This window comes from Chenopodium album, chromosome 26, assembly GCF_948465745.1.
Source record: "Chenopodium album chromosome 26, dcCheAlbu1.1, whole genome shotgun sequence".
NCBI lineage: Eukaryota > Viridiplantae > Streptophyta > Magnoliopsida > Caryophyllales > Amaranthaceae > Chenopodium > Chenopodium album.
Window position 1 is genome coordinate 27466163 of NC_137859.1, and position 144179 is coordinate 27610341.

The following is a 144179-nucleotide window of genomic DNA, read 5'->3' on the forward strand; positions in this document are numbered from 1 at the left end:
ACTTCGAACTTGGTTAAGAGACTCTAAGTCTAATGTATGTGGAATATTGTTTGTGAAAAACTAGTTTAGAAAAAGAGGGAGAGAGAGAAAGCATATATAGCTCAAGAGAGAAAAGAGAGAATTAAGGAATAATTGATTATGATTGATTGTTCTGAAAACAGGAGTTCGGAAGCTATTTATAATGAAAATAATCCGGAAAATCGTGGAATTTGACAAGGAATAAAACTCCACGCTGTCGCCAGGAATTAACTCTGTCGCGACGCGACAATGTCTGTCGCGAGGCGACAGACTTGTCGTTTGGCGACAGCCTGTATTAGCGCGTTTTTCTTCACGCGGAACCCGATCTTTAATCAACTTGATCTACGGAATCCGTACAGAAGATAAAACACATATTTTTAAGATAACAAAACAATATTTTATTCCAAATAAAAAACTTTAAAAGATAATTAATTATTAAACTTATTAATATTAGAATTAAAAAGAACTTTCTAGAAACTTCTAGAAAACTATCATTAATCCTAATAATTTTAGGAATAATAATTAATATTGGGCCCTCCTCTAGATCATTGGGCCGTATTAAAATAAATCACCGGGCCCAGTTTAGTATTTTGGTCATAACTTCCTCAATATTCATCGGAATCGGGCTTATAATATATCGTTGGAAAGGTCTTTTCGAGCCCCATCCATCTACACCATTATTGGACCCTTATCATGGACCAAAATAAACTGAAATGGACATTTTCAAAAACAGAAAGAGAAGAAATTAATTAAAACTAAACCGCAACATTTGACTTTCGAATCACTTTCACCTAATTCGATAATAACACAACGCACAAGGCATTCATCACTGGGTTTGGTTTTGGGGAGACACAAATGGGTGTCTACAGAAGCCCCCACTTTGACCGAGTTTGAAGAAACTTATGTTTCGAAAAACGAGAGTCAAAGTATCGATAGGGACGGAGAATGATTCAAAATGTTCTGCAATTCCAAATCATTCTTATAACGCCGATACCTGCAAACTAATCATTAGTTAAAACAGATAAGAGAGTTAAGAAACGCGTATCTTGCACCGTCGAGCACACGTCTCTAAGAGTAACTGTTTTTGTGTTGCTTCATATATTGTTTGTGACAACCTCCACTGTGCCTCGTGAACGCCATCCTTGAAGATAACCATATGTCGTCGCCTTCAATATTCTTGGTGATAATCCTCCATAGTATTTCGGGAACATCATCGAAAATAACTGTATGTCGTCATCTCCTGGGTGTGGCCATACATGGCCACAGCAGTATGTCGCCGCTATAGACAATATCTTCTTTACCTTAAGGGACCGCCGAAGGTGGCCTTACTTCGCCATCTCCACCATTTGTGACACTACCTCGTCCCGACCGTACTTCGTCGCTAAACAATTTCCCTTTATGTTGAGACATTGCCAAAGAATCACTTTACCTATTGACCCTTAATATCATTATTTATCATTGTTTTTATATTTGTGCCGGTACTTTGGTGCTTTTGCCTTTGTGAACCATTACTTTGGTGCGTTTATTGAACCAATATTTCGGTGCCTTATTTGTTGAACCATTATTTCGGTGCCTTATTATGAGCCAATACTTAGGCGCTTTAAGCTAAAGTGAGACGATCTTTCATCAAGTTGATCTCTCAGTGCATTTTGATCAAGCTGACTAAATCATGTCAGTTACTTAAAGGGGCTAACTGGCGTACCAAGGAACCCAAATTACTAAAATGGACCCACAAAATCATAAGGAAGAGCCCAGCACGCTGGCGCCACTCCAGCGCTGGCCAGAAGTGCCTGTCGCGAACTTTGGCTTCTGTCGCCGCGCGACAGAGTCTGTCGCCTCGCGACAATTCTGTCGTTTGGCGACAGAATTGGGGTTTTAAACCCGTCTTCTTCTTCTTTCTCATTTCGCTGCTCTGCTTCACAAAAATTCACGAAAACTTCAATCTACTCGTTCTTGCTCATTTCTCAACCAAATTCGCTCAAACTTGTTGCAAATCGAAGCTTTCCTCATCTAATTTCCCGATCTATGTAAGTTTTGCTCAAACCTTACTCGGTTTTTGATGAATTATGCGTTCTTGTTTGCGTTTTTTCCGAAAATTCGAAACTTGTTTTGCTTAATTTGCTTTGCTCGTTGAATTTTATGCCTTGAATTTATTTAATTATGCTTGTATATCACTTTGGGAGTATTTTGAGACTTGTTTGACTCAATTTGGTGAAGAAATGAACAATTCACCATTGTTGGACCTCTTAAGGTCGTGAAGAACAATGTTGGTCGTTCTTTGCATTTTGACTGCTTTACTTGTACAATTTATCACAAATATTCATCATATGTTTGCAAGAAATTGTTTATTTTCTCAAAGAATACTTCCATGCTTGTTTGAGATTTTTGCTCTGTTTTAGTACTACGTACTCTGTTTTTTTTTTTAACATAGTATCATGCAGCTTAGGCGAACTTCAGACATTGTAGAAACTTAAGTTTAATTAGTTTTACATACTTTAGCATGGCTAGACGACGTGGTTCCAGCTCTCGGTCGAGGGACACACGTCGAGAGGACGAGCCCACCAGTGAGGGCGAGGACGTACCTTCTACTTCCGGGCTGGGCGTCATGCCTGATTGGGACGAGCGCACCCTGTTTCACGCGCTGGTTCATCATCTGTCGGAGAGAATCCGACGAGGTCTAGCGAGTGGGAGGACCCGTAGCCATGGCTCGGGTAATTCCACTATCATCTCTTTGTACGACAACTTCATCTGCCGCGATGAGGGGCTTCGTCGTCTTTGGGAGTCATGTGGGTTGACTCCTCTGCTGCAGGCCACTCGGGCCATGTTTTCATACGATGGGGGTAACCTCGTCGTTCGGTCTTTGGTGGAGTTCTTTTGGGACACCACCAACACTTTTCACTTTCCCTGGGGTGAGATGACAGTCACTCCAGCTGACTTTACTCTCATTACGGGGCTAGAGTTCCAGTCTACTCCGCTGCCTTTCGATGCTGGCGTTACTGTTTACTCGCCAGAGGTTTTGGAGTTATTGGGGCCGATCGTTATTCGGGCCCAGGCTGAGGCTCAGTCGGGACAGCTAAGTTCCCGATGCCTCCATCGCTGCACGTTGGCTGCAGCTTTCGAGGATGATGCGACTACCCGAGAGCAGCGGGTGCGCATCTTTGTGCTGATTCTGTTATCAGGGACGTTTTCCCCTGATCGAGGTAGTAGAGTACTACTGTACTACCTGTCTGCCGTTCGCGACCTCCAGTTGGTCGGGACATATGACTGGGCCAGCATGGCCTATGCTGATTTTCTAATGGGCTTACGGCGCTCATGTCGTCACAAGGCCCTGTCTGGAGAGGTTGCCCTTTCCAGTTTCTGGAGGGTCGTAGAGGTACATCTCTTTTCCCTATTCAGATTTTACTTTTAGGAACACAATTTTTTACTGATTTTTACTTTTTTGTATAGATTTGGTTCTACGAGTACTTCCCTTCTCTTGCGCCTGCGAGGCCTTCTCCTCGCGTGCTCCCCATTGCTGCTAGCTGGGGAGGCCGCAGAGGTCCGCCGGAGGTGCTACGCCTTCGAGAGATGATCCTCACGGTGGGTTTTCCTTTAATTCTTACTTTCTCTTTTATCACCTTTAGCATTAGTATCTTACTTAGTGATGTTTCAGGAGCCTAGCCCGGTATATCGACCTTGGGCTGCTTTCCCTATCCCTGCGCTGGCAGCGCAGTATACAGCTGAGCGTCATTACTTTCTAGGGACGTATGACGCGGTGGTCTACCTAGGGGAGAGGGTGGCCATCCAGCACTCCTCAGATTCCTTTGTTGTTCCTGCTCCCCCACCTCGGCATATGTTCCACGATGCCTTGCAGCGGGATCGTGCTGGTGGGCCTTCGCGAGGTACTCCCTGGAGGTCCTACATTCTCCTTGAGCAGAGCTATGAGGAGGACTTGCTACCGTTGCTAGCGCCGGCTCCTGTCCCTTCAGAGGAGGCAGCGGTATGCTTTTATTTGTTTAGTTTATTTTCCTTAGGTAGCCCCCAAGTATCTTTCTAACTTTTACTTTTAGCAGGTTGGTCCTAGGGAGTTCATTCCTCCAAGGATGTCTATACGCTACCAGGGTACGTATGGACCAATCGAGGAGCTCATTCCGCCCGCTTCAGAGGGAGAGCAGTTTGTGGAGCGGTCTATTCCTCGTCACCAGACTCGAGTAAGTAGTTAGGCTATTTTATACCATCCTCATGTTGGCTTTATAATCGTTATTGACTTTGATTATTTTGGCAGTTCTCTCGTGAGGTGGTGACGGCTACGGCTAGGTGCATTGACGCCTTTCGCAGCAAGCTTGTGAGGTTGCGGAACCGTGCTACCTGTCGTAGCAACGACGCTGAGGAGGTATTACTTTACTTTTACTGCTTTTGGCTTTATTTTCGTTGCATTTGCTAACTTTGATTTACTTTTGCAGGGGCAGCCTATTCCTTCTCCACGCACTCGATCGAGGCCCGAGCCTAGGAGGGAGACTACTAGGTCCGACTCGAGGCATCGCCGGACTACTTCTGAGGCCGCCGCTGTATAGGATTCGGCGTCATCACCTGAGGACATTCCGACCGGGCGACCGTTCGAGGTGGGATGGGTGGTGGGACATACGAGTTTAGCTCGTCGTCGCAGCAGCCTTTGCAGCCCCAGCCTCTTTCCATCGGGTTTCAGGGTGAGGTTAGGTGGCCTGGTCCTAAGCTGCAGTTTGCGCCGCCTGGTGGTCCAGGGGACGATGATGGACATACTCCGCGGAGTAGGGCATTTTTCGATACATTTGGCATTCCTCGCGACTTGCGACCTCCAGCGCCATAGTTGTACCTGTATTTGTTTTATGTTTGACTTTTGTAGGACTTTGCCTAGTGTATTTATGTGACTCATGTGCCAGACACTTGTATATATGCACTTTATTTTATTATTTATTGAACATTTTATTTACTTAGTTTGTTATTTTATAATGCATGCATTGTGTATGTAAGTGTGTGAAAAAGTGTAATTTTTGCGCAAATTTTTTTCGTCATTTTTAATATTAATGGAGGGTACCGACTCTCTCCCCCAAAAAAGAAAAAAAAGGAAATGAGGGCAAGCGTAAAATTAATTAAGCTTTATTATAATAATAATAATGATAATAATAATAATAATAATAATAATAATAATAGTAATAATAATAATAATATTGAGGTTATGAGAAAAGGAATAGAACAGTAAGTCAAGTCAAAGTCGAAATCAAATACGTAAAAACATGGATTCCTACGCGCAATGGGTGACGCTATTAAGGAAAGAACTGGCGCCGCGTAAACCATCCTGTCGCCACGCGACAGGATCTGTCGCCACGCGACAGCCTCTGTCGCCACGAGACAATTTTGTCGCCTGGCGACAGACGCGCTTTCCTATTTCCTACAGGAATTGAAGTCTGTCGTGCAAAAAAAGTTATAAATAGCCCCCGAATCATCCGTTTACTGCATAATTGAACCAGCTTATCAAATAGTTAATTAACTAGTAAGCATGTCTTTAGCTAAAAGAACCTTTTGTGGGTACATGGATGAATGGTGTCGTCACTTAACTGCCAAAGATAAAAAAGCATTAGATCTTTCTCATATGGGGGGTATGTTTGGAGTCAAGGGGATGAGTCTTGATATTGATTTTATATATTCTGCCATAGATTATTGGAATATTGATACTCATTGTTTTAGATTTTTTCATGATGAAATATGTCCTTTACCAGAAGAATTTGGGGCCGTGAGTGGAGCAAGGTGTTCGCTGCCGGTGACTTTACTATAAACTGGGTTGTTCCTTGGTGGAAGATCGAGGCGATGATTGGTTGTGGTAACCAAGCATATTGTCGTCTCCCGAGCTTGTCAAGACTAACCTTTTACTTTCCTTGTAGAGTCATGAGACAATATGGTCTCGCACAAACCATCCCTACAGGAGATCTTCGCCGTCCTTATGAATTTCCTGTGTCACAAGAGATTGAGCGCTTTGATGGATACTGGAGTGGTAGGCCCTTATGGGAGGTGATTACCCATAAGGAACCACCTTGCTTATCAAATAAAGTGAAGCAGTGGCTTGATGGAAGATTCCAAAAACCTCAAGTTGCAATTGAAAAGACCAATGTGAAGGATCGCCTAGGTGACAAGAAGGTTCCTGCTAAAGAGCGCCTAGGGGAAAGGATTGAATTCAAGACTCCTATTATGCCTAGAAAGAAGAGTGCTAAGAAAAATCAAGGAAAAAGAAAAGTCGACTCTACTAAGAAGGAAGCTTGGATAGAGAAGAAACATGGGGTCCTAGCGGAAGGAGAAACTATCCATACTAAAATAGAGTGTAGATCTTCTAACGGTTGTCTCCTAGCGAAGGTTATGGATCAAGAGGAAGAGAATGAAGACACAAATTGGAAAAGAATGAAGAAGGAGAAAAAAGATTAGAACATTGCTTTTCTTTTGATTTTTTTAGACAAAGTTAATTTGTTTTAGTTAATTTTTCAGCTTTTATTTTATCAATAATGTACTTTTTTTATTAATCAATAAAATTTCAGCTTTTATTTTAATTAACTTTCAGTTAGAGCAATGAAAACAATTGTAACATTTATCTTTCGGAGAATTAATTCGAGTACGAGAGTCGAAAAAATTTCCAGAATACATGAAACTTGTCTAGACACTTGTAGAAGACTGGCGCTTCTATCTGATGCATTGTCGCTGATGATTTGGCTCTGTCGCCTGGCGACAGAGTATGTTTCCTGGCGCCAGTCTTGAAATTTTGCGGACGTGCATTTTTTACTTCGGGGATACAGAATGTGAAGGGGTTAAAGTGGCCGCACCCTGTACGGGTTGCCTACGTATCCTTTATTTAAGGAATCAGGCCAAACGTAGCTCTCTTGAGTGTTTCACTCAAGTATTTATGGGTAGTATTTCTTAAGTTGGTCAAGGTTTGTCATGTTTGAAAATTCATTGCCATCCATATCAGTTAATTTAGCCGCGCCTCCTGACAGGATTGTTTTAACAATATATGGTCCAGACCAATTAGGCCGGAATTTGCCTCTTGTATCTAAAACATTTTTCCTTAATGCTTTTAATACCAGGTCCCCAACCTTGATATTTCTAGTCTTGACCTTTTTGTTGAAATGTCTAGCCATGCGGGTTTGATAACATTGGGTATGATGTAGAGCTTCTAGTCGTTTTTCATCGAGTAGGATTAGCTCTTCATATCGTACTCTAGTCCACTCAACTTCATCGAGTTTACTTTCTAATGCAATGCGTAAAGAAGGTATTTCTAATTCTACAGGTTGTACGGCATGCATCCCGTATACTAAATTGAATGGCGTATTTCCTGTTGATGTTCGGATTGACGTGCGATAACCCCACAGTGCGAAGTGGAGTTTGTCAGGCCAATCTTTATAATTTTCAGTCATTTTCTCAATGATTGTTTTCAGATTCTTATTAGCGGCCTCAACTGCTCCATTTGCTTGAGGTCTATACGGGGAAGAATGGTGATGTTGAATACCATACTTTTGTAGCAATTCTTCACATTCTGCTTGAAAGTGAGTTCCATTGTCACTTATCATTTCATGTGGGACTCCGTATCGACAAATTATGTTTCTTTCGATAAAGAGTGCTACATGTTTGGCGGTGAGTTTAGTATACGATTGTGCTTCCACCCATTTTGTGAAGTAATCTATTGCAACCAAGATGTATTCGTGACCTCCTGTTCCTGGGGGTGTAATCGTTCCAATTATGTCTATTCCCCATGTAGAGAAAGGCCATGGTGAAGTGTAGGTGTAGAGAAGAGATGGTGGGATATGTTGCAAATTTGCGTAAATTTTACACTTTGGGCATCTTTTTACATATTGATGACAATCTTTATTCATGGTAGTCCAATAATATCCTTCTCGCATTATCTTTTGGACTAGCATTTTGCCGTTAACATGTGTTCCGCATATACCCTCATGGATTACTCTCATAGCCCTTTGAGCATCTTTTTTACCTACACATAATAGAGCTCGTCCCTTAGGTACCCTTTTGTGTAGTTCATTTCCTATGAGTACAAACTGGGAAGCTAAGAGTCTTAATGCTCTTTTCGCTCTTTTGTCAGCATGAGGAGGATATTCTCCTTTGGTGACATAATTCAATATATCTACGAACCATGGTTCCTCCTCTGGTTCTTCTTCTTGAATTACTTCATCATCCTCTATGGCTTGGATGTATGCTGGTTTATGCCTTTTTTCTATGGTTAAAGGCATTTGCTCAATTTCCTTAGGTATTCTAACCATTGAGGCTAACCTTGCCAAGGCGTCGGCGAATTGGTTTTCCTCTCTAGGTAGGTAAGTGTATTCTACCTTTTCCAATTGATCGGTGAGAGTTTCCAAATATGTTTGGTAAGGAGCTAAACTTTCACTCCTAACTTTCCATCTTTTGGAGATTTGATTAATAATTAGGGATGAATCTCCAAATATCCGGAGTTTCTTTACGCCCAGGGCTAAAGCGGTTTCGAGGCCTACCACGCATGCTTCATATTCAGCTGCGTTGTTGGTGACGTCGAAATCTAATTTGATGGATATAGGGACATGTTCTTCCTTAGGTGATACTAATAAGACTCCTACGCCGCACCCCTTTTGGTTTGAGGCTCCATCAAAATATAGAGTCCACGTGCCATCCTCTGTCATCATTAAATTTTCGTCTGGGAATTCATTCTCTTCTAAGGGTGTTGAATCTTCTATTGGGAAATCTGCTAGAAAATCCGAGACCACTGATCCTTTAATTGCTTTTTGAGGCATAAACCTTATGTCGAATTGAGCCAAATTTACTATCCATCTTGAGATTCGTCCATTAAGTGTAGATCTTTCGAATAGGTATTTTAGGGGATCCATTCGTGAGACTACGTAGACGGTATGCACGAGCATGTAATGCCTCAATTTAGTTGTGGCCCACACCAATGCGAGGCACAACTTTTCCAACGGTGTGTAACGTGTTTCATACTCGAGCATTTTCTTACTTAGGTAGTAAATAGCATTTTCTTTGCTTTCTACCTCTTGTGCGAGCATAGCCCCCATTGTTTCCTTTGTGACGGTTAAGTATAGTCTTAAGGGTATTCCGGGGAGTGCTGGGGCTAATACGGGAGGATTCGCGAGATAGGCTTTGATTTTCTCAAAGGCTTTTTGACATTCGTCGTCCCATATGATTGGTACATTTTTCTTAAGCTTTTTGAATATTGGTTCGCATATCGTGGTTAACTTGGATATAAACCAACTTATGTATTGCAACCGGCCAATAAATCCTCGAATTTGCTTTTCGGTTTTGGGCGGTGGCATAGACATGATTGCTTTAATTTTGGTGGGATCTATCTCTATTCCTCTAGAACTTATGACATAACCCAAAAGTTTCCCTGAGGTAACCCCAAAAGCACATTTAGAGGGGTTTAACCTCATGTTGTATTTTCTTAATCTTTCAAAGAATTTCTTTAAAGCTATTGGGTGTCCTTGGCGGTCTTTTGATTTTACAATCATGTCATCCACATAGACTTCCACTTCTTTATGCATCATATCATGGAGTAGGGCAGTTGCTGCTCGTTGGTAAGTGGCACCCGCGTTTTTTAACCCGAATGGCATTACCGTATAGCAATAAGTACCCCAAGGTGTTATGAATGTTGTTTTCTCCATATCTTCTTCGGCCATGAGGATTTGATTGTATCCTGCGTATCCATCCATAAACGAGAGAAGTGCATGATTTGCTGTGTTATCTACCAAAATATCGATGTGTGGCAAAGGGAAGTTGTCCTTTGGACTTGCCTTGTTTAAATCTCGATAGTCGACACACATTCGAACTCTACCATCTTTTTTCGGAACTGGGACGACATTGGCGACCCATTCGGGGTATTTGGATACCCGGATAAAACCTGCAGTTATTTGTTTTTGTACTTCTTCTTTTATTTTAAGGGCCACGTCGGGTTTCATTCGACGTAACTTTTGTTTTACAGGTTTCATTCCTGGAATTAATGGTATAGTGTGTTGAGCTATTTCTCTATTAATGCCTGGCATATCTTCGTATGACCAAGCAAATACATCGATAAATTCTTTAAGTAGATTTATTAAATCGGTTCTTTCTTCTTTGTTTAGCGTTAGTCCGATTTTAACTTCTCTTTTAATGGTTGGATCTTTTGAGATATCAACCGTTTCTGTATCCTCAATTATTGGTGTCTTATTTTCAAGTGTTTCCATTGCTTTAATTATTTCTTTATCATTTTCATCATTAGTTAAGCAATGTTCATCATCTTTAGATAAAGAAAAACAAGAGGAATAAGGGGAAGAAGACATATTATTAAACTCGGAAATCATTACATCAAATAAGGAAATGTCCGTCGGGACTTGATTGTTAACTATCCTAGGAGTAGAAAAAGAAGGTGAGGATGCTACAACTAAAGACTTAGAAGACTCGATAGGGGAAGACTCTAACTCAGATTCTGACTCAGACGACTCTTCGAATATTGGTCCTTGCCCTGTAGTTATTGAAATTATTTTCCACTTGTAGTAATTATCTTCACTGTCTTGCGCCATCCACGCTCTTGATCTTCTATTGGAGTGATAAGTTCGGAGGGATCGAAATTTTCGCTTTGGAGGACTGCTTGGATGAGTGAAGAATTATCTTCCACATGTTTTGGTTCGTTCTTTTCCCTTCCAAAGAGGAGTCCCATGACATTAAAGTCGAAACAAGGAGGTGCCTTTTCCTTATATGTTGGAGCTGGGATCTCGTCTAGGAAACAACAATCCAAAAAGATTTCGAATCCAGGTTGCCTTATACCATTCACAACAAAAGGTTCAGGAAATTCATGGCAAGGATAATCCTCTCCTTCTCTTATAAATTGCCCATTTAAAGTAAGAGGATATTGATCCATGGGTATTTCCTTTTTTTGTATGCGGGCATTTTTTCGTGCTTTTGATTTTTCCTGGGCTCGTTTAAGGTCTTCGCGAGTTGGTTCGAAACCATGTCCGAAAGTATCCAATTTAGGGAGGCCAGGTAAGCCCATGTGTTTAGCTACTCCTTTCTTTTTTCCTAGAGTCATTCCGGGAAAGTGTCCTTGTTTTCTTAGGATAGCATTTGTTACCATATTCGAGTGGAGGTCATAATGAAGAGGGGTCCTTTCATCTTCCTCTATTAAGGAGACTTCTTCGCTAAAGCCCCACAAATCTTCGTCGTTTTCATCGTGTTCCACATTAATTAGTGGATTTTCTACTGTTTTAATCCTCATAGATGAAGCATCAATGGTGATTGGAATGCCTCCAACTATAGCCTTTACTTGTTGATGGAGAGACGACGGGACGCCAAGGACGTCCTAATAGCAGGTTGAAAGAAGCTTTGATATCTACTACTTGAAATGTAGTGGCATGTTCAATTGCGCCTGTTGTTACATTCATAGTGATTGTCCCTAATTCTTGACGACGTGAATTATCATAGGCTCTTATTCCTTGGGTTGACGGGGATAAATCCTCATCTCTTATTCCCAACATTCTTGCAGTTCTAAGTAGGCATACGTTAATTTCTGAACCGTTATCAACAAGAGTCATAGGGACATTCATTCTTTTGCATATGACTGTGAGGTTTAGAGCTTTATTGTGTTTGTCACCTTCCGGGGTAGGTCTTTATCCGAAAAAGTGACTAAATTAATTGGACTTGGGAGATCACTCGTGAGGAAGTTTGCAAGTCCCTCAGGAGTGGTGTCCGAATCTATGCCTACCTTAGCCAGTGCATCCATAACTGCAATTCTATGTTCTCGAGACGTGGCTAAAAGTTTCCATACATTCATTTCTACTTTTGTCTTTTTTAGCTGTTTGACAACATCGTTGTCTTCTATAATAGGCATGGGAATTTGCTGGATAGAAGGTATGGGTTGTGTTGAAATGGGAGGTTGTATTCTCCCGGACCTAGTGAGGACATCTATAGGTGAATCCTCCTCATCCCAAATGTCACTTACTGGGTATATTGTTGATAGAGGAGTTTCTTCAATGTCTTTAAGGTAAACATCCTCATCGTCACTGTCCCATACTCCATTAATCATGGCATCTTGTGGAAGTTGAACTAACTTTTTCTCATCAATCAAACGTTGAACCAAGTCCTTAAACTTGAAGCATTGCTCTATTGTATGTCCTCCTGATTGATGATATGCACAATAATATTTGTCTGTCCTTTTCAGTGATTCAAATGGTCTTGGCTCGAGAGGTTGGATTTTTCCATTCTCGAAGAGCATTTTGAATATGTTTGTGTATGACGTCCCAATTGGAGTATATTTCCTATTGTTCTTTTTGGGAGTGTCAATTACTTGGAAAGAAAATGGTTTCTTTTGCTTAAGTGGAGGTTTATTTTTAAGCAACTCATTTTTCTCCTTTATAGCCTCGAAGGTTTGTGAAATTAATTCTTTCAATTCCGAAAGTATTAACGTTAATGCCAATACTTCTTGCTTAGTTGCGGGTTCCTGACCGGAGAATTCGAGAGTATCTTCGAAGATTTCTTCTTCAATGGTCTCGATAGGCTCTATTAGACTAGATGGATCCTCTTGGTTTTCTTCGTCGGAAATAGCCAAAGAATCCGATAGCGGTGCATTATTGATACTTGGCTTCTTACTTGTAGGAGGTAATGGGAGCTTGTTACTATCAATCAAATCTTGAATGGCTTCCTTTAATCTCCAACAATTTTCTGTAGGATGACCTCTACCTTGGTGATATTTGCAATGTGCATTTGGGTTCCAGCTAGCCGTTCTCCTTTCGACAGGTGGATCTCCAAATGGTCCAATGGGAGTTATAAGACCTTTTGCATGTAAACGATCAAACGCGGTGTCATAACTCATACCAATAGGAGTATAATTCTTCCTAAATGGTTTCTTTTGTCCTTGATTATTATTCATTGCTAATACTTCATTAAGAGGGAAAGTGCTAACATTATTTGAGTGGGTAGATTTGGATGAAGAAGGATTGTCGTTCTTCTTATTTTTCCAGCCACTACTTGAGTTGTTATTAGCAATTTTATTTTTAGCAAGGTCATCCTCAATGTTAATTCCAATATCATATATTGCTTTGAAAGTATTTAGGTTGCTTTGGTATTTGAGATGCTTGGAATATTTTTCTTGGAGGTTCTTAATGAACATCCTAACGGATTCCTTTTCACTAGGCACTTCAACCATTTTTGCAGTGGTTTCCCTCCATTTATTGAAGAAGGAGGTGAAACCCTCGTTTTCTTTTTGTTTCAGCATTTCTAATTCTCTGTGATCGGTTTCAACTTGTATATTGCATTTATACCTTTCAATGAAAGCGCTCACAATAGATTCCCAACTAGAGGTCTTTTCTTTATCAAGTGAAAAGTACCACTGTTGACATACAGCTTCTAAGGATAATGAAAATACAGAATGAAAAGCTTTTCTATCTATCCCCTTAATGCTCATTACAGTTTCAAAAGCTCTTAAATGAAAATAGGGGTTATCCATAGCCTTGAACTTAGGGATGTCGTTGGGATTGAACTTTTGTGGAAGAAGATCCTTATCCACCGAGACCCCTTGGGAGCTAATCTCTTGAAATCTGAAATCGTTGGACAGCTTGCCCAAGCTTTCCTGGATTAGGTCCATTTGTTTTTGTTTTTCCGGGTTACTTATTTGCAGTGATAAGTTTTGCAACATCTCAGCCAAGTTGGCTACCTGTCCCTTGACTTCATTAAGTTCTTCTTGACTAGCCATTGCCTTCTTAGCTTTCCTTTTCCTACCGATTGGTTTGTCGAAAAGTAAAACTTGAACAAAAGTGTTGTCTTTGATTAAGCGCCCTTCCTTTCTTGACCACGCGCTGTAATTTAAACCATATTTGTTTTAATATTTGACTCTAATTGACTTGACTTTAGGTTTAAAAGATTAAAAGAAAAAATAAAAATGGGGTATATATTGTATATATTTTAAGGGAAGTTAAAAAATTGGAGGATTAATATCCGACTTACCCTCCCAAAAAAAAAATGACGGAAAACACGCATTCAAGACTCTCTAGACATGGTTATAATGTGACGAACATGTTATGTGTGTGCTTTATGTGTATGTGAGTGACATGCTTTGACTACTAGTGTGTGACCATGGGACTTTTAAATGCCTAAACTCAATTAAAGACTTGAACATGATTTGAAATATTAACAAACTGATTAATCCGATTAGTAGACTGTTAATTAGACTCGCCGTGGTGACTCAAGTAAGAAAACTGGACTGTCGCTAAAACAACAGAACTCTCGCCACCGTTTAGAGCCTGTCGCCAGACGACAAAATTGTCGCCAGGCGACAGACACTAAACTGCAACGCCACAGTCCAAATTCCTGCGCCATTGCTGGAACATTAATCTGGACTGTTTCCAGTAATTTTACTCTAAATGGACATGCCTAAAGTCATACTAAGTCGAATTGATTAAATTATTAGCCTTTAATTAATTCGAAATTAATTAATTGATTGATTAGACAAAGTCCTTTTAGTCATTAGTCAATTTATTAGTCTTTAACACAAGTCAAACAGGTTAACACACATATAATATATACAAACAAAGGCACAAGTAGTTCACATAGTCACAACATGATGAGTTTGCAACCTAACCATGGCTCTAGTTCTCTAAAGTTCGAGGATATGGGTTAAGTCAAAAAAGGTCCATGGTTAAGAATCCATATGCATTGCACACAAGCCTACCGGGAGGGTTGGAGCGAATGGACAAGATTCACAAAACTTACACGTCCCCAAATCTGAACTTTGCACATGATAGTGGAATATTCCATTGGGCAGGCGAAGCAGGAACCCCTAGAGGGTTATATCCATATGTAGAACACATATGGGTTCAGAAAAGTGAGAAAATGACTCAATCAATAAGCAAAACCGAGCCAACAACACTAGAAATGGTCAAAGCAAGAAGACAGACCCCTGGCTCGGTATTGGAAGAACTTGGCGCCAGACTACAGGGACTGTCGCCGCAAAAAAGCTCCTGTCGCCAAGCGACAGAACTGTCGCCAGGCGACATAAACTTTTTACGGGCGACAAGCCCTGTTTTCTAGACGCTAGTTCCTACATGCCTTGGCAAGTTTCTGTGTTCTTCGAATTTTCCAGATTTCGTATTATCTTTTCGATTCTAGTCATGAAAGATATTTCCCAAATTTCCTACGTGTAAAATTCCTATGGATTGACTCATGGGGTACTCCCATGAGGACCTTTTAATGCATATGACAATAATGTTAATCAAATCACGCACATGAAATACTTAGAATTTTTCGAGTCTCATCCGCTCATTCTAAATAATTGCCAAAATTTAATAAATTTCAGAAATATAAATAGAAATCATCCCCAGTGGAGTCGCCAAAAACTGTAGGGAATATTTCAAGCATTATGATAACCCCAAACTTGAACCCCACTGTGATCATACACTAAAGTACGGTGGCGTTCCAAAGGGAAAGACAAAGAGCAAAAAGAGTCGCCAACAAGTTTTAAGGAACTTGTAAACCCAAAAGACAATCCAAAGGACCGTTAACTACTCCATAAGGTCTTGAACCAAACAGGGTCCGGGGATGAGGGTACGAATCCAATCTACAAAAGAAAGGACCCGCCCTATAAAATAGGCCTCTACTTTTTTCTGCTCGTATTCATGCGCGCTTTTCGAATAACAACAAACATCATATTAAACCTAACCTGCTTAATCTATGTTGGTTGAAATTAATGCACAAATAAGACTATTATTGGCGATCACTTGACTTAAAATCACATTAGCCTAAACTAAATTATTAATTATCTTATTAAGCGTGATTTCAAGTACAAATTCCCTTTAACCCTGCATAAAAGGCGTGATCAAGCAATAACAATAAAAATATATCAAGCAACATAAGGATAAAGCAATAAAAATAATGATGATAATAGCATGATAAGGCATAATAAAGCGTAATAACAATAGCAAGATCCTAGGCATGATACTAACAAGATTAATAACAAATCCTAGCATGTCACTAAACAATAAAGATCAAAGCTTTAAAACTAACATGGTACTAACATGATATTAGAAAGATTAAAGGCACCCTAAACATGATACTAGAAAGCATAAAATAACATCCTAACATGATACTAGGAATCATAAACAATAATAAGCATGCAATCTACATTGTGAAAGAAATAGAGAGTAAGCTAATCTACTTACTTTGAAGCGTCATACCTCTTTCTAATAACAAAATACACAAGTTAGTAAACTTCAATGAAAATAATAAACAACAACTAAAGAATCAAATTGAAATCAAATTAAATAAAGTTTAGACTAGTTTTGACCAAACCCTCAGAAATTATCAAACCTTGCATGTCTAGGGCGAAGGCAACTTCGAACTTGGTTAAGAGACTCTAAGTCTAATGTATGTGGAATATTGTTTGGGAAAAACTAGTTTAGAAAAAGAGGGAGAGAGAGAAAGCATATATTGCTCAAGAGAGAAAAGAGAGAATTAAGGAATAATTGATTATGATTGATTGTTCTGAAAACAGGAGTTCGGAAGCTATTTATAATGAAAATAATCCGGAAAATCACGGAATTTGACAAGAAATAAAACTCCACGCTGTCGCCAGGAATTAACTCTGTCGCGAGGCGACAGGGTCTGTCGCGCGGCGACAGACTTGTCGTTTGGCGACAGCCTGTATTAGCGCGTTTTTCTTCACGCGAAACCCGATCTTTAATCAACTTGATCTACGGAATCCGTACAGAAGATAAAATACATATTTTTAAGGTAACAAAACAATATTTTATTCCAAATAAAAAACTTTAAAAGATAATTAATTATTAAACTTATCAATATTAGAATTAAAAAGAACTTTCTAGAAACTTCTAGAAAACTATCATTAATCCTAATAAATCACCTCAAAAAAAGATATTCTTTGCTCCAACCTCAAGTAAACAATATCCCAAAAGGCAGTTCATCACCTTCAAACCATTGACAACAAAAGCTATCCCAGTATATACAATTCAATACATTTCTCCAATACTAAAGTTCATAAAACAATGAGATTACAATCCTAAACCAAATTAAAGCCCTCAGAAAGTACAACAACAAAGTGAGTTTTTAAAAGACAGAATTTGGATGAAACAAATACTACAGTACATTCCAAACCAGAATCTTATATATTTGAAATTCTAAAACAAATTTAAAAAAAAAAAAAAAAAAAAAAAAAAAAAAAAAAAGATTTAGGTGTTTTAACAAATTGAAAAACCACCATTTTAACACACTCAAACTAAAAAACACCACAAAAAACCATCATCATTAAAATTCACAAGATTAATAATAATTTTTTTTTTAAAAAAAAAATCATACCGACAAATTAAATTCATAAAACATAACAAATTAAAAAACCCAAATCAGAAAACCCTCAAAACCAACAAAATAATTAATAAATCAATCAAATTAATAAAAAAGAAACCCTAATCAATTCAACCAAAATACAAAAAACCCAATTCAAAAAAATTAAGATAGAAATTCATACAAGTCCATGCCGTTCACCGGCTTAAAAAAATTAAAGAACTCGAATATTGGGCCCTCCTCTAGATCATTGGGCCGTATTAAAATAAATCACCGGGCCCAGTTTAGTATTTTGGTCATAACTTCCTCAATATTCATCGGAATCGGGCTTATAATATATCGTTGGAAAGGTCTTTTTGAGCCCCATCCATCTACACCATTATTGGACCCTTATCATGGACCAAAATAAACTGAAATGGACATTTTCAAAAACAGAAAGAGAAGAAATTAATTAAAACTAAACCGCAACATTTGACTTTCGAATCACTTTCACCTAATTTGATAATAACACAACGCACAAGGCATTCATCACTGGGGTTGGTTTTGGGGAGACGCAAATGGGTGTCTACAGCTGTGTGCTTGGTTTTAAGCGGGGTTGGTTGATTGACTTAGGAACGTCTGATGCTGCAAAGAGCATGATACGTTTGTAAGTCAATCAATCACAATAGTGATTGCCCCAAACCAAGTGCACAGCCGTACATTTACAGGCATTTTCGCTTCTACCTAGACGGTAATGACCGCCTAAGTGAAGTTCATTTAGCCATTGTACAACTCTTTTGCCCCAAACGAGGAGGTGTACAATTTTAATGCGAAAAACGCTAAGTAAGGAATGCAGCCGGTAGAGGTAGCCGACTGATGTCAATTGACATCCGGTTCTCCAACCTTAATATTTCCTTAAGCTGTTCAGGCAGACGGCTATGAATGGCTGATTCAGCCGTCCAATCGTGGCCGCCTGCATTGGTACGTAGAGTAAGCATGTTGGCTTCTCTCTGCGACGATTGCACTCGGAGGGGTGTCGCCGGACGCCTTAGTCCATGTAGGGACAGGCGGTTTTATGGGAAAATCAGCCGTCTGGCCATTGGCCTCTGGTCTTGATTGAGACCGGCTGTGTAGCCACTGAGCGTTTTTGTGCTCAGCTTAATTATCTGGCCATTGGTCTTTTTGTCAATAAGACGTCCATTCAATTTCCAAGTATCAAACTTAGAAAAATAAACATGCAACCCGTCTATGTTTCAGACGGGGTATAAAAAACTTCAAAAATGAAAACAAAAAGCCATTTCTCACTAATGTACACTTCTTGTTTACAAAAAATTATTACAAAATCTCAGACGTAGTATTTTTTCAAATTATCTACGTTCCAAGTTCTAGGCAGGGGCCTGCCGTCTGGAGTTTCCAAGCGGTAAGTGCCGTCTCTTACTTCTTCATAAATCCGGTAGGGGCCTTCCCAATTAGGAGTTAGCTTTCCAAGCTCATTGGCCCTACCGGTTGCCTCCATTTTTCGTAACACAAGGTCGTCCACTTTCAAGGGACGCCTGTGTACTCTCTTGTTGTAGGCTCTTGTCATTCTCAGACGGTAAATCTCATGACGCAAGGCGGCATTGCCCCTAAGTTCTGGAAGTGAGTCCAATGCCAGGCGTATTGCCTCCCAGTTTGCCTCTTCATCATATAGCATGACTCGGAGAGTCGGCTCATAGTGCTCAATGGGCAAGACGGCTTCAGCACCATAAACCATGAGAAATGGGGTTTCACCGGTTGCCCCCTTTGCAGTTATCCGGATGGCCCATAGGACATGAATTAATTCTTCAGCCCATAAGCCACCGGCTCTTTCAATTTTCTTCTTTATACCGTCTGAGATTAATTTGTTGAAGGCTTCAACTTGGCCGTTTGCTTGGGGGCCGGCCAACTGATGCAAAATAACTTGAGATCCCCTGATCTCCCAACCAAGTCTTGAGCTGAGGCGTCTCAAACTGAGGCCCATTATCAAACACCATAGACATAGGAACCCCATACCGGGTGATGATATTCTTCCAGATGAAGGAGATCACGTCTGAGGTCTTGATATTTTTTACCGCCTCAGCCTCTACCCACTTGGTAAAATAATCCACAGCCACCAAAATGTAGCGCTTTCCGCCTGGTGCAGGCGTGTAAGGACCCAAGATGTCCATGCCCCATTTTGCAAACGGGATTGGGCTGTGGATGGCCGTCAGATCAGTAGCCGGACGGTGAATAAGTTTGCCAAATTTCTGGCACTTGTCACATTTTCTCACCAATTCCTTGGCGTCTGCCTCTAAAGTGGGCCAAAAATAATGTCGTCTGGCTCTGACGGCTAGAGATCTGCCGCCTATATGGGAGGCGCAGAACCCTGAGTGCAAATCTTCGAGAACTTCCTTCCCCTTCTCTGGGGTTACACACTTCAAAAGAGGCTTAAGAAACCCCGCCTTGAAGAGCTCTCCATTTCTTAACTCGAAGTTTGCAGCTCGCTTTTTCAGAACGGCTGTCTCCTGTGGCGAATCAGGAAGTGTCCCGTCTGAGAGATAAGCCCGGATGTCATCCATCCAAGTAGAGCTTCGGTCTAGAACTCCAATGGGATCTTCATAAATGCTTCTTTTTTCAAGTACTTCCCAAAAGACTAACTGAGGCGTATCATGGCAGGCGGAGGATGCAAGTTTTGACAAAGCATCTGCCTGGTTGTTATCAGACCTAGGTACTTGATTCAGATGAAATTCCTCAAGTGACCCAGCCTCCTCTTTGACCGCCTGAAGATATTTGATCATAGTCGGGTGAGTTGCTTCAAATGTGCCCTCATATTGGCTAACGACCAACTGTGAATCAGAGTAGGCGTCAATTTTTGTTGCCCCTGCCGCCTTACACATGCGGATTCTGGCTAGCAGGGCTTCATATTCCGCCTCATTGTTTGAGGCCAGAAACTTGAACCGTAGTGCATACTCATATCTGTCCCCCTCAGGAGACTCACAAATTACGCCTGCACCACAGCCGGTTTTTGTTGAACTCCCGTCCACATACACTTTCCAAACCTGATTGATGTTATCCGGAGCCACCGGACGGGTCATTTCCACAATGAAGTCGGCAAACGCCTTACCTTTCACTGCCTTTCTTGGTTCGTAACTGATTTCAAGACTTTGCATTTCAATAGCCCATTTTAACATTCTGCCGGATGACTCCAAGGTAGACATTGGCCGCTTGAGTGGCTGGTCGGTGTAAATCACCACCGGATGAACCAGAAAGTAAGGCTTCAACTTTTTGAATGCCATGTACAAAGCAAGACCAAATTTTTCCACCACAGAGTACCGGAGTTCAGCATTTTTAAGAACATGGCTAATGAAGTAAACCGGGAGTTGAACGCCGTCTCGCTCAGCAAGGAGAACGGCATTGAGAGCATGATCTGAGACGGCTAAATACATATACAACGTCTCCCTAGGTAGAGGACTGACCAGCCTAGGCAGAGAGTGCAAGTGCTCTTTCAGCTTTTGGAATGCCGTCTCAGCATCGTCTCCCCATTCGAACCTGGTCTTCTTCCTGATTGCTTGGAAGAAGTAAAGGCATTTGTCACCTGACCGGCTGAGGAACCTTCCCTAGGCGGCCAGGCAACCAGTTAGTCTCTGAACTTCCTTGACAGAACGGGGTGACTTCATGTCAATTACCGCCTGTATCTTCTCGGGGTTAGCCTCTATCCCCCTTTGATCAATCAGGAATCCGAGAAACTTCCCAGACTCAACACCAAAGACGCATTTCTTGGGGTTTAACATAACCTTATGCCGCCTGAGGGTGGTGAAAGTTTCTCGGAGATCAGCAAGGTGATCCGCATGTTGCTTGGATTTGACTATCATGTCATCTATGTACGCCTCCACATTCCACCCAATTTGATTAATGAAGACCGTAATAATCATCCGTTGGAAAGTGGCAGGCGCATTCTTCAAGCCAAACGGCATCACAGTATAACAGAGTAACCCCAAATCAGTGACGAAAGCCGTCTTCTCTTGATCTTTCTTCCAGAGGGGTATCTGATGGAAGCCGGAATAGGCATCCATAAAGCTCATCAAGGCGTGACCGGCTGTAGAGTCGACCAGACTGTCGATCTTTGGAAGCGGGTAACTGTCCTTTGGACACGCCTTGTTGAGGTCTGTGTAGTCTAACACATGCGCCAGGTCCCATTCGGTTTCTTGACAAGGACCACATTGGCCACCCAGTCGGGGAAATTACAGGGCCGAATGAACCTGGCGTCTAGCAGCTTTTTGACTTCGGCAACTGCCGCCTGACTTCTTTCCTCGCCATGGTTTCTTTTCTTTTGCCGGATGGGCTTCTTTTTGGGATCCACGGCGAGTTTGTGGACAGCGAGATCCGGGCTGACGCCTGGCATCTCTTCCACTTTAAAGGCAAAAATGTCTTTGAATTCTTTTAGCAGAAGGTGCAAGCTTGCACCCAGAGTAGCATAAGCAACCGTCCCAACCTTCACCGTACGCTCTAGACGGCTGTCGTCCAGAACGAGATCAATGTTTTCTCCAGCCGGTTGGGGACGGAGCTCGTCTGACCGTTCACCGGTCAGTGATTGCTATTTCTTCTCTTTCTTCACCTCCACCAGCAGAGGCGCTTTTCTTTTCTTACCAACGGCTGGTGGGGCAGGGTTGGCATCCTTGACATCGTCAAGGTCTATTGGTTTCTTCTCTTGGCCGTCTGGGGCCACAGTATCTTTCACGGCTGAGAGATAGCACTCCCTTGCCGTTTTCTGATCCCCATTCAGGGAACCAACAGAGCCGTCATCCCGCTCATACTTGATGAGCATGAGAGACGGGATAATGACCGCCTTAGCTTCGTTGAGGGTTGGCCTACCAAGGATGATATTGTAGGCGGTCAACTCCTCAACGACCAAGAACCTGACGACAATATGCCGTCCCTGGCCTTTTTCTCCCAGCCGGATGGGCAAGTCAACTCTGCCGGCTGGGTAGACCATCCCACCCCCAAAGCCAACCAAGGGGTGGGTAACCGGATGCATGCTGATGACATTATATTTCAGCTTCTGCAGGCACCAGAGGCTGATAATATCCGACGAGCTGCCGGTGTCAATAAGGATCCGTCCAACCAGCTGGTTGGCAACCTTACATTCGATGACGACCGGGTCGTCATGCGGACGGCGGACGCTGCCCCTATCCTTCTCAGTTATGAGGACGTCTGGGAAGGTGGAGGAGGCAGACGCCTGCTCATCATCATCCTTATCCATCTTTCGAAGATGGCTCTTGGTGCCCTGGATGGTAGGGCCACCACATGAAAATCCGCCTGCTATAGTGTAGACCGGATCCTTGTCGGTTTCCGAGCTACTAGCAGGCTGGGGGCCAGCCTTGGAGGACTGACCCTTATTCTTCTTCTTTGCCCCGGCAGGGGACTTAGAGATGTAGGACTTAAGGAGCCCCTTGTCAGCCAGACGGTCCAACGTCCGCTGTAGACTGAAGTAGTCGTTGGTGTCATGGCCAACCTCCTCATGGAACTGGCAAAATTTATTTTGTTCCGAGACTGGACGGAACTCTTCATCGGATTCGGCTTCTCAATTGACAGCCGATCCTTCACCTCCATGAGGATGGAGTTGCAGTCTTTGTTAAACTCGTACTTGGGGACGTACGGTTTAAACTCTTTCTTCTTCTTCTGGGACGGCAGGTCAGAATCACTAACCGCCCAGACTTCTTTTCTCTTCTTGCTCTCTTCTTTTTTGTTACCCGGCTGAGCAGACCGGCTTTCTTTTTGCTTGTCAGACTTCTTGGAGTCTTACTGGCTACCAGGCGAGCAGAGGTCGGTAGCCTGAATGTATGATGGGAAGGAGAACGGTAGGTCGTTGGGCTACCACCCCACCCAATCAAACAAAATTTGTAACTTAACAAACCCCTATTTAGTGTAGTGGTAAGTCAAGGTCGAACCCAAAGGAATGGAGGTCAAATGCACGATGCCTAAGTTAAGCTATTCCGAAGTCTAGTAGGGGTTTATGGTAGAAACTAAGGCTAAGCTAGGCGATGCAAAAGTTTTGTACTAAATGAATGCTAAGGCACTAGGGGAATGGATCCACATGCATCAACGATGAAGTTCAATCAACTTGGGGAATTAACCAATCAAGTCAAGCAATGTGAGGGAAAACCGAAATTGCAACCAAGAGAGTACATCAAGCTATTTTCCTAGAGGTCTAATTAGCGTCAACTACATCAAACACTAGCTAGGAAACATCACAAGATATCTCAATCGAGTAAATGTAAGCCACAAATCAATGGTCCGTATCAATGTGAACTCACAATGCAATCTAGTGTGAATAACAAGGGTGATCAAGCCTAATCAAGCACACACATGCACAAAATCAATCAACCAATTTAATCACATTATCAACTCAATCAATTTCCCCCAAATTAATCTCAATTCATCATCAATACATGCTTCACCACTACCCTAGCAAATAAACTACTCACAATCCATAAAGAACATCAAAATCAAAGCTAAACTAATCATCATTCTCAAATTCATCAATTGAAACCAACAAATTCAATCAAATCAATCAAACTATCAATTAACCAAATCAAACAACAATACTAATGAAATCAAACATTGAATTGCATTAAAGAGTAAAGAATCCTTACAAACTTGATAGAGATCAAATCAAATGAAGCAATCTTCAATCATCAATCATCAAACCCACACTTTCTCTCTCTAAAAATGCTAAGAACTAATGTTTTCTCTCTCTAAGATCTAATCTAATCTAATTCTTACTAATGAAGATCTAATCTTCTCTCTATATATGGAAAGAAATAACTAACAATCCCAAGAGGAAGTTGGGAAAGACGTCCAAAAATAGACCCACGTCGGTGCGGGCGCTCGAAGGAGAGAGAATGGTGCGCACAGGAGCACACCCAGGCATGTACGCCCGCACACACCTGATGTGCGGCCGCACACGACAGATGTGCGGCCGCACACTCCTCTAGTGCGCCCGCACAACCCTGGGTCTTTCCCCCTTCTTCTCTTCGTCCTAGCTCAAGTAGTGCACACATCCTAGGTGATGATGATGGAGGACAAAGTGGGCAGAAACTTTCTTGAATTTCTAGAAAAGTATAAGCCATGAGGAAGGCCTATACGAAGCCTTGAAGCTTGCCCCTTGGATCCACCTTTGACTTGAAGCTTCTTGCACCATCTCTAGGCATGAAAACAATGAAAGCTCATAGAGAGGAAGCTCGGGAATTCTTGGACAATCAATTACCACCTACAAACAAATGAAATAAAGCAAGTAAAAGAGAAAAATAACAAGTAAACTAGAAAAAGCATGAAATAGAGAAACTAACTACAAAAATCATAAAATGAAGAAAACAAGAATAAAACTAAGGAAAACTGAAGAAAAGAGAGATAAAATGAAATAGAAATCATCCAAAAAGGAACCAAATGAGTGCCATAAATGTCACTCATCAAATTCCCCCAAGCTAAACTTTTGCTCGTCCTCGAGCAAAACAAAGCAAGAAAGAATGAGGATGAAAATTTTATTGAAAACGAAAAAGAAAGACTCAAGATAAGAATATACACTAAAACTCACTGTCGTAGGAATCACGGTTGTTTTTAGCTACAACAAGCCCTTTAAACCCCAAAGTCGCCTATGAGGACGAGTGAGGTCTCGTATGGGTATCCTAAGAGTTTGACCCATAACTCTCCACCAATCATCAATGAGGCAAACCATAAAAATAAAAGAAAGAAAATTAAATAAAACAAACCTTTGCGAAATGAACCAACATAAAGACTATAATGCAAATGAATGACAATCTTTCTCAAGTAGTTAAGGTATGCACGTTTCAAGATATCCAAGGTTGATTGAAACATAGGGTATGCTAGGCATAGGAACTAGTTATCACAATTCACTTTCATCCCAAACAATCTTACCGCGTTCTTCCCACTAGTCTCAAATCTCCCCTTAGTGAGTGTCCCAATGATTCCTCGAAGGAACCGGAAAAGAATTATTTTAAGGCTACTCGACAATCTTGACTATGCATCCCCTTTCCTTAGGCAATGACCCATGATGCCCTCCCCCGAATAGTGACTCAACTATCTAGATCGAAAGGTCTTTCCCAAAGGTTGAAACGTTAGGCAATAAGGGTGAAGGTAGGCTAAAAATTTGAAATTTGGTGGTTTTCCTAAAAATGAAGCAAAGAATGGCCAATTCTTGGAATCACAATCAAGTAATCACCAATCCAAACAAAAATACTCACACCCCCAAGCTTATTCAAAGCTATATACCACAAACATATACACAAAAAGCGTGAGAACGCTTCCCCCCAAGCTTGAATGGAGCATTGTCCTCAATGCTCGAAAAGGGAGAAAACTCACATCAAAATATTTTTGAATTTTTCATTTTTCTCTTTTTTTCTTTTTTTTTTAGTGCTTTGTCCTCGCCTCTTTTAACTTTGAACGGCTTTTTCGATTTTTGCACTTATTTGTCCATGCCTTTTATAATATAGGACGGCTTTTACTCATACTCATTTGCCATTATTCACAAAGAAAATATAACACAATCTTGCTTTCATAAGAACCAAACATTCCAACTTCTTCACCACAAACTCCATCAAGAATGATCAATTGCTTCACAAAAACCAAGAAAAGAAAGAAAATGAAACAAAAGGCCAAAGATCTAAAGATGTGGCTTGAAAAGAAGGGATAAGGCTCAAATGTTTGCAAGAAGGCAAATGTAAACCCAAAAATAAAGAAAATAACAAAATATAACAAAAATGAAAATACCACCCCGAAAAATGTGCCTTTGTCCTTCCTAGATAGTTCGGTCTCGTGTTTGAGAATCATACATCAAGCTTTATTAGATTAGGTTTGCATAGTCAAGGATCCACGCCGCTCATTCAAAGAATGTTGAAGGCTAGAAAAACAAGTAACCTCACAAGGATGTGGCAAAAACTCACTAATTGTGTCAAATCAACTATAAGAAGCAACTACCAACATGCCACAAACAAGTAGAATCCGGCTTCATGATCCCCCTAGTTCAAACCAACTACCCTAGCATACACTATCCTAGAGTCAACCGAACATAGTCTCAAACCGTGCATACCTTTACAACCTAGGAAGAAAATCATGCAAAAGACAAGTCCAATGTACAAGGTTCATTTCATAAGAAAAGAAATGAAAAACAATGCCTCAAAATCACATCAAAAATGAAAAGAAAAATAAAGGAAAGTAAAAGAAAAAGTAAAATAAAAGAGAGTAAAAGAAAAGAAACGGAGACATAGAAAAGGAAAATATAGGAGAATTAGCATGCAAAGGACTAGAAAGCAAGTTAAGCACATAAAGTTCCCAATCGACAAACAAGTGATCGATAGACAACAAAGTCACCGATCCCAAACACATTACGTGTTAACAAGCATCCATCCTCGAACCATTCAACTTCCCCTAAACTAATCCTATTCTATGCAACCAAGGAAAATAAAGAGAAAAATAAGAAAGGTCTCACCGGGATTCCAAGCTTAGCAAAAATAAATGAAGCGATTAGAAACCACTTCGTAGCATGCCGTATCCCTAAGCTCCTCAAGGAACCAAGTGAGAAAAAGAAATAAAAGAAACTATGAATAAAGAAAATGGTTAGTAACTTCAAAACAAATAAAGGAAAACAACAAATGAAAGGAAACTAAACTAAGCAAGAAGTATATACAACTAAAGGAAATAAAAGCAAACTAAACAAACTAAACAACTAAACTAAACTACAAGATTTGGATTCAAGGGATTTTTTATGGTGAATGGTGAGTGAGGAGTGTGCACAAGTGAGGAGGGTTTGAGAGGGAGAGCGTGAGGTAGGAGATGAGGAATGAGGTAATGAATGAAGGAAGAAGGAAGAAGATATAAAGGGGCACGGCTACAGGCGGTGCGCGGCCGCACTTGTAGCTTGTGCACCCGCACACGCAAGGTGTGCGCCCGCACACACCTGATGTGCGGCCGCACCTTGCTGTGCTTCTCCGTTCTTTCTTTTCCTCTTATTTTTGATTCTCACTGACCACTTGGGTGCGCACATGAATCATGATGGTGATGAGGAACACCATAGGCAGTAGCTAAAAACATTTTTAGAGAGCTCAAAGTTAAAGATTCATGTGCTCACCTCAAAAACTCACTAAATATCAACTTCCTCCAACCTTTGAAACATGAAATTCCTATCTTACCTCTCTAAAATTCTTACCCCTTTTACCTCAAATTTCGATTGGAATCGAACAAAATATGATATGCGCCACTAACACCTTCCATTCACCATGCATTCTTGAAGAAATCCAATCTCGCAAAGTTCATCCTAAAAATCCAAACAAGTAGAAAAGTGAAAGCCAAGAAAAAGTAATAAAAGAAACAAAAACAACAAAACTCAAAAATCAAAAAGAAAAGTTAGAATCTCCGGGTTGCCTCCCGGGAAGCGCTTGCTTAAGGTCCTAAGCTCGACCCTTCCTCCAAATCATGGAGGGTCAAAGAACACCACCTTCTTCAAGGTAGTAGAAAGAGCAAATTCCTTTTCAACTTCTAGCAACTTCTCGTTGTTGCTTGATGAAATTTCATACAAAGACCTCTCAAATGCAAGCTTTTCTTTCCTCAACTTCTTTCTCTTTCTCTTTTTCTTAGAAGCTCGTGCTCTTTTCTTTGCCTTGTTTTTCTTCGTAAATGGTCCTTCACCATCTAAACTCATAGAAAGATCACCTTCATCTTGAGGATGGAGTTCAAACCAATGAGGAATATCAACTTCCTCCTCGTCCATAAGCTTGGGAATCATCATTTTATCTTCACTAACCTTCTTGCTATCACAACTCAAAAGCACATCATCATAATTCTCAAGAAAATCGGTATGTGAAGAATCAATAGTGCATACATCATCAATAGGGCGAGGGGAATTAACACACATAATTCCTTTTACAAGGGACAAAGACTCATGTGTTGGTTTCAAATCAAAACTTTCCTCATTCTTACCAATTCTCAAGGTAATACGACCTCTCTTAACATCTATCAAGGCTCCCGAGGTGGCTAAGAAAGGCCTTCCTAAGATGATAGGGATATGGTCATCTTCCGCAATCTCAAGCACAATGAAATCAACGGGAATGGTGAACTCTCCTATCTTGAGAGGAACATCCTCAACTCTCCCCTTAGGAAACTTGATAGACCGATCGGCCAATTGAAGGGTCATATTGGATGGAAGAAGTTCACCTAGCTTAAGTTTCTTAAAAACGGAATAAGGCATGATACTAACACTAGCACCAAGATCACAAAGAGCATTTTGAAACAATTTTCCTTTAATTTTGCAAGGTACGGAGAAATTTCCGGGATCCTTCAACTTTTGGGGTAGGTTGCTTTGAAAAAAGGCACTAAAGCACTCCCCTAGATTCGCCGGTTCCACCATATTGCAATCTCTCTTACCGCTCAAAATTTCCTTAAGAAACTTAGCATAGTTTGGCATTTGTTCTACAACATCGGTAAAAGGAAGAGTAAGATGAAGTTGCTTGAGCATGTCGATGTCCCAAATTGCTCATCCAATTTATGCCTATTATGCTTTTGGGGGTAAGGAAGTCTAGGTTTGTAAACCTCATCTTGCTTCCGCTCTTTCTCCTTAGGCTTATCATTGGAATCCTCACTCATCTTGCTAGGCTCTTCATTCTTATTCTCTTCACTCGAATCATTCTCCTTTTCACTCTCCTTACTCTTCATAGGAGCACTCTCTTTAAGGACCTTACCACTCCTAGTGGTCATAGCACACATAGGTTCCCTAGAATCAACTTCTTGTGAAGGAAAAAAAGATGGACTAGCACAATCTTTCAAAGGGTTGTCTAGTTGAACAATTTGGTTCTCAAGCATCTTGCCATGAGTAAATAGGACCTCAAACATTTTGTTACAAGACAATGTGAATTCATTCAACATCTTAGATTGATCCATCATGAAATTTTCTAGCCTATTCAATTGGGATTGTTGAGTAAAGAAATCATCACCTTGGCTTTGAGTCCTTGGAGTAATTTGGGGTGGGGTATCTCTTTGAACATTATTTTGAAAATTTCCCCTACCTTGATTACTCCAATTACCCTTACCATGATTTTGGCCGGAATTTTGATTATGGTTACCATAACCTTGATCATGATCCCCATATTCTTGGCCATAGCTTTGATCATTACAACAAAATTTGTTATGGTTACTACAAAATTCTTGGGTCACACGGTTACCATTACCACTCTTTTGGTTGTAATTATCATAGCTCCCATTATTGTGATAATTCCTATTCCCAACAATCTTTTGAGCATTAAATCTAGGTCCAAAATCATTATTATCATCACAATTCACATGCACATTCTCATATCCATCATATCTATCACAAGGAACATTGGAGCAATTAGAAGCATCATGATCATTCTTTCCACACATATCACAAACCAAGCATTCTCTAATCATGCAACAAGAAGCAAAAGGAGGGTTAGAGTAGGAAGATGTACCTCTCCCCTTAAATTGGGAGGGAAGACTAGAAGCTTGTGAAGGACTCTCGAGCTTGTTCTTGAGAGAATTCATCTCCTTTCCTAACTCCGAGACCATTGTGGACAATTCGTTGATGACATAAGATTGATCGGTTGAGCAACTTGTGCTTGCCGATTCCCTCTCTACATCATGCCAATCCATGTAATTCCTTACCACATCATCTATTACATCCACAACCTCTTCTTCCGTCTTGTTCATGATTGGCCCTCCGGCTCCGGCATCTAGGCTCGATCTACCTTGAAAGCTCAAACCTCTATAGAAGATTTGGATCACTTGATATGTTAGAATTCCGTGGTGAGGGCATTCCCTTTGGTAGTCCTTGTACCTCTCGCATGCTTCATAGAGATTCTCTCTAGGCAATTGCTTAAAACTTTGGATTAAGGCTCTAGCCTCCGCCGTCTTCTTTGGTGGGTAGAAACGAGACAAGAAAGCTTTTATAACATCATCCCATGTCTTCAAGGAATTGGGCTTCACTTCTTTGTCTAGCCATTCCAAAGATCTTCCTATGAGAGAGAAAGGGAACAACTTAAGGCGGATAAACTCTTGAGAAACTCCATTGACATTGATAGTGTTGCAATATTTTTCAAACTCCTTAAGATGGTTCAATGGGCTCTCGTTCTTTGCCCCACTATATTGTCTCCTCTCAATTAGGGTGATCATTGCCGGCCTAATTTCAAAATCGCTTGCCGGTGTTGTAGGTTGAGCTATGCCGCACTCATACCTATGAGCACCGGGCACTCCAAGTTCCTTCAAGGCAACTCTTGAATTACTTCCCATGGCTAGGGATCTAAACACACAAAACTCAAAGAAAATGTTAGTAGCACGGCTACAAGTGTAGCCTAAAGTGTAAAATCTTTTTGTATTTTGCAAATAAAGTGGAATAGACTCAACAACAACATGCACTCAAAGCACCATTCCCCGGCAACGGCGCCATTTTGATGGGAAGGAGAACGGTAGGTCGTTGGGCTACCACCCCACCCAATCAAACAAAATTTGTAACTTAACAAACCCCTATTTAGTGTAGTGGTAAGTCAAGGTCGAACCCAAAGGAATGGAGGTCAAATGCACGATGCCTAAGTTAAGCTATTCCGAAGTCTAGTAGGGGTTTATGGTAGAAACTAAGGCTAAGCTAGGCGATGCAAAAGTTTTGTACTAAATGAATGCTAAGGCACTAGGGGAATGGATCCACATGCATCAACTATGAAGTTCAATCAACTTGGGGAATTAACCAATCAAGTCAAGCAATGTGAGGGAAAACCGAAATTGCAACCAAGAGAGTACATCAAGCTATTCTCCTAGAGGTCTAATTAGCGTCAACTACATCAAACACTAGCTAGGAAACATCACAAGATATCTCAATCGAGTAAATGTAAGCCACAAATCAATGGTCCGTATCAATGTGAACTCACAATGCAATCTAGTGTGAATAACAAGGGTGATCAAGCCTAATCAAGCACACACATGCACAAAATCAATCAACCAATTTAATCACATTATCAACTCAATCAATTTCCCCCAAATTAATCTCAATTCATCATCAATACATGCTTCACCACTACCCTAGCAAATAAACTACTCACAATCCATAAAGAACATCAAAATCAAAGCTAAACTAATCATCATTCTCAAATTCATCAATTGAAACCAACAAATTCAATCAAATCAATCAAACTATCAATTAACCAAATCAAACAACAATACCAATGAAATCAAACATTGAATTGCATTAAAGAGTAAAGAATCCTTACAAACTTGATAGAGATCAAATCAAATGAAGCAATCTTCAATCATCAATCATCAAACCCACACTTTCTCTCTCTAAAAATGCTAAGAACTAATGTTTTCTCTCTCTAAGATCTAATCTAATCTAATTCTTACTAATGAAGATCTAATCTTCTCTCTATATATGGAAAGAAATAACTAACAATCCCAAGAGGAAGTTGGGAAAGACGTCCAAAAATAGACCCACGTCGGTGCGGGCGCTCGAAGGAGAGAGAAAGGTGCGCACGGGAGCACACCCAGGCATGTGCGCCCGCACACACCTGATGTGCGGCCGCACACGACAGATGTGCGGCCGCACACTCCTCTAGTGCGCCCGCACAACCCTGGGTCTTTCCCCCTTCTTCTCTTCGTCCTAGCTCAAGCAGTGCACACATCCTATGTGATGATGATGGAGGACAAAGTGGGCAGAAACTTTCTTGAATTTCTAGAAAAGTATAAGCCATGAGGAAGGCCTATACGAAGCCTTGAAGCTTGCCCCTTGGATCCACCTTTGACTTGAAGCTTCTTGCACTATCTCTAGGCATGAAAACAATGAAAGCTCATAGAGAGGAAGCTCGGGAATTCTTGGACAATCAATTACCACCTACAAACAAATGAAATAAAGCAAGTAAAAGAGAAAAATAACAAGTAAACTAGAAAAAGCATGAAATAGAGAAACTAACTACAAAAATCATAAAATGAAGAAAACAAGAATAAAACTAAGGAAAACTGAAGAAAAGAGAGATAAAATGAAATAGAAATCATCCAAAAAGGAACCAAATGAGTGCCATAAATGTCACTCATCAATGTAGCTCTCCGCCTCCCTCAAGGCCGCTTGTAGCGTAAATGCCCCTTTTCGGACAAGGTCGAACTTAAAGGCTGACCCGTCCTTCAGACCCTTGAAGAAGTCTGTGAAAGCCACCTCGTCAGACATCCCCTGGATCTGTATTCTGACCAGGTTGAACAGCCTTACATATGAGCGTAGCCCTTCTCTCTCACCCTGCCTGGCGGTGCTCAAATCAAGGCTCGTTTTCTTGGCAGGAATGTTCATAGAGAAGTTGGTAGCAAACAAGAAGGCTAGCCTCTTGAAGCTGTCAATAGAACCGGCTGGCAAGTTGCCAAACCACTGCTGGGCAATGCCCTTCAGTGTAGCCGGGAAACAACGACACCAGGTGGCATCATCCCAACCTTGTAAGCACATGAGGTTGGTATATGCCATCAGGTGATCTTCTGGGTTGGTGGTACCATCATAGGTGCCCACCAGTACATTCTTAACCTTGGCCGACTGAGCCGCCTCGGTTATGTTGGCTGCAAAGGCAGGCGGTTGTTCGCCTAGCCTCATTAGCCGAAGCTGCCAGTCCACAGGCTGGGCAGGGGTATATGCCGCCTGACCTCCAAAAGGAGGTGGCTACATGAATTGGAGGCCGTATTGCCCATACTGCGCCTGAGGTGCGTATGGCATCGACCCTATCATCAGCTGAGGTTCGGTGTTGACGGATTTACCGCCTGTCCGACTCTCATGTAAGGACATAGAGTTCCTTGCTGATGCTTGCTTGAAGCTGTCTGGAAAGCTCGAGGTGGAAGCTGACTCAGACTGCTGCTGCCTCCTTCGATTGATGACTTCTCTTGCATCGAAGGTAGGCGTCTTCTTGGCCTCCGGCTGGGGTCGCCGGGGCATCAGAATCTTGGACCAGTCAAGTTTTGCGGCTGCCTTCTCCTTTGGGTGAGGAGTTGGCTGCCTGTCCTTGACCGGCTTCTTCTTCTTCCCATCATTGGGAGTCTTTTTAGCCGGCTGACTCTTGCTAGAGCCTGCCTTGTTTTGGTTGATCATGGCCTTGATTTCACCTTTGAAAGAGTTCATGAATTTCATGAGCTCATCTCGGGTGACTGGGGCTTGACCTTTGGCCTTCTGGGTTTCCCCTTCTGGCCTTCCAGATGGGCGCCTGCTTGGGCCCGCCTGGTCTTCATTTCGCTCCAGTTGATCTCTGGAACGAATGGATTTAGAGATGAGGGAGCCATCCTTAGATGTGTAGGTCTCCACATCATCATCTTCATCTTCTTCCTCCTCCTCAGTGAATACCTCTGGCTGAGGCTGAGGGGGAGGCTGAGGGATTTCAAACCCTACCGGCTGAATAACCGGTTGCATGTCGTCCGGGGTACCCGTCTGAGTGCCCGGACGTAGAGAGGTAGAATTGAGAATCGGTACAGAACTTTGAACCATCTTGAGGTACTCTCCCCACAGACGGCGCCAAATGTTTTGGGTGTTTTTGTCCCTTGGGAGAGTTACAACTCGAAGACTGGTCCGGAGGGCTTCTGTACCTGCAAAATCAACGGAGACACCGTTTGGGTGGTGCTCCGCCTCCAACGCTCAAGTTAGTAACTTGAAGAAGAGAAAAAGGTGCGGAAATTTAGGAGAGGATCTGCTAGGCTTTCTAGCTCAGTTGTCTCTATCAAAGGGAGAGTTTGTAGTAAATGAAAGAACGTGCCCTCCAAAAGAGGGGAATCTCCCTATTTATAGGGTCATTGGGATTTGTGCCCCTGATTAGGTGACAGAACCCTAATCAGAGATGGGCTGCGCCGTATTACGGCTTTCTCGAGATTTGGGCCTGAAGGCCGACATTCTCCCAAATATCTGGAATGACACGTGTCATACAGGGATAGGTCCACTTTGGACCATCCCCGGGCTGACACGTGTCACCCTCTGATTGGGCCACGTGGAGGGGTAAAATTACCCTAAACAGTACTGACTTTCTCCCAAAAAAAAAGACGCGAAAAAGAATCGAAGTGTTTAATGGTGCATGTTGAATGAGATTAATGCGTTCGATACTGTCCCTCATGGTGCAAGGAGTAATTCATCCTAAACTATCTTTGTTAACTCGATTATGAAAGTATTTGGGTAACTTAGGCGCGGAGACTAAATACTTCATACTTCCTGATACAATGATGATTATGAGTGATGTCGATATGAGAAAGCATGCTCCAATGTTATGTTAATACTTCATGACAAAGGGTTCCTAATGGGAAATACTATTTGGTCATGTATCTGTGATGTGTGTGAAAGTGTCACTAAGGTTAGGCTGCAAAGGCTAACGGTGTGGAAAAGTATTATTTTGAAAAGAGTCAAATAATGGTGACTCTTAGGCTATGTAGGCTAATGATTTAAGGATCAAGCCCCCAAGTCTAGCTCTAAGTGAATAGGGATGAGCATCGGAGATCCCTTGATATGATCATGGTGTAAGTGTGTGAATGTGAATATGAATGCATTTTTATTACGGCCGCACCTCAATGTGAGGTTGCCTACGTATCCGTAAGGAATCAGGCCGAACGTAGCTCTAGCCGAACCTCGCACAAGTGTGTGTATACCTCAAAAAGGCCTTTTTAAGGCTTGTAACGTGGTTAGGTTAAAGGTTAAAGAAAGAAGGGGATAAAGGCTCAAAACCCTAGATAAGCCCCCAAGGTGTGCAACCTTGCTTTTGAATCTTTGTATTTTCATGCTTGAGTTTTCTCACTTTTGAACTCTCTTTTGTTTCATATTTTTGTTCTCTCATTTTGCTTTTGCATTTTTATTTTGAATTTTTTTTTTCAATAAGTGTGGGCAATCCCAATCATGCGGTCTATCACTCACTTGGCATTCATGTTTCTCTGGCACGGTACCGAGCACTCGATAAGAGACGCAATCTGAGACGTGTTCATATCAAAGACATTTTCATATCATAAACATTGGAACACTTGCCCTTTTGTACACTTTTATTGTTTTTTTGTTTGTTTATTTTTGCTATTTTAATCTTTTGAATTACTCAAGCTTTTCATATTTGAATGTTGCATAAGTTGCACACCGTCCCATCCCAAGGTGAGGTAGATGTGGGTTGAAGAAAGAAAGGTCTATCGTTAGACGAGGCTCAAAGTGGTGTACGAAGAATGAGATTATATATATTTGAAAGGGTAAAGATGGTATGATATGGTAAGCTACAAAGGGTGCCTCAAATCATTGATATACCTTGTGCTTAGGTCGATGTTTTCTTTTTTTTTTTTTTTTTTTTTTTTTGTGACAATGCAATGCAATGATCATATGCAAGAAATAAAATGCTCATTTTATTAAAGGGAAAAGGAAAAAACCTATGGAATAAATCTAAGAAAGACAAAGGGTGCCTATGCTAGACTTATGGGGGAAAGGTTTGAAAAAAGAAGAAGAAAACATGAAATCTTGGTGAGAAGCTTGCCTTGTGAATTGTCTCATCATTACTCTTTTTTTTATTATTGTCAATCACATGACTCGAACTCGATTCAACATGCATAGATGGAGAAAGATCATGGAAGAATGAGGGGAATAATATGTATGGAGAAAGCATGTGGAGAGTGGAAAGATGATGTGGATGGAAAGATATGGAAGATATTAGAAATAGAATGAACCCCCAACTCAAATGACGGAAAGACGACTCATGCATGAACCTAAGACATGGTCACGGTGACATATACAAAGTGTGTGCTACGACTAGTGAGTGTAGGTGACATGTTAAGACTTGTGTTATGACCATGTGACTAGACTATGTGACTAGACTTCAACAAAGACCAAGTTAAGACTTCACGTATATGCATTAAACTGGACAGGCTGTGGTATTTTAGTCATAACTTTTGATCTATGACTCTGATTGAGACGAAACCAACTGCATATTAAAGATAAAACTTGGCGCTACAGATCCATATGTTGTATGACTCGTAACTCTTCCTAGAACTCCGGATATAACCAAAACAAGTTGACGCTAATAAAAATCCAGGTTGACTAAAAGAAACCATGACTCGATTTTAGGCTTATTCATTAGTTCAAATTAACTAATTAATTAATAAATAAAAGTCCTTTAGTCATTGGCTAGTTTATTAAGACTTATTTACAAACACAAGTCAAACCAAACGGTTAGTTTAGTCACATAACAAGTATGCACAAGTAAGAGATGCACAAGTAGTCAAGTAGTCACAATATGATGCAATGAGTTTGCAACCTAACCATGGCTCTAGTTCTCTAAAGTTCAAGGACGGATATTGGTTAGTCAAAGAGGTTCCATGGTTATGATTCCGGATGCATCGCGCGAAAGCCTTACCTTTAGAAGGGTTGGCGCGTATGGATGGGACCCCGCAAGTTAAAAACTTGCTTCCACGGTTTGGTGGATTCACAAACTCGAATGTACCCATCGTTTCCAGGAGTGTTCGATTGGGTAGATGGAGCGTGAACCCCCAGAGGGTTATGTCCATATGTAGAACACATATGGGTTTCAGAAAAAAGAGAAAAACTCAATCAGGAAATAGAATAGAGCCAATAGTGCTAGAACCAGACAAAACAAAAAGGCAGAGTTCTGGCTCGGTATTGGAAGAACCTGGCGCCAGATTACAAGGAATGTCGCCGCAAAAGTACCCCTGTCGCCAAGCGACAGAATTGTCGCCAGGCGGCAAAAGCACTTTACAGGCGACAAGCCCTGTTTTCTAGACGCTAGTTCCTACATGCCTCAGCAGGTATCCGTGTTCTTAGAATTTTCCAAATTTCACAGTATTATTTTGATTCTAGTTGTGAAAGATATTTCTCAAATTTCCTTTGTGTAAAAATCCTATGTTTTTTACTCATTTCGGATGGTCTATCCAATGAGGACCTTTTTTATGCATATGACAATAATGTTAATCAAAATTACACACATGAAATACTTAGAACTTTTCGAGTCTCATCCGCTCATTCTAAATCATTGCCAAATTAAATTTCAGGAATTAAAATAGAAATCTTCCCCAGTGGAGTCGCCAAAAAACTGTAGGAAATATTTCAAGTATCTTAACCCCAAGCCTGAACCCCACTGTGATCATACATTTAAGTATGGTGGCGTCCAAAGGGAAAGAAAAAAGAGCAAAAGAGTCGCCAACAAGTTTTAGGAACTTGTAAACCGTTCACGAGGTGAAGGTTACACCCCTTAACGATCCATGAGATCGTCATCTTCGAAAGGTCTTGAACCAACTAAGGTTTGGGATGAGGGTACGAATCCAATCTGCGAAAGAGAGGACACACCTATAAAATAGGCCTCTACTTTATCCTACTCGTATTCATGTGCGCTTTTTAACTAACATGCAAACATTAGGTTGACCCTAAACCTGTTTATCTATGTTGGTTGAATATTAATGCACAAATAAAATTATTATTGGCGATCACTTGAATAAAAATTACATTAGCCTAAACCAAATTACTAATTATCTTCTTAAGCGTGATTTCAAGTACAAATTCCCTTTAAACATGCATAAAAGGCGTGATCAAGCAATAAAAATAAAATAATATCAAGCAACACAATAATCATAATCATAATAATAATCATAATCATAATAAGGCATAATAAAGCTTAATAATAATAGCAAGATCCTAGGCATGATACTAACAAGATTAATAACAAATCCTAGCATGTCACTAAATAATAAAGATCAATGCTTTAAACCTAACTTGATACTAACATGCTATTAGAAAGGAGTAAAAGACACCCTAAACATGATACTAGAAAGCATTAAATAACATCCTAACATTATACTAGGAATTAAGCAAATCTAAACATGCTTTCTACATTGAAATTAAAAAGAGAGTAAGCTAATTTACTTACTTCAAAGCCTCGTACCTCTTTCTAATAACAAAATACACGCGTTAGTAAACTTCAATGAAAATAATAAATCAAAGAATTAAATTAAATAATTGAAAGAAAGTGTTAAAAAGTTTACACTGGATTTGGGACCAAACCTTCAGAAAAGTATCAACCTTTCACGTCTAGGGCGAAGGCAACTTCGAACTTGGCTAGGTGTTTCTAGATCTTGTGTATGCGGAATTGTGTTTGTAAAAGCTAGTTTAGAAAACAAGAGAGAAAGAATAAGCTATATTGCTTAGAGAGAAAATAGAGAGAATTGATGATTGTTGATGATTGAAAAAGGGGAGATATGACCCCAATTTATGTAATCCCCCATATTTTCAATATAATTATAATGTATTAGTTTCTTATTTATAATTATTTATACAAATATTTCTGTTTTGATTTTATAAGTGTGAATTATTTTGAGGTAATGCAATAAGATTTTCATTACTTTTAAATTAAGTTTTTGGTTGAGTTAAAATTCCCTTTTAAGTTTAGTGGCCTAACACAAATTCATTCAAGCCCAAACAACAATCTTAATTCTACTTGAATTGGAAAATTAAGCCCAAACTTTTATAAAAACATAAACCCTTAAATCCACCTTATGTCCCCTTACTTCTCTCCTCCTCCTTCACGTAAAAACAAGAAGAAAAAAAAATCTCACTTTGCTTTCAACGGAAAAAAAAATTTCAAACCTGCTGCTGCTGCTGCTGCACCACCGCTACCACCACAGACCATCACCGTGCCCATCCGTGTCGCCGACCTCCGGCCACCACCCTAGTCTGCAGTTCGCCCCTCTTCCTTCCCTTTTTCCCTCACTTCTTTTGCTTCATTAATTTGATTTAAAGCTTCAATTTTTATGTGATTTCAATTCAATTATTGTTATTATGGTTTGATAGTATGTTTAGATTATAAAAGATTATGAATTTATGGGTTTTAGTATGTCTAAATTATTATATAAATTTTCAGATTTATTTACGTATGAAATTTAGGGTTTAAAGCATTGATTTTTCACGTTTTAGGGCTTGATAACGTACTGAGCAAGTTATTTAATTATTCTATGTTTAAATTACATAAAAGTATGATTATTTTGGTTATATATTAATTTTCAGATTTTATATATTGTAAAATTTGAGTTTTATGTTGTTTATTTGAAGGGTTTTAAGGTTTAAGGTGTAATACACTATTCTATTTATTGAATTATGAATGTAAATCTTTAAAAGTTTGAAATTTATAATTTAAATTAATTTTCAGATTTGATATAATCTGATTTTTGTTAGTTTTGAGCCAAAAATAAAGTTTTAGAATGCTTTCTATATGATTTAAACAACTATTTATGCAATATGCTAAGTATAGATTATTTGAATTGCAAAAACTATTAATTAAACAAATTTTCAGCATGTATTAGTAAGTTAAATTTGCTGTAATTTTATAATATACGCTATATTTTCATGAATTTAACACTTAAACTTGTAGTTGGGGTGTTGTACTATTAATTTTGACTAATGGGAGCAATTTAAAGGCTTTATTTTGATGGTTTGAGAGGTTTTAAAGTACTTTAGTATTGCTGTAAATTTAATGGCTTTAGTATTGATTTATTTCTCATTGTTTGCTTTAGGAGAGGACTTTGTAGAAGGCGATTTCTAGTTTCTAAAGTGGCCAATCGAATTGTTTACTCAAGATATGTACAAGTTACGAAACCTTGCTTTAAGGTGCATGTTTAAGGACGGATCGAGAACTTAGTATCATGTATAGGGATGACTGGGTTAAATTGTTTGGTTATACATATTGTGAATTTTATTTGATGTTCACTATTCTTTATTGCAAATATTGTTTTATGCTCTAATTATGCAAGGTGCGCTTAGAGGCAAAGGTATGTGATTGGTGAAATGATTTAATTATTACTCATTCGTGATTAATGAAATAGGATGAGTAAAGGAAAGATTAAATTCTTATAAGACAAGGTTAAGGATTTGGGGTGCCTTATGCACTCAAGGTGTTTATACACCGAGGTAGTAAAGGAATAAATAATAAATGTTGTTTTGTCACTAATAAATCAAGAATTGAAATCGGAAACTTGCCTTGCTTGATTTAATTGCGGTTGGAATGTTTTGTATTGTTATGTATATGAGTCATCACCAAGTTTAAACCTATAAATCACGTAAAGTGCAAGATGGATGAGAAATAAAACTCTGGATTGGTGCACATCTGGAGTAATGACAATCAGGGGTTGGGGTACATGTGGTATTAGCCGTGTACTTTTCTCGAGGGTCGTCTGATCTACGAGTCTCTTATTGCAAATATTTTTCTTGAAACTAGGAGTTATGTGAGATCTCATACTAACTACGGGCACGGAGTCGCGCCCGTGGTCGTTGGATGTTTATTGATGTTTCCGAAAGGAGGCATGGGGTTTTTCTTTATTGATGTTCCAAATGGGACATGGGTTGGACAACCTAGTCTATTGCTAAATCCAATGAATAAATTGAAATGAGTTAGCTACTATTAACTAGTGAAGTCTTAATAAATTGGATAGTTGAGTCATGTGTTGAGTTATTATTTAATGTGACGTGGGGAAAACTAGGTCGTTGGACTAATCCTCCCTAAGTCAAACAAAATTTATAAACACTCAACAAACCTAAATACAAGTATAGAGGTAAGTCAAGGGTCGAACCCAAAGAAACGGTATTGTCTAAGTGCTTCCAATTATGTGCCTAAGCTAGGTCGAAGACGAAGCATAAAAGGTGACTCTAACAACTACTATGACGAAGAAACCAAACGAATAAAAGAGCTAGGGATTAGGATCCGCAAATAATAGCAATGAACATAGCAAATTGGAATGGAAAGTCGACTAAGTCAAGCAATGTGAGGGAAAATCAATCATGCAACCAAAAGAACATATCAAGCTATTCTCCTAGAGGTCTAACTAGCGTCAACTACGATAAAATCTAGCTAGGAAACATCACAAGACACCTCAATCGTGTAAATACAAGCCACAAATCAATGGTCCGTATCAATGTGAACTTACAATGCAATCTAGTGCAATAATCAAAGTTAGCTACTCTTTAATTAATCACACACACGCACATGATCAATCAACCAAGTTTAATCACATCATCAACTCCATCAATTATCCCCAATTTACATCAATCCATTATATCATAAGCTTCACCAAATCCCTAACCAAACAACTATTCTAACATCATCATCAAATCAACTAACAACTAAAGAAATCAACAATAACAATCTAAGAAGAACAAATCCACTAATCAAAGATCAAATATCAATATCAAACCAAACAAACATGAATATCAAATATCAATCATCAAATCATCAAATTCCAATCAAAATTAAGTAATCCAAGCATCAATATTAAACAAAGCAATAAATGAGATAGAGTTTAGAAATGCTCTTTGATAATAGAGAAGATCTCCAATACAATTATCACCATTGAATCTTCAATCTCTTAATCACCATTGAAATTCCTCACTTTCTCTCTCTAAAATCTACTACTAAAACTAACCCTAAAACTAGAGAGAGAAGCTCTCAACTAAGCTAGGAAAATATGATCTAATTCTAGTTGTAATTCTAATTGTGATCTAATTGTTTCTCTCTCTACCCAAAATGGGTATTTATAGAATACAAGGATTAAAAGACAATAAAAATAGAAAAGAAAATAAAAAGGAAAAGGAAAGGAAAGAAAAGAAAAGAAAATAAAATAAAATAATAAAAGAAATTGGAAAAGAAAATTAAAAGAATAAAAAGAAAATAAAATCAAACAAATAAAAAGGGAAAAGAATCGGTTTTGCTGCACATTTAAGGGGAAATAATCCCCTGCTTCTCACGAAATCACGCAACTCATCATCATCAATAAACCTTCATTCGAACCCAGCTGTGTGCGGCCGCAATAGATGAGTGTGCACCCGCACTTACTGAGGTTCGAATGAAGGTGGAGCTGCGGTAGTTGCGGAGGTGAGGCTGGGGCTGCTCTGCTGGAGGTTGCTTCAAGGGTGGCGCAATTGGAGTGGAGCAGGGCTGCGTGAGGTGGTTGTTTGCTGGAGGAGTTGTGGTTTGCGTGGAGAAATAAGGAGGTACGTGGCTGCGGGATAGGGTGGAGCTGCTGCTGGTGGAATTTGCGGCAGCAGGGGCTGCTTTGTGTGGCAGAATTGGAGTGCGAAGGTGGCTGATTTGGTGGTGTGTTGGTGGCTGTTTGGTGGCTGATTTGGTGGTGTGTGGTGGTGGAGTTAAGAGCTGAGGCAGTTGGTTAATTGCTGGAGGAAAGGTGCGAATGGTGGCTTAGATGTGGGAGCAGGGGAAGCAAGGGAGATAGCTCGGGGTAGAGTAGTCGGTGGGCGCGAGCGTCCCCATCGAAGCATGATAGTGATGACTGATGAACACTAGAGTGTGCAATAGCAAAGCATCTAATTGGTGGGTTCAAGGCTATCCGGCTTGCGAGCACCTCTTGCGAGCGCAAGGACTTGAACATGGAACAACCACCTACAAAACGAAAACCAAGAAATAAAATAAAGTAAAATAAAACATACATTATTTTAGTTTTCGATAATAATATTGTCTTTTTTTTCTTCCAATTTTGTTACTTTTGCTATAATGTTTAATTCAATTAAAAATAAAATCATTTTGTTAAGACATTTATATACACTTTATTTTCTACTCTTAAAAGTTGTATTAATAATAACGTAGCACGTGCTGGTACTATATAATTAGGTATAAAATTAAAGTTATATTTATTTTTAAATTAATATTATGAGTCCAATTTTTTTAATATATATAAAACTTAGGAAATTTTGTCAGAAAAAACCATTTATAACAACTATTTTGTTAGAAAAAACCTTTTAAAAATTTTTTGGCAAGGAGAAACCAGATTGTAAAATATTTTTGTTGAAGACAACCAAAGATCTCTAATCACGTAATTAATTACTAATTTACCCTTAATTCTTCTAACTAGTCATAACTTTCACTAGCTAATTAACATTAAATTGATTTATAGATTAAATCAAAAACCACCCTCACACCACTCAACCACCCCCTCCTTCTCCCCTCCCATGGCAGCAAGCCATCAACCCCTCCCTCCCAGCCTCCACCATCCCCAACCGCCGCCTGAAATCCCTCACCCCTGCCAAACTGACCCCCTCCCTCTCCCCTTTACCCTTTACCCTTGCCGACCACCCTCATCCGAAAAACCACCCACTAATATAACCTTCTTCCATAACCACAACCCAGAAACTACCCCAACTCCAACCCGAGGAGAGAGAAAATCTGCTGGAAAAGCGTCGCCGAATGCGATAACGGATGGAATATAGGAAGAAGTGAAGGAGAGAGAAAATGAGATGAACATAATCGTGACAATAGCTTCAACAATTGAACAATTTTGAATTGGGGAAGAAGAGGAGAGAGAAAATGGTGAATTGGGGAAGAAGAGGAGAGACATAAAGAGAAGAGTAATTAGAAAAATGGTGAATTGGATTCTGGAGGAGGGTGTGGTCGGCGGCGAGGGTGAAGGGGAAAGGGAGGAGGTCGGTTCGGAGGGGGTGAGGGGTTCCAGGCGATAGTTTGGGATGGGGGAGGCCGGGAGGAGGGGTGCTGCCATGGGAGGGGGAGAAGGAGAGGGTGGTTGACTGGTGGTGGTAAGGGTGGTTTTTGGTTTTTTTTTTATTTATAAATCAATCTAATTATTAAATAATTAGTGAAAGTTATGACTAATTAGAATAATTAAGGGTAAATTAGTGATTAATAGAGTGATTAGAGATATCTGGTTGTCTTCAACAAAAATATATTACAATCTGGTTTCTCCTTGCCAAAAAATTTCTATAAGGTTTTTCCCAACAAAATAGTTGTTATAAATGGTTTTTTCTGACAAAATTTCCTACAACTTAATACAATAACTCTTTATAAAAGTTAATAACAACCGTGCATTGCACGGGACTTAAACTAGTTAGTTACTAAAGAGTGATTTCCATATGGATAATCTAAGAAGAGAACAAAATTCCATAAATATGCAACTTGGAGAGTTAGTGTTGTATGGATGATTGATGACCTGTAGGGTTGTGGAATAGACACTGGGTTTTTCTGGTTTGTTGTGTGCTTCTGTTCTTGGCATTGTGTACAAATACTATGGAGTCCCATCAGGTGTTTGTATTGTTGATGCTTTGAGTCCCCCCCCCCCCTTTTACTATGCATCAAAGTGTTAATCAATTTCCAAATGATGAAGGGACTCTTATGACTTGAGCCCATAATGGAAGGTTGCTCCAACATTTTCCCTAAAAGAGATGTTGTTGAGGTGCCTACTTATGGTTGCTAACATGGTTAATCCATTCCCATCTGATGGAATTAACTTACAATGACCCTGCCATACATGAGCACCTTCAAATCATATTAATATTTCCACTTCATTTGGGCAAAAAATTGTTGATTTTACAAAAGCACTACTTCATATGGAATACCATGTCATGACTGCCTAATCAATCTATTAAACAAAAGACACCTAACCATTACAAAACATACAAAAATCCTAGTTTTAGTGTAAATGGTTATGTGTGGCAGTCTCTGATCTTGTGTATGTTGTCACTTGTGTCTTCCTTTGCAAAAAGTTGTTTGTTACTTACAAAAAGTTGTGTCTTCTCCCCACCTCTGTCTTCAACACCTACTTACTTGCATGATCATCAATCTGCATCTTCTTCCATCTCTTTATTCTGTGGTTGAGGGCCTGTTGTTGGGATAAAAAGTGTGTTGAGATACTCCACTATGTCAGCAACCAGTTTCTTGTCTACCTTCAAAATATCCTGCAAAGCCCCCTGCCTGTCTAGCCTAGCCTTTCCCATGTGTGGTGGATTAAAGTTGTTTCCACCTTAGCTTGTTTTTCCAACACTTTAATCATACAAGACTGTAGTGTGATCCAAGTGTATCTGTTTAGTGTTGGATCAAACACCTCAAATGCCTCAGCCACCTTCTCAATTAGCTCATCCAAGTTAGTTGGAAATGATTGGTACTGAATTGATTGTATAGCCTTGAATAACCCAAGATCTAGTACATTTAGGTCAGGGGATTGGGCAGGTTGGAACACAAATTGAATGTTGAACCCATTGGCTTGAGTGGCAGCCAAAAACTCTTCATCTTTTGGAACTGGATGAGACCTTGGATTGTCCCATTGTATGATTATGTTAATGGACAACTGTGGTGGCCATTCTGCATGTATTGTTGGAATGATTTTGTCCAAAATCATTTCCCTAATTGCATCTTTGTTTACACTTTGAATGGCTTTGGTTCCAATTGTTCCTGCCTCTCTGTTCTTGCTTTTCTTTCTTTCCCTTTCATGCTTCACAAAGGGGAACAAACCATACTTCCCTGAGTGTAGCATAGTCCCATCTTGTGCATATAATCGTTTTCCAACGATACCCATAAACATTGCCTTCAATTTAAACCTTTTTTACTGTTGTGCTCTGTAAGTAACCTCCTCATTTGGTGTGAGATAGAAAGTCCTTGTCTCTGGGTTCAAGTAGAACCATTTCTCATCAATATGGATGTAATGTTGCATATCCATGAATGAAGGGTCCCCCTCACTTGGAACTGGATGTATGTGCTGTAGAACCCACTTGAGCCTTGCAATCTTGTGATTATCAGTTAGTGCAAGGTGGTTACTTGCTGAAATTGCCCTGAGTTTGCCTCTTTTCTTTAATATGTGAATAAGAACATGGATGACATTCAGAGCTGCACCATAGCTTCCGTTTGTGGTTCTCTTGTACAGTGGCACTGACATAAGCCACTCATTAGAATATTCAGTAGGCTTTCTTCCTGTTTTGCCTAGCTTCTTGGTTCTGACATCCACTACTTCTCCCAGTTGCATGTGTTTTTTGATTACTTGAAGCCATCTAGTTGTAGTTGATTTGTGTACATGATGTTTCCTAGCCAAAGAGGAGAGCATTCCTCTTGGGAGTGAGCCACCTTCCATATTTAGTAGAATATCATCTACAATCTTCCTTTTCTGTTGAATGCTGAGTTCTCTACTTTGCCTCCCATTGTTTGCTGCATTGTTGTCTTGCTCTTCCTCTGTATCTGAGTCCCCTGTCTGAGTGCCTTCACTGTGTTCCTGTTGAGATGAATGTTGTGAATCTAACCCTGACCCTGATTGTGAATGCATGGAATTTTCTTCCATCTCTGTCATATGCTCCATGAGCAATTGGTTGATATTAAATTCATCCTCGATTACTGCCATGAGTCCTTTTTTTTTTTCAGATTTGATGGTAGGTGATGAAGTGGAGGTGACTTGCCTTTTTTTGAGAGCTTTCAATGGAGCCTAATTCTGTACAAATTCTCTAATGTTGCTACTACTAACTCAGCAATTAGGAATTAGGACTAATTCTAGGAGATGTTGATGATTTTTGTAATTTTCAAACTTTGGTCTTTTGGATTTTTGGTCTGTAATGTGATTGAAGAATTCGTATTCCCCCCCCCCCCCATTTCCCCTTTGAAACACTGTTGGTATTGTGGGTGTGGAATGAAACAGGTTGCCCCTTTTAAAGGGAGCTTATGGCTTAAATTACCGAGTAATAAACACAATGTCCGGGTGCACCATACTATTTTTACAATTTCCCCTAAAAAAAAAAAAAAAAAAAAAAAAAAAAAAAAAAAAAAAAAAAAACATTTACTGAGTAATAATTAGTTAGTTTGTTCAGAAAAATAAAAATTCACTTAGTTAACATTATTACAAGGGAAATTTTTTTTTTCTTTTTTGATACGAACAGGAGAATTTAGTCATATATAAAGCCATATATAAAGCCAAAAATCTCGCATAAATTAAGAGATTAAGAATTGAAGACGCAATTAAACCGTTCATAAACCCTAAACATAAATTCCCAATTGGATTACAACCTGATCTCCAAATCGAATAATTCTACAAGTTTCTGATAATGGAGTTTCCAAAAGAGAAGATTTACACCGTTATTGTGCGAAATCGATCAACATTTCAACTGGCAGATGAAAAACGAAAGGAGATTATGGAGAAGGGATACCAGGTAGAAGTGATTTTCATGGATCAACCCTCATATCAGGAACAATATGATTACATCAGACAAATCTTTGGAGGTTTTGAAGATGTCCATTCGTTCAATGCCATAATCTTCAAGAAGCATAATGATGAAAAAGGGAATAGTGAAGAAGATATTGCTTATGAGAAGACCCCTGATGATAAGGCCGCTGATGAGAAGAGTTCTGACGAAACTTGTAACCATGAGAAAAAAATGTATACAAGGGCTGGGAATATCCTACCTTTCATCAACTCATGAGTTGGGGAACATGGATTACTTTGACTGCTTTCAGCATATGGAGGTTTCCTCCAAAATCTGCAACCGTGAATTCATGTGTGGAGGGTGCAAGTACCTCCACACAATTTGGTGACTGATAATGGGGAATTTAAATTTTATTTTTTTTTTTTTTTTTGGTGGATTCTTGGATGGTGGTTGGATATGGGAGGGTCTTTTTTTCAATTCTTGGGATGGGGTTTGGATTATGATTTTTTTTTTTGGTGGATTCTTGGATGGTGGTTAGATATGGGAGGGTCTTTTTTTCAATTCTTGGGATGGGGTTTGGATTATGGAAGGAATTGGGTGGGATACAAATTTTTTCATTCTTGGTAGATAGTTGGGTATTGTTAGTGATCGTAGAATTGGGTAGGTTGATTGAAGATTGTGGTTGGGAGTGGGCCTCAAGGGAGGATTGTTGCGGAGGATGTGGAGGCTGCCGCGGCTTTGGATGGCTGAGAAGGTTGTTTCAAAGAATGCTCTGGTTTGCTCTGTTCAAAGGGATTTGGAAGGAACGCTGTGAAATTAAGAGGTAATCCCATGAATTTCTATTCTGTGTGTTCTTTAATTGGCATGTATTATGATGCAATTACAGGCATAGAAGATGAGGTGGAAAGATCAAGCAAGGAATTAGCTGAGGTGGAGCAAGATGAGCTTGGATGCAACATTGAAAGTGGCAGGAGAGGAGGAAGGAATGGAACTGACAGCTGTCTAAGAGAAGGGAAGGAGCACTGAAATTGAGGAGAATAATTCTGAGAATATTACAGAAAGTTGTATTTTGTTTTCTAGCTAAGTTGTCCTATTACTAGCCGTTATGTTATTTTGCCTTTTGTACGCTGAGCTTATCAGCAATCTTCAAGGCTATTTAAGCCAAAATCTCTTGTAAGAATGGGCATGCATAATGAAGGAAATCACTCCTCTTTTCTGATTATTTTCTCTCTCTAAACTCTCTATTTACGTACCTCAATTATTTCCACCAAAACTGCCCTGCTTTCCTTTGGCTGGTTTTCTGGTATAATTGTCAAGTCTCCATTTTGCTTGCAAAATCAGACTTGATTTTCTTAGAGCTATCATTGGTATTAGAGCAGTATGTTCCTCGGCCTATCAGTCACCATGCCTATCACTAGATCTTCCTCAGACTCTGCTTAGCTAGGAAACACTGAGATCAAAAAGCTTGAGCAAACGATGAAAACCTTGTTGCAGGATCAGGGCAGGAAGTTGGATAATGCCTGCAGAACTAACAGCCTCAATATTGATAAGAATTGTAAGTCGATTTTTGAGCTTAATGATCTTATGCTAGGCCTATCTGTTCAAATTACTAAACTGATATCTGATGGCAATAATATACCTAGATCTAGCTCAGAACCTCATGAACCAGAACCCCCCCCCCCACAAGTATTCTCAATACTCAGCTAGACTAACTAAGGTTGAGTTCCCAAAGTTTAATGGCTCGGATCTGAAATCATGGATTTTTAAGTGTAATCAATTTTTTGACTTGGATGGAGTGAAGGATCCTGATAGAGTAAAACTTGTTGCCATTCACCTGGAAGATAAGGCACTACTCTGGCACAAGACCTATATTCAGAGAATAAATCACATCTTGCCTAAGTGGGAGGATTATGTGAAGGATATAACAGCTAGGTTTGGGGATCTCTATGATGATCCAATGGCTGATCTCAAAACCCTCAAACAAACAGGTAGTGTACAGGAATAACATGATTCCTTTGATGCACTAGCTAGTAGAATTGAGCTATCTGAACCTTATTTGCTGAGCTGCTATCTAGCTGGCCTTGAGGAGGAGGTTCAACTTGCCGTGAGAATGTTCAACCCCACCACCCTTCAACAAGCTTTGTGCTTAGCCAAACTGCAGGAGGCTGCTAGCAAAGCTAAGAAACCCAAACAACCAACCCCACTCCAAAAACAACCACCCTTGTTACCCACCCCACCTCAAACACTCAGAATAGCCACCCAAAACTTCAGAGCCAATAACCAGATTCAACCTTACACACCAAACAGACCATTTACAAACCTAGTCACCACCCCAAGAACCCCAAACACCAATAGTAGAACCCTAACCCCAGCTGAATTTAATGACAAAAGAGCCAAAAATCAATGTTTCTGGTGTGACGAAAGGTATGAACCAGGACACAAATGCAAGCGTAAGAAGCCACAACTTTACCACATTGAGGTGGAGGAAATAGAAGATGAAGAAGAGGAGGTGGTAGAAAAAGAAATACAGGAAGGTTCTTAGTGTGCACACATTTCTGTCCAAGCTATGGATGGAGTTACTTCTTTTCAGACAATGAGAGTAGAAGGGCATCATGGGAAGAAGAAATTACAGCTTCTCTTGGATAGTGGCAGTACTCATAATTTTATAGATGCCAGAAAGGCATTGAAACTTGATTGCAAGGTGGAGAGTATCACACCACTCTGGGTCAAGGTTGCAGATGACAATCAGCTCAAATGTGAGCAGATTATTCATGGTTTCAAATGGAAGATGCAAGGGATTGAATTCTCAGCAGATGTCTTTTTACTACCTTTAAGTGGTAGTGACCTAGTGTTGGGCATTCAATGGTTTTCTCAAATAGGTCCTGTACTTTGGGATTTTGGCAAACTCACCGTGGAGTTTAAACATGGTGGCAAGAGAGTTAATTAAGCTCAGAGGTTCATCACCTAAGAGCTGGAAAATTGTTCAACCTCAGAAATTGCATAAACTCTTAACTCAAGAAGGAACCCTTTCAATGATGCAAATTCTACCAAGGAATGTGGAGTACGCACCTGTCAGTCTACAAAATACAGCACAAGATCCTACCCTTTTGTCTTTACTGGATCGATTTGAGGTGGTTTTTCAACCCATTCAAGGATTACCACCACTAAGGGAAGGGTTTGATCATGTTATTCCCTAAAAGGAAGGGACATATGCCATCAACTTAAGAGCTTTCAGGTACCCAGCTATGCAGAAGGATGTAATTGAGGAGATGGTACAGGAGTTGGTTGAGCAAGGGGTTATAAGACCTAGCAATAGTCCTTTTGCATCCCCAATTGTGCTAGTGAAGAAAAAAGATGGTGGGTGGAGAATGTGTGTCGATTATAGACACTTAAATAAGGCCACAATCAAAGATAGGTTCCCTATTCCTTTAATTGAAGAACTGCTAGATGAGTTACAGGGCACAAAATTTTGTTCTAAGATTGATCTCAAATCAGGGTATCATCAAATCAGAATGAACCCAAGTGACATACAGAAGACTGCTTTCAAGACTCACTCTGGTCACTTTGAGTATTTGGTAATGCCCTTTGACTTAACCAATGCTCCCTCCACATTTCAAGCTCTGATGAATCAATTATTCAAACCCTTGCTTAGAAAGAGTGTTCTTGTCTTTTTTGATGACATTTTGGTGTATAGTCCATCTTGGGTTGCTCATCTCAAGGATCTAGAAGTTGTCTTATGCATATTGAAGAACAATCACTTACATGCCAATCTCAAAAAGTGCTCTTTTGGGATGACTGAGATCCATTACTTAGGGCATGTAATCTCCCAATTTGGGGTAGCAACTGACCCAGAAAAGGTGCAGGCAATGTTAGAGTGGCCTAGACTTAAGACACTCAAGCAGCTAAGGGGTTTTCTGGGGTTAACTGGCTATTATAGAAGGTTTATAAAAGATTATGGCATAATCTGTAAACCTCTCACTTCACTTTTGAAAAAAGACAGCTTTACATGGACTGAGGATGCTGAGAATTCATTTAATCAGCTCAAGACTGCCATCACCACACCCCATGTCCTTGCCATGCCAGATTTCTCTAAACCTTTCACTATAAAAACTGATGCCTCGGGCAAGGGCATTGGTGCAGTTTTACTCCAAGAAGGACATCCTATCAACTTCTTAAGCTCTAAGTGACAAAAATATGTTGTTATCAGCATATGAGAGAGAACTTTTGGCTGTGGTGTTTGCAGTGAGAAAATGGCAACATTATCTACTATCTCAACCCTTCATCATTAAAACAGATCAACAGAGCCTTGAATACTTTCTAGAGCATAAGTTGGCAACCCCATTCCAGCAGAAATGGTTGTCTAAACTCATAGGTTTTGATTACACTGCTGAGTATAAATCTGGTGCTGAGAACAGGGCAACTGATGCCCTATCTAGGATCCCTGGTTATCAGTTGAATGTCATGGCCATTTCTAGTGTGCACTCTGAGCTTATGGATTAATTAAAACAATGTTGGCAGGAGGAAGAAAGTCTGTAGAAAATTATTTCAGAGCTGCAGCAAAGTGCTCACTCTCACAAGAACTATTCTTGGGACAATTTATGTCTTAAAAGGAAGGGGAAGCTGGTTATAGGTGCCTCACCAGTCCTAAGGGAGAGAATACTTAAGTGGCTGCATGATTCACCCCAAGGTGGGCATTCTGGAATAGAAGCCACTTACTAGAGAGTCAAGAGAATGTTCTACTGGAAGGGCATGAAAGGAGATATCAGATTTTATGTGAGGAAGTGTGGGGTCTGTCAAAGATGTAAGTATGACCCACAAGCTTATCCAGGACTTCTACACCCTTTACCCATTCCTGAAGCAATTTGGGAGGATGTTACAATGGATTTCATAGAAGGCCTTCCTAATTCATTTGGTAAGGAAGTTATTATGGTTGTCATTGACAGGTTAAGCAAATATGCCCACTTTGTGGCACTTTCACACCCTTTTTCAGCCATGACAGAAGCCCAGGCCTACCTTGATCACATTTTTAAGCTACATGGATTCCCTAAATCTATTATCTCTGATAGAGATAAGGTTTTTATCAGCTTATTCTGGTCTGAGTTCATGAAATTGCAAGGTGTACAGCATAGAATGTCTACAGCTTACCACCCTCAGACAGATGGTCAATCTGAGGTTCTCAACAGATGCCTAGAAACTTATCTCAGATGTATGTGCTTTGAAAAACCAAGTGAGTGGTCTAAATGGTTATCCCTAGCTGAATTCTGGTACAACACTACCTACCACACAGCCAGCAAGAAGACACCATTTGAGATTCTATACAATATTGCTCCACCCTTGCACAGACCTTACATTGCAGGATCATGTGTGGTGGATACTGTAGATCAAAGTCTACAGCAGAGGGATGCAACACTGAGAATGCTGAAGGAAAATCTACACAAGGCACAGAACAGAATGAAACAGTTATCTGACAAGCACAGGACAAAAAGAAATTTTGCAGTTGGAGATTGGGTTTATCTGAAACTACAACCATATAGGCAGATTACAGTGCAACAAAGGAGCAATGAAAAACTCTCTCCAAGGTTCTATGGACCCTATTTGATCATCAGGAAGATCGGACAGGTTGCCTACACTCTGCAGCTACCACCTACCTTAAAAATCCACCCAACATTTCATGTCTCTCTGCTTAAAAAGCACCATGGTCCCACACCAGATAACAATACCTGCCCATCCATCCCAAGCTTCCCTCAAGAACAAACACTCAAAAAATCCCCAATTGCTATGCTAGACAAACGCATTGTGAAGAAAGAGAACCATGCTGTAGTCCAATGGCTAATTCAATGGGATCAATTGCCAATCACTAGTAGAAAAATTGAAAAAGGCAACGCTCATTGGCCACCGGTTTTTGAAAACCGGTGGCTTAATTAAGTGGCGGGATGAGGCAAAGAACAATTGCCACCGGTTCAACCAAACCCGTGGCAAAAATTGGAAAGGCCACCGGTTTGAACCGGTGGCAATAATGAGTTTAAAAAAAAAAAAAAAAAACCGGGCTTAGTTAAAAAAAGAATAAAAAAAAAACAAACCCCCCCCCCCCCTTTATAAACCCCTAACCCTTATTTCCCTCTCCCTCAGCCTCTCTCCTTCACTATCCCCTCTCCTCCTTCTCTCTCCTCTCCTTCTCTCTCCTCCGAACTCACTCTCCTCTCGTCTCACCACCACCACCACCACCACACACCACTACTCCGAACTCACTCGTCTCTCCTTCTCTCTCCTCTCCTCTCCCTCGTCTCTCCTTCTCTCTCCTCACCCTCGTCTCTCCTTCCCTCTCCTCTCCGTCGTCTCGTCTCACCTACCGCCACCACGGCCGCCTCGCTCAGTGCATGCATGTCTTGATTATTCAAGGTTAGGGTTTATGGGTTTAATTATTTTTGGGTTTAATTATTCAAGGTTAGGGTTTATGGGTTTAATTATTTTTGTTAAATGTCTTGATTTTTTTTGGGTTTGATTGTTGTAATATTATTAGGAATTGATGGGTTTAATTGATTTTGATTCGTTTTTTTTTATTTTTAATTTCTGGGTTTTTTTTTTATTTTGAATCGATTCGATTTTGAATCGATTTTAATTTCTGGGTTTTTTTCGATTTTGAATCGATTTTAATTTCTGGGTTTTTTTCGATTTTGAATCGATTTTAATTTCTGGGTTTTTTTTTTTATTTTTAATTTCTGGTTTGTTTTTTTTGTTCTTGGGTTTTTGTTTTTAATTTTTTTGGTTTTTTTTTTCTGGATTTGATTTTATTCGATTATAAAGGGTACATGCAGTTGTTCTTGGTTTTTGTTTTTTTTTTCGCATCTTAATTATTTTAATCGATTTTTTTTTTTGGATCAGGTATATTGATTTAGATCTAAAATTGAAGAATCAAGCCGAAGAATCAAGAATCAAGATACAAGAATTTTGATTTTGATGTTGTAGTATTTTTTTATTATTTATATTGTAATTTTTTTTATATGTTGTAATTGTTCGGTTTTTTGTTTTTTTAGGAAATACTGATCGATTTTATTGGTCGATTTATATTGTAATTTTTTTTTGATTATATATTATAAATTTTCGATTACATTCATCGATATTGTTTGATTTGTATTTTGATGTTCTAATTTTTTTTTTATTTAATTGTTCTATTATATTTCTTTTTGAAAAAAGCCAAAAAAAAAAAAAAAAAAAAAAAAATTATATAACATGTACATTGCCACCGGTTAACCGGTGGCATTTATATTTAATACAAAAAAAAAATAAAGCGGGAATTGTTTTTTGCCATTGATTAACCGGTGGCAATACTAGATTTTGCCACCGGTTTTGAACCGGTGGCCTTTTATCCTAGGTTTTGCCACCCCCCCCCCCCCCCCACTGGCCACCGGTTCAAAACCGGTGGCAAAGGGGAGTTTTGAACCGGTGGCCAACTCCTTTTTTCGCCTAGTGAATTGAAGAAGCTACCTGGGAGGATGCTGTTTGGATTGAGGAGCAATATCCAGATTTTGATCCTTGGGGTCAAGGATCTCTTAATGGGCGAAGTATAGATGCAATTACAAGCATAGAAACTGAGCTGGAAAGATCAAGCAAGGAATTAGCTGAGGTGGAGCAAGATGAGCTTGGATGCAACAGTGAAAAAGTAGCTGGAAAGGAGGAAGGAATGGAACTGACAGTTGTCCAAGAGAAGGGAATGAGTACTGAAATTGAGGAGAATAATTATGAGAATATTACAGAAAGTTGTATTTTGTTTTCTAGCTAAGCTGTCCTATTACTAGCCGTTATGTTATTTTGTCTTTTGTAATCTGAGCTTATCAGCAATCTTCAAGGCTATTTAAGCCAAAATCTCTTGTAAGAATGGGCGTGCATAATGAAGGAAATCACTCCTCTTTTCTAATTATTTTCTCTCTCTAAACTCTCTATTGCGTACCTCAATTATTTCCACCAAAACCGCCCTGCTTTCCTTTGGCTGGTTTTCTGGTATAATTGCCAAGTCTCCATTTTGCTTGCAAAATCAGACTTGATTTTCTTAGAGCTATCATATTAGTTGCACAGTAATGAAATGAAATGAATTGATTAGAAGAATAATGTGTTGTGATCAGGTGGTGTTGTGTTTAGTTTGAAGATGATTAACTTACTGAATCCTGGGATGAAATGTGTTTTTGATGCGAATTGGACTTAATTCTACTGATAATAAGATGGGGTGATTACTATCTTGCGCAGTACCGGAAATGTTCTGTCTGTCTGTGACCCTCACAATTTCACTCTTCAGAAGTGTCTTGCTGTTATCCCTACTATTGTTTTCATCCATGACACTGTTTCGACCCTATAGAAGGTTGCATACTATGCGATATCTGATTGTTGCTTGTTGAATGTGGTGAGGGATGGGATGAATCTTGTGCATTACAAATACACTGTTTATCGCCAAGGTAGTCTTGCATTAGATGCTGCTTTAGGGGTTGACTCTTCTGTGCTCAAGGAGAGTGTCATTATTGTCTCAGAGTTTGTTGGATGCTTGCCATCTCTTAGTCGAGCAATAAGGGTCAATCCATGGAATGTGGAGGAAGAAGCTGAGGCAATGCTTCTGGCAATTAGTTTGACAGAGAAGGAGAAACAGCTGAGGCACAAAAATCATTTCAAGTATATTAGTTCTCATGATATTGCTTATTGGGCTAGGAGTTTCGACCAAGATCTTATGAGAGCTTGTGCCCTTTTCCATGAGGTGTTGGGATGTTGGCTTTGGTTTGAATTTCAGGCTTATTGCCCTGCCTCCTGACTTTAGGAAGCTCACAGTTAATCACATTAGAGCTACATATGCAAATTTAAACAGTAGGCTGATCTTGCTGGACTATGATGGAACTATGATTCCACAGACATCTGTTATTATGATACCTACTACTGAAGTTATGTCCCTCCTGAATAGTGTGTGCAATGATCCGAAAAATGCCGTCTTAATTGTAACATAAGGATCATGTGCCAACAAATTATTCCACGACACTCATAGTGTTTATAATCACATACAGCTTCATATGTGATCTTGTCAAAACACGCCCTATAGCATCTTCGTGCTTTCATTACTTCCGCTTTCCTTGCATATTTAGGCTTCACCCAAATATGATCATCAATTACAAACTCAACCATATTAATCCCTATTTCAATTTGATCCAAGCAACGCAAATACAAAATTTTAGTGCACTCCCGCTGCACTTCTTTGAATTTGGCGTCCGTATAGCACTTTTAGAACAATAACTCCGTTGGGAAATTAGTGACTTGGCCTGACATAATGCAGTGTGTTTGAGTCGGCTATCCTTTCAGCTTCCGCTCTAATCAACATAGCATCACAATACCGAACAACAAACTCAGAGAAGGTGGTGTTCTTGTCAACATATCCTTTAAAAAAATGGTTGAAACTCTCCGATCGTTGCGTTGTTTTCATTCCTGCCCAAAACAAATGCTTCAAATACGCAGGGATCCACATGTGCCTGTCCTCATACAGCCCTGTTCTCACAAATAACAGTATATCCTAGTATCAATCACATACAATGGACAATACAATCTTAGTATGGGTTTGAGTGTGACTATGTGTGTGAGTGTGACTATGAAACTGAAAATATCAAAGAACCTGAAACAATAACATTTAACATACAATTTGCACCACAAAAATGTCATACATTTAACCAACAAAGTAAAGTACTTTAGACATACCTTCAAGTCACTCATTGTTTACCAACTCGTAGTACAAAATTGCTTCCTCCCAACGATCAACAAATTCATCAACATCCAAACTGCCATAGATATTTTCCAACTCATCCTTTATTGCATCGAAGTCCTCAATCTTACCTAGGTACTTCCCAAACTTCTGAAGAATGTGACATATGCACCACCTGTGGCACGTATCAGGCATTGTGAGGTGTATAGCTTTCCGAATAGCAGGATCTTGATCGGTAAGGATAGCCAAAGGAGCTTTACCCCTCATGCAGTGCAACCATGTTCTGAAAACCCACTCATACGTCTCCTCGGTCTCCCGAGAGATTAAGGCACACCCAAACAATAAACTTTGCCCATGGTGGTTGACCACAAGGAATACCGCAAAAGGAAGATGAAATTTATTAGTCAAGTAGGTGCTATCAAAACACACTACATCGCAAAACTCCTCATATGCTGCCCTACTACGCGCATCTACCCATAGAACATCCTACAACGCACCATCCTTCCCAAACCTACATAGATGAAAAAATTTTGATTGTCTGAACTCATTTTGTTAAAGTATTCAATCATCCCATTAGCATCGCCCTCCGTAAGTTGAAGTTTCTTCTTCTCCTCGACTGCATATTCCAAGTCCTTTTGAGTAAAAGCCATCTCCTCCACTCCATTGCGCTCACGTGCAGAAGAACTATACATCTGGAATATTTTAACCCTAGACTTCTTCGCATTTTGTACCTGCTTCACCAAGTGACTGTTCTTTTCTAGCAACTCATGCTTCCGAAAGATCGATACGTCCTTCGCCTTTCTAGGTGTAACAATGTGACCATCATGCTCCAAATTCTGCTTTTGAATTACCCAATTCCTATCCTCATTCACACTAACATATATCTCAACTGGACAACCACATTTTTTTTATTTGCGCTTCAAAGCTGTTTCCTCATCATGTGCCAAACCTTCCTTTAAAATATCTACTTTACGCTTCCTTGAAGGTTTCTCGTAGCACTCACATATCCACTTTGCATTCCTTTTTCTGCTTACAACACCTTCCTTGTCCCAATTCCTTCTTCACCTTCCCCAAACTAGCTGCTACCCTAACAATACTAAACCCCCTCTGTCTACCATATCTCCAAAAATAGGTATCTACTTCTTCCCAACTACTAAATACCATGCCCACCGCAAGGGGTGGTATTTCTTCCTCCTCCTCCCCAAAAACAGTCTCAACCATCCCCCTATTCCTCTTAGGAGTTGTAAACCCTGATCCACTTGCACCTACATCTCCTACAACCTCTTTTGCTTCTTCCAACTCATCGTTTTCTAATCCCTGACCATCTCCCTCGCTTTCATCCTCATCTAAATACTCAAATTCTCCTTCACCATCTTCATCACTACTAATCAATTCACCCTCAACTCCTATTCCACCAACACATTCTTCTTCATAATCTTCATAATCAAGTCCAACATTAACACCTTATATCAATAAACCAAACTACACATAAATACACACCGTAACATACACATTGACAAATCAACTATATTGATCATATATTTCTGCACATACCACCATTAACAAACAGAATCAGAAAATCATTTCTACTGTCTTTGATGTTTATCATATGAATCAGATTGTAATAATAACATACCAGATCATATGAATCATTTCTACTGTCTTTGATATTTCAAGCCCCTTTAAAATACACATAGTGATAAAGTAGCTCCCATAGCCAACATTTTTAACAAAATTTACCAATAACTTTCAAATTACCATAATTATAAAAATTCATCATATTAACAGCAATTTGTTACATTACTATACATCCATTACTCTTTAATAACAGATCCACCAATAGTATGAACATTCGACAAACCCTAACCACAAATTCCTTCAATCAATTGATAATTAATAGCGTATAACAAATATAGTCAACAACAATTACAAATACTTACATTTTCACTATCAAACCGTAGCTCCCTCGCGCAGCCATGACCACCTTCCTCAACATCACGCATGGGTTCAGCTAAATCCACCCCAAATATATCCTCTAAACGATTTCGAATCTTCTCAATTGGAGTATCAAATTAATTGTTCGTCAAATCCACTCTAGGTTTATCAATGTCTTTCGAATTCAATTCTGGTTTCGCCTTCCCCCAATTAGAGTACCTTCAAACCCACCCCCTTTTCTGAGTCTTCCGAGAAGAAACAGAAAAATAAAAATAAAAAAAATTGATGCCTTTTGATTTCCCGCTCCTTATTTCGTTTCCCGTTATAAGATTAGTCAACTACTTGCTTAGTTATACATGTAAGCATACATGTTGGCATCTTTGAGCCCACTTCCTTACACCAACTTCAAAATATTCACAAAATTGCCATCCTGAGCTATGCAACAAGGGTTAATCCCGAACCCTAATCAGTTCCAAATCCATAGAAATGCAATATTATCAAAAATTCACAAGGAAAAAGAGATTGTGTACCATTTTACCAACTTAAGTCCACCAATTCAAATATACTCACATATTACCGATTTACATGTTTATTTTGATGAGGGTTTTGAACATTCATAATAACATTTGACTTGAATATTATAACAAAAGGTCTAATTGAGAAAATGTTTCAAACTTTCTACAATCATACTACTATTTTCTTTACATTTTAATTGAGCACTATAACCATTGTAACAAAAGATCTGATATGAGCAAAGTTTCAAACTTTCCACAAGATCATATCGTCAGAAAAGAGCGGAGTCCTAGGCTCCTAGCACCTCCACCTAGTATAATTGCAGCTACATCTTTGGGGTCTGCTTCTGAACTTTCAAAAAAAGCTGGCTCAAGTTCTGTACCCAAAAAAATTAACCCATTTTTGCAGTTATACTTGTAGAAATCAAACTAAACCATACACATTCAAACAAAAAGACAAACTTCTTAGAAATTAAGAATCAACCCAGAAAACATACCAGTTCTTTAACACTTAAATGAAAATTTGAGGTAAAAACAGAGAAAGCAACCCCACATTTAATGACCCTTTTACCCCTGTTATCAGTGCTTAAATTCCTGGAAAACGGAGCTTTCAGATCTCTAGTCCTTATATTTTGACTTATTCTTTCTCCGAAAACCACGTGTATCATCTAATATAGCAGCATAATTACTACACCGTAACCCATACTAACCAACATGAGCAAGGATTCCAAATGCCAAGTTGATGGCGATCCCATGATCACATATTCACATGTGTGAACAAAGCAGGAGCCTACAAGAATGTAACAAGATTTAGATAGCTATGAGGTGTGCTTCAATATATTGCAGAATACATAAAAATGAGCTATTATCAAACAATTTGCTAGGACATAACTCCTGGCATTTTCAAAAGGCTCCTTGAGCGGAGCAGATGAAACCTTAATTTCAGGATTTTCTTCAGAAGATGAACTCTTAGATAGAACTTAGCCCATTTTGAAAGGTGAGGCTGCACATTCCGAGGTTGATGTTCTGCAGCACTCTCCATAAGCGGGTAAAGAGCCTAAACTCTTTGAGTATTTAGCATTCTTTGAGCTTGAACTTGCTAAAGAGCCTCCTCCTCGATCTCCTCCTCTTTTTCTCTGAAATTTAACAAAGCAGGCCAACAGTAGGAAATATGATCATTCTCATAATCAGCTATAAACCAATCAGAATTAGCTGTCCTTGCCCTTGGATCAAATCTCATGTCTGAATTATTTACTTTATTTTGCTTCAAAATGTCAGCTAACATGACGCCAAACTCATCCTTCCAATTCCCCACCTAATTTTAGGAAGAAAAAAACACATTCAGAACAAAATGTATATTTTAATGCCCCGTGAGCATTGATTGTGTACAATCAAAATACCAAGTAGCAAAAATCCTACAAAAAACAGAAAGCTCATAATCCTCGGATACTGTTTGAAGCCCACATGTACACAAACTGGAATAGACCAATAAAATTAATGCAAAGAGTAATAAATCATCTTAAAATACTTCTTATTACTACCAAGAAACTCAAACTAGTCACATATATTACAATTTATGCAGAGGAAGATAATCCTATGCTGCCACATGAACTACACATGATCATAAACGCTAGGTATTGCCTGTTTGTAACCTTAAGCAGACACCAAAGACGCAAAGGGATAACAGGTATAAATTACTATGAGATGATTCAACAGGAAACAGAGACTAAATACATACCGATGTGAAGAGAACTGTAGACACGAAAGACCGGAGCATATAAAGAGAAACAGCAGCAGCAGCTACAGTTACAGGCAGTCTTGCAACTGGCCTTGGAACAGCATCCTGACAAACAAAAAGAAATTAAGAGAGGTTAAAAGTTCTGTTGCTTTCTCTCTTCTAAAGGTGAATAGTTGACACTTCATTTTGGACAAGTGGACAACACAATGGAAAATAAATCATACTATAGATAGTATCGCAAATTAAAAACTTGGATTAGTATCAGTGGACAAGTGGAACTCACATACAGTGCAGGATAGCACATTGCGCTACCAACTAAGCTAATAGCCTTCAATTCACATGAATCAATATAATGTAATTTTTGATACCCAACTATCCCAAAACAAACAAAATTCATAACATGCCATAGTTGAGCTAACAGATTTGATGCATTTAAAATTTCAAATCATAACCAAAACTCAACAGTTGAGTTCAGAAACAGCATATCACACAAATAAAAAACGTCTCAAAACTTCACTTAAAATCTCTCAAAACCACCCAAAAAGTACGAAAAGCAACTGCTGCATCAAGAGTCAAACTTTAAACCAAGAACTTCAATTACTTAACTTACCCAATTGACAAGTATACAGGTTGTACCCTACTGAGAAGAAGAAGAATTTTAAAGAAAAAGCAAAGTTCACAAGTGCCATTCAGATAATGGAGCAAAGGAGTTTTAGCCATATCTAATGCAATCTTAACAAAGGAGTAGCGACTTTAGCGAAACCCCTTTAATCTGATACTAATCTAGTGTCTAACCCTTTTGAAATCTCAAGTTTCACAATTAGTAGTCAACTTATCCCAATACCCTCACGAGTCTTGCTCCAATTAATGGTGGTAATGGAAATTGTTTTGTATGTAAATATGCAGAGAAAGCCGTATAGTAATACAAATTTATTTTCAATTACCTCCCAAGTATGTGTTTTGCTTTGTAAATTTCCATGAGCACTTGTTACCTTATTAGAGGTTGTTTGAGTGCTAATGGATGGAAGTTAATGAAGAGAAAAACACAGAAGGTGAAACTGTTATCATGATCATTGTCACGAGACTTTACCAACAAATTCACTTATAAACTCAGTACCATTATTGTCATTAATTATCACCTATAGTTAAGGCCCTATAGGAAATAGCTCATTCACATTCAAACGGATTGTAACAAAATAAAGACTTTCCTATCATACATTCGTATGAACCAAATAGGGGAAAGAAAAGGCATACATAGAATTCAGCATTGGACCACTGCTGAAGTGATTTCACATGGCTTAGCTTGTCAATCCAGGAGCTGCCACAAAAGTGATAAGTATCTTATGGGTGAGAGACTAACCGCTCATGTGTGTGCCTCTGTGTGAGAGAAAGACAGAGAGAGAGGGAGAAAGATAGATATGGAGAGGAAGGAAGACTGGAAGAGAATACGAACCAGGGTCAATGGGGGCAACTGCTGTCACTGAAATTGTCTGAGTATCAGAACCAACATCAGCTCGCAAAATTTTGCCCAAATCTATGGGTTCCGGTTCATAAATTGATTTGTTGGCACCTAGAAACAGAACTAGATAACTAAGCAAAATAACCTACAAGATTAGAGAGCTGTAATGATATACTGAAATCACCAAATCATGAGTAACAGAAATCAATAATTTTGTTGATTTTTTTCTTTTTTTTTTTTGCTTCCAACTTTCATATCAAAATCAAATTGAACCCAAGAATCACCTTCAATAGAAGAAAAAACAAGATAAATTGAGTACAAAATATGTCTTTCCGAACTTCCCATGCTGGAAAGTGTAGCACATTGAGTCAACATATCAGCAAAGACAGGATTCCTGCCAGAACTTGAAGGAATGCTGTAACCGGTTCTCCTGATGCATGCTTTGATATATTGTCTTCTCTAAGAAACCAACCACCACCTGATATGGGCATCAAAAATGAAAATGCACATGATTTAACAAAACCTAAATACAGAGTAAAATCAAGCAACCTCACAAGTTAGAACAACATAAATCACATTCTTCCATGCTCCGTGACATTTGAATAGTTGGGTCTCATAGTTTCAACAGAGTCAAGACTTAACAAAGACTAATCAACTAATTTCACCAGCATTAGTAAGGGTGAAGAATTTATAACTTGTTGGACATTGGTTGACATTACAAAATAGAAATGAATCATTCTATGAAGAGCAATATGCACCTATGAAAAGTAGCACGATTCACGACAGAACCATCAGGACTAAGGGCCAGGTCACTTGAAGATGGACTACAGGAGGAAAGGTACAAGTTAGAGTAAAAGATCATAAAGATGGATTGTTTGTCCACAAAAACCGTCTGGACTTGAACTTGATATTAAATTGCATATACACTGATCTTGACAATAACAGTTCTCACGGCAGCATGACAACAATATGATACAATAAACATCCTAAATTGAGAATAAACATCGTTGTAAGCAATCAAACATTCCTTTTAAACAGAAAATACCATGATACGATTAGAGTTTCTAGTCCTAATTGACGCTTAAAGTAAAGCCTAATTCGCAATTCACATCATTTTAAAATTCAAATGTTCAATTAGGTGAGCTGAGCACTGAACACACAATTGTTTGATAAGGTGGTAATAAAGCAGCAACATAGCTGACAAAACAATTTGAAATTATTTTACCCCGGCATATGCAACTCACCAATCAGCCTAATTGGCAGCATTTTGCAATGCTTGAAAATATTTCTTGTAGTAATGCTGATAAAAACTTTGCATCTCCCAAGCATAATCTTTATGTCACTTGTTTTGGTAACATATCTTTGGAAGCCCTCTCGATCGCAGCTAATCAAACACTGAAATTAGTAGGGAGGTAAGCATTGATTTTTAATTTTTTTTATGCTGCAACAATTTCCATTCCAAGTACTGAATATAGTTATTATTTGCATAATTACATAATATAATAAATAAAATACAAAAAAAAAAAAGAGAGAGAACAAATGAATGATTAGGAATGAGAATATGTGCATTTTCAAGTAAAGTCAATTGAATAAAACCCAATGGCTTCTGCCTACAAGAGATCAATAATATCTAACAACATAACATTCTCTTCAAGCCTACAAAATCAAATTCTGATGATTTAACGAATAGATAATTTTATTCTTACTCCGTGCATAGATTATTTTCTAATGAGTTCATTATTTACTTGACACAAAATTTTCTTGGTTAACTACGTAGATCAAGCCTGGAATAAAAGCAACAAGAATTAGAAATGAAATACCCAAAATCTGGGAAATGAGAAATATATGTATATCTTGAAGACATCAAAAGGGGGAAATTGCAATAGGAAGATGAGCAATAATAGTAGGCAGAGGTGCCATCATCATCAATAAATCTAACAGAGAAAATCCCAAATAATTTATTTTGTAAAATTGAACTGAAACCTGAAAATTGAACATTAATCAATGAAAATCCCCAAAATCTGACGAAGAAACCGCAATTTTGATTTTAGTAAAAGTCACAGATTCAACTCAAAAAACCGAAAATACTTACAATCAATAAAGAACGAAGAAATTGTTCTATGCTCCATTAACAAAACTTTATTGAAAAAAATAAAAACTTTTGATTGCTTATCATCTTTAAGTGCACCCTATAGAGGTTTAGCTCTTCATAAATGTTCCAGATGAGAAATGTAACCACAAATACAGAATTAAGTTAATATGTGAGGGGGTTATAACATAAGGAAATAAATTAATGAAAACTGAAATATTTCAGAGTAATGACCAGTAAAAATTAAACAAAACCCAGTGAATAAAGCATTACAGAAACATAGAAAAATTAGCACATAAACCAAAATCTAATCCCAGAATTCCTATCAAGAATCATAATTTAGCACCCACAACGGTAACACAATCACCAAATTATGAAAACAATCACCCAGAAATATTATTTTGTATAGTTTAGCTTTTGCCTTTATACAATCAGAGTTGGGATATACAGCTATCTCCTGATTTTTCCTCTTGTCTAACCTTATTATGCATGGATCAGATTCAGAATTTCAAACTAAATTTGACAGGTGCACAGCACATATTAACTTATTAACAAAAAATAACAATTGGAGAATGAATCAAATTAACCTTCTATATGAAACAAATTGGATAAAGACATCAGCGGTGGGATGTTCAGCAGAAGCTGCTTCAATGCTGGCAAAAAAAAAAAAAAGAAAGGAAAACCAAATGAGCAAACAAAGATAAAAGAATTTTGTTCATCCATTTAGACCAACAAGTCACAATGTTAGATACTAAAAATACAGCAACATTAATTGAAAATGATAGTATAAACCATGCTATTTGACAAACTAATACTATTAGATCAAGGAGCCAAAAAATGAATAATAGACAAAGTTCCTTAAGTTTTAAAAAATACAATGAATGATACCCATATGATGCTACTAATGATTTCACCAACCAATATGTTCCTCATTCTAAATTTGAGAATTTAATCACCAAAAAAAGTCCATATCCATGAAATATCCTACCATATATTCTATACTTCAATAACTTCGGTCCAAAATCTTTGATTCTAGTATTGGGACAACTAAATGAAGATTCAAGATGCAAAGTAGGCTGGTTTTTAATGGCATACAATCAGAAGCCTAAAGTAAGAAGTCGTAATTTATGTTGGAGTTGTAATGCATTAGAATAATTGAAGGCCATGGAGGATCAAGGAACTCTCTTAATGCTGTTCTTTCATTGGCCTGTAACCTTTTGACTTCATTTACTGTTCAAGATTTCCATTTAAGCAAAAATCATCGGAAAAAAAACAATAAAAATGGGATTTTTACATGAGAACAAGTTTCGGCAAAATAAGCTTTAAATAGAATAAAAAGTGAAAGCATGAGCTCAAAGCTGACGAAACAGCAATGAAATTCAACAAAGCCAACAAAAATAATTTAAAAAGATTATTGGAGCAAGGGAGAATATCATAAAAGTCAAAAAAAATGATATTAGCTAGAGTGCTTTTGAATGTAAAAGAACAATTGAACATACTCAACTAACAGAAGAGCCAAAGAGGCTAGCTAAAGCTTAGTTTTAAAAGGCGCACCAAGGTGCAAATGGTCCTTGCAGCCTAGGCGCAAAGCGAAGGCGCGCGCCTTTTGTATGCAAGGCGCATGAATTTATATATTTATTTCAAATTATTTTTTACTTTGATTGTACTTAATACCAATTAAACAGATTCATAATAAATTAAATAATGATATATTTAAAGCTAAGGTAGTCTGAATTTGAAAAAGTGTCCACCATTCTTCAATTTATAACTTAAACCTAAGGGTTCGTTTGGTATCGTTGTGTTTTTATGTTTTTTGGTTTCTTGTTTTTTAAAAGTATATTATATATGTCACATAATGAATCAAAAATTATTTAGACTTATTAAAATTATGATAATTTTGAAAACTGACAACTAAAAAGTGGAAACACCTTTTTCTTGTTTCCTGGTTTTTAGTTTTCAGAAAAACTGAAAACTGAAAACAAAAAATGATGCCAAACAAGCCCTTAGTAATTTTCCTTGAGGAGCAAAGGCGCAGAGGCGCGCACCTTCCGTAGGTGACTGAGCCTCGACTAGCTAAAGCCCATTTCCCAGGGAACAAGACGCGCCTAGAGGCGCGCTTTTTAAAACCAAGAATTGAAGAGAAACCAGGTATAAGTTCTTAAGTTCTTAATTTCTTGAAGTTTCCTCAGAGAAGCAAGCCAAGAATCCTACACTAATTAAACGACATTTAAAATGAGAACTGCATTTAATGTTCAGGTTACTGAAAACCTCTAATATCTGCATATATACCCTAACAATCAGCTCTTTGTAGCTAAAACAACGAAAACCGTATCAAGAAGTCGAATGCAAGCGAAAAAACCAGCTCAATTATGCAAGCAGCAAGCTACATCACAATGTCAATTGGCAACAACCTAAAAATAACACTGGCATAAAAACCCAGAAATGAAAACCAAATCTAACCCTAACAACCCCTCGGATTGCATCAAAATCAGCATAAATTGAAGCATTTCAGCTCAATGATTAACAAAATTATAATTATGCACTAACTTTCCCTAAAAAAAAAAAATAAAAAAAAAAAAATAAATAAAAAAAAAAAGGTACACCAGAAAGTAAAAAACCAACCCATTAAACCAAACCCATAATACAAACAAACCCAGAAAACTTTAACCAATTGCACAAATTAATAGCCACATAAAATTCAGAAAACTAACCGAAAACTCGGTCAGAAATTTCGAGAAGCCGATCAGGTGGCTTCCTACAGAAGAATCCTATGGTGGGTTAAAGCACCTACTTGCAAACAACTAAAATTGATATCCACTCGAAATCAAACAAATCTAAGTTTAAATAATATCACCTTAGACGATAGCCTCCATTGTTGTAGCTTTTATTTGCATCAACTCAAATTCATGATTGTAACCGCAGAAGAAACACTTTGTAGAAAGAAATTTAACCACCGCCATAGTTTACGTGTGCGAATTAGGCAGGAAAAGGAAAGGTAGAGAGGAAAACCAGGAAAAGGAAAGGAAGGGACAAAGCCACGCAAGTAACAAGGAGGGTATTACACTGTTACTAAGCTACAGTAACAGAAATGAACAGTACATGAACTACTTACATTTAAGGATTGGGGGATAAATTACTCTAAGATTAGTCATTTGAATGTTTGAGGCAAAAAAAGTCTGAAGTTCTTTATGGACAATGCCACACCAATATTAGTTTAGGTTGGACCAAAATCACAAGCACATTGCTTGAAATACTTTTCAAAGCATGATATATTCAGAATCAAGCCATGCAACAATGCAAGCTACCAAAAAAATCTCTTAGCCAGCAAAGAGACAATCACTTTAATGTATTGGACTCAATATAGCTAATAGGTATGCAACTATCCTATCACAAACTAAAAAGCTTCATAATGTGCAACTGAGTAGGCAAAACTCACTTTCAATTTCACTACAAAACACAACACCAAGACATAGGCACATAGCCAAGATCAATAAAAAATAGAGGCATCAAGACTGACTATATTGAACATGAATGGACAAATCAAATTGGTAATACTCAATCCCGTAACATGATCACATGTGTAACGAGTAGTTACAAGGAATAATGGTGAAAGATAAGGAAAAAAAAAAAGGTATTCTAGCTCAACCACCAAACCCTAACAAGTTACGTGAACACAAAAGGCACGTGTTTCAGTACAAGAAAGCCAGAAAATATTGTTGCAATATTGGTGTTATATGCAGCCAATTGCTTCCCAAGCTCTGGGAATAAGGTTCTGTGAAATAAGTGATTCACATATCCCATGCGAATAAATCTTTCCATCAGAGCATAGTAGACGAATACAAACTCAGAAAGTTTGGCCATGGATATACTCCATATCAAATTTCTCTCTCCCTATCCTAAACAACAAATCCATGACCAAGCATTACTAAGACTAGTCTAATGAAATATAAGTGGCACTGCAAAAAGTGACCCACTTACTAGAGATTAATTACTCATCACAATTCTCTCTGGTCATAACAATCTACTTCAGCAATTTTACCTACCTATTCAAAAGCCTCTATAGCACGATCTACAAATGGTGGAAATTGGGATCTAATCCTTAAATGATTACTTAATGTCAAAACAGAAAAGCCTTGGAAAAGCACTATTGATAAATCTATTGTATAATTTAAGTGTCATTTTTCCACTTTTAACCACAGAACTCAAAACTCTTAATCCTCAACTTCTGTTCACTTTACTTCTTTTTTTTTTTTTTTACCTATCATTTTCCATTATAACTTCCTATTCTATAACTTCCACTAAACAAATTCAATAACTCCCATAATCATATTTGCAAAAAAAAAATTAATAATACCGTAGTAATAAGAAAAACTTTAATATATACAATTAATATACTCCAGTGATTTATATATTTTTAGCTCTCCAAGAATGTTGTAGTGACATAATTCAATGACCTTGTTATATATTACTTCAGAAAACTTGAATAACAACATGATAAACATAACAATTGTTAAATTGACATCAATATAGCCTTATAGTTTCTTAATTATAGTCCACAAACCACCCATAAAATAAATCCTACTCACTAAAAAATAATTTGGGTTATAGATTAAGTAGACCATTTATAGAGTTAAGAAAGCATTACACTATAAATGACTCATGAATTCAAGTCAATGGCTATAAAATCAAAAGCGACAATTAAACAATTTACAATCCATTTATGAATTTTATAAATCCTTTTACCATATCACTTTCTTCCTGCAATTATTGACAATGCTACAATCCAATGCACTTAAATCATGTAAAAGTAACTACGTATACGAAGAATTTCAATGCAAACAAAGCTAAATTTTAAAATTAAGAATATAGCAGCAGCTAGAACATGGAGTAATCACTAAAAACCCTCAATTAGCTAATTTAACACTATAATTTAAAATCATACGTTCGAAAAATTTAACACTAGCTGACTAGCGCCTGTGATTCAAAATCATCACATTATAGCAGACAAAAATCCCAATGTTTACAATTCAAGATCTAATTTGACCCAAACTGAATTATTAATCCAAAAATTGAAAATCAAAATCATAAACTCACCTTCTGCCATTGTTAGCTTGAAAGCTGCAGTCGCCGGTAGGCTTAGGAGAGGAAGTAACCTAGGAGCAGGGAGGACAAAAGTATAGAGAGAGAACATAGCAACTTTTTTTATTTTATTTTTTCTTCGAGATAACATAGCAAAATTAAATTGCATCTAAACAAAGCTCTAAAAGAAACAATCAATCAGGAATGTCACGTTCATTCAACTTGTACTCAAATCGACAGCATGAATCAACTCTCATCTCGGTGCTCATATCATTCTCTGGGGCTGGGTAGTAATCTCCTCTCAGCTGAACATCTCTCAGGTTTGGAATTTTTAGGAAAAACAACATAAAATGCTCATGAGTAGTTCCATGAATAAAGAGCTTCCTTAATGTATCACACTCTTGAAGTAGCCCAGCTGCTGGAAGTGATAGACTCCGTTGATTGACTTCCCTGTCTTGTGGAGGCCAATAATCAAGCTCATTAAGCCTCAAACTCCTTAAGTCAGTCAAGAACCATCTCTCCCATAGGCTAAGGTCCATGTGCCCGGACGGAGCTGTCAACGCATAGCCTATTGTATCCCCACAATCGAGCTTCATCTTCGACAACATTGGATATCGCCCAAGCGAGCTGATCCCAAATGCCCCCTGTGATGGCTTTGGCCTTTCTCGACAATCTCCTTCTACTTTGATATGAATTTCCCTTAGCTTGGGGCAATCCTCCAGTCCTGCATTGGCCAATGGTGTCAAAAGCTCTCCAACTACAATCCACAGTGATAGAAACTCGAGACATCCCCAAGTCTCAGTAATATATCCATTGCTAGTGCTACCTTCCATGTTGCCCATGAACCAGCTCTCAGTATCCCATGAAACCTTGGTCCTCTTTCTCATTCTATTAATTTCTTCCTCATCATCCTTGCCTTCATATTTATAGTTATAATCAACGCCTAACACGGTAACCTCTTCCTCGTACTCGGGTTTCTCACCGTTCCAAACACAATCAATGTGGAGTCTCCTAATCCTTCCCCTTATAGGCTCCACAGCCCTTAACGAAGCAGAGGCGTCAAGATACTTACAACCCGAAATTTTGACTTCAACTAGTGTCCTCTCAAGCAAGCACACCATTGTCCTCAATCCCCTCATAGTGATCTTCTTACATCCAATCACCTCAAACTTATTAAGCTTGGAGCAACCCCTCCCAATGGCAATCAACCCGAAATCAGTCAAATCAGCCGAGTTCTTAATCGTTAATGTCTCAAGTCCTTGACAAAGGGCAATCCCATCCAAGTGAGACTCAATGGCCTTACAAATCCCATGAAAACATCCCAACTCAAGCGACCTCAAATTCGGACACCTTGAAGCCAAAGCTTCCAAACACACCCAACTCCCTCTCACATTCCGCCATACATCCAACACTAACTCCTCAATCAACATCAACCCAGTAAAAAAACTCACAATGCCCTGAACGGTAAACCCAGCATCCTCGCTACAAAACCCTTGATCATCAAATTCTCGATCACCCTGAGCTATATCTGCAAGATGAAGAACCCTAAGCTCCTTACAATTGGACGAAATCGCCAAAAGCGCCTCGTCCCCAAGAAACCCCATATACCTTGGATCAAAAACACAACCAACCCTAAAATCCCTCAAATTGGGACATGCCCTGGTAACATCCACAACTTCCTGCGACTTAAACCCCTCGGACAACGAAAAATTGAGCAAATTCAAAACCACCAAATTAACCCCAATTCTGGGATGAGCCTCAAAAGCCGAGATAAGATCCTCAGTCCAGTAGTAAAAAGACGATAAATCAACCGACTTAAGACGGGCACAATTCTGAAACAACACAGAGAAATCCGATCCAAGTGGGATGTTATTCGGCCTCTGATGCCACCGAATGAGCTTTACATCCTCGATCAAATCGAACAAAGGCGACAGCAGCGACAACGTGCAAGGGTAGCGGGAGTAGAGAGTGAGTGAGGTGACGGCTGGAAAAGCGAGACGGAGACGGTGAGCAAGCAGCAAAGAAGCGTTGTTGTGATCATTGGTTGCGGTGGAGATGATGTTGGGGTGGAGGGAGATGCCCCAGGGAGAGAGTGAGGAGATGTCGAGGTGGGAGACGGCGGAGAAGCAGGTGGGGAGGTGGAAGAGGAGGTGCCGGATGTTGCCGCGGAGGGAGAGGTGGGACCGGGTAAGGCGTTCGAGAGCGCGCCACTTTAGGCTCACCAGGGAGGTGGAGTTGCGGGTGCGGGTGTCGGATAAGAGGGATATTATCTGGGCTAGGACCGCGTCCGGGAGGTCGTGGATCGTCGTCGTCGTCATCGTTTTCAATTGGATTGGATTTTGGATTAAAATGGGAACATGGACAAGAGAGAGGAAATGGATGAGGATGAATATGAATAGAAAGACAAGTGAAGTCAGGAATTCATCTATGAATTGTGGGGTCACCGGGTTTTGGTTACTACAAGTCTATAAGTAGGCCCCGTTATTCAGAGTTGCTCTGCTTGCTTTAATCTACTCTACTGTACTCTTCTCTGCCCTGTTCTGCTTAAAAATAATACTTAATATTGAAGAATTATAAAAATAATAATAATTAATATTTAATAATAATAATAAATAGTTTGTTTCAAAAAAAAATAATAATAAATAGTTATTATTTAATTATAATAATAATAATAAATATTGAATTATTATAATAATAAAAATTAATATTAAATAATAATAATAATAATAATAATAATAATAATAATTTTATTATTAAAAATTAATATTAAATAATAATAATAATAAATGATTAATATTTAATAAGAATAAATAATTAATATTTAATAGTTATATTAAAAATAATAATAATTATTATAAATTATAATAATAATGCTAGTAGTAGTAGTTGTAGTAGTAGTAGTAGTAGTAATAACAATAATAATAATAATAATTGATTTTTTAAAATAAAAATTAATATTTAAAGATAATAACTAATATTTAAAGATGATAATAATTATTAATTTTTAATAATAATAATAATTAAACAGTATTTATTAATAATATTTAATATTTAATTATTATAATAATAATGCGATAATAATAATAATAATAATAATAATAATATTAACAATTGTAATGATGATGATAGTAGTAGTAGTAGTAGTAATAATGATAATAATAATAATAATAATAATAATAATAATAATAATAATAATAATAATAAGAATAACAATAACAATAATAATAATAACACAAAAAAAACTCTCGTTAGGGCAGGTTAGGGTAGGTTTCCACATTCTTTTTCCGGAAAATTTCCGGCGCTTTCGACGATCATGTTAGTGTGTTCTGTCATGAGTGGGTTCTCGGGTTTTTGGTACAAATTCCTCGTCTTTTAGGTGCAATTTCCTCGTCATTTTGGAGCAATTTCGGGTTGGTTTGGTGCAGGCTGTTTTTGTGCAATTCTGAGTTCTTTTTCCGGCATCATCTCTTGCGTAAGGTGTGATCAGGTGTGCGGTTTTCAGTCAAGGGTTTTTCAGGCGGCTTTTGGGCGGAATTCAGGTGGTTTCCCGGGAGGTTTATAGGCAGCGTTTGGGCGGTTTTTGTGGAGGTTTCTTGATCGCTTTTCTGGCGAATTTTCAGGCTGCTTTTCTCAGGTTTTCAGGCTGTTTCCGGCGTCTTTAAGGTGCGTTTTTCCGGTAAAATCTGGGTTGTTTTGGTCATTTTCAGGCTGCGGTTTTGGGTGCAATTCTGCTGTGTTTTCAAGCGTGGTTTTGCTCTGTTTTTAGGTGCTGTTTTGGGCTGTTATTGGGTCATTTTGCGGGTAGTTCTTCTCTCAAATATTGGTGCTGTTTTTGGTTAGTTGGGGCAGTTTTCAGGCGGTGGGTTTGGTGCAGTTTTGGGTGTAGCTTGGGTGTGTTTTTGGTGTTGTCTTTGTTGCTGTTTTAGTGTGGATTTGGTGCTGTTTTTTTTTTTTTGTGGTGAAGGTGTGATCTTCTCATGGCAAGTTGAGGTGGGTGTTATACCGCCTATTGTTCCGTTCCATTGCCCATTTGTGGGTCTTAATGGGTGTTAAGATGGCTGGGGTAATGGGCTCTCTAAAGCTTATTTGCTTACTCATCTTCGTGATCGTCATTAGTGTGCAAATGCGCGTGATTTGACCCAACACTCTCTTTCTTCTAATTTGGCTATTTACTTGGAGGCGGAGTCAACCTTTCGTCGTATGGGGATTTGGCTTTGTGGGGAGTGTTTCAAGACACATACTCTTCGTACGAAGAGTCAGCATGGTTCTAATCTTGACTATTTTGTGGCCCCTTGACAGGGTAAAGTCGTATCCCCAAATCAAAAGAATTACCTAAGTCCTCTAACTAATGCAGATAGGGAAGTAGGGTCGAGTCCACAGGGAAACAAATCTTTCGACTCCTAATTAATTATTATAATCTAAATTATCAGGGTAACCAATGTTGTTGTGATTAAAGATTATACTACGAAGAATATGAGTAAGGAAAATAAAGTAGTGAGAAAACAAATATTAAAAGGCCTAGGGCATAGGTTCACCAATAAATAATACTCCAGGATAAAACATATTAATCAATCATCAATGTATCAATTAATCAGATCATAAAGGGCTTTCGCTACGTATTACAATCACAGAGTTAATTTACCGGTATTAAATCTCATCTCTCGAATCTCGACTTAACCATTTATAAATTAACCTGCCTATTGAAACTAAGCCTTAATATTAATTCTCATCTCTCGAATCTCGAATCAATATTGCGTAACTCATACAATTAAACCAGCGCTAATCTAATTGCATAGTATTAAATCAATCAATAGGAAATTAATCTAGCATTGACAATTAACAATAATAAATTACCCCTTCATATTATTTATGGATCCCCACAAACCCTAGAATTAAACTACTCGTGCATAATTAAAACTAAACTAAACAAAGCAATTAAATAAAGCATAATAAAAACAATAATATGAAATACAAAATTAAGAAAATAACGATAAGCAAATTAATGTAATAATAACAAAACAAGAAAGCAAGTAAATTGAAATCTCAAGCTAAACTAAAACGAAGTCTCGGAAAGAAACAAAATTGACGAAGCGAATAAAATTACTAAACTCAAATCCTCAGCAAATTAAAAGTCTAACTAAAGCAAATTACGGAAAGAATTTATAATCAAACTTAAGACTAAAATTAAAGTAACTGAAAAGCTAAAAAACTCCCCACTACCTCCTGACTACTACTCCTATATATATCAAACCCACCGACTTAACTACAAACAAAGCCCACTAATGAACGAAACCCACAAATCCCACTCACCTTAAAACTCTAAAAGAATTTAAACAACCGACATGTACTAGGAGCTAGGACTAATCGGGCATTGGGCTGCTTAATCGGGCCCGTTATATAACTTCGCCCTCAGTTGACTTCTCTTGGAAGCTTGGATCTGTACGCTCGAGCTAGTTATTTAAATCTTTGGCCCAATTTTTCCCTTGGTTGGTCCATAACAATAACTTGTGGAATCTTGTACCTTCTCATATATTGAGCCCTTATTCACCAAATTAAAATTCTCCAACTCGGCTTTGGGCTTAATATATACAGTCATAAAATACGATCCGACTCTAATATTTTCGTAGTGGCTCAATAAGCTCGGAAATTGTCATAAATCTGCAAATTCCTACAAAATAATACCAACTCTACAAAAACACTAGAAAACGTATATTAGTAATAAAAATAGCTCCGTAGAGCTCAAATTAGCACAAATAGGACCATGGGACGGGGAATAAAATATATATATAAATTAGACTCATCACCCCTCCTGATTTTGGGGATGGTATTGTTCGGTTTGTTCTTTATGGTTTTCCTAAACCGCAAGGTCCTACTTCTGAGGTATCTGATCTTGTTCCTTGGGTGCCTTGTGAGCCTCACTTTGCTTTTGATGTTGCTCTTCTTGATTGTTTGCTATCAAAGCAGTTTAGTTCGGTGAAATCTATCCCTCCTAAGTGTCGCTTGGGTTTTTCTCGGGTTCTCAAAGGGGCTCTCGATAAGGTGATTGGCAAGCCTAATGACATCTCTTATTGGGTTCAATTGCTTGTGTTGCCTCTCTGTGTCCTTAAAACCTTTTCTCCAAGGAGTAGTCGAGAATGTTCTTCGGGTGTCAGGCGACAGCGGCAGGATGAGAGTATCACCGCTGCTATTCGTTCTTGGTGTGAGCCTGATGGTTCTGTGCAGGTTGTGCGAGACACGTTGGCTGATGTGTCTCCACCTTTGTTGGATGTTGATGAGGACCATGATTTGACCGAGTGTAATATTAAGTAGTGTAAGAGAAAGATTTCTGACGGACATTACACTGTTGTGGTTAGGGTTCTTTCGACTTCTGGTCTTGCCCCTTACAATGATGTTACTCTTGCAGATTTGCATGCTAAATACCCTTCCTTTCCGGCTCCTATCTTACCGGATATTCCCGTTGACCAGCACCTTATTGCTACTCCTACTGTTGTTTTGGATCGAATTAGGGGTTTTCCGCGAGGTACGTCATGCGGTAGAGACGACTTATGTGCTCAACACCTTATGGATTGTTTGAGTGGTGCTGCAGTTGCTATCTCTGATGAGTTGGTGGACTCCATTACGCAGGTTCTTAATCTTTTTCTCGCTGGGAAATGTCCTGTTGAGTTAGGAGAATGCATTGCTAGTGCTCCTCTTACACCACTTGTTAAGCTTGGTGGTGGTATTCGGCCTATTTTTGTGGGTGCCATTTAGAGGCGTCTGGTTTCAAAGGTTGGGGCTGCTTTAATTGGTCTGCGTTTGGGAAACTATCTAGGAGGTCTTCAGTTTGGTGTTGGGGTGCCTGCGGGTGGTGAGGCTATTCTTCATGCTGTTAATTGTTTGGTTGAGGCGCATGGTGGTGATGTTGGCCATGTTGCTGGTGGATTTCCAGAATGCCTTTAATTTGGTAGATTGTTCGGCTTTGTTGCGTGAGGTTTGTCTTCGTTGTCCAGCTCTCTGGCGATGGGTTGAATTCTGTTACTCTACTCTAGCCAGGTTGTTTTACGGGGAGCATATCTTATGGTCATGTCAGGGAGTACAATAGGGTGATCCTCTAGGCCCTTTGCCTTTTGCTTTGGTTCTTCATCCGTTAGTGTGCCAAATCAGGGATTCTTTTGACTTATGTTTGCAAGCTTGGTATTTAGATGACGGGACTATTATTAGTGACACCTTAGTTGTAGGAGAGGTTTTGGAGTTGATTTTGGCGGAGGGACGTCGTCTCGGACTCCATGTCAACGTTGAGAAAAATGGAAGTTTTTTGGCCCTCGGAGGACCCTCGTAGCCATCTCGTTGGTGTCTTTCCTCCGGATATTGGTCGTCTTGTGCATGGTGTTAAGTTACTAGGTGGTCCTATCAGTGCTGATTCCTCTTTCTGTGGTGAGCTTGTTTCGCTGAGAGTGTTGATGATCCCCAATACGAGTTGTTGCTTCTACGTGCGTAAACTAGGGTTTCAAAACTCTACTTTGCTATGCACACTTGTCCTCCTAGTCTTTTTGAAACAGCACAAGTTTCTTTTGACATGGCCCTTCGGACTTCTTTGGAGCGCATTGTAATAGCTTCGGGGCCTGGTTTTGGTGATCGGCAATGGCGACTTGCCACCTTACCTTTTTCTTATGGTGGTTTGGGTGTCTATTCAGCGGGTGATGTTCGGCGTTGTGCTTTCCTTGCGTCGCGTCTACAGTGTTTTGGTCTTCAGGCTACGCTTCTTCATAATTCTGGTATTGTTGGTCTGGGACCGGCCTTCGATGGTGCTCTTAGTCTTTTTAACAGGACTGTGGAGACTGACCTTATGAGTAACCCTAGTGAGATCGATGCCCCCAGACTCATGAAAAAGTTGGCAGATATATATTTCACAAAGGTCACTACATTTGCGGATTCCACTTTCTCCTTAACTCCGCGACAGGTTGCCTTATGGAAGTCCCAGCAGGGGGATCACTCTTCGGCCTGGTTGTGGACGGTCCCGATATCGCATTTGGGTTAGACTATGAATGGTAAGACTTACCGTAGTGTTATTTGCTACCGTTGGATGTTCCTTTGTTCTCCGTTTCAACACCGTGTTCTACTTGCTCAAGGGTTTTTGATGGGGATATTTATGGGGACCATGCGGTGTCTTGTGCTGAGATGGTGGGTATTAAACATCGGCACAATGTTGTTCATGACACCCTTGTTGATATTTGTTTTCGGTCTAGGTTTTCTGCTCGAAAGGAGGTTAACATTGGGTTAATTGGAGGAAACGAAGGGGCTTTTCGACCAGCAGATGTGGTGCTTTATTCCTGGGAAAGAGGCCTTGATTTATTTGTTGACTTCATGGGGTCTTCACCTTTGACACAATCGGGGTTGTCTGACTTCGTTCCTGGTCGTGTTGTGTCGGTGGCGGCTCAGCGAAAGCGGGACAAGTATGGGGCGCGTTGCAAGGGCTATTGGCTATGGTTTTCTTCCTTTCTCCTTTTCTTCGTTGGGGGAATTAGAGAGAGATGCTATTGCGTTGCTGAAGCAGGTTCAGGAGTTCGCTAAGACTTAGGATATTCGTGCTCGTGCAGGTGCTCACATCTTCAGCAGGATCGGGTTCACTATAGCTAGAGGGGTAGGGGCCCAGATTGTATCTCGGCTCCCAATCAATTTCTTGTAAATTGATTAACTATGTAGGTTTTTGTAATAATAATAATAATGATGATGATGATAATAATAATAATAATAATAATTGTTCCAGGTGTGGATCCAAGGGTTTTGCTGGGTGAGCTGGGCCCCGTCGACAACCTACACAAGGCAACACACGTAAACTGCCCTCGGGGGTGGCTCGAGGAACCCCCCATCCGATGCCTAAGTTAAAGAGTGTTTAGAGAGAGAAAGTGTACTTAGAGAGATGTAGAGAGTGTAATAACTTATGTGTCTAACCTCTTTTCCGTTGTACTTTGCCCTCTATTTATAGGTGTATGATCTCCTTTATGGAGAGTTCAACCTGGTCAACTCTGCGGGCTATCTTCATTGGGCCGGTGAGCCCCTCACAGCTATTCTCTCGGCCATGAGTGCGCACCCTGGGAGTTGGGCGATAGTTTAGCGGGAGCTATCCTATACAAATAGCCCCTCAAGAGGTGGTATGAGGTCACTCATTCTGACTCTTACTTGCGTGGTGGAATCTTCCCAACTGAGCCCAGCTGGAAGGAATAGCTCAGCAAGAGCTATCCCTTACAACTAGCCCCTCAAGAGATGGCGTGAGGTCATTCATGCCAGCTAATCTAAGCGTGTGGCCTTACTGGCCGTGGCTTAACGGGTCGTCTGGATGAATTACCCTGCGCACTCCCAGCCCCTCAAGCCTCCGGTTTGTTGACGCGATCTGGAAGTTTGGGAGATCAGGTCGTAATTCAGGTGATGGTGCTATTGTACTGTTGGATCTGTATGATTGCTCTGTTCCTGCTTGCTGGGCGCACATCTTTTCGTGGCCTACTAAGACTGCGAGGAGAGATTTTGATCACTCCCACTGAAGTCGGAGAAATGACGAGCTTGCGGAGAGGAATTTCGATCACTCCCGCTGAAGTTTGAGAAGTGACGAGCTTGCGGAGAGGAATATCCCGCTGAAGTATGAGAAATGACGAGCTTGCGGAGAGGAATTTCGATCACTCCCGCTGAAGTGTAAGAAATGATGAGCTTGCGGATAAGAATTTCGATCACTCCCGCTGAAGTCTGAGAAATAACGAGCTTGCGGAGAGGAATTTCGATCACTCCCACTGAAGTCTAAGAAATGATGAGCTTGCGGAGAGGAATTTCGATCACTCCCGTTGAAGTCTAAGAAATGATGAGCTTGTACTTCCTTTGTTTTTTTTTGGCGGGAACAGTATTTGCATGCGTGTCGGTAATCAGGGCCGTCAATTTCAATTTTACTAAAGTGACATGGCGGTTTGGCTTTACTTCATGCCCAACCGCCCCTTACTTCGTATTAAATTCACTATCCCCTTTACTCATTTCTTTTCTTTTCCTCATTTTTTCATCTTCCTCTCTTTTTTACTTTTATTTCAAAAACTTCACTCTTCATTTCCTTCGTCAGACGTCTGTGCTCTTCCATTGTTGTGGTAAGTTTCTGCTTTCCTTGCCTTTGTTTTTGCCTCAATTTTTCTGTCATACTCGTTTTTCTCTTCTTTGCTCTTACTTCTTTACTAATTTGCTTTTTCTTTTGTCTTTCTTAATTGCAGTTTTGAACTTTGTTCTGTTCAAGTTCTTGCGTTCGCCATTGTTGTTGTACTCTGTTGCTTCTGCAACTATTTCTTCTAAAGGTACTTACTTTGTACCTTTTTGTTGTAAGTCTTTTCCCAATTTCGCTTCTTTTTGCGTTTTTCTTCACAAGATTGTATCTTTTGATTCGCCCTAATTGACATTGTCCAATTTCCCCCCCTTTTGTTGTTGTACTTGCGTTCTTGATTCTTTCCCTTTATTCCTTCATTGTTCTTGTCTCCCTAGATTGATCCTTGATTTTCGGTGCCCCATTGCTTTTTTCTTCTCTTTGTGGGCCCTTTGTCTTTGTAGATTTCATAATGTCTGACGCTTATGATAGTCAGAATATGAGTGAGCTCAACTGGCTTCTGAATCGGATTCTCCTACCCGATTATCCCCTTCAGGTGAGCGCCCTGCGCACACTCCTCCTATTTCTCATTCTTCTTCCCCCATTCCTATACAAATAGTTATGCCTTTTGACTGTCCCCTCGCTGCGAGCGGGACAGATACTGCCGCGACTCCTACTGCTGCATCTGGGTCAGGCAGTAGTCGTCCCGCTGAGGGTAGTGCCTTTCGCCCTTTCCAACGCAAGCCCCGCCCTAATTTCTTTGATCCCTACTGTTAACGGGTGCTCATGTTGGATGGGATTCCTTTGTCCCATCTCACCCGTTTGAGGATGCACGCAATGCGCCATAAGCAGTTAGCTGACGCTGTCAAGGCTAATCCCCATAACGTGTCCCTTGTTAGCCTCATTCCCCATGTTCAGCCTTTAAACAGTTCTGCTTGGCTTGATGACATGGCTGATGTGAATCGGTTTGACCATTATGTAGTGTGGGGTGGCAGTGCTGAGACTTCATCACCATCTCCCTCTCCAGCTGTCCAAACAAACAGGATGACTGAGTCCCCAGGTGATCGTTCTCTTTTTTATTGTCAACCCACTTATGTTGTGGAGCCTGTAGAGGAGGGCAAGACTGAGTTTCTGGATGACAAGTGCTACGGACCCAAGAACTGCGTGCTGGAATTCCTCTGGCGCAAGGACGGCAAAAGGTTGAACCTTGCTTCTGTTGGTGACAAGAGTCAAGCTAGGTCGTTGAAACTAACTCTACCTTAGGCCAAACAATATTTATAATTTCCCAACACACCCTTATACAAGTATTATGGTATGTCGAGGGTCGAACCCAAAGGAATGGTGTGATCCTATATTGTCAAGTCAAGCTATTCCGGAAAGGTAAGGTAAGGGGTGTGAATTCTAAACAACTAAGCAAGCAAAATAGGGACAAATGTAATGAACACTAGGGCTCGGATCCACATGTACTCGTAACGGATTCCGCTAATTGGGAAAGAGTTGACTAAGTCGAGTGATGCGAGGGATAGCCAATCATGCAACCAAAAGAGCATATTAAGCTATTTTCCTAGAGGTCTAACTAGCGTCAACTACGATAAACTCTAGCTAGGAACGTCACAAGACACCTCAATCGTGTAATTGCAAGCCACAAATCAATGGTCCGTATCAATGTGTATCTACAATGCAGTCTAGTGTGAATAACTAGGGTGATCAAGCCTAAATCAAACACACACATGCACATGATCAATTAGGCAATTTAATCACACCATCAACTCAATCAATTTTCCCAAATTAACTTCAATCCATTACTCATACATGCTTCACCATTACCCTAGCAATCTAACTACTCACAATCCATAAAAATCAAGATCAAAACAAAGCTAAAAAACAAATTCATCGATCATGATCAAATTGAACAAACTAAAATCAAATCACAAATCAATCAAACTTGAACATTCAACAAAATAATTAAAATCAAAATAAAGATTGAATTAAAGAAAAGCAAATCTTACAATCTTGATCAAAGATCAAAGGAATTAAAGAAAGCTTCAATCATTAACAATCCACCATGAATTTCTCTCACTAAAACCTAGAGTCTCTCTCTCTAAAAATCTCTCTAATTTGATCTAAAACTGATTCTAGTTCTATTCTAATTATTCTCTCATGATTCTCTCTCTAAAAATAGAAGGAAAAACTATATAAAGGAAAGCTACAAAAGAAGAGTTAGTTAGATTGTCCAAAAGAAACCCGAAAAGGCACGGTCGCATCAAGGGTGAGGCGCGGCCGCGGGAAAATGGGTACGGAATAGGGACCCAGGGTGGCGCGGCCGCGCGACCGCACTACCCTCGTGCGCGGCCGCACCTGGCAGCAGGGGAAGCCTCCTTCCTCTTCGTCCTAGCTCATCCTCGTGCGCTCGTCTCGGTGATGATGAACACTAAGGTAGGCAGTCTTGAAATGGCTATTTTGGTGCGTTCATGCCAAAGATGATGCCCCCACCGCATGCGTACGCGCGCACCAATCTCATGAACTTGCTCCTTGCATTCCTTCAAACTTAAGCTCCAAAAGGCGAATATGAGGCGTCCAAATTGATGAGAAATATGAGAGGAAGGCCCGGGAATCCTTGGAAACACGATAATCACCTGAACATAAACGAAAACAAGCAAATAAAAGGGAAAAAGACCAAATAAACAAAGAAATGCACAAAGAAAGAAAACTAACTAAGAAAAGCACAAACTAAAGAAATACAGAACAAAACTAAAGAAAACTAAGGAAAAGAGCTATAAAAGAACATGAATTTCATCCCAAAAGAAGCCAAATGAGTGCCATAAATGACACTCATTAAATTCCCCCAAGCTAAACTTTTGCTCGTCCTCGAGCAAAACAAAGCAAGAAAGAATAAGGATGAAATACTTATTCAAAAAGAAAAAGAAAGACTCAACATGAGAATATACACTAAGACTCACTGTCGTAGGAATCACGGTTGTTTTTAGCTACAACAAGCCATTTTAAACCCCTAGATCCCCCTAGAGGACGAGTAATGTTCTCGTAAGGGTATCCTAAGAGTTTGACCCATAACTCTCCCCCAACATCCGAGAGGCAAAACCATAAAAAGAAAAGAAAAAGGGAAAACAAAACCTTTGTGAAATGGACTTACAAAGAGACTATAATGCAAATGAATGAAAATCTTTCTCAAGCAATCAAGGTATGCACGTTCCAAGATATCCAAGGTTGATTGAAACATAGGGTATGCTAAGCATAAAAACTAGACATCACAATCCACGTTCATCCCATACAATCTTACCGCGTTCTCCCCACTAGTCTCAAATCTCCCCTTAGTGAGCATCCCAATGATTCCTCGAAGGAACCGAAAAAAGAGATTATTTAAGGCTACTCGACATCTTGACTATGCATCCCCTCTCCTTAGGCAACGACCCATGATTCCCTCCCCCGAATAGTGACTCAACTTCTAGGTCAAAAGGGCTTTCCCAAAGGTTGTAACGTAAGGGCATAAGAGGTGAAGGTGGGCTAAAATTTGAAATTTGGTGGTTTTTCTAATAGTGAAGCAAAGAACGAACCCTTTCTTAGAATCGTAATCAAGTAATTACCAATCCAAACAAAAATACGTAAACCCCTAAGCTTATTCAAAGCTATAAATCACGAACATATACACAAAAAGCGTGAGAACGCTTCCCCCCAAGCTTAAATGGAGCATTGTTCTCAATGCTAAAAAAGGGAGAATACTCACATCAAAATATTTTTTGATTTTTCATTTTTCATGTTTAATAGTGCTTTATCCTCGCCTCTTTTAACTTTGGACGGCTTTTTCAACTTTGCAGTTATGTGTCCTTGCCTTTTTCAACTTTGGACGGCTTTTACTCAAACTCATTTGCCATTATTCACATACATAGAAAGCATGACACAATCTTGCTTTCATAAGAACCAAAACTTTCAACTTCTCCACCACAAACTCCGTCAAGTATGATCAATTGCTTGACAAATGTAGGAGATTATAGGTACTAAATGCGGAATTAACATGAATCATATTCACATAGCACCAAACCAAGGATCTCATGCATAACACATAAAGAAGTAAGAATTATACCTTTGAAGCGTGATTCCACTAGCGATCGAGCAAGAACAAGGGAGACAAAGAACCCCACGTGTGATTCCTCTACTTAGTCCACGGGCACGGATTAAACCTCCACTAATGCTAGTTAGTTGTGACCGAACGCTTCAATCAACCTTCAACGGAGATTAGAGTCACGAGCACACCACAACACCACCCACGCACCACCACACGCACCACCAATGGAGGGGAGACGCACAGAATAGGGGAGGAGAAAGGGAGGGCCAAAAGTGAGAAAGAGAATTAGGGTTTGGGATCTCTTGGTTGCTTGTCTAACAATTCACAGTGTGTAAATTGTTATATCATGCAACCCTAGGCATGGTTTATATTTATAGATCATATCTAGAAATAAAACCATGTCCAAATCCTAATTGAACTCTACTTACAATCCAAGCCCAAACATAAGGTGTGTCATATATTCATGAGGCCCAATAATGGGCCTCTAACTTGTATAACCCAATACTCTAGTGTGTGACCTTATAGGATCCATCCTATAAGGCTTTGGACCATTTGACAAGCCCAAAGTCCAATTGTCATATCTAGCAATAGACATTGGCAACCTTATAGTATGAACTTATTATCTCCATAACTGTGATCCTTTGATATATCTAGTAATTGCACTTATCGAAGACATAACTCCTTCAATCTCCCACTTGTCTGAGACAAGTGCACAATATTCAAATTACTTAAGTCAATGTGTGTCGATTTGATAATATGATTGCATCTCATGTCATGATCATATTAGTCTACAAATCTTTTCTTGAAATCTGAGTTAGAATTACAAAACAAATGGTTACTATGTAACACATTTGAGCACGGCCATGCATTTTTCTGAATTCTCCCTCTTCAAGGGGCCAAGACACATTCCTAGTTAATAGGTAGACTCAATCCAATCTTGTGGCAACTAAAGCTCCCACTCAATTCATGAAGTGACCGGGAAACTGATGGGAAGGAGAACGGTAGGTCATTGGGCTACCACCCCACCCAATCAAACAAAATTTGTAACTTAACAAACCCCTATTTAGTGTAGTGGTAAGTCAAGGTCGAACCCAAAGGAATGGAGGTCGAATGCACAATGCCTAAGTCAAGCTATTTCGAAGTCAAGTAAAAGGGGTTTATGAAGGAAACTAGAGCTAGAGCTAAATGATGCAAGAACTTATATGAAATCAATCTAAAGACACTAGGGCAATGGATCCACATGTAATTGTAATGGAAAATGGTAATTTGGGAGGTCAAACCGACTAAGTCAAGTGATATGAAGGAAGATCATCATGTATCCAAAAGAGCATACCAAGATGGTTCACCTAGAGGTCTAACTAGCGTCAACTACGCTAAACACTACCTAGGGAACGTCACAAAGCACCTCAATCGTGAAATTGCAAGTTACTAATCAATGGTCCGTATCATAGCAAGCTCACAATGCAATCTAGTGCAATAATCAAAGATGGCCAAACCTCAATTAATCACACACATGCACATGAATTATCAACCAAATTTAATCATATCATCAACTCCATCAATTATCCCCAAATTACTCTAATCCATTATTCAAACATGCTTCACCATTTCCCTAGCTAGGAAACTACTCACTAGCCATAGGAATCAAGATCAAAACTACAACAATCATCAATTTCATCATCAACATAATTGAAATCAAAGATTAAACCAACAATCAATCAAAATCAATCAAAATTCAATCAATTCTACAATCAATCATCAATACCATGGAAAACAAATGAAATCAACTAGAATCAAACTTGTATTGAAATCAAGAAGAAGATCCTTACAAAACTTTGATGTAAAGATCAAATACAATGAGGAATTCTTGACCAATCACCAAAAATCATGAGTTTCTCTCTCTAAAATTCTCCCAAAAACTAACTATCAAATTCAATCTAAAAACTTCTTACTAAAAGTAGGTAGAAATAACTATATATACAAAGAGGAGGTCGGTATTGACGCCCAAAAATAGACCCACGTAGGTGCGGGCGCTCAGAGGAGAGAGAATGGTGCGCACGGGACACACCCAGACTGGTGCGCCCGCACGCACCAGGTGTGCGGCCGCATCCGAGCAATGTGCGGCCGCACACCACCTTGGTGCGCCCGCACCTGGCTGGGTATTCCCCCTTCATCTCTTCGTCCTAGCTCAAGCGGTGCACACATCCTAGATGATGATGATGGAGGACAAAGTAGGCAGAAACTTTCTTGAATTTCTTGAAAAGTATAAGCCATGAGGAAGGCATATACAAATCCTTGAAGCTTGCCCCTTGGATCCACCTTTGACTTGAAGCTTCTTGCACCATCTTTAGGCATGAAAACAATGAAAGCTCATAGAGAGGAAGCTCGGGAATTCTTGGACAATCAATTACCACCTACAAACGAATGATAAAAAGCAAGTAAAAGAGAAAAATAACAAGTAAACTAGAAAAAGCATGAAATAGAGAAACTAACTACAAAAAGCGTAAAATAAAGAAAACAAGAATAAAACTAAGGAAAACTAAAGAAAAGAGAGATAAAATGAAATAAAAATCATCCAAAAAGGAACCAAATGAGTGCCATAAATGTCACTCATCAAATTCCCCCAAGCTAAACTTTTGCTCGTCCTCGAGCAAAACAAAGCAAGAAAGAATGAGGATGAAAATTTTATTGAAAACGAAAAAGAAAGACTCAAGATAAGAATATACACTAAAACTCACTGTCGTAGGAATCACGGTTGTTTTTAGCTACAACAAGCCCTTTAAACCCCAAAGTCGCCTATGAGGACGAGTGAGGTCTCGTAAGGGTATCCTAAGAGTTTGACCCATAACTCTCCACCAAACATCAATGAGGCAAACCATAAAAAGGAAGGAAAATGAAATAAAAACAAACCTTTGCGAAGTGAACCAACATAAAGACTATAATGCAAATGAATGACAATCTTTCTCAAGTAGTTAAGGTATGCACGTTTCAAGATATCCAAGGTTGATTGAAACATAGGGTATGCTAGGCATAGGAACTAGTTATCACAATTCACTTTCATCCCAAACAATCTTACCGCGTTCTTCCCACTAGTCTCAAATCTCCCCTTAGTGAGTGTCCCAATGATTCCTCGAAGGAACCGGAAAAGAAGTATTTTAAGGCTACTCGACAATCTTGACTATGCATCCCCTTTCCTTAGGCAATGACCCATGATGCCCTCCCCCGAATAGTGACTCAACTATCTAGGTCGAAAGGTCTTTCCCCAAGGTTGTAACGTAAGGCATAAAGGGTGAAGGTAGGCTAAAATTTAAAAATTTGGTGATTTTCCTAAAAAGTGAAGCAAAAGGGTGATCAATCCTTAACACCACAATCAAGAAATTACCAAACAAAAACAACACCCCCAAGCTTACTTGAAGCTATACTCACAAAAATATATACAAAAAGCGTACACGCTTCTCCCCCAAGCTAAAATGAAGCATTGTCCTCAATGCTTAGAAGGAGAAAAGAATACATCAAAATATTTTTGAATTTTTTCACTTTTTCAATTTTTTCTTTTGTTTTGTGTTTTTATATTGTATTTGCAAAGTCCTTGCCTTTTGCTTAATTCGGACGGCTTTTCCTAAATGCAAATTATTAGTCCATGCCTTTTAAGAAGTAGGACGGCTTTTCCACATATATTTGCCATTATTCACAAAGAAAATGAAATCACAAACTTGCTTACATAAAAACCAAAATTCCAACTTAACCACCACAAACTTCATCTCAAATGATCATATTGTTTCACAAAAACCAAGAAAATATAGAAAATGAAACAAAAGGTCAAATAACTAAAGATGTGGCTTGAAAAGAAGGGATAAGGCTCAAATGGTTGCAAGAAGGCAAATGTAAACCCAAAAATAAAGAAAATAACAAAATATAACAAAAATGAAAAATACCACCCCGAAAAAATGTGCCTTTGTCCTTCCTAGATAGTTCGGTCTCGTGTTTGAGAATCATACATCAAGCTTTATTAGATTAGGTTTGCATAGTCAAGGATCCACGCCGCTCATACAAGGAATGTTGAAGGCTAGAAAAACAAGTAACCTCACAAGGTTGTGGCAAAAACTCACTAGTGGTGTCAAATCAACTATAGGAAGCAACTACCAACGTACCACAAACAAGTAGAATCCGGCTTCATGATCCCCCTAGTTCAAACCAACTACCCTAGCATACACTATCCTAGAGTCAACCGAACATAATCTCAAACCGTGCATACCTTTACAACCTAGGAAGAAAATCATGCAAAAGACAAGTCCAATGTACAAGGTTCATTTCATAAGAAAAGAAATGAAAAACAATGCCTCAAAATCACATCAAAAATGAAAAGAAAAATAAAGGAAAGTAAGAGAAAAAGTAAAATAGAAGAGAGTAGAAGAAAAGAAACGGAGACATAGAAAAGGAAAACATAGGAGAAATAGCGTGCAAAGGACTAGAAAGCAAGTTAAACACATAAAATTCCCAATCGACAAACAAGTGATTGATAAACAACAAAGTCACCAATCCCAAACACATTATGTGTTAACAAGCATCCATCCTCGAACCATTCAACTTCTCCTAAACTAATCCTATTCTATGCAACCAAGGAAAATAAAGAGAAAATAAGAAAGGTCTCACCGGGTTTCCAAGCTTAGCAAAAATAAATGAAGCGATTAGAAACCACCTCGTAGCAAGCCATATCCATAAGCTCTTCAAGGAACCAAGTGAGAAAAAGAAATAAAAGAAACTATGAACAAAGAAAATGGTTAGTAACTTCAAAACAAATAAAAGAAAACAACAAATAAAAGGAAACTAAACTAAGCAAAAAGTATATACAACTAAAGGAAAGAAAAGCTAAACTAACCAAAGAATAGAAAGAATAAAAGAAATAAAGCTAAGTTAACAAGAAAATCTAAACTAACTAAAGAACTACTCTAAACTACAAGATTTGGATTTAAGGGATTTGGATTAAAGGGTTTTGGATTAAGGGATTTGGATATAAGGGATCATCAACAACAACATGCCAAGCAAAACATCACCACAAACAACAAGCATCCAAGCAAATCGGGCAAACAAGCTAGCTACAAGGAAAGTAGCCTAGAGATCAAGAAAATGAGGAAAACAAACAAGAGGAATGAAAATAAACATGCAAACAACTAAGGTATGTACACAACAACAAAATTGGTCACCGAGCAAGTTATTAGTTCCCCCAAGCTAGTTAAAAATACATCTCAACATCCCAATTAAAACAAAACATGCATCAAAAATATAAGGGATGGAGGCAAAAAGCATGAGAAGCTAAAGGGAACTAATAACTACTACCATCACCACCACCACTCCCACTCGGCCCGGCCCCATCGGGGTCTCTGTTGCGCTCGGGGTCAACGAAGGGATGAGGGTAGGGCTCCCATCCTCCGGTGTACCCCTCGGGCCACCCATAATGCCCCTTGAAAAGATCTTGTTGCCAAGGAGCAAGAGGGGTGAAGTTATCGGGCAAAGAGAGTTCGAAGGGGTGGTTGGGATGGACATGGGGGTAGTTAGGATCACCCCTATAGTCACTACCACCCGGAGCCTTGTAATCATAGTTACCGTGCTCGTCCGGATAGTAGCGACGCTCGGTGTCGGGGTTAGAAGGCCCCGACCAATAAGGATGCCCAAACGAAGGTAGAGGACCTTGTTGGGGCGGGAAGTACGGATAGTTAACCGGGGGAGTAATGTTCCCACGGTTAACCTCCGCCTCATATATTTGTTGTTGTTGTATAAACATACCTTGTTGCATCTCCTGAATACCTCTTAGTTGCTCATAGATGGCCCCAAAGTCTTGATCATACATGCCATCCACGTGGATTTTCAATCCACTCATTTGCTCACTAAGAGCCCTCAAATCCGCATTGGCGAAAGCATGTTGCCCTTGCTCCTGCTCTTGCTCTTGAGGAGCTTGTTGTTGTGGAGAATAATATTGTTGTTGTTAATGTTGTTGTTGTTGTTGATGTTGTTGTTCTTCTTCATCATCTTCTTCCTCATCCTCATCGGAGTCGAAGTTGGGATGCCGGAAGGACTTGGGAACATGCCACACATTGTTGGCAATCCGAGCCAAAGAAGTCAAGCTGGGGTTAGGCAAGTAGCACCAATGCTCGTTGCCCCTAAGCCACTCATATCTCCCTTCGCTAAAGCCCTTGGAGATAAATTGGATTTGACCCAATTGTTGCATATCGAGGTAGATAGAAGTTGCATCCCCGATCTCCTTACAAAATGGGAGATAATCATCGAGGCGAAGGCGAGTCAATAGCCTAGTTACCATGCCCCCGCATGGGATCTCTCCCGTACTCCTCTTGCGAAGGTCCAAACAATATTGGGCAAAGATATACCCCAAGTTCAACCGGCCCACATACTCCGGGCGGGTAGACAACCAAAGGACCTTGAGCTCCAACTTACTCAACTTCCCCATTTCTTGTTTGGGGAACAAAACATAGCCCAAAAGACGGTGTACAACCCTAAGGCAAGGTTGGTACATCGCTGAGATCTTAGCCCGGTTGGTGATAAACTCAGTACCACCTGAGATGTCTTCCCACCATGAGTTTTGATCATACTCCGGGAAGATGTAGTGTTCAACGTTGACAATATCCCCGTGGGGATCAAAATCCAGAGCGGCGTTGAACTCTTCCAATGATTGGTCGAAGATGTGGTTGAACAATTGGAAACACACCCTATATACCCCTCCTACGGGTACAAGCTCTAAGGTAGCCAAGAACTCCAAAGTAGGCTCCTTATAGGTGCGGTAGGCATCGGTGATGAAAGAACCCAATCGAAGATTCAGAAGCAACGACTGCACATCATTATCAATACCCAACTTCAGCATATCGGGTTGGAAGTAGTGGCGGGTTTGTTTTAGGATTCTTTCTTCCTTCAAGTTTTGGTAGAAGGTCTTCTGTTTGTCGGTGAAGTTTTTCTTTTTGGGAAGAGAGGTTGGGGGTCGAGTTTGAGTGGAGGAAGGGTTGGAAGTACTAGGCCTAGAAGATGTACTAGGCCTAGAGGAGGTACTTGGGCGAGGAGGTTCATCGATGCTAACATCGGTTTTCCGTTTCTTGGTGAACTTCTTGAGGTATTTAGACATTTTGAGAGGCTTAGAAAGATCACCAATATCCAATCAAGGAGCAAAATTAATGAACCAAGAATACCACACCCAAATTCACCACGTACTACCAAAATTGCCAAACTCCAAATTCACACTTCTTTTCAATCAAACCAATTTCCAAACCAATCCACACCACCAATAATCCAAGAAAAACTCCTTTTCAACAATCCAAGAACAATCACAAGACCAATACCACAATCACCATATACTACCAATACTCCAAAAATTCAACTCACAAGATTTCAACCAAAAATGATGAGAATCACTACAAAATCAACAAACAATACAATGTTATGCAAAATCAATCAACAAACATCACCAAATCACAAACAATATCAAGATCAAGCATAAAAAATCACAAAATCAATACTACACTATTCATGCTCATACAAATTTTCAATCTATGCAAAATTATGATATAAATGGCAAAATTAAAGCAAGGATTAGTGATTATACCATAAAAGAAGCAAGATTAATCAACTTAGAGCAACCAATTCGAACCCACAAAGAAAGCCACAAATTCGGCCACCAAGAGTAGGAGAGAGAGTGAGTGAAATTTGGGTCAATTTGTGAGGAATTTGTAGTGTAGAAAGCTTTGTGAGTGATTTTGATTGAAAATGGAGTGATTTTAGTGAGGATTTGATGGATTTTAGATGGTGAAAGAGGGGGTTAGAGGTGCGCACAAGAGGAGGGTGTGAAGGAGGTTTTCGTGAGCTAGAAGAGGATGAATGAAGGAATGAGAAAAAGAAGAAGAATAAGGAAAATAAGAAGGAGCACGGCAGCAGGTGTGCGGCCGCACCTGCTGCTGGTGCGCCCGCACACGCAGGCTGTGCGCCCGCACAGGCCTCGTGTGCGGCCGCACAAACTGGGCGCTTCTAAATCCTTCTTTTTCTCATCATTTTGATACTTACTGCCTATTTGGGTGCGCACATGAATCATGATGGTGATGAGGAACAACATAGGCAGTAGCTAAAATCATTTTCAAAGCCCTCAAAGTTGAAAATTCATGTGCTCACCACAAAAATTCACTAAGTATCAATTTCCTCCAACTTTCAAAACATGAATTTCCTATCTTACCTCTCTAAAATTCTTACCCCTTTTACCTCAAATTTCGATTAGAATCGAATAAAATATGATTTGTGCCACGAACACCTTCCATTCATCATGCATACTTGTAGAATTCCAATCCCGCAAAAGGTCATCCTAAAAATCCAATCAAGTAGAAAAGTGAAAGAAAAGACAAAGTAATAAAAGAAACAAAAATAAGAAAATTCAAAAATCAAAGAGAAAAGTTAGAAACTCCGGGTTGCCTCCCGGGAAGCGCTTGCTTAAGGTCCTAAGCTCGACCCTTCCTCCAAATCATGGAGGGTCAAAGAACACCACCTTCTTCAAGGTAGTTGATAGAGCAAAATCTTCTTCAATTTTGAGCAACTTCTCATCGTTGCTTAATGAAACCTTCACAAAATTCTTTTCAAATTCTTCCTTCTCCTTTCTCAACTTCTTTCTTTTTCTTGCTTTCTTCGAGTCATGGGCCTTTTTCTTCGACTTGACTTCAACATCTTTAATCATGGAAGCTTTCTCTTCATCTTGAGAATTAAGCTTGAACCAATTTGGAATCTCAATTTCTTTCTCATCCCTTGGCTTTTGAATTACAAATTTTTCTTCACTAACATCATCAAGACTTGCACAAACATCATCAACAATCTCAAAAACATTGTTAGTAGAAGAATCAATCATGCACATATCATCAATGGAACGAGAAAGACTAGCACATGCTATATCTTGCACACAAGATAAGGACTCATGCATTGGCTTCAACTTAAAACTCTCTTCCAATTTTCCACATCTCAAAGTGATTTGACCTCCCTTCACATCTATTAAAGCTCCCGAGGTGGCTAAGAACGACCTCCCTAAAATGATTGGAATATGCTCATCCTCCTCAATCTCCAAAACAACAAAATCCACGGGAAAGACAAACTCCCCAATCTTTAAAGGAACATCATCAATTCTTCCCTTAGGAAGCTTAATAGAGCGATCGGCCAATTGAAGTGTTATATTAGATGGTTGAAGCTCATCTAGATCAAGCCTTTTAAAACCAAAAAGGGCATAATACTCACACTAGCCCCTAGATCACACAAAGCATTCTCAAAAACCATTTTCTTGATTTGACAAGGGATTGAAAAATTCCCCGGATCTTCCATCTTCTCCGAAAGCTCACCATGGATAAGAGCACTAAAACACTTCCCTCCTTCCACCGAACTACCCTCATCAAAATCTTCCTTCTCCTCTAGTATCTCCTTAAGGAACTTGGAGTACTTAGGCATATCGGGAATTGGCTCGGTAGAGGGTGTGGAATCATGAATTTCCTTAAGAACTCCAAGGAACTTCCCAAATTGCTCATCCATTTTGAATCTCAAATATTTTTGGGGATATGGTAGATCGGGAAATCTCTCTACCTCGCTCATCTTTTCAACAACACATTCTTCTTTTTCCTCAACCTCACAATAAATTTCCTTGGACTCAACCCTCTCCACTTCATTTTCCATAGCACCACTCTCATCTCTTTCCTCTTTTAAACAAGAAACTCCCTCATCAAAATCATTTCCACCACTTGTGGCAATAGAGTACACGGGTTTCTTTGGTTCAACACCTTGGGAAGGCAAAGATGAAGGACTAGCAAAATCCTTAATAGTGCTTGCTAATTGGGTAATTTGAGTCTCAAGCATCTTATTGTGGGTCATCATCTCATTGAATTTCTTATCACTAACCGCCATATAGGTGTTAATGATCTTGGTTTGATTATCAATCAATTCCTCCAAAGTAGTCCTAGGAGAAGAAGGTTGTGAATAGGAATTTTCACCTTGAGTCTTTGGAACAAAACCGGGTGGGGGACCTCTTTGAGCATTGTTTTGAAAATTTCCCCTTCCTTGATTGTTCCAATTACCCCTATTTTGATTTGAGCCATAACCTTGATTATGGTTACCACCACCATGATTATGGTTACCATTACCTTGGTTATGATTTACATAACCTTGGTTTTGATTACCATAATTTTGGTTTTGATTACCATAATTTTGACTTTGATTTTGGCCACTATAACCTTGGTTATGGTTACCACGAGAACCTTGATTCCCTTGGTTCCTATAACCACCATTATGATTATAGTTGTCAAAATTGCCTTGGTTTTGGTAATTCCTATTCCATTGGCCTCTTTGATTATCAAACCTTTGAACATTGTTGTTTGACACAAAATTAACATGTTCACACTCATTGTTGTCAAACTCATCAACACATTCATTGTTACAATTGCTAGAATCATGGTCATATGATCCACATACATCACAAAACAAACATCCCATAGGCATATTATGTGAAGTAGAAGGAGTTTGAGGGTTAGAAGAAGTACCTCTCCCCTTAATTTGGGAGGGAAGATTTGGAGCTTGGGAAGAGGAAGAAACACTCTCCAACTTGGCCTTGATCGCCGTCATCTCCTTTCCCAAGTTTGTCATTTGAGAGGAAAGATTGTTGATGGCATTAAGATGGTCCACCGAATACAACGAAGATTGCTTGCTTGAAGAATCTCTTTCCCCATCTTGCCAATCTCTATAGTAAGTCACCACATCCTCTAATATGTCCACAACTTCTTCTTCGGTTTTGTTCATGATTGGACCACCGGCCCCTATGATTGGACCACCGGCCCCTCCATCAAGGCATGCTTTGCCTTGAGGACTCAAACCACCGTAGAAGATTTGGATCAATTGATATGTTGGAATTCCGTGGTGAGGACACTCTCTTTGGTACTCCTTGAATTTCTCCCATGCCTCATAAAGACTCTCATTTGGCTTTTGCTTGAATCCTTGAATCAAAGCCCTTGCCTCCGCCATTTTCTTTTGAGGATAAAAACGGGACAAGAAAGCTTTAGTGACATCATCCCAAGTTCTCAATGAATTGGGCTTCACCTCTTTGTCTAGCCATTCCAAAGACCTTCCTAAGAGAGAGAATGGGAACAACTTAAGGCGGATGAATTCTTGAGACACTCCATTAACCTTGATCGTGTTGCAATATTTTTCGAACTCCTTAAGATGGTTAAATGGGCTCTCGTTCTTTGCCCCACTATATTGTCTCCTCCCAATTAGGGTGATCATTGCCGGCCGAATTTCAAAGTCGTTTGCCGGTGTTGTAGGTGAAGCTATGCCGCTCTCGAACCTATATGCACCGCGTACTCCCAATTCTTTCAAGGCAACTCTTGGTTGTTCTCCCATGACTTGCTCTTGTTCAATCTCTTCTTCGCTTGAGGAACTATAATCCAAGGTCTTGTTTGCTACTCTCCTCCTTGAGAGAGTTCTTTCAATCTCCGGATCAAAGGGAACAAATGAGCGATCTCGGGACCTATGCATACAAAACTCAAAGAAAATATAAGTAGCACGGCTACAAGTGTAGCCTAAAGTGTAAAATCTTTTTGTATTTTGCAAATGAAATGAAATAGACTCAACAACAACATGCACTCAAAGCACCATTCCCCGGCAACGGCGCCATTTTGATGGGAAGGAGAACGGTAGGTCGTTGGGCTACCACCCCACCCAATCAAACAAAATTTGTAACTTAACAAACCCCTATTTAGTGTAGTGGTAAGTCAAGGTCGAACCCAAAGGAATGGAGGTCGAATGCATAATGCCTAAGTCAAGCTATTTCGAAGTCAAGTAAAAGGGGTTTATGAAGGAAACTAGAGCTAGAGCTAAATGATGCAAGAACTTATATGAAATCAATCTAAAGACACTAGGGCAATGGATCCACATGTAATTGTAATGGAAAATGGTAATTTGGGAGGTCAAACCGACTAAGTCAAGTGATAAGAAGGAAGATCATCATGTATCCAAAAGAGCATACCAAGATGGTTCACCTAGAGGTCTAACTAGCGTCAACTACGCTAAACACTACCTAGGGAACGTCACAAAGCACCTCAATCGTGAAATTGCAAGTTACTAATCAATGGTCCGTATCATAGCAAGCTCACAATGCAATCTAGTGCAATAATCAAAGATGGCCAAACCTCAATTAATCACACACATGCACATGAATTATCAACCAAATTTAATCATATCATCAACTCTATCAATTATCCCCAAATTACTCTAATCCATTATTCAAACATGCTTCACCATTTCCCTAGCTAGGAAACTACTCACTAGCCATAGGAATCAAGATCAAAACTACAACAATCATCAATTTCATCATCAACATAATTGAAATCAAAGATTAAACCAACAATCAATCAAAATCAATAAAAATTCAATCAATTCTACAATCAATCATCAATACCATGGAAAACAAATGAAATCAACTAGAATCAAACTTGTATTGAAATCAAGAAGAAGATCCTTACAAAACTTTGATCTAAAGATCAAATACAATGAGGAATTCTTGACCAATCACTAAAAATCATGAGTTTCTCTCTCTAAAATTCTCCCAAAAACTAACTATCAAATTCAATCTAAAAACTTCTTACTAAAAGTAGGTAGAAATAACTATATATACAAAGAGGAGGTCGGTATTGACGCCCAAAAATAGACCCACGTAGGTGCGGGCGCTCAGAGGAGAGAGAATGGTGCGCACGGGACACACCCAGACTGGTGCGCCCGCACCTGGCTGGGTATTCCCCCTTCATCTCTTCGTCCTAGCTCAAGCGGTGCACACATCCTAGATGATGATGATGGAGGACAAAGTAGGCAGAAACTTTCTTGAATTTCTTGAAAAGTATAAGCCATGAGGAAGGCATATACAAATCCTTGAAGCTTGCCCCTTGGATCCACGTTTGACTTGAAGCTTCTTGCACCATCTTTAGGCATGAAAACAATGAAAGCTCATAGAGAGTAAGCTTGGGAATTCTTGGACAATCAATTACCACCTACAAACGAATGATAAAAAGCAAGTAAAAGAGAAAAATAACAAGTAAACTAGAAAAAGCATGAAATAGAGAAACTAACTACAAAAAGCATAAAATAAAGAAAACAAGAATAAAACTAAGGAAAACTAAAAAAAAGAGAGATAAAATGAAATAAAAATCATCCAAAAAGGAACCAAATGAGTGCCATAAATGTCACTCATCAGAAACATCCTTTAAAATCTCCAGTTACGGCAAGACGTTTGAATGTACCACAGTCAAAACAATCATTGAATAGAATCAGTGTTCCACTCATGTCAAAGGAATCCACTAATATATCCGGAAGTTCTATAATTGAACTTCAAAGTAGGTCTATAGTTCGATCATGCATCATTCATGCATATCCATGTGATTGACCGAGCATTATCACTATGCTCCCATAGCCCATGAAACTGCACTATCCAATCAATCTTACATGCTAGTTCTAATTTGTGAAATCATTTATGTCTAGTTAATGATTTCGAACTAGGAACTTAAATAATGTATGAATTTTGTTCACCTGTGGGGTTTCATTCAAAAGGTCATCAACCTAGTGAGCCCATCAATTCATAATTATTTTGGACATTTTATTTAATATTAAAACCACAATTAAATAAGAGAAATAATAGAATTTCTGATTAAACATAATTCTGCAAATGAATGTATTACACATGTAATTTATTTTTCTCAAAACAAAAAACAACTTCTAATTACATCATTGGCCTCAATCCAGCTTCATTAGCATGTTTCTCATGCTTTGGAGTTGGAAGGGGTTTAGTAAGTGGATCAGCGATATTCTCATCCGTATGAATTTTGCACATCTTGACATCTCCTCTGTCAACGATCTCTCGAATGAGGTAATACTTCCTCTCTACATGCTTGGATTTGAAATGTGACCTAGCTTCTTTTGATTGAGCAATATCACCATTATTGTCACAAAACAACTCGATTCCCTTTTGAGCACTTGGTACAATGTCCATCTCAATTAGGAACTTCTTTATCCAAACTGCTTCTTTAGCTGCTTCAACAACAGCCATATACTCTGATTCTGTCGTAGAGTCTACGACAGTGCTTTGCTTTGAACTTTTCCAGCTCACTGCTCCTCCATTCAGACAGAAAATGTACCCAGATTGAGATCTAAAGTTATCTCTGTCTATTTGGAAACTCGCATCCGTATAACCTGTGACAACCAATTCCTTTTCGCCACCATACACTAGAAACATCTCTTTAGTCCTTCTCAAGTACTTAAGGATGTTCTTGGCAGCTGTCCAGTGTGCTTCTCCTGGATTTGCCTGAAACCTGCTACACATGCTTAGAGCATATGCAATATCCGGCCTTGTACATATCATGGCATACATGATTGATCCTATTACCGAAGCATAAGGTTTATCACTTACTCGTCTCATCTCCTCTGCCGTTTTAGGGCACTGAGATTTACTGAGAGTGATGCCATGAGACATGGGGAGAAATCCTCTCTTAAAGTCTTTCATGGAAAATCTATCAAGAACCTTATCAATATTAGTCTCTTGACTTAATCCAATCATCCTTCGAGACCTGTCTCGATGGATTTTGATCCCCAATATGTATTCGGCCTCTCCTAGGTCTTTCATGGAAAAACAACTTTTCAACCATTCCTTGACTGATTCAAGCATTGGTATATCATTTACCATGAGAAGTATGTCATCCACATACAAGACTAAGAAAACTACGCTGCTCCCACTAGACTTCTTGTATACACAAGGTTCCTCTTCGCTTTTGACAAAATCAAACCTTTTGATCGCTTCATCAAAACGAAGATTCCAACTCCTAGATGCCTGCTTCAATCCATAAATGGATTTCTCAAGCTTGCATACCTTTCTAGGATTTTCTATATCTTCAAAACCCTCAGGTTGTGTCATGTACACTTCCTCCGTCAAGAACCCATTCAAGAAGGCGATTATGACATCCATCTGCCAAATTTCGTAATCGAAAAATACGGCAATCGCTAGAATAATCCGAATGGACTTAAGCATTGCTACTAGGGAAAAGGTTTCATCATAGTCAATACCATGAATCTGTCTGCACCCTTTTGCAACCAGTCTTGCTTTATGGATGTAGGCATTTCCATCCTTGTCTGTTTTAATCTTGTAGACCCATTTGCAACCAATGGGTTTTACCCCATTGGGCAAGTCTACTAGGGTCCACACTTTATTTTCAGACATTGATTCCATTTCGGATTTCATGGCCTCAAGCCATTTATCTGAGTTGGGGCTCACCAAAGCTTGCTTGTAGGTTGTGGGTTCCTCATTCTCCAATAAGAAGATTTCAGAATCCTCAGTTAACAGAACCTCGACAGACTGTTTGTTTCTGATTCTGGTAGACCTACGTGGGGTAGGAGCAACAGTAGAAATTTTCTCTCCAACTTTTTGAAGATTTTCGCATGAATTAGATTCAAGTGGGACGATAGGAGTCTCGCTGGTGGAATTAGCTTGCTCCGACGCATGATTAATCATTTCATGCGCCCTCACCTCTAACGTGGTGTTATCCACATCCATTTGTTGCTCGTCTCGAATTTCTTCAAGAACCACTTTACTCCCACTTGGCTTTCTAGATAGAAATTCCCTTTTTAGAAAGACACCATCGCGAGCAACAAACACTTTGTTATCTTCGCGATTGTAGAAATAATACCCTTTTGTTTCTTTAGGATAGCCCACAAAGAAACACTTGTTTGATTTAGGGTGTAGTTTATCGCTTTGTAAACGTTTTACATAGGCTTCACGTCCCCAAATCTTGAGATAAGACAAATTTGGAACTTTTCCATGCCATAACTCATATGGTGTCTTCTCGACTGCTTTGGATGGGCTTCTGTTTAGTACTCTGGAAGCTGCTTCTAATGCATATCCCCAAAAAGATATGTGAAGATCAGTAAAGCTCATCATGGACCGAACCATATCTAGTAGAGTCCTATTCCTCCTTTCTAACACTCCATTTAATTGAGGTGTCCCTGGAGGGGTTAATTGTGAAAGCATTCCACAATTAATCAGATGTTCATCAAATTCTTGGGTTAAATATTCGCCACCACGAACAGATCGTAATGCCTTAATTGTTTTCCCAAGCTGGTTTTGTACTTCATTCTGGAATTCTTTGAACTTTTCAAAGGCTTCCGACTTGTTCTTCATTAAGTAAATGTAACCAAATCTACTTAAATCATCAGTAAAAGTAATGAAGTAACTAAACCCACCCCTAGCTTTTGAACTCATTGGTCCACACACATCTGTATGTATGAGTCCCAAAAGGTCACTAGCTCTTTCACCTATTCTCGTAAAGGGTGACTTAGTCATTTTCCCAAGCAAGCATGACTCACAGTTTTCAAATGATTCATAATCAAAAGAAGAAAGGAGTCCATCCTTATGTAATTTCTGGACGCGCTTTTGGTTAATATGTCCAAGCCTACAATGCCATAGGTAAATTGGGTTTGAACCATCTGTTTTCTGCTTTTTATGATCTATGTTGTAGACATGAGTTGCATATTCTAAGACATACAAGCCATTTATTAACTTAGCATTAGCATATAACATGTTTTCTTTCGAAATAAAACAACGTTTGTCTCTTATTTCAAATGAAAAACCTTCATTATCTAAAACTGGAATTGAAATAATGTTTTTAGTAATGCTGGGTACGAAATAACAGTTATTAAGTACTAAAATAAGTCCAGAAGGAAGTCTCAAATGATAACTCCCAATAGCAAGTGCAGCAACTTTTGCTCCATTTCCTACTCGAAGTGTTACTTCCCATGGATCTAGCTTCCTACTTCCTTTCAAGCCCTGCACGTCATTAACGATATGAGCACCACAACCGGTATCGAATACCCAAGTGGAAGATAAAGTAAGATTAATCTCTACAACAAAAACATCAAGTAACACCTTACCTTCTGTTTTCACTGGTGTGTAATGGGGACACCCTGGTGTATGGACTTGCCATCCACCACAAAAGAAGCATTGGCATTCTCTCCTTATCAGGTGCTCCTCAGCATGGTTAAGTAAGATGTTGATTAAATTTGCTGATGATCCCTCATCATTATGAGAAAGTCTTACAATAACCAATTCATTGACATGGTTCCTTACTAACTGACCATGTAAGAGTTTCTTTGCCATTATCTTACCATGAATCTTATAAGTCTCATACCTTAGACTGTCAGCCCAGGAATAGTAAGTCTGAGGGATCAAGTTAACGACCTCTCTTACATTAGGATCGTTGACACCTCCACTACCCAATGCCCCAATGCCACCTCTACAGATAGCACGAAGACATTGATACAAGTTTGTCACCTCATACCGTCTGAATCTATTATACCAACAATTTGGAATAGATTCCAGTATTAGGTACTTGACCCTTTGTGCATCCAAAACTAATTTCACATGCATTTCAGGATCCTGACCAAGAGCACACTTGTTCTCAATGGGTACATACAGACGAGCTTCAAGCTTGTGGCTTGTGAGAACATTTCTCATTTCGCCCTCCCATTGCTTGTAGTTTCTGAGATTTAGCCTTAAATTGAGTTTCATTGGTAAATCTGTGTTGTCATATAAGTTATTCATCTACAAACAAAAACAAAACGAGGCAAAATTCAATAATTATGTTTAACAAATTTAAAGTACCACAAGTAATTTTAGAATTTATTGGTAACTTTAAAGCATTTTATTCAATTTTAAATTGACCTCTATTGAATAAAATGATTCCAAGATCCTTTATTTGTGCAATAATTAACCAGAGTGAGGCTCTGCAATCAACCATTACATTTTCAAGGTGAGTAAACTCTTTACTGATTACAACTCTTGTAATTCTTGGTTGAATAATTAATCATCGCATGTTTAATTATTACTCTTAGCTTCAAGGTTCTAAACGCTTTAGGTAACCTTTTTGAATATAACCAATTAAAAGTGTAGATATGCGGTCCTACCCCCACTTCCCCAAGATATATTATGATGCTATGCTGAGGGCCGACCCATCACAAACGATCAAGGTTTTCGTCGGGTTTTTAATTGGAAAAGCTGCATCAATATTACTGGGATCTAGATTTATTATGTTGTGATTAAATAGTAAACTCTAGCGCATCATCAAGAAACATAAATAAACCTAAACATGCATAATCTACTAATGCAATAAAACATGACATAGTATGGCCCCTTAATCCTAAGAAAACTGATAAATCAAAATGTTCCCACTTGAACCTTCATGGATCTTATCCATTTTGCTCCATTGGGCCTTCACTTCATTGGCTTTTGGATCAACTGCAACCTGTAATTTTATTCTATTCTATCTACTACTTAAATAAAATAAAATAAATTACAAAAATACTTAACGGTATGCAGACCGTATTTAGATTACAAAAATACATCACGATGCGCAGATCGTATTTAGAATCTATGGGCCATACTAGTCTATATATAGCAATAAACAATATCATATATTATAAAGTGCCATATAATAAATCACTCATCATGCTTTCCTAAACTACAACATCGAATGTTCACAATAAAGGAAACATGACTATAAATATGTCATATTTTAATTAATTACTGTAATTAGATAATATCATATATTATTCATGACCAACCATAAAATATCATATATTTTAATTTAGGTATGAGATAGAATCAAATCTTATTTCAATTATGGAAGATAAATCATATTTTTTTTCCATGATTATCCTAAATAATTTAGGAAATTCTATCCTAATTACTAACCAATCACATATATATTTTAAATCAATTATTATCCATAAATAATTATGGGATAATCACATTATTTAATCAATCATTATCCAAATAGAATCTTTTGCTCCATAATTATCCAAACTTAACAAAAATAACAACTTTAATATTGTTAATTATCTTTTCAAAATTAAAACTTATCCCTTTTAAAATTTGAAATCTGATTTTATCATAAATAAAATAATTTTTTTTTTTTTTTGAAAAACCGCCAGCCACCGTGGTGTGGCCAACCGAAGCCAGCCACGGTGGCCGTACACCGCAAGGTGTACGCTGCTGTGCAGCGGCGCAGGGCAGCAACAGCAGCACCGTGCACCTGCAGCGCGGCACTGCTGTTGCTGCTGTTCCGATCCTCGCTGCTGCCCCTCCCCGCCCCTCCCTCCGGACCACCAGCAGCGACACCGCCATGGCAGCGCCAACCAGCCGCGGTGGCTGCTGCTGTAATTTCAACCTTTTTCCTTTTTTTTGATTGATTTTAATTAATTAAAACAAAACAGATTTTTGTAAAATAAATTAAACTTTATGTGGTCCAATTAATTCCAAAACTAAATCATATTCAATTTTGAAATTAGGATTCATGATGAAATTAATCCCCAATTTAATTTAACACTTAAATTAAATAATTTGATTATGAAAAATTCATAATTTTAACATGTAATCAAATAGATTAAATTCCTTAAACATATTACCATCAAAATAAATCAAAATTAAACACAAAATTTCACAAATTAGGGTTTAAAAATTCGAAATTTTCGAAAATTAGGGTTTATGGGGTTCGAATTTTCGAATCTATTGGGGCAACAAATCGGATCAATTCAAGACTTATATGGAGCAAATTAAACACCTTTAATGATTCTATATTGTTAAATCACATTTAAAATAACAATTGACCCATAATTAAATTATTCTCCCTCCTAATTGAATTAAAATTGTGGATTATCAAAGAATTATTACTCAATATATGTAAATGCAAGAGGCTAACTGATACCACTGTAGGAGATTATAGGTACTAAATGCGGAATTAACATGTATCATATTCACATAGCACCAAACCAAGGATCTCATGCATAACACATAAAGAAGTAAGAATTATACCTTTGAAGCGTGATTCCACTAGTGATCGAGCAACAACAAGGGAGACAAAGAACCCCACGTGTGATTCCTCTACTTAGTCCACGAGCACGGATTAAACCTCCACTAATGCTAGTTAGTTGTGACCGAACGCTTCAATCAACCTTCAACGGAGATTAGAGTCACGAGCACACCACAACACCACCCACGCACCACCACACGCACCACCAATGGAGGGGAGACGCACGGAATAGGGGAGGAGAAAGGGAGGGCCGAAAGTGAGAGAGAGAATTAGGGTTTGGGATCTCTTGGTTGCTTGTCTAACAATTCACAGTGTGTAAATTATTATATCATGCAACCCTAGGCATGGTTTATATTTATAGATCATATCTAGAAATAAAACCATGTCCAAATCCTAATTCAACTCTACTTACAATCCAAGCCCAAACATAAGGTGTGTCATATACTCATGAGGCCCAATAATGGGCCTCTAACTTGTATAACCCAATACTCTAGTGTGTGACCTTGTAGGATCCATCCTATAAGGCTTTGGACCATTTGACAAGCCCAAAGTCCAATTGTCATATCTAGCAATAGACATTGGCAACCTTATAGTATGAACTTATTATCTCCATAACTGTGATCCTTTGATATATCTAGTAATTGCACTTATCAAAGACATAACTCCTTCAACAAAAACCAAGAAAAGAAAGAAAATGAAACAAAAGGCTAAAGATCTAAAGATGTGGCTTGAAAAGAGGGTATAAGGCTCAAATGGTTGCAAGAAGGCAAATGTAAACCCAAAAATAAAGAAAGAAACAAACTATCCTAAAAAGTAAAAATTACCACCCCGAAAAGATACCTTTGTCCTCCCTAGATAATTCAGTCTCGGGTTTAAGAATCATAGATCAAGCTTTCTAGATTAGGTTTTCAATAGTCAAGGATCCACGCCGCTCATTCAAAATAGGTTGAAGGCTTGAAAAGCGATGAACCTCACATGGATGTAGCAAAAACTCACTAGTGGTGTCAAATCGACCATAGGGAGCAACTACCAACTTGTCACAAACAAGTAGAATCCGGCTTCATGATCCTCCTAGTTCAAGCTAACTACCCTAGCATACCCTATCCTAGAGTCAACCAAGCATAGTCCCAAATCGTGCATACCTTTATTACGTAGGAATAAAATCATACAAAATACCAAGTCCAATGTACAAAGTCCAATTCATAAGGAAAACAAAAAGAGTGAAAAACAAGCCTCAAAAGCATACCACAAACCAAGACAAGAACAAAGTAAAAATAAGGGAAAAGAAAAATAAAAGGAAAAGAAAAGAAATGGAAAGCCATAGACAAAGGAAGAATAGGAAAAATGGAGAAAGGAACTAGAAAGCAAGTTAAACACATATATCCCAATCGACATACAAGTGATCGAATGACAACATCGTCAACGATCCCAAACACATTACGTGTTAACAAGCAATCATCCTCGAACCGTTCAACTTCCCCTAAACTAAACCTAATCTATGCATTCAAAGAAGAGAAAAATAAGAAAGTTCTCATCGGGCTATCCATGCTTAGCAGAATAAACAAATGCGATATAAAGAACCACCTTCGTTGCGCTCAAAAATCGTAAGCGTCATCAAAAAGCCATGTGAGAACAAGAAAAATAAAAGAAGCTATAAACAAAGAAAAAGGTTAGCAACTTCAAAACAAAAGAAAAGAAAAGCAAACTATAAAGGAACACTAAACTAAGCTAATAAAGAGTTAAAAAGAAAGAAAAGAAAAACTAAGTAACCAACTATACTACAAGCTAACTAAAAGACACTTAGACTACAAAATTTGGATTCAAAGGGACTTAGTGCAGTTTTGGGAGTTTGAGGATGATGGGGGTCGAAGGTAGAAGGAGGAAATAAGGGGAAATGAAAGAAGAAAGAAGGAAGGGGAAGATAAGGGGTACGTCCGCACCATGCCTTGGCACGCCCGCACCAGCCAGGTGCGCGGCCGCACCATATGCGTGCGCGCCCGCACTCAGCCTTGCCCGATTTCTCTTCTATTTTTTTTAAGTCTTTGGTGCGTTCATTGGTGGGTACACAAATAATGATGATGATAAACACCAACATAGGCGGTAGCAAAAACCCATTTTAGTGGGTTCAAAATCCCAAAATAATGGTAGCACCACATGAACCCACCAAAAACAAACTTTCTTCAACTTTTAAAGCACAAAATTTCCTATCTTACCTCACTAAAATTCTTACCCTTTTACCTCAAATTTCGATGATATCGAGTGTAATCATATCAAAAACCGCAAAATACCTTCTCATTCCTCATACTCACCTGATGAAATCCAATCCCAAAAATCCCATCTACAAATCCAAACAAGTAGAAAAGTGAAAGAAAAGAAACTAAAAGAAGGGAAAATAAGAAAATTCAAAATCAAAAAGAAAAGTTAGAGATCTCCGAGTTGCCTCCCGGGAAGCGCTTCCTTATGGTCCTAAGCTCGACCCTTCCTCCAAATCATGGAGGGTCAAAGAACACCACCTTCTTCAAAGTGGCGGAAAGAGAAAATTGATCCTCAACTTCTAGCAACTTCTCGTTGTCGCTTGATGAGATTTCATACAAAGACTTTTCAAATGCAAGCTTTTCTTTCCACAACTTCTTTCTCTTTCTCTTCTTCTTAGAATCTCGAGCTTTTTTCTTTGCCTTGTTGTTCTTTGTAGATGGTTCCTCACCATCTATACTCATGGAAACATTACCTTCATCTTAAGGATAGAGTTCAAACCAATGAGGAATGTTCACTTTCTCCTCGTCCATAAGCTTGGGAATCATCATTTTCTCTTCACTAACCATCTTGCAATCACAACTGAAAAGCACATCATCACAATTCTAAAAAAAATCGTTAGTTGAAGAATCAATCATGCATAAATTATCAATGGAGCAAGGGAAATTAACACATATAATTCCTTTCACAAGAGACAAAGACTCATGCATTGGTTTCAAATCAAAACTTTCCTCATTCTTACCAACTCTCAAAGTAATACGACCTCTTTTCACATCTATTAAGGCTCCTGAAGTGGCTAAGAAAGGTCTTCCTAAGATGATAGGAATATGGTCATCTTCCACAATCTAAAGCACAATGAAATCAACCGGAATGGTGAACTCTCCTATCTTGAGAGGAACATCCTCAACTCTCCCCTTTGGGAACTTAATAGACCGATCGGCCAATTGAAGGGTCACGTTGGATGGAAGAAGCTCACCTAGCTTAAGTTTCTTAAAAACGGAATAAGGCATGATGCTAACACTAGCACCAAGATCAGAAAGAGCATTTTGGAACAATTTTCCTTTGATTTTGCAAGGTACGGAGAAATTTCCGGGATCTTTCAACTTTTGGGGTAAGTCATTATGAATAAAGGCACTACAACACTCCCCCAAATTCAACGGTTCCACTATATTGCAATCTCTTTTACCGCTCAAAATTTCCTTAAGAAACTTAGCATAGTTTGGCATTTGTTCTACCACATCGGTGAAAGGAAGAGTAAGATGAAGTTGCTTAAGCATCTCTATGAATTTCCCAAATTGCTCAACCAATTTGTGCCTATTGTGCTTTTAAATTTGGGGGTAAGGAAGTCTAGGTTTGTAAACCTCATCTTGCTTCCTCTCTTTCTCGTTAGGCTTATCATTAGAACTCTCACTCATCTTGCTAGACTCTTCATGCTTATTCCCTTCACTCGAATCACTCTCCTTTCCACTATCTTTACTCTTCGTAGGAACACTCTCTTCAAGGACCTTACCAATCCTAGTGGTCATAGAACACATTGGTTCCCTAGGGTCAACTTCTTGTGAGGGTAAAGAATATGGACTAGCACAATCTCTCAAAGGGTCGGCTAGTTGAACAATTTGGTTCTCAAGCTTCTTTCCATGAGTATATAGGTACTCAAACATTTTGCTACAAGACAATTTGGATTCATTCATTTTCTCGGATTGAGCCATCATGAAATTCTCTATTCTATTCATTTGGGATTGTTGAGCATAGAAATCATCATCTTGGCTTTGAGTCTTTGGAGTAATTTGGGGTGGGGTACTTCTTTGGACATCATTTTGAAAATTTTCCCTACTTTAATTACTCCAATTACCCTTACCATGATTTTGGCCGAAATTTTGATTATGGTTACCATAAATTGGTTATGATCCCCATATTCTTGGCTGTGGCTTTGATCATTACAACCAAAGTTATTATGGTTACCACAAAACTCTTGGGTCACATGGTTATCATAACCACTATTTTGGTTATAATTATCATAGCTCCCATGATTGTGATAATTCCAATCCCAACATTCTTTTGAGCATTAAATCTTGGTCCAAAATAATTATTATCAACACAATTCACACGTACATTCTCATATCCATAATATCCATCACAAGGAACATTGGGGCAATTAGAAGCATCATGATCATTCTTTCCACATAAATCACAAACCAAGCATTCTCTTATCATGCAACAAGAAGAAAAAAGAGGGTTAGAGTAGGAAGATGTACCTCTACCCTTAAAATGGGAGGGAAGACTAGAAGCTTGTGAAGGACTCTCAAGCTTGGTCTTGAGAGAAATCACCTCCTTTCCTAACTCCGAGACCAATGTGGACAAATTGTTGACGACATTAGATTGATTGATTTAGCCACTTGTGCTTGTCGATTCCATATCTACATCATGCCAATTCATGTAGTTCCTTACTACATCATCTATTATATCCACAACCTCTTCTTCCGTCTTGTTCATATTCGGCCCTCCGGCTCCGGCATCAAGGCTCGATCTACCTTGAGAGCTTAAACCACCATAGAAAATTTGTATGACTTGATAGGTTGGAATTCCGTGGTGAGGGCATTCCCTTTGGTAATCCTTGTACCTCTCCCATGCTTCATAGAGGTTCTCTCTAGGACATTGCTTGAAACTTTGGATTTAGGCTCTAGCCTCCGCCATCTTCTTTGGTGGGTAGAAACGGGACAAGAAAGCCTTGGTAACTTCATCTCACGTCCTTAGGGACCTTGGTTTGACGTCCTTATCCAACCACTCTAAAGCTCTTCCAATGAGAGAGAAGGGAAACAATTTGAGCCTTATATACTCTTAAGCAACTCCGGCTTCCATAATTGTATTGCAATACTTCTCGAAATTTTTGAGATGGTTGAAAGGATTTTCACTTGTTGTAGGGAATATTTCAAGCATTATGATCCCAAGCTTGAACCCCACTGTGATCATACATTAAAGTATGATGGCGTTCCAAAGGGAAGAAAGCTAGAGCAAAAGAGTCGCCAACAAGTTTTAGGAACTTGTAAACCCAAAACGATCCAGGAGATCGTCAACTCCATAAGGTCTTGAACCAAATAAGGTTCGGGGATGAGGGTACGAATCCAATCTACAAAAGAAAGGACCCGCCCTATAAAATAGGCCTCTAATTTATTCTGCTCGTATTCATGTGCGCTTTCGGACTAACATGCAATCATTAGATTAATCCTAAACCTGTTTAATATATGTTGGTTGAATATTAATGTACAAATAAAACTATTATTGGCGATCACTTGAATTAAAATCATATTAGCCTAAACCAAATTATTAATTATCTTATTAAGCGTGATTTCAAGTACAAATTCCCTTTAAACAAGCATAAAAGGTGTGATCAAGCAATAACAATAATATAACAATATCAAGCAACATGATAATAATCATAACAATGATAATATAATCATAATAACAATATTTATAATCATGATAAGGCATAATACAACTTGAATATAATAGCAAGATCCTAGGCATGATACTAACAAGATTAATAACAAATCCTAGCATGTCACTAAAAATTAAAGATCAAAGCTTTAAACCTAACATGGTACTAACATGCTATCATGATGTTAGAAATAATAAGAAGCGCCCTAAACATGATTCTAGAAAGCAATAAATAACATCCTAACATGAGACTCGAAATTAACAAACAAAATTAAGCATGCTTTCTACATTGAAAGAGAGTAATAAGATTACATCCTTTGAAGCCTCGTACCTCTTTCTAATAACAAAATACACAAGTTAGTAAACTTCAATGTAAATAATAAAGGATAATTAAAGAATTAAAGAAGAATCAAAATAAATAAAGTTTAAACTAGATTTGGACCAAACCCTCAGAAAATATTAAACCTTGCACGTTTAGGGCGAAGGCAACTTCGAACTTGGCTAGATGATTCTAAGTCTTGTGAGTGCAGAATTGTGTTTATAAGAAGTAGTTTAGAAAGAGAGAGAGAAAGAAAGCATATATTGCTGAAGAGAGAATAGAGAGAATTGGGTTATTGTGAATGAATGGAAACGGAGTTTTGGGACCCTATTTATAAGGAAAATAATCCGGAAAAGTATAGAATTTGATTAGGAATAAAACTACACGCTGTCGCCAGAAATACACGCTGTCGCGAGGCGACAAGGTCTGTCGCCACGCGACAGCTTTTTCGTTTGGCGACAACCTGTATTAGCGCGTTTTTTCCACGCGGAATCCGATCTTTAATCAACTTGATCTACGGAATCCGTACAGAAGATAAAACGTATTTTCAAAAATAATATAATAAAATAATAATATTTTATTCCAAATAAAAATCCATCTTAAAATAATTATTAAATCTAATAATATTAGAATTAAATGGAACCTTCTAGAAACTTCTAGAAAGTTATAATTAATCCTAATAATTTTAGGAATATAATTAACATTGGGCCCTCCTCTAGATCATTGAGCCGTATGTAAATAATTAACCGGGCCCAGTTTAGTATTTTGGCCATAACTTCCTCAATATTCATCGGAATTGGGCTTATAATATATCGTTGGAAAGGTCTCTTCGTGCCCCATCCAACTACACTATTATTGGACCTTAATTATGGACCAAACTAAACTGTTTTGGCTATTTTTAATATATAGAGTTATTTTCAAAAACAGAGAGAAGAGAATTTTAAATAAAACTATACCGCAACACTTGACTTTTCTACACTTTCACCTCATTCGACTATGGTTCTACGTGAAAGGCATTCATCACTGGGTTTGGTTTTGGGGAGACACAAATGGGTGTCTACAGAAGCCCCCACTTCGACTGAGTTTGGAGAAACGCATGTTTCGAAAACAAAAGTCAAAGTAGCGATAGGGACGGAGAATGATTCAGAACGTTCTGCGATCCCAAACCATTCTTATAACGCCAATACCTGTAAAACAATGTTAGTTAAACAGATAAAAGAGTAAAGAAATGCGTATCTTGCACCGTCGAGCACACGTCTCAGTAGGAAACCGTTTTGCTGCTGCATTTTATTTTGATGACTTTCTACAAGCTAGAGAACGCCATCTTTGAAGGTAACATTGCGTCGTCATCTTCAACATCTCTTGGTGACAATCCTCCACAGTATCTCGGGAACATCGTCGAAAATAACTGTACGTCGTCATCTTCAGGGTTGTGGCAGTACGTCATCACGGCAGTGCGTCGCCGCTATAGACAATCTCTTCTTTATCTTGTGGTGTTGGGGTTTGGTGAGTCCGACTCACCGCGGAAAACAAACCCAAAACCAAGACCACACTCGCAATAAATAAAACCATAAACATAATTAAATTAATCACAAGATTAAGATAAGCTAATTACCCTTGACGCGTGCTTCGCTCCAAATGAGCTCTTACTTGAAAGCTTCAAGTCCCGCTCGCACGGAGACCTCCAACGAAGTCCACCCGCACCAACAAAACCGACTAGGTCCAATGTCTTGGAGTTAGCAAGACCCGACCAATAAAACCCGAGTAATAATATTGAGTTCAAAGGTTTTCACTAATTGTGATGCCTTTTCCAACTCTTACTCAAGCCACCTTCCCAATGCCCATACTTGGGTATTTATAGGAAATGATGGGAGTATCATTTACTCTCCCATCAATGTGGGATAGAATGATTTTTCCATTTTATTTTAAAGCTAAAATAAAATCAATAATCAAGCTAGTAATAAATCAACAAGTGGCAAGCTCATGTGAGTGGTTAGGTGAGGACCATTTGGAGAAGGGGGGACCAAACTTGCTCCCCACTCCCTCTCCCATAACCGGCCACCTCACTCCCCACACACTCAAGGACCACAAGCCACATGGCACCTACCCTTGTGCACCAAGGCAGCCAAGGTGGGCTGCCATGTGCTGCTGTCCGTGGCAGCCACGCCCAGCAAGCCCAGCAAGCCCAGCACTTGCATGCGGGCTGCTGCTGCTGCTGGCCAGCACGCCCAGCATGCTTGTGCGGGCTGCTGCTGCTGGCCTTGCGCCTTGGCCAGCGCTGCTAGGCAGCAAGCAATGGCCTAGCCATGCTGCTGCTAGCTGTGGCGAGCTGGCGCGCCTAGCGTGCTAGCTCCAGCAGCTTGTTGCGGCATGGCTTGCTAGCCATTGCGCGCACAAGGCTGCGCCTAGCATGCTAGCACGCACTAGGCAGTGCCTAGCCTTGCGATGCTAGCATGAGTGCGCTAGCACGCACCAGCCAGCCTAGGCTCGGCTTGGTGCGCATGCTAGCCACCATGCTAGGCTATACGCCCTTAGCACTCGGTTTGCTTGGGCATTCCGATGCTAGGGGTATTTTGATCTTTTGTTGATTTATTACTATTTCTCGTCTCGTCTTTCACTATTTTTCGACTCGACTTCCGACGCTCGGTTTCGACGCTCTAAGCTCGAATTTCCGACGTCTAAATAAATATTACTCGGTCGACTCATTAATTCCTTCCGAATTAATTCGTCGTTTCGGTTTGTTGAATGCTTGGGTGTGACCCGAAGGGTTCAGTCAAGATTAAGCTGTAACATTAATTATCCATTAATATTACTGATCGGAAGCGGCCTCCACCCAGGCATTCCGATCACTTGACCTTACTGAATATATTAGCTTTCTAATAATTCTGAACCCGCTAACGGAATAGTACACTTGTTCGAAGGACACCATTCCTTTCAATCTCCCACTTGTCCTTCCGGACAAGTGCACATTTTGTGTACAGCCTTTTCCTATGTCGCTTAATGTCTCTTCATGAACTATAAGGTAAGATTTATTTTTGTCATCCTTATTACGTCCAGAAGTGTTTCCCGATTCCGAGTCCGACTGTCAATAAACAGATGATTTCTAAAATCCATCTGAGCACGGCCATGCATTTTACAGTCTCGCTCTACGAGAGGCCTTGTATACAACAAAGACATCTTCCCTATTTTACTAGGGGGACATTCCCAGTCTTGTAATGTAGCTCCTCTTACTGAGAGGACCTAGCCGCCCGAGTGTTGCCGTTATAATCCCCTATTACGGCAGACGTTTGACAACATCAAAGCGAACTAGTACTCAAACAAGAGAACTCACAATACTCATGGTCGAGGAAATAGGTTCCGATAGACATAATGAGAAGTATACTTATGACAAAATTTTTAATTTCTTAAAGTATTCTCATAGGTCGATCCAGTATGGTTCTAAACCAATACCTGTGTAAATGATTTATGACAATCATGTCCTCGGAGCACATGAAACGGTGCTATAAATCAGACTACACACTAATCTCAATTGGTCATTAATCGTCCATCGTTTAAATGACCTTGATTAGGGATAATTTTCGATTATAATATTCAATGTTCACTTAATAGGTGTTTCCTTACCAAGACTGGTCTTGATACCCTATTTTGAATATTCTCAGAATCGAATGGACTCATTATTTAATCCTAAACCACAATTAAATAGCATAACGGAGTAATAAAATGTTGCATGAAATTTTATATTACTCCAAAACATGAATGGGTTTTCCTTAGTGTCTTACATTAACTTTTCTCAAAATTAACTAAAACACTAAACAAGGAAATCAAAGCCAGTCTCCTACATGCTTGATTCCCATTGCCTCAACGTGCTTGTTGTGCTTCACTTGAGGCAAAGGTTTAGTAAGTGGATCGGCTACATTGTCATCCGTTCCAACTTTGCAAATTCTGATTTCACCCTCTGATTTCCATTCTCGAATCATGTGAAATCGCCGCTTGACATGTTTGACCTTCTGATGTTCTCTAGGCTCTCTGGCCTGAGCAATAGCTCCATTGTTGTCACAATAGAGGGCTATTGGACCCTTTATAGAGGGTACAACATCAAGTTCGCCAACGAACTTACGAATCCAAACAGCCTCCTTAGCTGCTTCAGCAGCTGCCAAGTATTCGGCTTCAGTTGTAGAATCTGCAGTTGTACTCTGCTTTGCGCTCTTCCAACTAAACGCCCCTCCATTTAGACAGAACACATATCCAGATTGCGATTTGAAATCGTCTCTGTCTGTCTGGAAGCTTGCGTCGGTATAACCTTCCACAACCAAATCCTTTGCACCACCATACACCAGGAATTCATCCTTGTTCCTTTTCAGGTACTTTAGGATATTTTTGGCCGCAGTCCAATGCGCCTCTCCTGGGTCTGATTGGTAACGGCTCGTAGCACTCAAGGCATACGACACATCTGGCCTAGTACATATCATGGCATACATGATAGATCCAATAAGCGAAGCATATGGAATCTGATTCATTCTTACCCGCTCATCAGGTGTCTGTGGACACTGCTTCTTGCTTAGGGTTATGCCATGTGACATTGGCAGGTGACCTCATTTGGCCTCTTCCATGCCAAATCGAGCAAGTACCTTATCAATATAAGTACTTTGACTCAATCCAATCATCCTTTTCGATCTATCCCTATAGATCTTGATGCCTAGTATGTACTGAGCCTCTCCCAAGTCTTTCATTGAGAAGCACTTTCCAAGCCAGGCCTTTACAGACTCTAACAACGGAATGCTGTTTCCAATGAGCAATATGTCATCGACATATAAGACTAGGAAGGCGATGTCACTCCCACTGACCTTCTTGTAAACACAAGATTCATCTGGATTCTTGATAAAACCAAACTTACTGATGGCTTCATCGAAACGCAGATTCCAACTTCTGCTTGCTTGCTTTAATCCATAAATGGACTTCTTAAGCTTACAAACTTTCCCAGCATTGTTTTGGTCGACAAAACCTTCAGGCTGTGTCATATACACAGTTTCTTCCAAATAACCATTAAGGAAGGCGGTTTTGACGTCCATCTGCCATATTTCATAGTCGTAATATGCAGCAATCGCTAGGAGGATCCGAACGGATTTAAGCATTGCAACTGGTGAAAAGGTTTCATCGTAATCAATACCATGAACTTGTCTGTAACCTTTTGCCACCAATCTAGCTTTGTAAATGAATACATTTCCATCTTTGTCGGTTTTCAACTTGAAAATCCACTTACATCCGATTGGTGTATAACCTTCGGGTAAGTCAACCAAGTCCCAGACTTGATTTTCAAACATGGAATCCATTTCAGATCTCATGGCCTCTTGCCATTTAGCAGAGTCGGTGCTTGCCATCGCTTGCTTGTAGGTTGCCGGTTCATCTCCATCCATAATCAGGATGTCCTGATTCTCGGTTAATACTAAACCAAGATATCTATCAGGTTGAGATCTCGGCCTCAGAGACCTACGTAGGGTAATGGATTGAGCATTTGCATTGTCGGTTCGACTTTGCACATTTTGATCATTTTAACCTGCGTCAACAGATGCTGTTTGAGCACTCTGACTGTCATTATGATTTTGTTGCTCATCCTCACGAACTTCGTCGAGTTCGATTTTCCTCCCACTTGTCATTTTGGAAAGGTGCTCCTTCTCCAAAAAGACACCATCGCGAGCAACAAACACTTTGTTCTCCGATTTGTTGTAGAAGTAATACCCTTTGGTTTCTTTTGGGTAGCCCACAAAGTAAACCTTGTCAGATTTGGGATGAAGTTTGTCAGAGATCAATTTCTTGACATATGCTTCGCATCCCCATATCTTTAGAAAAGATAACCTAGGAGGTTTCTTCGTCCATAATTCATATGGAGTCTTTTCTACAGCTTTTGATGGAGCACGGTTCAGTGTTAGTGCCGCAGTTAGAAGTGCGTGTCCCCAGAAAGAGATAGGAAGATCACTAAGACCCATTGTTGATCGTACCATGTCTAACAAGGTCCGATTTCTCCTTTCGGATACTCCGTTCCATTGTGGAGTTCCTGGAGGTGTCAATTCTGAAAGTATACCCTTATCTTTCAGATGGTCATCGAATTCTTGGCTCAAGTATTCACCACCTCGATCCGATCGAAGGGCTTTGATTTTCTTGCCAAGCTGATTTTCAACTTCACTCTGAAATTCTTTGAACTTTTCAAATGATTCAGATTTGTGCGACATGAGGTAGACATAGCCATATCTACTATAGTCGTCTGTGAAAGTGATGAAATATCGATGTCCATTTCTTGTGGTTGAGCTCATTGGTCCACATACATCGGTATGTATAAGACCCAATAAGTCGCTTGCCCTTTCTCCCAACTTGGAGAATGGCTGTTTAATCATCTTGCCTAATAGACATCCTTCGCAATTCTCAAACGATTCTAAATCGAAAGAGTCAAGAACACCTTCTTGTAGAAGTTTCTTGATGCGTTTGATGTTAATGTGGCCAAGACGACAATGCCACAAGTAAGTCTGATTTGACTCCATGGTCTTAGCTCTTTTGGTATCATCATAAACAATTTGTCCAAAGACACAAACGTGTCATTCCATAAATATAAACAAGATAATATGTCTTGTGATCAAGTTTACAATGACGTCCTACGCCACAAGATCAAAATATGGTAGATAAAACTAAACAAGTTTTAAATCCAGACAAAATATGAGATTACAAGCTTTCTTTGAAAGATTATCTTCTTCTTCCACTTGTACTCATATCCACTTGAAAAGCACCGCTCACTTTGTTCCTGAAATAGGAGCATATAGTGAGCCAATTTTCCGGTATCTAATACCTCATAAATTGCTTATGTTCAAGTGTAAAGATGATACCTGAGATCGAGGTTACTTTTCCTTTCGCCTCATCTGCTAGATACATGCTACATTCTCTTTTGTAGTGTCCGGGTCTACTACAATAGAAGCAGCGCATCTTAGCTTTGTCCTTGAACTCCTTCTTCTTTGGTCTCAGGGCAACCTTAGCCTTCTCGCAAGAATAGGTTTTCTGGAGCTCTTGAACAACTTCCATCAAGGAAAGTTTGTTCCGTTTGGCCGTAAGTCGCATCTTTAATGCAACATACCCCGAGTGTAGTGAGCTTAGTAGCATGAGAGCTGCTTGCTCATCTTCCACTGGTTTGCCAATTAGCTCCAGATGGGTGAATAGCCTTGTCATGTTGAGCACATGAGCTTGAAGTGGCATCCCGGGTCTAAGTCTTGCATTATAGACCTTAGCCCATACTTCTTGTCTCTCTTTGATGAGACATCCATCTTGCGGTGGCTTGATCCTCATGTTCGAGAGTGACCTAGTCACTTCTTCCACAAGTCCATCATAGTTGCCTCTGGTACTCTTGGTGACTCTCAAATTGACTACGTCTTCTAGAGCTTTGAGCATCATGTCCGGAAAATAGTTGGAGAACTTCCCCTTCCATTGTACCGGGATGGAGTTTGCCATGAGTCTGGAAACTCTTTTGCAATCCTCACTCCATTCCTCATGTGCCTCATCACTCATAATCCCCTTTGAGTAGAAACTCGGGATTTGAGTGTCCAGAATGTGCTCTAGGTAGCAATTTCGGAGGGTCTTTCGGAGTTCCTCTTCCCATTCTTTAAAGTTTACCAAGTTCAGAGAAATTGGCAACTCTTTGGGCAATTCCGGGAGCATAAGGTCGTTGTTATTAGTTGAAGACATGATTCTACAATTGAAAGAATTTAAAATGAAAAACCATTCATTTATACTTAAATAAGATTGAAATCATGCATTTTAATCAAACTTATTTAAAGCGTCTTATTCACACATTAAAGATTGTCCCCAATTTTGGTGAGAATAAGTCGATTCCAAGATCCAAAGAAACAAAGAGTGGTTAAGCATGCTTTGGCTTGTCTTAACACTCAATCTCCTAAGGTAAGCAAGGCTTTGCTAATGGCTCCAAGCCACTCTTGGTTGAATAAATCGTCGCATCCAATGCTCTCTAAACAATTTATTCACTTTGCCACGACATGTTAGGACTCCATCACTCATATCGTTGAGTATAACCAAAACCACTTGCATACCTAGTATGCCTTACGTTCCTTGGAGAAGTAGTGATGCCTCGCTTTGGCGTAGCCCATCACTACCCTCGTTCGGTTGGTAAGTGTGTTTTGGAATGGCAAGTTTTACTCAATTTTAAGGGACCTAGGGTTTCTATGTTGGTTGATTTAAGTGAACTTAATTAATCATCTCAACATTCGAAATCCTAACCATGCATCTAACATATAATTCAAATATATAAACATAAATATATATCGAAAACATAAATAGAGATGCATTTGGCAACTAGCATGACCCCTTGAGATCTTCAAATCTTCAAAAGGTCTTCATTTGCAATTTCATGGCTTCGTCTTCTAAGAACCCCGTCTTCAAGACTTGACCAAATAATATAATTGCTAGTATCTACGATTAGGACTAATCTAAATATTAAAGTACAAAAATACTCAACGGTTCGCAGACCGTATTTAGATTTACAAAAATACATCACGGATCACAGTTCGTATTTTCTATCCTAATCGGGCCCCACTAGTTGCCATTTTATAAAACCTGTGAGAGAATTTTACATTCCATTCATCCATTCACTATCTGTGAATGGCCCATGCATTTTACAACGATCAAACAAGTAACAATGCATAAAACCGCGCGGGAACTAGTAATTAATCTAGGTGGTTAATTCAATTAACACGCCTAATTAAACTAGTCAAAGTTGTTTGAACCGGTTATGGTAATAACTAAGAGACGCTCCCACTAATTTCCGCATCCAATCTTAACTAATCCAATTAATTAAGTCGGTGAAGCCAAATATTTGTCAAAATTAATTTTGCAAATGTCGCTCAAAAACCCGAGGCCTAGCCTCCAAAATTTTAATTAAATAAACAAAATAATTAAAATAATTAAAACGACAATCTAAGCAAAATTACGAATTCCATAATGTCTAAGTGCCTAGCACTAAGACTTGGAACCCAAAATTGCCCTTATTTACATATTAAGCAATGCTAAAATTAACTTTAAAATAGCATCGCCTTAATAACCCGGGGTTATTGTGCCAATTATGGGATCGTACGTACCGTACAACTGTAGGAGTTTATAGGTACTACGCAGCGGAAATAACATACATGAATCATATTCAATAAAGTACCTAATCCCAAGAATCACATGCATAACACACAAGACACATAATCATACCTTTGAAGCGTGAATTCCACGAAGCTATTCGACAGGCAAATCAAGGAGAGAATAGAGCCCCAAGTGTTGCTCCTCTACTTAGTCCACGAGATTCGAACGAGCCGTCCACCAATACTAGATTGGTCGAGTGATTGAGGAAAACCGCGATCACCACCTTTTTGGACAACCGACCACCGCACGAACCACCACCACCACGAGACACCACCGTGCGCCGGGAGGAGGGGAGTGACGTGAGAGAGGGAGTATGAGAGAGGTTGGTTTCGTGTTTGCTAATTAGGGTTTGATCTAAATGATCAGTTAATTCCTTACATGCAAACCTAGGCACCTAGTCTATTTATAATCTCATTATAATTAGACTAGGGCACGAAGCCCAATAGCCTCTCAAAGCCCCTACATGGCCGGCCACCTAGAGAGATGAGGCCCATGATGGGCCTCGTCCTCTAATGCTCGATCTAGCCCCTTTGTGTGACCTTATAGGATCCGTCCAATTGGGCTTTGGCCTATTTTACTAGTCCAAAGATCGTAAGTACCTCTAGCTATGGCAAAACGACGACCCAAATGTCCGGACTTAATTATCTCCATAATTTGATCCAATTATATATCTAGTAATTGCACACGACGAAGACATAACTCCTTCAATCACCCACTTGTCTGAGACAAGGGTGCAATGTTCAAATTCCTTAAGTCAATGTATATGTCGATTTGATAATATGATTGCATCACATGTCGAGATCACATTAATCTACAAATCGTTTCTTGAAATCTGAGTTAGAATTACAAAACCAAATGATTACTGAGTAATGCATTTGAACGCGGCCACGTATTTTCTGAATTCTCCCTCTTCAAGCGGCCATGACACATTTCCTAATTTAATAGGTAGACTCTATCCAATCTTGTGGCAACAAGCCTCCCACTCAACTTCTGAAATAACCGGGAAACATCCTTTATAATCTCCAGTTACGGGTAGACGTTTGAATGTACCACAGTTATAACATCCATTGAATGAAATCAATGTTCCACTCATGTCAAAGGAATCCACTAATATATACGGAAGCTCTATACTTGAACTTCAAAGTAGGTCAATAGTTCAATCATGCATCATTCATGCATATCCAAGTGATTGATCGAGCATCACTATGCCCCTATAGCCCATGAAACCGAGCTATCCAATCAATCTTACATGCTAGTCCATTTATTGAAATCATTTATGTCCACTTTAATGATTTCGAACTAGGAACTTAAATAATATGTGGATTTTGTTCACCTGTGGGGTTTCATACACCAGGTCTCTATCTGATAGATAACCTGATGAGCCCATCAATCCATAATTATTTTGGACATTTTATTTAATTTCAAAACCATAATTAAATAAGAGAAATAATAATTTCTGTTTTAAACATAATTCTGCAAATTGATGTATTTTCTCATGTAATATGTTTCCACAAACATACACAACTTAAAATACATAATTTGCTTCAATCCAAGACTTTAATGTGACTTTCATACCTTTGTCTATGGAAGGGGTTTAGTGATTTCTCACTCATAATAAAACTTCGCAGAACGTGACCTTCCGCCGGTCAATGATCTCATAACTGAGGCGATATTTTATATCCATTTGTTTGGATTTGTAATGTGACCCTGGCTCCTTTGTTCTTGGGCAAAGGTGATCCTTTAGTCATATTACATTTTAATCCGAACTTCCTCTAAAACTATCCGACTATAGCTTAATACACATATTCTGACATTGAGCATGCAATAGTGCTCTGCTTTGAACTTTTCAAGCTCACTGTATTTCTCCATACTGACAAAATTGTGCGTCTAGATCAAAATCTAGAGTCATCTTGCCTGTTTGGAGAGAACTCGCATTCGTAAAACTTTTGACAAACTTGTTTACCTTTAACACCATAAACTAGAAAAATTCCTTTAGCGCTTCTCAAGTACTCAAGGATTTGTTCTTGGTAACTTTCCGTATGCTTATTCTGTATTTGCTTGAAACTTGCTACACATGAACAAGTCATATGTAACAACTTGCTTTGTACATTTCATGGTACATGTAATGGTCCCTTTTGCAAAAGCATTAGGTCCACTGCCTTTACAACTCAACTCAACTAGCTTTTAAGGCACTGAGTTTTACTGAGTTTTACTGAGTGTAAAACCATGAAACATGGGAAGAGATCCTCTCTTAGAATCTTGCATCTTGAACTCGTCAAGAACCTTATCAACATAAGTCTCTTGATTTGGTCCAGTCATCCTTCAAGATTCACTTTGTGGATTTTGATTCCCAATATGTACTCAACATCTCCTAAGTCTCCCATATAGAAACAATCTTTCTAACCATTGCTTGACTTATTCAAGCATTGATATATCGTTTCATATGAACTGTATGTCAACTACATACTAGACTAAGAAGACCAATTGCTCCCACTAAACTTCTTGTTTCTACAAGATTTCTTTTCATTCTTCCAAGGTAATCAAACTGTTTGATTTCCTAATGAATATTTCAACTCCTTAATGCTTACTTCAATCCATAAATGAATTTCTGAAGTTTGCAAAACTTTCTAGGAATTTCTGGAATTCAAAAACTTAAGTTGTATCATATACATCCCATCCATCAAGAACATTTCATGAAGGTGATTTTGATTTCCATAACTAGAAATAATCCGAATAGGCTTACATGACTAATAGGTTTGACCCTATTTGTAAGACTATCATGGACTAGCACATCTTTACAGACATGGAGTCCATTCTGTATTTCTTGGCCTTAAGCCATTTCCTGAGTTGGCACTTGTCCAAATCTTGCTTGTAGGTATGGATTCCAACCATTCCAATAGGAAAATTTTAGAATCCACCTTTTACTAGATTCCAACAAACTGTTTGTTTTAATCTTAAGTAACCTACGATAGGTATGAGCGACAATAGAATTATTCTCTTCAACTCATTGAAGCCTTTCATTCTAGTAGGACGATAGAAGTCTCGCTAGTTGAATTAGCTTGCTTCGACACATGTTTGTTCAAATTAGATGATTTCATGCGCATTCGTCTCTGATGTAGTGTTATCTACATCCCTTTGTTGCTCGTCTCGAGATCTAACTTTACTCCCACTTGGCTTTGTAGGAAGACATTTCTTTCTATAAAGACACTATCGCGAGCAACAAACATTTTGTTTCTACGCGATTGTAGGAATAATACCTCTGATTTAGGGTTTATGATGTCATCTTTGTAAACATTTTACATAGATTTCATATTCCCTCAATCCTGTTTAGAAAAGATTATTTTGGAATATTTCCATCCTTTCTATTGCTTTGGTTAAGTTTCTGTTTAGTATATTCGCAATTGTTGTTGTTCTAATGCATATCCTCAAAACGATATTTGTAAATCATTAAATCTTGGATCGAACCATGGCAAGCAAAGTTTGATTCCTACTCTATACATACATTTTAATTGTAATGTTCCTGGATTGTGAACTAATTCAACAATTCCTTTAGATGATCATTTGTTTTGAGTTAAACATTTATCACAACAATCATATTGTGGTGCTAAATTGTTTATCTCAAACTTGATTTTACATTTCATTTTTGGAATTTTGAACATTTCAATGATTCCAACTTTTATTTCATTAAGTGAATATCGACATATTTACTTAAATCGTTAATAAAAGCAATGAAATAGTTAAATCCTTTTGCTATATCTTGAACTTATGGTACACACACATCATATGTTTGTGTTCCAAAAGGTCATTTTAGCTCTTTTACCCTTTCAACTAAAAGGTAACTTGGTCATTATACCTTATCAAGCATGACTTCTAATTCTTAAGTGATTCATAATCATATAAGAGTAAGAGTCCATCCATAACTTTGGATGTGCAAATGGTTTATGTGACCTAACTTTACTTTGTTATAAGTATGTTTGCTTTGAATCATCTAAATTTACTTTTGTGATCTACATATATCAATGTCATAAATAAAATTAACTCATATCTAGCAAAATGAAAACAATTTATTACCTTGGTCATGGATCAACATTTGTCCAAGCCAAGTAAGACAAATCAGTATTCAAAACAAGAAAACCGAAATATTGTCTCATCAAAAACTGGAAATAGTTCTAAATGTCATGATAAACTAATCAGAAATTAAAACTATGAAGCTATCTCTGGCCACTCAAATACTTCTAGTGCACCTTCAAGCTCCATCTCCATGCTAGCTTCACTTGCTTGCAGTTCCTGTGCAACATCATAATGTTAAGCACTGCAACTTGGTATCACATACCTTAGTGAAAGTTAAAATGAATGTAACTTAATACCTGAGGTTGATGCTCCATTCTTCTTCTTGAGGAAATCAAGGTATTTCTGGCAATTGCGTTTCCAATGCCCCTTCTTCTTGCAGTAAAAGCATTCACTCTCACTTGCAACTTTGGGTTTTGGATTCGCCTTAGGCTTTTCAGGAGCCTTGGCAACTTGCTTGCCCTTGCTCTTGGCATTAGCCTTTTGCCCCTTCTTCTTGAACCCCTTTCCCTTTTGAATCATAAGAACTTCCTTCTTAGGTTCCTTAGGGATTTGTTTCTCAGCACTAACCAGCATTGCATGCAATTGACTCATAGTCTTTGCATTCGCAGTCATGTTAAAGTTCATGATAAACTGGTTGAAACTTTCTGGAAGTGAAAGGAGAATGATGTCTGTTGCCAAATCATCACTAATTGGGTACCCCAGTTTCTCCATACTTTGAATTAGGCCGATCATTTTGAAAACATGATCATGAACTGTGGCACCCTTCTCCATTCTACAATCCATAATCTCACGATGAAGCTCATACCTTTCAACTCTAGCTTGTTTCTTAAACAAAACTTTGAGCTCTTCCATGATTGAATAGGCATCCAGGTCCTCAAAACGCTTTTGAAGACTAGGTTCCATGGTAGCAATCATTAAGCAAGTGATAGGCATAGCTCTATCATGAGCTTCCTTGTGCTTCTTGATATCTGCCGCAGTTGGATTTTCTGGCAGAGGTCCTGGTAATGGGGTATCAATGATATCCTCCTTACTTTCAGATTTCAGAATAAGTCTTAGCATTCTTTCCCAGTTGGAAAAGTTTTCCACTGTCAACCTATCCTTCTCAAGGAATGGTCGCAAATTGTAAACGATGTTGTCATTGTTATTACGGCTACTCATCTATGTCAAAATAAGGCAAAGTTTAAAATTATGTTTAATAAATTAAAGTACCATAAAAACATTCATTTGGTAACTTTAAAACACTTTATTCAATAATTAAATGATCCCAATTGAATTTTAAGTGATTCCAAGATCCTTTATTTGTGCAATAATTAACCAGAGTGATTCCCCGCATCAACCATTACATTTTCAAGGTGAGTAAACTCTTTACTGATTACAACTCTTGTAATTCTTGGTTGAATAATTAACCATCGCATGTTTAATTATTACTCTTAGCTTCAAGGTTCTAAACGATTTAGGTAACCTTGTTGAATATAACCAATTAAAAGTGTAGTTATGCAGTTCTACCCCCACTTCCCCAAGATATATTATGATGCTCTGCTGAGAGCTGACCCATCACAAACGATCAAGGTTTTCGTCGGGTTTTTAATTGGAAAAGCTGCATCAATATTGCTGGGATCTAGATTTATTATGCTGTGATTATATAGTGAACTCTAGCGCATCATCAAACAACATAAATAAACCTAAAACATGCATAATCTACTAATGCAATAAAATATGACATAGTATGGCCCCTTAGTCCTAAGAAAAACTAGAAATGAAAAATGCTCCCACTTGAACCATCATGGATCTTCATCCACCTTGCTCCTTTGGGCCTTCACTTCATGGGCTTCTTTTGGGCTAACACCATTTAAATAACTATTCTATTTACATTAAATAAAAGTTATGAAAATACTCAACGGTACGCAGACCGTATTTAGATTACAAAAATACATCACGATACGCAGATTGTATTTAAGAATCTATGGGCCATACTAGTCTATATATAGCAACATAATATCATATATTAGAAAAGTGCCATATAATAAATCACTCAACATGCTTGTCTAAATTACAACATCGAATGTTTATAATAAAGTCAACGCATTTCCTAAAATATCTTATATTTTAATCATAATTAGATAATATCATATATTATTCATGACTGTTTATAAAATATCATATATTTAATTTAGTCATGAGATAGAATCAAATCATATTTTAATCTAGAAAGATAAAATCATATTTAATCTTCCATGATTATCCTAACTAATTTAGGAGATTCTATCCTAATTACTAGCCAATCAAATAATTTTAAAATCAATTACATCCTAATCTAATTATGGGATAATCACATTATTTAAATCAATTATTATCCTTTTGGAATATGCTCAGAATATCCTCATCAATCTTATCCTTAATTAACCACTTTAATTTAGGATAATTATCAAAATAACAAACTAAATATGGATAATATCAAATATAACAACTTTTGAATATTTGATTTTATCCTAAAACAAAAAGATTTTATCCAAATAAAACCAACTTTATCTTTTAAATTAAAAGATCATATTTTGAAAATATTTGAACTTATCCAAAATAAAACCAATTTTATCCCAAAATAATTCGTAATTATCCTGAAATAAATTTTTAAAACAGAATTTTTTTTTTTTTAAATTTCCGCAACCACCACGCCGGCCACCGTGGTTGGCTAGCCGAAGCTAGCCACGGTGGCTGGCTGCCGTGACAGCAGCCACTGCCGCAAAGGGCAGCAGCGTGGAGCTGCTTTGCTGGGGCTGCAGGCCACCGTGTGTGGCCAGCCGAGGCTAGCCACGGTGGCTGGCTGCTTTGCAGCAGCCACTGCCGCGCAAGGCAGCAGCAGCACCGAGCTGCAGCCGTGGCAGCAGCCGTGCAACGGTTGCACGCTGCTGCCCACAGCCACTCTAGACCGCCGCCCTCCCTTCCCTCCCTCTTGGACGCCACCTGGTCGGCAGCCGCCGTGGCTGCGCCACCCAGCCGCGGTTGCCGGCCAAAATAAATTAAATTTTTTTTTTTTTTGTGTTTTAATTTAATTAAAATAACATTTATCCTAATTAAATTAAGTTAGTCCATAAGATTAAAATTAAATCATATTCAATTTTAAAATAGGGTTCATCATAAAATTAATCCCAATTTAATTTTAACGTTTAAAATTAAATCTATGATCATACATAAAACATTTTTATGCATGAATCAAACCAATTAAAATTATGAAACATAAAACATATCGAATAAAACCAAAGTCAAGCACAAAAATCATATTTTAGGGCTTGAAATTTTCGTAATATAGGGTTAGGGTTTTCGAAATTTTCGAAAATATTAGGGCATAATTCGGTCCTCTTTATGACTATTTGAGCATAATTAAATCATATTTAACCGATTCCAAAATTTTAATCACATTAAAATAATAATCGAACCATAATTAAATTAATTTCTCCCTCTTAATTGATTATAAAATTAACGTGGACATCAAATAATCGTATTATTATGATCTAGCGCGTTAATGCAAGAGGCTAACTGATACCACTGTAGGAGTTTATAGGTACTACGCAGCGGAAATAACATACATGAATCATATTCAATAAAGTACCTAATCCCAAGAATCACATGCATAACACACAAGACACATAATCATACCTTTGAAGCGTGAATTCCACGAAGCTATTCGACAGGCAAATCAAGGAGAGAATAGAGCCCCAAGTGTTGCTCCTCTACTTAGGCCACGAGATTCGAACGAGCCGTCCACCAATACTAGATTGGTCGAGTGATTGAGGAAAACCGCGATCACCACCTTTTTGGACAACCTTTTTGGACAAGCTCGTAACATATCCATTTGCACCCCCGCAACACCAAGCATGCCCATGGGCTGCTTGTGCTCGCACACGCCACGCCCAGCCAAGCCAAGCGTAGCAGCACGCACAGCGCACACAACACTATGCTGCTGCTGCGCCGTGCTGCTGCTTGTTGCTGGCTGGTGCGCTATGTGGCTGGCAGCGAGCAGCAGCCCACGCCCTTCCTCGCACACACAGACGCACATCACTACGCACCTAAGCACGAAGCACCCAGCAGCCTCGGCAGCCACATATGGGTTGCGTGAGCAGCCCAGCTGGCCGAGAGCTGGCTCGGGACTCTTAGGCCTCGTGTTGCGTGCTAATGCTTCGACAATTATCGAATTTTGTGTGTGACTTTATAACTCAATTCTAAATTAATTTTAGAATCAATTTTGAGGAAAAATGAAAAATAACAAGTCCAACTTAAATAATTCATCCAAAGCAATTAACCAAATTTATTACCAAGAATCATTCTTTAATAAAATTGGTTTAACTTGGTGTAACAAAATAAATTAGGGCATTTCTCACTATTAATTTAATCACTTTAAATTAATCTTGAGATTTTGACAAAATAAAAGGGAGTTGGAAAAATGAACATAAGTTCAATAAAGATTCCAACTTTAATACTTGTGATTCCATGAAAAATTATATCTTCCAATATGAAGATAAAGCAATTTCTATCACAAGTTTTAAACTTTATGATTCCAATCAACTAAAAAATGATTAAATCAACAAAGTTTAACCAAAATTCATGGAATTTAGTAACTCAAAGTTTCAATCACTTATCATAAGTAAAGATTGAATCTTTAGTACTTGGAAGCATCAAAAAACAACTATTTCACACTCAATGCAATTAATTTGCAATTATGTGAAAAATAAAACCAAACTTTCAAGCACCAATTACTACCAAGTAATCATGCTTAAAGTGGTCTAAAAATTGCATATAAAATAAGGAAAGAACCATTTACATAACCACCATAAATATGCAATCAATTTTCAAGGTTAGAAAGACTTAAAATTTTTCGTCAAAACGAAAAATCCCTCGAAAAATGCATTTCTGGTCGTTTTCTGGCTAAAAACCGAGCCCTAAAAGGGTAAAACCATTTCCAGAACACCTTTTCCACCCAAAATTCACTATTTTTGGGTCGAAATCTGGGTTCGGGAGCTGAAGACAGCTCTAATACGAGGTAAAAATTTGAAAAACGAGTTACTAATACAATTAGCAACTTAAAACCAGAAAAATAAGCCATAATAACACCTTGAAAATATTATGATTTTAAAATAAACGAGCGAGGCTCCGATACCGCTGTTGGGGTTTGGTGAGTCCGACTCACCGCGGAAAACAAACCCAAAACCAAGACCACACTCGCAATAAATAAAACCATAAACATAATTAAATTAATCACAAGATTAAGATAAGCTAATTACCCTTGACGCGTGCTTCGCTCCAAATGAGCTCTTACTTGAAAGCTTCAAGTCCCGCTCGCACGGAGACCTCCAACGAAGTCCACCCGCACCAACAAAACCGACTAGGTCCAATGTCTTGGAGTTAGCAAGACCCGACCAATAAAACCCGAGTAATAATATTGAGTTCAAAGGTTTTCACTAATTGTGATGCCTTTTCCAACTCTTACTCAAGCCACCTTCCCAATGCCCATACTTGGGTATTTATAGGAAATGATGGGAGTATCATTTACTCTCCCATCAATGTGGGATAGAATGATTTTTCCATTTTATTTTAAAGCTAAAATAAAATCAATAATCAAGCTAGTAATAAATCAACAAGTGGCAAGCTCATGTGAGTGGTTAGGTGAGGACCATTTGGAGAAGGGGGGGACCAAACTTGCTCCCCACTCCCTCTCCCATAACCGACCACCTCACTCCCCACACACTCAAGGACCACAAGCCACATGGCACCTACCCTTGTGCACCAAGGCAGCCAAGGTGGGCTGCCATGTGCTGCTGTCCGTGGCAGCCACGCCCAGCAAGCCCAGCACTTGCATGCGGGCTGCTGCTGCTGCTGGCCAGCACGCCCAGCATGCTTGTGCGGGCTGCTGCTGCTGGCCTTGCGCCTTGGCCAGCGCTGCTAGGCAGCAAGCAATGGCCTAGCCATGCTGCTGCTAGCTGTGGCGAGCTGGCGCGCCTAGCGTGCTAGCTCCAGCAGCTTGTTGCGGCATGGCTTGCTAGCCATTGCGCGCACAAGGCTGCGCCTAGCATGCTAGCACGCACTAGGCAGTGCCTAGCCTTGCGATGCTAGCATGAGTGCGCTAGCACGCACCAGCCAGCCTAGGCTCGGCTTGGTGCGCATGCTAGCCACCATGCTAGGCTATACGCCCTTAGCACTCGGTTTGCTTGGGCATTCCGATGCTAGGGGTATTTTGATCTTTTGTTGATTTATTACTATTTCTCGTCTCGTCTTTCACTATTTTTCGACTCGACTTCTGACGCTCGGTTTCGACGCTCTAAGCTCGAATTTCCGACGTCTAAATAAATATTACTCGGTCGACTCATTAATTCCTTCCGAATTAATTCGTCGTTTCGGTTTGTTGAATGCTTGGGTGTGACCCGAAGGGTTCAGTCAAGATTAAGCTGTAACATTAATTATCCATTAATATTACTGATCGGAAGCGGCCTCCACCCAGGCATTCCGATCACTTGACCTTACTGAATATATTAGCTTTCTAATAATTCTGAACCCGCTAACGGAATAGTACACTTGTTCGAAGGACACCATTCCTTTCATGCGGTACCGTCGAAGGTGACCATATCTTGTCATCTTCAGAATTTGTGACAACTCTCCACTTCATAGGGAATGCTGTCTATCATTGCTGCTACATCTCGAGCTTTTCCTTGAATCATGGTGACAACCTTCCCAATCATAGAGAATGTCGTCGAAGACCGCCTCATCACAAACCGCTCTTCTCAAATATAGGTGACAACTTTCACAATCTAAGCAGGCGTTGTCGAAGATTGCCCATCTCGTGCTATCTTCTCAAATCTTGATGACAACTTCCACAATCTTAGAAAAGGTCGTCGAAGATCGCCCATCTCATGCTATCTTCTCAAATCAAGTGATAACTTCCACAATCTTAGCGAAAGCTATCAAAGACCGCTTCATCTTGAACCGTTCTTCTCAAATCTAATAATGACCTCCCCAATCATAGTGAAAGCTATTGAAGGTTGCTCCATCTCAAACCGTCCTTCTCAAATCCAAGTGAGACCCTTTAAATTTTAAAGCCCCCTTGTTGAAAGCTTCGTCTCCTTGAATCTTCAAATCTTCTTCCATCCTAGGAAATCGTTGTGAACTGTTACTTCGGTGCTTGCGATGAGCCAATGCTTAGGCGCTTTAAGCTAAGTGAGACGATCTTTTGTCAGGTCGATCACTCATTGCAATTGACATGACTCAACTCAAAGCGTTTGACGCATGTGTTAGACTCCACTCGATGTGATATGACACGATATGACTCAATGTACATGACCCGTGTGTGATGTGCGACTCGAAAATGCAAAAAAGTAAAAATTTTCCGTCATTTTTGTGGAGGGTACCGACTTTCTCCCGAAAAAGAAAGACGCGGAAAAAAAGAATCAAAGTGTTTGATGGTGCATGTTGAATGAGCTTAATCAAATATACGCGTTCGATACTGTCCCTCAAGGTGCAAGGATTAATTCCTCCTAAACTATCTTAGTTGACTCGATTATGAAAGTATTTAGGTAACTTAGGCATGGAGGCTAAGCTCTTCATACTTCCTGATACAATGATGATTATGAGTGATGAGTGATGTTGATATAACAAAGCATGCTTCACGTTATGTTAAGAATTCACGACAAAAGGGTTCCTAATTGGAAGTCTATTTGGTCATGTATCTGTGATGTGTGTGAAAGTGACACTAAAGTTAGGCTGCAAAGGCTAAGTGTATGGAAAAGTATTATTTGATAAGAATCAAATAATGATGACTCTTAGGCTAGGTAGGCTAATGACGTAAGGATCAAGCCCCCAAGTCTAGCTCTAAGTGAATAGGGATTAGCATTGGAGATCCCTTGATATGATCATGCTGTAAGTGTGTGAATGGGAAATGAATGCATTTTTATTATGGCCGCACCCCAATGTGAGGTTGCCTACGTATCCGTTAGGAATCAGGCCAAACGTAGCTCTAGCCGAACCTCGCACAAGTGTGTGTATACCTCAAAAAGGTCTTTTTTAAGGGTTGTAACGTGGTTAGGCTAAAGGTTAGAGAAGAAGGGGATAAAGGCTCAAGACCCTAGATAAGCCCCCAAGGTGTGCAACTTTGCTTTTGAATCTTTGTATTTTTATGCTTGAGGCTTTCTCACTTTTTTTTTTTTTTTTAAGCTATCTCTTTTGCTTATTTTTTGCTTTCTCTATTTTTTTTTGCTTTTGCAATTTTTTTATTATTTTTTTTTTATTTTTATAAGTGTGGGCAATCCCGATCATGCAGTCTATCACTCACTTGGCATTCATGTTTCTCAGGCACGGTACCGAGCACTCGATAAGAGACGCAATCTGAGACATGTTCTTATCAAAGATATTTTCTTATCAAAGACATTGGAACACTTGCCCTTTTGTACACTTTTATTGTTTCTATATTTTTATTTTTATTTCATTCTTTTGAGATCGCTCAAGCTTTCATATTTGGAACTTGCATAAGTTACACACCATCCCATCCCAAGGTTAAGTAGATGTGGGTTGAAGAAAAATGAAAGGTCCATCATTAGACGAAGCTCAAAGTGTTTTATCAATAAAGGATTATATATTTGAAGGGTGAGAAGTAAGATATGGCTACAAGGGGTGCCTCCAATCATTGATATACCTTGTGCTTAATTCGGCGTTTTTTTTTTCTTTTTTTTTTTTTGACAATGCAATGCAATGATCATATGAGAGGGAAGAAATGCTCATTTTATTAAAGGGGAACAAAATAAAAAACCTATGAAATATATCTAAGGAAAATAAAAGGTGCCTATGCTAGGCTTATGGGGGAAAGGTTTGAAAAAAAAGAAGAAGAAAGCATGAAATCTTGGTGAGAAGCTTACCTTGTATTTTGTCTCATCATTACTTTTTTTCTTGTCAATAACATGGCTCAAACTCGATTCAACATGCATAGATCGGAAAATATCATGAAAGAATGAAGGGAATGATATGTGTGGAGAAAGTATGTGGAGAATGGGAAGATGATGTAGATGGAGAAATATGGAAGAAATAGGAATAGAGTGGACCCCAACTCAAATGACGGAAAAACGACTCATGCATGAACCTAAGACATGGTCATGGTGACATATACAAAGTGTTTGCTAAGACTTGTGAGTGTAGGTGACATGTTAAGACTTGTGTCATGACCATGTGGCTAGACTATGTGACTATACTCAAGCAAAGACTAAATTAAGACCTCACATATATGCATTAAACTGGACAGGCTGTGGTAGTTTAGTCATAACTTTTGATCTGTGACTCTGATTAGGAGGAAACTAACGCCAAATTAAAGACAAAACTCAGGGCTACAGATCCATTATTTGTACGACTCGTAGTTCTTCCTAGAACTCCGGCTATGACCAAAACAAGTTGATGCTTGTGCAGTATACGAGAATAAAAATCCGGGTTGACTTAAAGGAACTATGACTCGACTTAAGGCATATTCATTAGTTCAAATTAATTAATTAATTAAACAAAGTCCTATAGTCATTGGTTAGTTTATTAAGACTTATTTACAAACACAAGTCAAACCAAACGGTTAGTTTAGTCACATATAAGCTATGCACAAGTAAGAGATGCTCAAGTAGTTCATATAGTCACAATATGATGCAATGAGTTTGCAAACTAACCATGACTCTAGTTCTCTAAAGTTCAAGGATATGGGTAAGTCAAAGAGGGTCCATGGTTATGAGTCCGGATGCATCGCGCGGAAGCCTAACCGTGAAGGGTTGGCGCGTATGGATGGGAGCCCGCAAGTTAAAAACTTGATTCCATGGTTTGGTGGATTCACAAACTTGCATGTACCCGTCGTTGCCAGGAGCGTTCGTTTGGGTAGATGAAGCGTGAACCCCCAGAGGGTTATGGCCATATGTAGAACGCATATGGGTTTCAGAAAAGTGAGAAAAGCTCAATCAGGAAGTAGAATCGAGCCAACAGTACTAGAAATGGTCAAAACAAGAAGGTAGAGTTCTGGCTCGGTATTGGAAGAACTTGGCGCCAGAATATAGGGACTGTCGCCGCAAAAGAACCCCTGTTGCCAAGCGACAGAACTGTCGCCAGGCGACAGAAGCTCTTTACAGGCGAAAAGCCCTGTTTTCTAGATGCTAGTTCTTACATGCCTCAGCAAGTATCTGTGTTCTTAGAATTTTCCAGATTTCGCAGCATTATTTCAATTCTAGTTGTGAAAGAAATTTCTCAAATTTCCTACGTGTAAAAATCCTATGTTTTTTACTCATTGGTCTATCCAATGAGAACCTTTTTATGCATATGACAATAATGTTAATCAAATTACGCACATGAAATACTTAGAATTTTTCGACTCTCATCCGCTCATTCTAAATAATTGCCAAAATAAATATCAGGAATATAAATAGAAATCCTCCCTAGTGGAGTCGTCAAAAACTGTAGGGAATATTTCAAGCATTATGATCCCAAGCTTAAACCCCACTTTGATCATACATTAAAGTATGGTGGCGTTCCAAACGGAAGAAAGCTAAAGCAAAAGAGTCGCCAACAAGTTTTAGGAACTTGTAAACCCAAAACGATCCAGGAGATCATCAACTCCATAAGGTCTTGAACCAAATAGGGTTCGGGGATGAGGGTACGAATCCAATCTACAAAAGAAAAGGACCTGCCCTATAAAATAGGCCTCTACTTTATTCAGCTCGTATTCATGTGTGCTTTCTGACTAACATGCAATCATTAGATTAATCCTAAACTTGTTTAATCTATGTTGGTTGAATATTAATGCACAAATAAAACTATTATTGGCGATCACTTGAATTAAAATCATATTAGCCTAAACCGAATTATTAATTATTTTATTAAGCGTGATTTCAAGTACAAATTCCCTTTAAACAAGCATAAAAGGTGTGATCAAGCAATAACAATAATATAACAATATCAAGCAACATGATAATAATCATAACAATGATAATATAATCATAATAACAATACTTATAATCATGATAAGGCATAATAAAGCTTAAATATAATAGCAAGATCCTAGGCATGATACTAGCAAGATTTATAACAAATCCTAGCATATCACCAAACATTAAAGATCAAAGCTTTAAACCTAACATGATACTAACATGCTATCATGATGTTAGAAATAATAAGAAGCGCCCTAAACATGATTGTAGAAAGTAATAAATAACATCCTAACATAATACTAGGAAATTAACAAACAAAATTAAGCATATTTTCTACATTGAAAGAGAGTAATAAGATTACATACTTTGAAGCCTCGTACCTCTTTCTAATAACAAAATACACAAGTTAGTAAACTTCAATGAAAATAATAAAGGATAATTAAAGAATTAAAGAAGAATCAAAATAAATAAAGTTTAAACTAGATTTGGACCAAACGCTCAGAAAATATTAAACCTTGCACGTCTAGGGCGAAGGCAACCTCGAACTTGGTTAGATGATTCTAAGTCTTGTGAGTGCAGAATTGTGTTTGTAAGAAGCTAGTTTAGAAAGAGAGAGAGAAAGAAAGCATATATTGCTCAAGAGAGAATAGAGAGAATTGGGTGATTGTGAATGAATGAAAACGGAGTTTTGGGACCCTATTTATAAGGAAAATAATCCGGAAAAGTATAGAATTTGATTAGGAATAAAACTACACGCTGTCGCGAGGCAACAAGGTCTGTCGCCACGCGACAGACTTGTCATTTGGCGATAGTCTGACTTGGACGATCTTTTCCATGCGGAATCCGATCTTTAATCAACTTGATCTACGGAATCCGTACAGAAGATAAAATGTATTTTCAAAAATAATATAATAAAATAATAATATTTTATTCCAAATAAAAATCCATCTTAAAATAATTATTAAATCTAATAATATTAGAATTAAAAGAAAACTTCTTGAAAGTTATAATTAATCCTAATAATTTTAGGAATAATAATTAACATTGGGCCCTCCTCTAGATCATTGGGCCTTATGTAAATAATTAACCGGGCCCAGTTTAGTATTTTGGCCATAACTTCCTCAATATTCATCGGAATTTGGCTTATAATATATCGTTGGAAAGGTCTCTTCGAGCCCCATCCAACTACACTATTATTGGACCTTAATTATGGACCAAACTAAACTAGTTTAGATATTTTTAATAAATAGAGTTATTTTCAAAAACAGAGAGAAGAGAATTTTAAATAAAACTAAACCGCAACACTTGACTTTTCCACACTTTCACCTCATTCGATTATGGTTCGACGTGAAAGGCATTCATCACTGGGTTTGGTTTTGGGGAGACACAAATGGTTGTCTACACTTGTTGTACCACCATATTGTTTCCTTTTGATCAAGGTGATCATTGCCTGCTTGATTTCAAAAGCACCATTTGGAATCAATAAAGGAGCAATCCCGCTCTCATACTTGCAAGCACCCGGAGTGCCCAACTCTTTCAATGTCACTCTATGAGCTTCTCCCATGTTCACTTGCACACACAATTTCAAACGAAATTATTAGTAGCACGGCTACAAGTGTAGCCTAAAGGAAAATCTTTTTGTGTTTTTGAATAAAATGTAATAAACTCAACAACAATACACAATCACGACACCATTCCCCGGCAATGGCACCATTTTGACAAGGGTCAAGCTAGGTCGTTGAAACTAACTCTACCCTAGGCCAAACAATATTTATAATCTCCCAACACACCCTTATACAAGTATAATGGTAAGTCGAGGGTTGAACCCATAGGAATGGTGTGATCCTATATTGTCAAGTCAAGCTATTCCGGAAAGGTAAGGTAAGGGGTGTGAATTCTAAACAACTAAGAAAGCTAAATAGGGACAAAGGTAATAAACACTAGGGTTCAGATCAACATGTACTCGTAAGGGATTTCTCTAATTAGGAAAGAGTTGAATAAGTCGAGTTGAATAAGGTAATAAACACTAGGGTTCAGATCAACATGCCTGGGCGCGCCTCCGTGGGTTCTTTACGCTCGGTTTTTTGGTGATTTCGCGCCTCTATATATATCTTTTGGAACCCAAAGTTTAGAAGCAAGTTTTATATTGGATTTTGATCATATTCTTAGCTTAGTTGAGAGCTTCTCTCTCTAGTTTTAGGGTTAGTTTTAGGAGTAGATTTTAGAGAGAGAAAGTGAGGAATTTTAATGGTGATTGAGAGATTGAAGATTCAATGGTGACAATTGTATTAGAGATCTTCTCTATTATCAATGAGCATTTCTAAACTCTATCTCATTTATTGTTTTGTTTAATATTCATGTTTGGATTGTTTGATTTTGATTGGAATTTGATGATTGATATTTGATTAGTGTACGTCTAGGGCAAAGGTAACTTCGAACTTGGCTAGGTATTTTTAGATCTCGTGAGTGCGGAATTGTGTTTGTCAAAAGTTAGTTAAGAAGTCAATAGGAAAACAATAAGCTATATTGCTTAGAGAGAGAATAGAGAGAATTGATGATTGTTGATGAATACAAAACAGAGGTTCAGGACCCTATTATAAGAAAGCAGTTCGGAAATAGGAAAAATTTGATAAGGAATAAAACTCCACGCTGTCGCCGCAAAACAACCTTGTCGCAACCTTGTCGCGTGGCGACAAGCCTGTCGTTTGTTGACAGCTTGGATTTTCACATGCTTTCAACATGAAGTCCACTTGCCAATCAAAATTGATCCGTAGAGTCCGTACGAAAATTGAAATCGTATTTTTACATAAAATAATATTTTATTCCAAGTAATACTTATCAATCTGCAATTATCAATTCTAATTCCATTAGGATTTAAGAGAACCTTCTAGAGAATTATAGAAGACTATAATCAATGCAAATAGCTTTAGGATTGATAATTGACATTAGGCCCTCCTCTAGATCATTGGGCCGCATGTAAAGATCAAACCGGGCCCAGTTTAGTACTTTGGCCATAACTTCCTCATTACTCATCGGAATTGGGCTTATAATATATTGTTGAAAAGCTCTTTGCAAGCCCCATCCAACTACGCTATTATTGGACCCTTATCATGGACCAAACTAAACTGGATTGGCTATTTTCATAAAATAGAGTTGGTTTTTGAAAACAGAATAAAGAAAGATTTTTAATAAAAACTAACCGCAACACTTGACTTTTCACAGTTTCACTTAATTCGATAATGGTTCGACGCGAAAGGTATTAATCACTAGGTTTGGTTTTGGGGAGACACAATTGGGTGTCTACAGAAGCCCCCACTTTGACTGAGTTTGGAGAAACTTAGGTTTCAAAAACAAAAGTGAAAGTATCGATAGGGACAGAGAATGATTCAAAACGTTCTGCGATCCCAAATCATTCTTGTAATGCCGATACCTGCAAACTAGCGTTAGTTTAACAGATAAAGAGAGTTAAGAAATGCGTATCTTGCACTGTCGAGCACACGTTTTTGGGGTAACCATTTTTTTGTTGTATCTTTGTTTTGACGACCTTCCAAAGTGCCTCGCGAACGCCATCGTTGAAGGTAACATTACTTCTCTATTCTCAATATTTTTGGTGAGAATCCTCCACAGTACCTCGGGAACATCGTCGAAGGTGACCATACCTCGTCATCTTCAGAGTTGTGGCATTACCTTGCTACGGCCGTACCTCGCCGCTATAGAGACAATCTCCTCCATACCTCAAGACATCATCGAAGATGAGAATACCTCTTTTCTTCAGGAACAGTTGTCAACACAACTCTTGAATAAAGTATAAAAATCCGATTTAGGGAAAGTTGTCAATGCTTCGTAACAATCCATCCTTGGAAATGTTGCCACGATGAAGCGACAATCTGTATCTCGAAAAGTTTGCCAAAATCCAATTTTTGGGAAAAGTTGGCAATGTTTCGTAACAATCTGTTATAAGAATCTGGCTACGATCGACAATCCACATCTTGGAACATAACTCTTGAAAGCAATCCACCCTGGAAATTTGCCAATGCTATGCGACAATCCTCTTAGGAAAATATTGCCACTATTAACAATCTGCGTCTTGGAACATTTGCAAAAAAGAGCCGATCGACAATCCACTTTGGGAAAATTTGCCACCTACTTAAATGAATGACAATCCACGTTGAGGATCCTTTGCCGAAATTTATGATGAAGAGAGGCCTACGACAATCTTTTGGGAAATTTTGCCATAGGGAACTAGGTATATGAAAATCCATACTTGGAAACTTTGCTATAGGTGACAATCCAATCTTGGAAAAATTGTCGTTGATGAAGATACGCGACAATCCACAATTGGAAATATTGTCAATTGGGGATGACAATCCAATCTTGGAAAATTTGTCGTATAAGTGATGCGCTTGCTTTTGAACCGATGCTTTGGTTCTTGTGATCAGCCAGTACTTAGGCGCTTTAAGCTAAGTGAGACGATCGTTAATTTTGTCTGGTCAATCATTTACTACAATTGTAATCGAGTCGACTACTAATCATGTCAATTTGCTTATAGGGGTTAACTGGCGTACCAAGGAACCTGAAATTGTTGTATAAGGTCCGCATAATTTAATATGGGGGCTACGTATCTCGTCGTTGCACTAGCGCACGCCAGATCATATTGTCGCCGCGTTCTTGTTCGGTCGCCAAGCGATAGATTTTGTCGTCTGGCGCTGGAGTTCTTACTTGCTGGAATGTACCTGCCTTTATATTTTGGACTACGGGACTTTGATCATCTTTTTAATTATCGTAGGGTTGACCTAAGGCTTAATGTTGCTTGACTCATTAAGACTTAACATGACTCGACTCAAAGTCTTTGACACATGTGGCTTGACATGACTCAAGGTGTGAACTTGACTTAATGATGACTCACTATATATGTGTGACTATTGTGTGCAGAGTACTGACTAACGCGACTCGATGTGTACAAGAGTCAAAAAAGCAAAAAATTTCTGTCATTTTTGTGGAGGGTACTGACTTTCTCCCGAAAAAGAAAGTAAACTTTTGTTCGTCCTCGAGCAAAACAAAACAAGAAAGAATACGGATGAAAAACTTATTAAAAGGGAAAAAGTAAGAGTCAAGATGGGAATCACAGTTGTTTTTAGCTACAACAAGCCCTTTAAACCCCAAAGTCACCCATGAGGATGAGTGGGGTCTTGTAAGGGTGTCCTAAGAGTTTGACACATAACTCTCATAAAGAAAACATGAGGCAAGTCAAAAAGACAAAGTCAAACAAAGGAAAAGAGAAGAATATAAAATTCTACGAGTTGGACTTTTCACCATGACTATAATTCAAATGAATGACAAACTTTCTCAAACAAATAGAGGTGAGCACATTTCAAGATATCCAAGGTTGATAAAAGAATTAAACATGCTAAACATAGAGAACTAAGTATCACACTCCACTTTCATCCCATTCGTTCTTACCGCGTTCTCCCTACTAGCTTCAAATCAACCTCTAGTGAGCGTTTCAATGATTCCTCGAAGGAACCGGAAAAAAAAAATTCAAATTTTTAGGCTACTCGACATCTTGACTTTTGCATCCCCTCTCCCTATTCCTAAAACTCACATTTCTCTCCTCCGATGAATGACTCAACCACTTAGGTCAAAAGGTCTTTCCCCAAGGTTGTAATGCAAGGGCGAGAAAGGGTGTAGGTAGGCTAATATTTGAAATTGGTGGTTTTCCTAATCAATGAAGCAAAAGAATGGCCGATTCTTAGGATCACAATCAAGTAGTCACCAAACCAAACAAAAATACATACACCTTATACCCCCCAAACTTATTCAAAACTACATTCACAAACATATACACAAAAAGCGTAAACGCTTCTTCCTTAAGCTAAAATGAAGCATTGTCCTCAATGCTTAGAAGGAGAAAAGAATACATCAAAATATTTTTGGATATCAAATTTTTTTTATTTGTTATATTTAATCTTTCATAAGAATTGCTTTGTCCTTGCCTTTTTCTAGATTCGGACGGCTTTTTAAACATTGCAATTATTTGTTCATGCCTTTTTAGAAGTAGGACGGCTTTTATAATCACTTGCCATTATTCACAAAATATATAAAAAACACAAACTTTCTTCTAATTAGAACCAAATCCAAACTCATACACCACAACTCCAAAAGATGACCATTTGCTTCACAAAAACCAAAAATGGAACGAAAAGAAACAAAAAGCTCGAGAATCTAAGTACGTGGCGAGAAAAGAAAGGTAAAGGCTCAAAAGGGTTAGCAATAAGGCAAATGTAAACCCAAAAAGTACAAAAATGAATAAAACTATTCTAAAAATAGAAAAATACCACCCCGAAAATATGCCTTTTTCCTCCCTAAACGGTTCCGTCTCGGATTCAAGATCTATGAGTCAAGTTTCAAGATTAGGTTTGCAAAAAGTCAAGGATCCATGCCTCTCATGCAAGTATAGGTAGAAGGCTAAAAAAACAAAGAACTCACACGGATGTAGCAAAAACTCACTATTAGCATCAAATCAACCATAGGGAGCAACTACCAACATGCCACAATCAAGTAGTTTCCGGTTTCATGATTCTTTCAGTTCTAACTAACTACCTTAGCATGAATTAGTTTTTAAATTAACCAAAGATAATCTCAAAATGTGCAAATCTCTATTATTTAGGAAGAAAATCATTCAAAGTTAAAAGTCGAGTGATATGAAGTCCAAATCATAAAAAGAGAATAAAAGAAAAGGAAAAGCCTCAAAACTAAAAACAAAGAAAAAGAAAAATAAAGGAAGGAAAAATAAAAGATCAAGGAGGAAAATTAAAGAAATAGAAAAAGCGAGAGATGAAGAAAAGAACAAGAGTGTATATGCAACACATAAATCCCAATCAAAATACAAGTGATCTTAACGGCAACAACACCAAAAGATCCCAAACACGCTAGGTGTTAAACACATACATCCTCGAACCATTCAACTTCCCTAGACTAATCCTATTCTAAGCAACCAAGAAAATAAAAGAAAGAAAAAGAAAAGGTCTCACCGGGTAATCCATGCAAAGCGAAGAAATAAGAGCGAATATGAGAATCACCGAATAAATCTCCAAAATAGATGCAGGACAATCAAACCCGGATGAGAGCAAAAGAAATAAAGAAAACTATATACAAAGAAAATTGTTAGTAACTTCCAGACAAAGTCAAAAGAAAAATCGGCAGCATAAAGACAGGATAGTAGAAATATCAGGGAGACAGACAAAAGATCATAACAACAGCAAACAGACATAATCATCATCAGAAAAACATCAGAACATCACCAGAAAAACATCATAAAAACCATCATTAGGAAAACAATCACAAAAACATCATAGGAACAGCTGAAGCAGATATAGGACAAGAAGAATGAAAAACTAACAAAACCAAATGAACCACAAACTAAGGGAAAAATATATAAAGCACAACCACAAAGAAAAATTCCCCCAAGCTTGAAATGAGCTACCCCCCCAAGCTAAACCTAACAATAAGGCATGCAAGGCTAAGCAAGATAAAACAAGCATACGGAGGGTAGCCAAGAAGGCTCACTCGGCACTGTGGTAGGGGGTAGAACAAGAACTCCCCCCACCAATGCTATAGACAACACTACGAACAACATCATCAGCAATCTGAGCACTCTTCCCCTTGGACCTACTCACTCTCCGAAGCGAATCTAACGTATAGAAATGCGTCCAATCATCAAGAATAGAAGGACCCGAACGTCCCCACCTCCCCTCGGTCTCAGGTGAAGGAAAAGGGTTAGGGTTACCCGGATCATAAGCCCTATCACATCCCCCCAGTCTCCTATAGTCATAGTCTCCTCGGGTGGTCCCACGGATGGCACTAGGTACCACATGAGGTCTATCCCAATAGGGGTAGCAAAGTCGAGGTCCTACAGCCTTATGAAAAGGCTCCCATTGGGGAATTGGCCCCTCTTGGACCGACAAATAGGGATAGTTCAAGTATGGCTCGATCTCACCTCTAGCAACATGAAAATCATAAATCCTTCTAGCATGATAATCATACCCTCGCACAAAATCATTCCCCAAAGAAGAAGAGGAAGACAAAGCTAAAGTAAGAGCATCAATTTTATCATGCAAGCTAGTCAAATCAAGAGTAGAAGAAGAAGAAGGAGAAAGAGGAGGGCTAAAAGTACCTCCCTTAGAAGTACTTCCCCGAGATTTCGGGGGAACACGGCGCTTCGGGCGAGCGGAAGGCAAAGGTACCTTTCGGAGAGAACGGTCAACGTCCGTCTTTCATGGCCTCCAAGGTAAGTTCGACTCCAAATCTCTAACCATGGCCTCCAGGTGAGGAATGAGACACCAATCCGTTGTACGGCAAACCTACCAAACAAACAAATCATCCTTGATGGTGCGCTCTAAAAACCTTTGATTAATTATTTGATATGTGTCATAAATAGCACACATTTGACGAGCATTTAGGTCCTTTCTATTCTCTTTTCATAGCTTTCATGCTTAATAAGTGCTTAGTTTTATGCTTTGTTGCTTAGTTTTACCTTTCTTCTCTTATTTTGTAGCTTTTGTGCATTTCGTTGGTTTTCTAGCCTTTTCTTCTTTATTTGCTCTATTTTCGTGGTTGTAGGTATTGGACGAGGTTCGAGTCTTGATTTTGGTGATCCACTATGGTGGAAGAAGCTTTTGGATCAAGTTCATGGAGTTTGGGAAGCTCAAGATGCAAAGAAGTGGAAGTTCTAAGTCTTGGTTCTTCTCTTGTGCTCGCTTGCGGTGCTCCCTTCAAAGGAAGTGTGTGCCCTCAATATTAAGCCTTAGCTACTGCCACTCCTAGTGCCCATCACCATCATAAATCATGTGTGCACCCCTTGAGCTTGAAGAGTTGAAGATTCGAAGAAGCCCAGCTGAGTGCGGCCGCACGCGCAGAAGGTGCGGCCGCACACGAAGGATGTGCGGCCGCACACCATGGTGGTGCGGGCGCACACCATGGTGGTGCGGGCGCACACCATGGTGGTGCGGGCGCACATCCTCTGTTGTGCGGCCGCACCGGCGTGGGTCTTTTCCGATCGGATTTTGACGATTTTCTCTCTCTTCTTATACCTATTTGAACCCAATTTTTGTAAGCAGGTTTAATAATAGAATTAGATCATATTCTTAGCTTACTTGAGAGCTTCTCTCTCTTGATTTAGGGGTTAGTTTTAGGAGTAGATTTTAGAGAGAGAAAGTGAAGAATTTCAATGGTGATTGAGAGATTGAAGATCCAATGGTGACAATTGTATTGGAGATCTACTCTATTATCAATGAGCATTTCTAAACTCTATTTCATTTATTATTTTGTTTAGTATTCATGTTTAGATTGTTGATTTTGATTGGATTTTGATGATTTGATGATTGATGTTTGATTGGAGTAATTGTTCTTCTTTGATTATTGATTCTTGATTGTTGATTGTTGATTACTTTAGTTTTTTGTTGAATTGATGATGTTTCTAGAGTAGTTGTTTGGTTAGGGATTTGGTGAAGCTTATATTATGTAATGGATTGATGTAGATTGGGGATTTTGATGGAGTTGATGATGTGATTAAATTGGTTAATTGATTATGTGCATGTGTGTGTTTGATTTAGGCTTGATCACCCTAGTTATTCACACTAGATTGCATTGTAAGTTCACATTGATACGGACCATTGATTTGTGGCTTGCATTTACACGATTGAGGTGTCTTGTGATGTTTCCTAGATAGAGTTTATGGTAGTTGACGCTAGTTAGACCTCTAGGAGAATAGCTTGATATGCTCTTTTGGTTGCATAATTGATCTTCCCTCACATTGCTTGACTTAGTCAACTTCCTAAACCAATTTACATTGTTCATTGCTATTATAAGTGAATCCTAATCCCTAGCATTTTATTTGTTTGATTTCTTTGTCTTAAGTAGTTGTTAGTGTCCTCTTTTACCCTTTGCCTTCGACCTAGCTTAGGCACATAATTGGAAGCTGTAACACCCTAGAAATTCCTTTCCTTTAAAATACACTTTACTCTTTTTAAAAATACGATTTAGGAATATCTAAGACATTACCGCCACCGTGAAAACGGCTAAGGCAATTATCAAAGACACACAGCGGAA

General features: G+C 38.9%; 3 protein-coding genes, 3 non-coding genes and 1 pseudogene across 8 annotated transcripts; 3 read left to right on the forward strand and 4 right to left on the reverse strand.

Annotated features, from left to right (window-relative positions):
* The first annotated feature begins 30133 nt into the window (after window positions 1-30133).
* Window positions 30134-30239, forward strand: LOC145618753 (small nucleolar RNA R71). Its single transcript, XR_014108008.1, has one exon. It is a non-coding gene; the product is annotated as a small nucleolar RNA R71 (small nucleolar RNA).
* A 14827-nt stretch (window positions 30240-45066) lies between these two features.
* LOC145616958 (uncharacterized) lies at window positions 45067-45669 on the reverse strand. The gene has a single exon (XM_081671671.1). The coding sequence runs from the start codon at window positions 45667-45669 to the stop codon at window positions 45067-45069; it is 603 nt and encodes a 200-aa protein (XP_081527797.1).
* A 10880-nt stretch (window positions 45670-56549) lies between these two features.
* LOC145616959 (protein FAR-RED IMPAIRED RESPONSE 1-like) lies at window positions 56550-57263 on the reverse strand. The gene is made up of 2 exons (XM_081671672.1): window positions 57015-57263; window positions 56550-56810 (listed from the first exon to the last, which is right to left on the reverse strand). The coding sequence occupies exons 1-2, from the start codon at window positions 57261-57263 to the stop codon at window positions 56550-56552; spliced, it is 510 nt and encodes a 169-aa protein (XP_081527798.1).
* Window positions 57264-59463: 2200 nt separating this feature from the next.
* On the reverse strand, window positions 59464-69896 carry LOC145618250 (uncharacterized). 3 transcript variants are annotated; one of them, XM_081673026.1, is made up of 8 exons: window positions 69824-69896; window positions 65317-65382; window positions 63885-64035; window positions 62925-63118; window positions 62635-62751; window positions 61182-61286; window positions 60699-60758; window positions 59464-60579 (listed from the first exon to the last, which is right to left on the reverse strand). In XM_081673026.1, the coding sequence occupies exons 4-7, from the start codon at window positions 63013-63015 to the stop codon at window positions 60739-60741; spliced, it is 333 nt and encodes a 110-aa protein (XP_081529152.1). In that variant the 5' UTR covers window positions 63016-63118; window positions 63885-64035; window positions 65317-65382; window positions 69824-69896; the 3' UTR covers window positions 59464-60579; window positions 60699-60738. The 3 variants fall into 3 exon arrangements, with proteins under 3 accessions (XP_081529152.1, XP_081529151.1, XP_081529150.1); XM_081673025.1 differs by adding an exon at window positions 63399-63464 and having other exon boundaries at window positions 59464-60758; XM_081673024.1 differs by having other exon boundaries at window positions 59464-60758.
* A 12-nt stretch (window positions 69897-69908) lies between these two features.
* On the reverse strand, window positions 69909-72188 carry LOC145618249 (F-box protein MAX2 homolog A pseudogene; annotated as a pseudogene).
* Window positions 72189-94900: 22712 nt separating this feature from the next.
* Window positions 94901-95006, forward strand: LOC145618833 (small nucleolar RNA R71). The gene has a single exon (XR_014108068.1). It is a non-coding gene; the product is annotated as a small nucleolar RNA R71 (small nucleolar RNA).
* Window positions 95007-108726: 13720 nt separating this feature from the next.
* On the forward strand, window positions 108727-108832 carry LOC145618713 (small nucleolar RNA R71). Its single transcript, XR_014107979.1, has one exon. It is a non-coding gene; the product is annotated as a small nucleolar RNA R71 (small nucleolar RNA).
* The last annotated feature ends 35347 nt before the right edge of the window (window positions 108833-144179 follow it).

Coding starts and splice junctions, on each gene's coding strand:
- LOC145616958 (XM_081671671.1), bottom strand. CDS start 45,669: ATGTTTATGGGTATCGTTGGAAAACGATTATATGCACAAGATGGGACT.
- LOC145616959 (XM_081671672.1), bottom strand. CDS start 57,263: ATGAGGGGTAAAGCTCCTTTGGCTATCCTTACCGATCAAGATCCTGCT. Junction 56,811..57,014: donor CAATTTTGTACTACGAGTTG/GTAAACAATGAG, acceptor GATTGATACTAG/GATATACTGTTATTTGTGAG.
- LOC145618250 (XM_081673026.1), bottom strand. CDS start 63,015: ATGTTGACTCAATGTGCTACACTTTCCAGCATGGGAAGTTCGGAAAGA. Junction 62,752..62,924: donor TGTTTTTTCTTCTATTGAAG/GTGATTCTTGGG, acceptor TTCTGTTTCTAG/GTGCCAACAAATCAATTTAT. Junction 60,759..61,181: donor CTACAGTTCTCTTCACATCG/GTATGTATTTAG, acceptor TCCTAAAATTAG/GTGGGGAATTGGAAGGATGA.